At 29.5% G+C, this 104,342-nt stretch overlaps 11 protein-coding genes, 1 long non-coding RNA gene and 2 pseudogenes across 25 annotated transcripts; 4 read left to right on the top strand and 10 right to left on the bottom strand.

Moving 5' to 3' along the window:
- Nucleotides 1–2,103: 2,103 nt before the first annotated feature.
- Nucleotides 2,104–4,245, bottom strand: LOC149885682 (uncharacterized). The gene is made up of 2 exons (XM_090091967.1): nt 3,885–4,245; nt 2,104–3,337 (listed from the first exon to the last, which is right to left on the bottom strand). The coding sequence occupies exons 1-2, from the start codon at nt 3,913–3,915 to the stop codon at nt 2,997–2,999; spliced, it is 372 nt and encodes a 123-aa protein (XP_089948093.1). The 5' UTR covers nt 3,916–4,245; the 3' UTR covers nt 2,104–2,996.
- Nucleotides 4,246–23,027: 18,782 nt separating this feature from the next.
- Nucleotides 23,028–28,303, top strand: LOC145184129 (uncharacterized). Of its 6 annotated transcripts, XM_080059729.2 has the most exons (3): nt 25,041–26,273; nt 26,430–26,596; nt 27,452–28,303. In XM_080059729.2, the coding sequence occupies exons 2-3, from the start codon at nt 26,569–26,571 to the stop codon at nt 28,159–28,161; spliced, it is 738 nt and encodes a 245-aa protein (XP_079915855.2). In that variant the 5' UTR covers nt 25,041–26,273; nt 26,430–26,568; the 3' UTR covers nt 28,162–28,303. The 6 variants fall into 6 exon arrangements, with proteins under 6 accessions (XP_089949453.1, XP_089949452.1, XP_089949450.1 ...); XM_090093327.1 differs by lacking the exons at nt 25,041–26,273; nt 26,430–26,596 and adding an exon at nt 23,028–23,149; XM_090093326.1 differs by lacking the exons at nt 25,041–26,273; nt 26,430–26,596 and adding an exon at nt 23,459–23,606.
- A 5,238-nt stretch (nt 28,304–33,541) lies between these two features.
- LOC149885681 (uncharacterized) lies at nt 33,542–36,421 on the bottom strand. Its single transcript, XR_016454572.1, has 2 exons — nt 36,352–36,421; nt 33,542–33,912 (listed from the first exon to the last, which is right to left on the bottom strand). It is a non-coding gene; the product is annotated as an uncharacterized LOC149885681 (long non-coding RNA).
- Nucleotides 36,422–39,540: 3,119 nt separating this feature from the next.
- On the bottom strand, nt 39,541–41,132 carry LOC145195228 (uncharacterized; annotated as a pseudogene).
- A 303-nt stretch (nt 41,133–41,435) lies between these two features.
- LOC149885680 (uncharacterized) lies at nt 41,436–42,369 on the top strand (annotated as a pseudogene).
- A 2,854-nt stretch (nt 42,370–45,223) lies between these two features.
- LOC149885679 (uncharacterized) lies at nt 45,224–46,319 on the bottom strand. Its single transcript, XM_090094236.1, has 2 exons — nt 45,666–46,319; nt 45,224–45,633 (listed from the first exon to the last, which is right to left on the bottom strand). Exons 1-2 carry the CDS (start codon nt 46,219–46,221, stop codon nt 45,224–45,226), a joined length of 966 nt encoding a protein of 321 aa, XP_089950362.1. The 5' UTR covers nt 46,222–46,319.
- An 11-nt stretch (nt 46,320–46,330) lies between these two features.
- On the bottom strand, nt 46,331–47,761 carry LOC149885678 (uncharacterized). Its single transcript, XM_090094235.1, has 3 exons — nt 47,599–47,761; nt 46,399–47,423; nt 46,331–46,357 (listed from the first exon to the last, which is right to left on the bottom strand). Exons 1-3 carry the CDS (start codon nt 47,759–47,761, stop codon nt 46,331–46,333), a joined length of 1,215 nt encoding a protein of 404 aa, XP_089950361.1.
- Nucleotides 47,762–52,281: 4,520 nt separating this feature from the next.
- LOC145184534 (RNA demethylase ALKBH5-like) lies at nt 52,282–55,015 on the top strand. The gene is made up of 3 exons (XM_080060231.2): nt 52,282–53,439; nt 53,522–53,602; nt 53,946–55,015. Exons 1-3 carry the CDS (start codon nt 52,391–52,393, stop codon nt 54,118–54,120), a joined length of 1,305 nt encoding a protein of 434 aa, XP_079916357.2. The 5' UTR covers nt 52,282–52,390; the 3' UTR covers nt 54,121–55,015.
- A 134-nt stretch (nt 55,016–55,149) lies between these two features.
- On the top strand, nt 55,150–57,508 carry LOC149885677 (uncharacterized). Of its 2 annotated transcripts, XM_090093763.1 has the most exons (2): nt 55,150–55,433; nt 55,544–57,508. In XM_090093763.1, exon 2 carries the CDS (start codon nt 55,727–55,729, stop codon nt 57,341–57,343), a length of 1,617 nt encoding a protein of 538 aa, XP_089949889.1. In that variant the 5' UTR covers nt 55,150–55,433; nt 55,544–55,726; the 3' UTR covers nt 57,344–57,508. The 2 variants fall into 2 exon arrangements, with proteins under 2 accessions (XP_089949889.1, XP_089949888.1); XM_090093762.1 differs by having other exon boundaries at nt 55,150–57,508.
- Nucleotides 57,509–59,012: 1,504 nt separating this feature from the next.
- Nucleotides 59,013–75,311, bottom strand: LOC145184285 (U3 small nucleolar RNA-associated protein 6 homolog). Of its 4 annotated transcripts, none has more exons than XM_090092006.1 (24): nt 74,683–75,311; nt 70,160–70,244; nt 69,974–70,015; nt 69,747–69,815; nt 69,566–69,586; nt 69,408–69,455; nt 68,866–68,929; nt 68,588–68,648; nt 67,728–67,785; nt 67,576–67,608; nt 67,398–67,445; nt 67,017–67,110; nt 66,695–66,779; nt 66,499–66,599; nt 65,249–65,320; nt 65,050–65,126; nt 62,036–62,240; nt 61,756–61,811; nt 61,570–61,647; nt 61,368–61,474; nt 60,719–60,782; nt 60,418–60,490; nt 60,152–60,335; nt 59,013–59,128 (listed from the first exon to the last, which is right to left on the bottom strand). In XM_090092006.1, exons 1-23 carry the CDS (start codon nt 74,772–74,774, stop codon nt 60,169–60,171), a joined length of 1,800 nt encoding a protein of 599 aa, XP_089948132.1. In that variant the 5' UTR covers nt 74,775–75,311; the 3' UTR covers nt 59,013–59,128; nt 60,152–60,168. The 4 variants fall into 4 exon arrangements, with proteins under 4 accessions (XP_089948132.1, XP_089948131.1, XP_089948134.1 ...); XM_090092005.1 differs by having other exon boundaries at nt 60,195–60,335; XM_090092008.1 differs by lacking the exon at nt 69,566–69,586 and having other exon boundaries at nt 69,408–69,471; nt 69,743–69,815; nt 74,683–74,821.
- Nucleotides 75,312–80,559: 5,248 nt separating this feature from the next.
- Nucleotides 80,560–95,301, bottom strand: LOC145184470 (uncharacterized). Its single transcript, XM_090092009.1, has 7 exons — nt 95,143–95,301; nt 94,814–94,915; nt 94,112–94,258; nt 85,615–85,703; nt 85,342–85,422; nt 81,022–81,103; nt 80,560–80,788 (listed from the first exon to the last, which is right to left on the bottom strand). The coding sequence occupies exons 1-7, from the start codon at nt 95,248–95,250 to the stop codon at nt 80,726–80,728; spliced, it is 672 nt and encodes a 223-aa protein (XP_089948135.1). The 5' UTR covers nt 95,251–95,301; the 3' UTR covers nt 80,560–80,725.
- Nucleotides 81,906–84,392, bottom strand: LOC149885676 (uncharacterized). The gene is made up of 2 exons (XM_090093211.1): nt 82,737–84,392; nt 81,906–82,565 (listed from the first exon to the last, which is right to left on the bottom strand). The coding sequence occupies exons 1-2, from the start codon at nt 84,390–84,392 to the stop codon at nt 82,023–82,025; spliced, it is 2,199 nt and encodes a 732-aa protein (XP_089949337.1). The 3' UTR covers nt 81,906–82,022.
- On the bottom strand, nt 89,481–92,425 carry LOC145184231 (uncharacterized). Its single transcript, XM_080059852.2, has 2 exons — nt 92,120–92,425; nt 89,481–91,993 (listed from the first exon to the last, which is right to left on the bottom strand). Exon 2 carries the CDS (start codon nt 91,544–91,546, stop codon nt 89,747–89,749), a length of 1,800 nt encoding a protein of 599 aa, XP_079915978.2. The 5' UTR covers nt 91,547–91,993; nt 92,120–92,425; the 3' UTR covers nt 89,481–89,746.
- Nucleotides 95,302–99,763: 4,462 nt separating the features above from the next.
- On the bottom strand, nt 99,764–102,671 carry LOC149885675 (E3 SUMO-protein ligase ZBED1-like). 5 transcript variants are annotated; one of them, XM_090094429.1, is made up of 6 exons: nt 102,541–102,648; nt 102,080–102,312; nt 101,700–101,945; nt 101,416–101,575; nt 101,174–101,344; nt 99,764–101,052 (listed from the first exon to the last, which is right to left on the bottom strand). In XM_090094429.1, exons 2-6 carry the CDS (start codon nt 102,080–102,082, stop codon nt 100,019–100,021), a joined length of 1,614 nt encoding a protein of 537 aa, XP_089950555.1. In that variant the 5' UTR covers nt 102,083–102,312; nt 102,541–102,648; the 3' UTR covers nt 99,764–100,018. The 5 variants fall into 5 exon arrangements, with proteins under 5 accessions (XP_089950555.1, XP_089950554.1, XP_089950557.1 ...); XM_090094428.1 differs by having other exon boundaries at nt 102,080–102,671; XM_090094431.1 differs by having other exon boundaries at nt 101,700–101,799; nt 102,080–102,671.
- Between the last annotated feature and the right edge of the window lie 1,671 nt (nt 102,672–104,342).

Here is a 104,342-nt window from a genome sequence, read left to right as displayed (position 1 = left end):
GTCCAATGAAAGTAATTAGGAGAGGGGATCATATCATTTCGGAGTAAAATAAACGGAAAATCGGTTTCTCAAAAATTAGTCTAACTAAGCTAATTTAATGGTTAATAATTTCTGAATCTATGAGATTTCTACTATTATTTCCCAAAACTTTCATGAACTTTCAAAGAGTGAAATGAGTGTTGATTAAAAATTGTACGGATCGGAATAAGAAACTCCTTGATTTTTTCCAACTTTTGATGAAATAGTCAAACGTATTGATCAGTAATTTTATTTAAATGGCAGATTTTGTACCTGATATAAGTGTTGATTTAGAGTTAATTATACAACAAACGCTGCTATAAATTCTATTGCTCTAATATTATTTGGTTACAGGCGCGTAGCTACGCTAAAGCAAGAGTAGACACAGCTAAGGACCCGTCGAAAAAGGGCCCAAACGTCGACATTACTCAAAATTCATAAATCGAAATTGAGATGTTGAAATTTGCAATAGAAACTGGCAAGTTTTTTTTTAAAATTTGAATTTTTGTTATCTAAGTTATGTTTGTTATATTTTGCGCTAAAATATTTATAAACTATTGTAGTTTAATGAGAATCTTTAAAGAGTATAGATTTGTGTTTAATTAAGTCATCGTTTTTTATATTTGTGAACTTCTACGTTGTTTATTTAGTCATATGTATATTAATATACATATATATTTTTTTCTTATTACCGAAGGTAAGCAAGCACTATTGCATTATTTCATTTTTAATATATTACTAGTGTGCTAGCCCGTTTTAAAAAACGGGTTTAATATATATAATATTTAGAGGTCTTTAAAATGGATCATTATGTCAACATATACCTTTGTGTTAACGTCAAGAACATTGTTTAAACTCAATTAACTTATTGGATTGCCTCAACAATACGTGTTTCTGACATTTATAAAATTTATATATTTTTTTTTTAGGGGTAAAAAATTAATTCAAAAAAATAATAAAACTTTTATATATATTGATTTCACCAGTTTTTGGAATTTATAAGTGTAAGACCCTTTTTTATCATGGCGGAATCTACATCTAAAGTTAAAAGTGGCGCTGAAAAGCGTAAAATTAGAAAGGAAAAAGAAAAAGAATTGCAAAAATTGCCCAAGCTCGATATATTTTTTAAAAAAAGTAAAAATGATATTCACCAATCTGATAATATAGATTCTGCGGATATAAATGAATTTCCGAAAACTGAAGAATCGCAGACTACTGATACTGCAACTGAAAATGCAATACAAATTGAAGGAGTAAATAAAGAAACAGCAGTAGAAACTAATATTCACCCTATGGTACTAACTAATGATTTTGGTAAATATTTAAATCAAATTATATCTGATGACGAAAAATGTTTATTAGTACGTAGTCCACCGCATCGGCCAAAAGCAGCATTTCCCAAAGATTATAATCAACAGAACAGGAGTTTTAGTGAAACTTATTATTACTACACATCAAAATATGGTCCAGTTCCACGTATTTGACTATGTTATTCTGTACTTTTAGATGCTGTCTACTGTGAGCTATGCTGGTTATTTTCAAATCAAAATAGCCGATGGAAAACTGGTCTGAAAGATTGGAAAAATTTATCTACACGTTTAAGTTCTCATACCTCTTCACAAGCTCATGTTAATGCTTGTGCAGTATATGAGCTATGGAAAACTAATCAGACAATTGATGAAACAATAATTTTCTGTAATAATAATAAACTACTGAATTTATAATATATTTGCTGAATTTACTTTTTTTATAAAACAAATTTACCTTAAAGGGGCCCCTAAGGGGATCTTGCCTATGAGCCCGAAACCTTTACCAACGCTACTGTTTGGTTAATGAGTAAAAAATTGTGGGTAACTATCCCCTTCGTACACGGGCACATGGAATGTGTTTAAAAAATTTTTTTTTGAAATAAAAATAATGTACTAGGCCTCCTTATGGGGTATATAAAGTTTTGTTAAAATATTTCATCAATTATTCAAAATAGGGCATGTGTACATTTGTACACAGCGTGTATCAATCTTGCTGTAAAGGTTTTTGTAGACAATATTATATCAAAAGAAATCCTTACAAAAAAACTCAAAAAGCTGAAACAAATTAATAATTCATTTTTTAACCTTTCTTTTAAAGATATAAAAATATTTATGTCATGTAGTTACCTCACAACATTACCAAATCAATACAGAAAAAGAACAAAATGTTTTTCAGTTTTTTACCAACGAATAATTTCATGAGACTTTGCATTCGCTTAATCCACGTCCACCCTTCTTCATTTCTTTTTCAGATTTTAACGGACACCCCATTAATCTGTTGGATTTAACAACACCTAGGAACTGAATCCCTAACATTTTTAGCTGTCTAATTAGGATCATGCCAGTAAAGTAATTATCAAAACAGAGCTTGTAGTTTTTATGTTTTGGAATAGTTTCTGACAATCTTAGGACAATAGAAGCATCAAGTCCCAGGTGTTTGTACTCTTCTGATATGCCTGTACCTGCACCCTGATATAGTTCCAAATCAACTGCCCTACCAGAGGTGCCACAGACAACAAAGTTTTTTACCCCTACTGGATTCGGCTTTCCTTTGATGTACTGTTTAGCAGGTACTCTACCAGTGAAAGGGATCATCTGCTCATCCACAGAGTTGTACTCTTCTCTTGGTATCTTGAGACAGCGAGAACGTGCTGTGTTTATCAGAGGCTGAACTTTCCAGAATTTATTTGTTCCTTGTTCTGGATTAGGATCGGCATTGATATGAATGCTGTTTCGCAGCTGTAAATACCGGTTTATAGGCATTACATCTGCCACTGCATTTACTCTAGTTGCTCTTTACCAGTACATCCTTATTCTGGGAAAACCTAAGTTTGCCATTACTATTGTGATACCAAAAAATTTCTGAATTTCAGCTGTTGTAGTATTTAGAGTTTTACCAGTTTGGCGTAGATGATAAATATTTGTTTGTTCAGCAAATGTTTCAAATATTTATGGTTTAAAGTAATTAAAAAAATATGAGGATGGCGAAAGTAAGCCATCTCCCAAGTTCAAATTGTCCAGCCATTCTGAGCTGCTTTCAAATGCACCTCGAAGAGACTGCCACTTGATCTGAGTCTTTTTTTCTCTTTTGTTCTCACTGTTCACAGATGTGCCAGGCTGATCATCTTCATCTGGTTTTTCAATTTGATCCTCAATTTTATCATTCAGCATATCAGCAGCAGAAGGGTTAAAGGTCTCATCCCCAAAGTCATCAGAATCTGATAATTCAAATTCCGAGTCATCAAGATGCTGCAACATATCTTCAACTGTAAACCGCCTTCGTGGATTATCTGAAAATATATTTAACATATTATACTTATTTATCTTTGATTATAAAATCAATTTGATAAAACTTAGTAACAAAATAAAAATGACAGGCTTAAAACAAATGTTTGATTATACAAACACAAAGGCAGGGGCATTAGCTTCAGTAGGTAGACTTAAATAAATAAAATATTTCATTTTTAATGATTCTAATACAACCTTTTGGTATTAAATGAACAGCTAAACTATTAAACAAAACACATTTTGTATCTGAGATTTAAAGAAATATATATACACACATGCAATTATTAACTCACGACAATCACACAAAAAGAAATTCAATGTTGAGTTTCACCTTACTAGTTTTACTATTCTCTCTTCTCGTTGCAATTAACACACAGTGTGTACAAATGTACATAGTATTATAAAAAAAATTTTTCAGCAAAGAATAGTCACCTGTTATATTTTTAACTTATGTGTATGCAATTATAAACATATTATTAAATACATCTGATACAAAATTTGACTTGAGATAATTTATAATTCTCAAACTATAATAAAGAAAAAACTTACCACGAAGTATTTTTTTGCCTTGCAACGCCATGTTGAAATATCTAGATACAGAAATCTTACTTAAAGAAGACAAACTACACGAAGGTAGGACTGGTGTGCACTAATGTATGCATCGTGTTTCAATTATTATTTTGCTTAAGCTTTATAGTAAAAAATAAACATGATGAAGTGTGTACGTTTGTACACATTGTGTACGAAGGGGCTATGCTGTCAACCTTTTCGACTTTAACGAGAGTAATTAAAAGATCAAATAAATTATTCTTTGGATTTATCATAAAAATATATTAAATGGAAAAGTTTCTTTAAAAAATTAACAAAAATAAATACCACAAAAAAAAAAATACTGTAGGACAATTCTGATATAAAAACTGCTCAACTGTATTTCTGACAATAATAATCAAATAGTATTAACAACAAATATAGTATAGAATATATAAAATATAGTTAAAAACATAACGTAGTACTAACATGAAATATAAGCAAGTGGTATTGAAAAGATGAAACAAAAAGAAAGAAATGCTGCAGAAAATAGTTGGAAAAATATTTTTTTAAGAAGGAAAGAGAAAATGGTTGTTTTAAATATTTTTCAGAAAAAATTACAATTATTTTATGAAAATAGTTGTTCACATTAAACTGAAAAAAGTTAATGCACAAAGGTTAAATTCATTACTAGCAATTATATTACTAACGTGTAAATAAAATATTACCAATTTTTATTTTAATCTCATGATGAGTTATTTAATGAATATACCCATAAATCACACGGGACCTTTTGTTCTGTTAACTGTTTGTTAGTTGAATGAACAGCTTTTCACAATTGTTCCTTTGATTCGAAAAAAAGTTTATTGGTGCTTTAAAGAAACAATCTATTTTTTTGAATTCAAGCTGTGCAGAATAAGCTGTATACATTAAAACAAACAGTAATAAGGCCAATTTGAATACATTTACTTTCAGAAATCGTCACACACGTTTCACCATTACCGCCTCTATTTTCTTTTGTTCCATATATACTGAGAAAACAGTTTAAAATAAAAATGCTTACGAAAATTCTCTTGATAATTTTACAAGGCATCTTCGACCGTACGAGCCAAAGGTTCTTTCAAGCCTTTTATATTAAGAAGATGTTACGTAAGAGTTGTCCATCCTTCCTTTCTTGGTAATATTACTAGCATTAGCAGAATGAAGAGTCAATCAAAACTATTTAAAAAACGAAAAGTCATCTAAACGTCCTTGTTAGGGTTCTAATATTTCTGCTTGTTTCTGAGAGCCAAATGCGATAAACTTTAACTGTTTAATCGGACGTAATTCGTCAAAGTTATTAGCATTTAATAGAACTTATTTCCGAATCGCATTAAACGAACTTTTTATTTTTATTTTAGCTTAATGTTAATTTCCTAATCGTTTCGTCATTTTTGTCTTTTGGAACTCGAATTGAAGATATACACGTGAGTTTTTCAGATGCGATAAAAGTTTTGTTTGACCTTTTTACCGCCGACTTTTTTTTTCGACGGTCAATCGAATGTCTACATTAGATTTGAAGATTATATTTGAACTTTTAGTCTTTCAAATCAAATGTCACGGTAAAAACAATACAATTTTGTGGCCCGGAATATGACGCTCAATATTTCTTACATGTAGGAAATCTAAAATTGTATTGTACTAATTTTACTGCCTGACAACGTGCCTCAAAAATTGAGCTTATATTAGGAATTTGAAGATATTTGAAAATATTGAGCTTTTGGTTATAAGGATATTCTTAGTAGCTTTTATTCGTATTTACCAATTTAGAAAAAAGCAAATTAAAAATCAAAATATTTAGAATTTCTGTAGAATTTGTTGTACTGAGATACGTTGTTTTACCAGTTCGAAAAGTATACACATCCACACACACGCGCGTGCGCGCGCGCGCTCCCCTAACATGTAAGTAGCAATATTTCTTGACTAGCTCAAGGTACTCTAAATTTAAATTGAAAAAGCTAAATACTCATACGAGAATCTTAATATTCGCCATTTTTCAATGAATTTTATGCTAAGAGTTAAAGAATATTCTTAAGAAAGTAAAAACTTTAGAATTTTGATTAACTTATCATAAAACTATTTGTCAATTAAATATAATTCAATTGATATTAGTTAAAATGGTTCACAAGAAAATAACGGATTCACAAAAAGGAAAGAGTGTTGTGCACAAATTAACTTTGCCAGATAATATGGTATTATGGTACGCGTTTCTCTAACAATAAAAAAAGGAAATAGCATATAAATCAGATAATTAGTTGAAGTAATTTTTTTATTGGACATCAATACTGATATATTGTTTGTTTATTTTGTTTATATATTTATTTATAAAAAAAAAATTGTTTTTTTAGTTGCGTTTTTATTCCGGTATTTTTGTTGATTTATCCGGATTAATTTTATTTTTAGTAAAAAGATAAAATAAAAATTAGCAGTTTCTTATATTTAAAACCTCAGTCTAAATATCTAATATATATCAGTTTGTATATCTAATATATCAGACCTAACAAACGTTCAGATTTCTGTTTGAAAGGTTTTATACCCAGCCTTACGATTGTAATTTATTTATTTAATTGTAATTTGATAATTTGCTTATTGCGTCGGTGTGCAAGTCCCTATCATACTATGTCTTATCATACTGGTATCAAAATTTAAAGTTCTTCCAGTCACAGCTGGTTTAATAAAAAAAGTTCGAGAAACTTTGCCAGTATTGGACGTACCACTTTCTTTCCAGACAAAAGAGGTTTATTTTTAATTATACTTTGAATAGGTGCTGGATTTCTTTTTTTTTTTTTTCTTCCTTTTTTCACTGCTGGGAATTAGCAAGCTTATTATTGCTGGGAATTATTCCAAGCACTACTTGGAGATCTACTCCATGCTGCATGTCCACAAATGAAGACTACAAAGTCGAAGCAATATATTCTTGTCTACATTTTTATCTTTACTCCAAATGGTTTACTCCAAATAGCTTTCCGAATTCTAAACCTCTTGCTAAACATACACGATACCACTGAATTGATATATTTTTTTAAAGCATTTTATGCCATAGCATTAAGCGTTTTATCATCATTCATTTGCGGTATAAAATTAAAAATGAATTGAACATTAATTTGCAATAAAAATATTGTCAGATTGTGTAAACTAGAGTTGTTAACCGCAATATTTCGTACAATTCCGGAAAAATAGAATTCTTACGGAAGGATATTCATAATCAGGAATTTTTTTTTTTCGTACCGAATTTTACGAAACAAAAAAAACCGCCGATGTTCATTTCGCAAATGCTACTTACGAAATGTCGCCTTTCGCAAGTTGAATCGCGAAATAAAACTATTTTGCTACATACGAAAGCAGCGCTTGCGGAAGTCGCACTTGCGGAACGAGCTCTTTCGCTAAACGACGTTTTGAAGTCAATAATAAATTTTTGTTGGCCAAACGGATATAATTGTAAAAAATAAAATTTTTATATACCAAAATGTTTATAATAAAATTTTATTTTCAGTATTGCAACAAATGAACATTTTAAGGTTTTATTTTTTGAAATAATGATAAAAAACCAAATTTCTTTCGAAACGAAACTCTTTCGCACCGCAACTTACGAAACGGTTCTTAACAGAAAAACACTTACGAAACGCGGCTAATTTTAAATTTTTAATTACCTTTTATGAATCAAATACGTATAATTAACTAGGTAACTAAAACACTAATTATTATAATATATTTAATATATTTAATTATAGAATATAACGGGGCCTAACTCAACTAAAATTTAAAAGTTTTAGCTGCGTTAGGCCCCCTTATATTCTGTTTCAGCACCCCCACCCCGTCCTAACTTTCTTAATCTTTCTAGGTCACTGTATGTATATATATATGTATATATATTGTGTGTATACACACACACACACACACACACACACACACACACACACACACACACACACACACACACACACACACACACACACACACACACACACACACACACACACACACACACACACACACACACACACATATATATATATATATACACAAATATATATGTAAAAACTATTGAAGAATTATTTAACAACATTAATTAAATAATAAATAATAATATTTTTGTGTATAACAGTTTAATGAATTCTTTCGAGTCTATTCCGTAAGCGCACATTCCGAAATGCTCCTTCCGTAAGGAACTGTTTCGCAAGTATTCTTTCGAAATGATTTGTTTCGCAAGTTTCTTTTCGTAAAGAGTTATTACGGAATAATTATTATTTATTTTTTTCGTATAACGCATTACGGAAGGTGAATTTGCGCAAGAACAACTTTCGCAAAAGCAACTTGAAATACGGAAGATAAAAATGCGAAATTTTCGTAAGTTTTTGTTTGCGGCGAACAACCCTAGTGTAAACTCAATAGTTTTTTAAAAAATATATATATTTTGTACTGAAAAAAACCAGCAGCTTCTTCTAAAAAATATATATATTTTCTGCTGAAAAAAACCAGCAGCTTCTTCGCAAAACAAAAAATGGCGGGTTGCACTTGGATTACAATTTCTCAATGTTATCTTTTTTCCATATCAAATCTCTAACAGTACAAATATTATACAGGGTGTTCGAAAATTAACGCACAGTTTAAATATAAGCTAACAAAATGACAAAATAATCAAACTACAGTAAATTTTATTTCAAAAACACAACAATATTAGGAATATTTTTAGGAAAATTTAACCAAATATCAACTTGCTGAAAGTAATAGTATTAACATATTCGTGTCTCCTAATTTTATTCAGACTGGTAGGTCAATAGTCCCCTATCTGTACTAATTGAATTAAAAACGTTCTAAGAAGTGTTAAAAACAACTAGAGAAGTCGACAGTGGTATTTTTAGATTAGTTAGAAAGGACCTTAGAATAGCTTAAAAAGAAATCACTACTCAATTCAATACAAACCGGAATATGTAAATTTCCAAAAGCACTGTTTGTAGATTTTTGAACAAATACTAATTGGAGTTTATTCTACTTTGAAAAGTACATCTCTGAGGTCATATGATGAGTAAAGAATACTCAAATGGTGTCGTGAAACAAAGGTATTAGACCATTGAACAATGGAAAAAAGTAACTTGAAGTGATGAAAGTAATTTTTAGCTTATTAACCGTAAATCTAACATTACAGTTAAGTGAATGGCTTATGAAAAGTATCGAGGTTTATTAGAGAAACATCACAAAAAAGGCGGAGACTCTCTTGGTACCTGGTCATGTTTTAATTACAAAGGTATTGATATGTTCTAAACTTATTCCGGTAGAATCAACTCTAGATTACATGCAGATATCCTCGGAAACAACTTATTTTAAACAAAAGATAATCTTGAGCTCAGAGATAAATATTGGAAGTTTCAGTAAGATGACGCTACAAATCATACTGCATATTATAAAGGAATGGTTTTCAGAAAACAATATTGTAGCAATGCCTTTACCACCATACTCATGTGATTTGAACCCTATAGAGAACATCTGAGCATGGATACAGCGTGAATTGGCAAAAGTTCAAACTACCAGTTTGGAACAGCTTACATACATACATATATATATATATATATATATATATATATATATATATATATATATATATATATATATATATATATATATATATATATATATATATATATATATATATATAGTGGGAATGTAAAATATAATTAATTTGTATTGACAAAGTAAAACAAAGAGAAAGAAAAGTTGCAAAGAATAGTTAGAAAAATATTTTTTTAAGAAAAAAGGAGAAAATGGTTGTTTTGAATTGTTCTTCAGAAAAAATTACAACAAACATTTTGTGAAAATAAGTTGCTCTTATTTAACCGGAAAAATTCAGTATACCAAAGTTACAGTCGAATTACAAGCGAATATATTACTAGAGTTTAAATAAAATAAAACAAATTGTTAACAATGAATTAATAAATATGTCTAAATCATACAGGAGCTTTTATTCTGTTTACTGTTGCTTCAAATAAACAGTTTATTTTTTTTGAACTCAAGCTGTGCACAAATAGCGGTATACATTAAAACAAATACTGGTAAGACCAATTTGGATACATTTACTATCGGAAATCGGCACACACGTTTCACCATTACCGCCTCTATTTCCCAATTTTCCATATATACTGAGAAAACAGTTTAAAATAACGATGCTTACAAAAATTCTCTTGATAATTTTACAAGGCATCTTCGACCGTACGAGCCAAAGGTTCTTTCAAGCCTTTTATATTAAGAAGATGTTACGTAAGAGTTGTCCATCCTTCCTTTCTTGGTAATATTACTAGCATTAGCAGAATGAAGAGTCAATCAAAGCTATTTAAAAAACGAAAAGTCATCTAAACGTCCTTGTTAGGGTTCTAATGTTTCTGCTTGTTATAGAGTTCTAATGTTTCTGCTTGAGTCAAATGCGATAAACCTAAATTTAATCGGACGTAATTCGTCAATGTTATTAGCATTTAATTTAACTTGATTCCCAATCGCATTGAACGAATCATTTCTTGTTTCTTTATTTTTGTTTTAGTTTTATTTTAATTTCTTAATGATTTCGCTGTTTTTCTCTTTTGGAACTAAAGTTTAAGATTTACGTGAGTTTTTCAGATTCGATAAATGTTTTATTTGACCAATTTACCATCGGAGGTCGATCAATGTTCGCATTAAATTCTCTGATTATATTTACACCAACATTTTAAAGCAAATGTCGCTGTAAAAAAGTACATCTTTGTGGCCCAAAACATGACGCTCAATAATTCTTACATGTAGGAAATCGAAAGTTGTATTGTACTAATTTTACAGCCTGACAACTTGCCTCAAACATTGAGCTTATATTTTATTATTATACTTTATATTAGGAATTTGAAGATATTGAACTTTTGATTATAAAGGACACTTTTAATATCTTTATTTGTGTTTAGTATTTAAAAAAAGCAAACTAAAGATTAAAATAATTAGAATTCCTGTAGAATTCTAATTATTTTGATATTTAATTTCGAAAAATAGACATCCACACCCACACAAGCACTCTTACACACTTTCTCCTCTAATATGTAAGTAACAATATTTTTTTATTAACTTAAAGTACTCTAAATTTAATATGGAAAAGTTAAAAATTGATAAAAGAATCTTAAAATTCAGCATATTTTCATTCGCAGTTGATTTCCATTTAATGATACAATTTATTATTTTAGATGTTTTTCTTAATCTTTCACTACGTGGACGATCTTTTAAATCATACCCACAATAGTATTTTACAATAATATCGTTCACGGTTAATTTGCCTATTCTATAAAATTAAATAATATGAAATGTCACTGGCCCACAATTGTCAAGAACGCTTTGAAATACAAACTTAGAAAAAATTATTTTTCATATATCTCTAATTATTTTATTTAAAATAATAAAATAATAACAACAGAAATTAACTTTAAATTAAGTTAAAACATTTCACTTTGATCAATTATAAAATTAGGTTGGAAAATTCAGAGTGAAACAAATTTTGCCAATTTTATAGCAAACAGGCAAAAACCTGAAAACTTTTTAATAATTTCCAGTAAGGACGAGGTTTAAAAGGTTTTATATCAAATAAAATATTAAATTTGAAAAATTTGACAACAAGAGCATACACAAGGCGTGACTGCCAGATGTTTTTTGTAATTTTAATTTGGGAAATTAAATGGCGCTGCAGCTGGCTACCAAAACATTTCCGCGCAAAATGTTGCCAATAGATAAATGTTTTATTGAATAAAGGATCTTTTGAAAGCTGGTAAAGTACTGTAAAAATGATGTTCCAGTATGAACTTCAAATGAAGAATCGAAAAGAAATGAAAAAGAATGATGTGTAGGAAACAGTAAATTTCAAAGAAATATTCGTCAAAATGATTCTAGAAAATTATTATGGCAGAAGGGTACTGAAGAGAAATATCTTAGGTTGATGGATACTAGTGATACAAAGATTTCTGAAGCTTCAAGTAAAGATAGAAAAACGTACAAAAAATTTTTTTTTAAATAATTGCACTTTTAAAGGAATCATCAATACTATTTGGAGAACAAATTTATTCAAAAAGATCATCAATTATGAAGAAATTTGAGTTATTTAATTATTTTGTTCAAAGTTAAGTAATATGTGTCGTTTTTAAAAAATAAATAGATTTTTGAGGGAAATCCGGAAAAAGTGATTACTGTGTGGTCGGAAACTTTTGCCAATTATATATAAATAAAATATATTCAAACCAAATGCTTTAAAATATACTAATTTCAGTTATTTTTTAATTCTTTTATACAATGGATCCAAATGCATAGCCGTCTACATCGCAAACCGCAACAACATCAACGAGGACCGAAAGTCATTTGAAGCATTTGCCTTCGCACGATGTTGCTGTTTTTGGTGCATCGTGTGATTTGAGTGGACTAAATCTGCCAACGAAACAGGATACTTTAAGATGTTTTTTTTTTCTTGACCGAACGTGCTAAACTGCAAAACAAAATGTTTTCGTATAAAACATTCGTACCGCACGTAACAGACAAATGGATTGAAATTTGGAGTCAACTTAATGTTGGAATTCTAACAGAAAAAACTGTTGTTAGAAAATTGGGTACATTGATTGAGAAGTATCAAATCGAAACAAAACATCCAAAAATTGCCACATTCAGAACGTTCGTGCTATCTACAAAAGAATTATTTTACATCGGCAAATGTCAATGTGACTTGAAGGCAGCATTATGCTCATGTGGATTGATTCCAGATCGTTTGAAAGAGTTCATGCGAGATTAGTCTACTGTCAGAAGATTGACGATACCGGAATTCGAAGAGCCAGCACCAACGTCAACAATGGTATCAACAAGTGTTGAAGAGAGCCATTTAGCATATGAACCAAGTACTGATACAGATGAGCCAAGTACAAATCCACAAGATGTTCCACCAGTGATACGAGGACCGTATACTCCCAGATACGATGCTTTGAACGTCGCTGCAATGTGTGATCGATTTGGTGTGTCTGATAGAATAGCAGCAGCACTCGCAACATCTCTTATGCAAGACATTTACGTAAAAGATGAACATGGCAATCCTATCATCATGGATAAAAATAAAGTGCGTTGAGAAAAAGCCAAATGCAGACAAGAATTGCTTCTTAAGCAGTATGATGCATCCAATTTGATAGCATTTTCATTCGACGGCCGAAAAAATGATGCTTAAACAATGGAAAAAATCGATGAGAAGTTCCATGCAAGGATCGTGAAAGAACCACATCTAGTTGTTTTGAAGGAACCAAATTCTCAATTGATAGGCTACACCAAAGTCAAAAATGAAGATGCTGAACTCAAATTGATGACATTGAATGCATTTTTCGTCGAAAAAGAAATTGCTCTCGATGCATTAATCGGCATATGCTGTGATGGTGAGCCAACAAGTACTGGCGGAAGAAATGGGATTTTGCGTCGATTTGAATTGCATTTGAATAGACCGCTGCATTGGTTTGTGTGCCTTCTGCACTTCAACGAGCTGCCATTTCGTCATTTGTTTGACACTTTGGAAGGATCATCGACCACTGGACCACGAACAACAACCGGAACGTTGGGCAAACAAATTGAAACGTGTGAAAATCTTCCGGTATGTATCATTTGTCATTTTTCTCATCATTTTTTTCCATTATTAAATGGTAAAATTGCATTTAATTCATCTAATTTCTTTTATTTCAACTTGTACATGAATTCGAGATAATCGTGCTAGAGAACATGCCACCTGATTTAGATCCATTTGAATTATCCACCGATTCAAAGTACTTATACAAAATGGCCAATACAGTTTCATATGGTGTTGTTCCTGCGGATTTGTCTCACATTAAACCAGGACCAATAACCAAGGCGAATAGATTGTTGCGGTTGTATGTGTCAATTGAAAATCCATCAAGGAATTTGAAAATTCTAGCAACATACATAATGAAAGTTTATGTGCCGATGCACTTCAACATCAAGTACAAAAATTCGGTGGTCTTCGGTAGTGTATTATTTTACAAATTCATTCGTTGGACACAATATTTGGATACAAATCTACGCGGAGTTGTGAATAATGTCATTAAAGACAATTCATATTACGCACATTCCGAAAATATTTTGTTAGCTATGTTATTTGATGAAAAAAAAGAGACACAAAACATCGCAATAAAGAAAATTTTACAATACCGAAGAAATCTGTGCGACCCGGGACATCTTAGAGTTTATCAAAAACCTTTGATAAACTTCAATTGTACAGATTATACGAATATGATTGATTTAAATAAAGATGATGTCTTATTCGAACCACCGTTTACGCATAGCATTACGTATGATCATTTGGAACAATATTTAGAATACGATCATCTACCATTGCCTGATCCAAGAATTCCGGTACACATACAGGCAACGGAAAGACATCTTCAATTGCTGGCTAGCGTTTCTAAACGTGTTTTAGAAAAAAGTCGACACAGTGTTATGGCAGTTTCATCGGAAAGCCGTGCAAAATACCCCAGACTTGAAAGCAAGAAAGACTTTCAAAAATAACTTATTTCGCTTTTCTTCCACTAAATTCACTTTTTTTTATTTTTTACACATATTCTTATTTTTTAAGTTGAATCTCTGTTGAAAAAAATAAAACAAAGATCAATTTTACCGAAAAACTTGTAATTTTTCTCGGAAAATAGACGAAAAATAGTTAAAATATGCATGAAACGCCCTCTGGCGGTGGTCATAGGTAAAAATCAAGATCAGAAATGAATTTCTCGACCCCAAAAACCCCCTATATACACATAAAAAAGATAATATAACGATGAATAAAAAATCGAATTTTGAATGAAAACGATGTTATGGGAAAAAATCGTTTTTTGAAAAGTGGGAGACTCGAAAATCGAGATAGCCCTATGGTTCCTTCACCAAAGTTGCTTAGAATTGTCCATAGAATCATGCTAGGGGGCAGCTCTAATCGAATTTTTCGGCTCCATACAAATTGGCCCGCCCTAATATATATATATATTTAAACTAACCATACAACAGTCATTATTTAATGCAATGAACTTAGAGAGCAAAAGTTTTACTCGAACTTTAGAAATTTTCCCAAAAAAATATTCCTTTGGAGAAACACATTTCTCAAAATTTGACAAAGAGTGAAAGTTACCTTTTTTGATGTTTTATAAAGGTCATCAGAAGATAAAATTTAGTCAAATAAAAACATAAAACAGAGAAGCCTGAGATCGAATCTTCACTTACCGCATTTTAAATAGCTACGGAGTTACGTTTTACTATACCGAATTTAGCTGCATCTTCGATTAAATTTTTTTATTATTTTGGTTGCGCATAAAAATAAGGAAAAAATTTTATATTTATCGTATGCTTTTAAAGAATTTCAACAAAACTATAAGTTTTTTTTAAAAACCTTAAAAAACTAAATACAAAAAAACTGTAATAAGTTTAAACATGAAGAATCCACTCAATAATGTAGAGTGTGTGTAGGCCCAAACAAATCTTTTTAACAAAAGATTTTCAACAATATAAGAATATTTAATTCGAATGACAGCGGAAGCGGAAAACATTTAATAACTGAGCCATTAAAACTGGGCCTTTAACTCTAATAATTGCGCCTTGCTTTTTTAATTTTATCGTTTAGAAAAAATGCAATTGTTAGCGTTTTCCTTAATTTTTTCAGATTGAATTTATAGTACTTTGAGTTATCCAAAAAAAATATTTGTAATATTCTTTCTTAATTTTGAACAATGATTTTTCGCAACTTGTAACAACAATAGCGCCAAAAAATAAAGAGCAAAATTTTATTGAAGACTAAACGAAATTTTTCGTTTCATATGAAAATAAAAAAAATGCTGAGTAAATCACTATCGTGGTAAAAAACCTTATATGCACTAAATGAGACGACCGCGAAAACTTCAATCAGCAAAATTTCTACCTAATCTGGTCACGATTGAAAATGACATCTACCTAATCTGGTGACGATTAAAAATGACAAAAAAATGAAAATAAAAAGTACTCCTCAATAATAAGAATCGGTTTTCTGCTGCTCATTTTAACAACAGAAGGCGCTTCGTTTAAATTTTTTAATTTCGTTCGTTTAAGTTTTTAAATTTCGTTTGTTTAAATTTTTCATTCTTTATTTTTTATCTTTATTTTCAAACTTTATTTCCTAAAAAAAAATTTATTAAAGAATTCACTTTAAAGTTTCAATTTTACCAATTTTTAATATGTGTTTATCATATTAAAACTGATATCAGAAGAATAAACCTCCTGGGAAGAAAGCCTCTAGAAGAGTTTCAAGAACCACACGGAAGATACTCCTCTATGAAATTAGCCTCTAATAAATTTAATCCTCTGGAGAAAACCCCCTTTAATAAGTAAAAAGTAAATTTTTTTTCGGAATATACGTTTGGTAGGTATTTCATGAGCTTAAAGGGTGGGGGGGAAGCATCTATTGGTTTAACAGTCAATAGGTCAGAGCACCTAAGCTACTTCTAAGAATTTTCAAAATATTAATGTTTTTTTAACAAAGCCATATTTATACTAACAGGCTATGTAAACCGACAAGTTGTACGATAAATTGGGGGCCAATGTAGTATATAGCTTATTTATAGATAAGAGACTTACGATTACGTTTAAACGAAGTTGCGTCAGTTTAATCGCAAACGAGGAAAATTTTGATCTTCTGAAAATCGATTAAATTAATTGCATTTTTCGTAAAAAACGTCATTATTTGAATTGTAATTTACGATCATATTTTAATCTACGAAATTAATTGTAAGTTTCAATGGTAATAATTTGTATCTTATGTCAGTTACGAAGCTTCCGTTAATAAATTGCGTAAAAGTTCGTAAATACTGATATGAGTCTTTTTATAAATGGTATTTTTTATGTAGTTTTATTTGTTTACATAGTTGTGCTCCACATACTAGATCAGTTCTTATTTTAAAGTCTTATTTTTACTGGTATTTTTATTAGTATTGTTAAGTGTTGACTGAATTCGTTGAAATATTAACAATAAAATTTATTTTTTATCATTTGTATTTTAATCGTATTTACGATTCGTAAACGTAAAGAACAGTCAGTTTTGAAATTTTATGACAACTTAACGCGAAAGGATCGTAATAAATTAATCGATGGTTTTCGTAATTTTTAATGGAAATTAATTGATTAACGTAAGCTATAACGACCTTTCGAGTAAATTCCTTGAAGTTACGAATTAATTGAATCAATTACTCGTCGGAATTTCAATTTTACAATTTGATTGATATCGTTAATCGTTACGTTTGGTTAATTTTACGAACGCACGTAAATTTTAAACTTAAATCGTTTCGTTCGCAAAAACTTCGAAAGCCCTTCCTCTACTTATATACATATTATGGTAGCCGTTTCTAATGAGTTCCTTTAAATGGAAAAATGCCGATTTAAAATTAATTTAGTAAAACTTAGTTTAATACATCCTATTTTAGAAAAAAATATGACAATTAAATTTATTTGCTGTATAATATATCGATCGTGCAATAAAAACGATATAGAAGGAGATTGTTTGGAGAGTCTATTAAAATTATAAGTTGTATATGTTAGAAGTTAAAATGATAGAAACTTATGGCTTATTTTGATAGTATTCTTATATATATATATATATATATATATATATATATATATATATATATATATATATATATATATATAGGCAATACAAAATGTGAAAAATGTTAAAGAAATGTAATGCTGTAATGGCAAGTACATCAAAGAAAATACAGAAAAGGTTTTTCGATTACCAATTGAAAAAGAAGAACGTACTCATTACATTTTTATAACACCACGTGATAATTTTCCAGATCTTTGCTTATCTAATCTATCTTATCAAGTGTCTGTATCTTATCTAATGTTTTTTTTTAATATAATTATAGCGTTTACTAAAGTGACTATAACCATCTTTAAAAAAACATTAGATAAGATACAAATACAAATAAGAAAAAATATAACAGGTTCTATCTAATTTGACTATATAAGCATTTTCCAACAAAGCATTTTCCAACAAAGCACATATAGAGATATTCAACATAAAGACTTTAAAAGTTAGTTTCAGCTGCATGCTGAATTTAAAATCCATAATAAACTCGCATAATCACAAAATCATCGACGACATTTCAAATCAAAATAAGAAATCCTGCAATTGTATCAGCAGCTTGGATTGTACCCTAAAAACCAACTTTGCCTGACTGAAAACACACTATACAAAGCTGTTATTTCTTCCGACCTTCCGAACTATTTAGATAAAGTATATATTGGCATAACCACCTTTTAAATTACGATACTCAAACCACATTAAGTCGTTTAATACTGCAAGATACAAAAAAGACATATATATATGTATCAAAAACTAAAGATGTTTTTCTTTCTGTAATAAAAAGCCACGTGACTAAAACCCCTATTCAAAGATTATCCTGAGAAGGTTTTTTCGGTTGGTTTTTTTTCTGGACCGCACTAATGCAGAGAATTACTGGGAGTCTGTGACAAACTTCATTAATTCTTTTAGGCAGACGGGGGTGTCTTTAAACTAAATACTTTGCATTCCCATTTTGATATTTTCAATTCGGATATTAAACATTTGCTTATTGAACGCTAATAAACAGAAAACACGTAATTGAGTTGTTCTATGGGAGCCATAAAAAGTAAAAATAGTTTTGATTATTAAACCCATTTTGTTAACGAACCCTTACTAAAGAATCCACAATCTACTTAAAATAACAAATGAAAGTAAAGCTAAACTGCTTTCGTATGGAAAAAGAAAAGTATACAATATTACAAAATACGAGGGCTGAATAAGCTCACTTTTTCAATCTTCGCCTCCGTTTTTGACTTTTGACTAAAAGTGAATGAAACTTTTAATAATTATTCCTATAATGTGATTATGTTGTATGATTTATTGAAAAAAATGATAACTTGTAATGGAAACAAGAAATTCAAATTTTATTGAAAACATAACCGTTAAAAAGTTTATAAACTTTATTAATATGTTGGATATAATATTTAACTTTACTTGAATTTAAAAAACAATGGGGAAAATCAAAGTAATTGTCAAGAGAACAGAAAAATCTAATAAAATGTGCTGTAGAGAAGAAGGTTCCTTATAAGCAAATTTCTGAGCTTTATGACGTGGCTAAATCAACAATGAGCGTGCTAGTTAAGAGATATAGAAGCATCGTTCAGGCAGGCCAAAGATAACTACAGAAAATCAAGACAAATCTTTGTTAAGAAAATCAAAACAAGCTCCCTGCAAAAGTGATGTCAAATTAAATAGAATTTTGAGCAATAAATATCTTGTTAAATGCAGAGTAGATACTACAAAATGTTGCCTGCTTCAGCATAATTTGTTTGGTCATCGTCCTGCCAATAAACCATTAATAATATTAAATAATCGCTCAGGCCAATTGAAATTTGCAAAAGATCATATGCATTGGACTTCCAAAGAATTGTCAAAATTCAGTGACGAATCAAAGTTTTATATGTTTAGTAGCGAAGGTATCAAGTACATGAGACGTCTAAAAAATGAAAGACTTCCTCCTAAGTATCAAATTCAAACGGTTAAACCTGGTGGGGGCAAATAATGGTTTGGGATCTTTCAGTCGTGATTCGAATGGTCCACTTTATCACATCGACTACATTTAGATATAATCGATGCAATGAATTGGACCAATAGAATCAAGACTGAAAGTAAATTGATGCATCGATTATATCTAAATATTTGCAAACCAATGCATCAATTATGTTTAGATATAATCAAGAATGTTATGCTGTCATATGGAAAAGACAAAATCCCTTATCGTTGGATTTTCCAGCAAGACCACGGTCTAAAGCACCGTGCAAATTCTATCAAAAATTTTTTCAATTTGAAAAAAATTCTTATTTCGGAGTAGCCTTCTCAAAACCTAGATTTAAATCCAGCAGAACATCTTTGGAAATACTTGGATTGTCTATTGAAAGGCGAAAAACCGACCAATTAAGATGATTTATTCTAGGTGCTTTGGGATTGTTGGGCAAATATCCCCAAAGAAGTTCTGATCGAATTAGTTGATTCTATACCTTGTTGTTATTTAGCAATTTTTAAGTCTAGAGGCTATCCAACAAAATACTAATGTACTGTGGTGAAATATTGTGGAGGAATTAGAAATAGTACCTCTTTTTTGAATTTTTTGCATTTGTTTGTAAACTTTTGCACGATTACGTTTTTTAATAAAATTCCCTTCCGTTACAAGTTATCATTTTTTTGAGTAATTTATAGTATGTGATCACATTATACGAACAATAGTTGAAAATTTCATTTATTTTCACTGAAAAGTCAAAAAGTTATGTAAAAAAAACATGAAAAATTTATCTGTTTGTAAACTTTTGCACGCTACTGTATCTTAAAGTTTTTAACTGGTCAGATTGTTATTTTAAAAAAAAACCTTTAGCAATACCTCATTAAGAATTGATTTTGCAAAGTACCGCTTTTTCCTGCCCTGTAATCACTTACATTTCTTTGAATAAAATCTAATATTTTACCGTTTGAACTTCTGAATATATAAAATAGGGACCTAAATTGTCAATAAGTGTAAATTAATTCAACTACCAATAAAATAAATATGAAAGAATCAGAGATTTGAAAATGACATGAAAGATTCATTTTAATGACGACTATCATGAATACTGTTGTTTCTTGTAAAACCAGTGTTTATTATTTTATTTACATTAGTTATTCTTTTATGAGTCATAGTTAGAAAACGACAAAAGAAGAAAGAAGCATTTCTCCATTTCTCGCTTTAAAAACTCGTAAAAGAAGATATTATTTGCTTCTGAATCCTCTTTTGATATATCTGAGTAAAATAATTCATCCTTCTCATAGGCACTTTATTTTATAATTCAGAAAATATTAAGTTTCCGAGTCAGGAAACTATTTATTAGAAATTTTTCCGTCTATGACATGTTTTGCAGATAAAGATGTCGTGTCAATGATATATTGCCAATAAACCGTCATAAAAATATCAAATTACCAATATAATAGGAACAACTTCTAACTTTTCAATTAGTTATTTAATTACAACGGTAAATAGGTATTTTGATTTCAGAATATCTGGTTTTTGTTTCTGTCCATTACTAAATTTTTTTTTATTGTTTGCTTTTGTTTTTCAGAATGAAATTATTGATTTTAAGGAAATTTACTTTTTTAATACAAGGTTCCAAGTTCACACGTTATAATAAAAACGTTCACCTTGTTCTTTTGAACCGATTCCAACGGTATATTAAATTGAGCACGTAGCAATACCTAATTTAATTTACGTTGAGGCATAAATATGTGTTTACCTCCAGAATTGGTTCCCACTTGACATTATGAGTCCTGCTGTAATGCGCTTTTTGTGCTCTACATTCCCGTAAGCAAAAGCATCTAAGATTTTTAGTATAAATGCCTTGCATTCCCATAATCCTCGACCATTGGCCAAATGTACTCTTTACACTTTGAATTCTTAAACACAAATTTCACATTTTAAACCTTAAACGTCCCAGAAAGGAATTAAAGAAGAAGCCATTGGCTGTATTTTCCAAGATACAAGAGGCTCAAATTGAACTGAATTTCAAAGTTCTCGAAACAGATTAGATCAGATTAAATGGGAATTATTTTATGGAAGATTATTTCTTAGAACTGAAAGAAGCCTTGATGATCTGAAACTATTTTCCTCAGAAAAGTGAAAATTCTTGAAAAAAACCAAATGCTTAGTTTATTCGGCCCAAATAAGCGACTTCTTTCTATAGTCATACCAACTGTTTGCCTTTACGATTCACTAGAAACGCTTGGTACCTAAGATTTCGCCAATCCTTCCTATATGAAAAAAATTGTTAGCGTATTTAACAATATTTAGATGCAAGTTACTTTTAAAATAACGAAGTCAACCATTTATTGACTACGTCATCAATTGTCTAACCACGATTAAAGGTACCTTGTTAACAATGGAACACCAACAACTCAATCAAAGCTCAAATTGTTTGGGTTTTTGCATGTTGTTAATTTTTAGTCGAGAATTTATCTAAAAATAAGATTTACTTTTTTATCAACCCTGAGTTTAACATGGCCCCACTCAGCTTACTATTGTAATCCTCTGTTGTCGCCCCTCTATTAATCTTTTTGTTCTGCTTTTTGATGTTTTACATATTTCTTAATATTAGTTTTATTTTTCAAATATTTTTTCAAATAACAACAAAAAATTTTTTAAGGAAAAAATTTAAAAAATTCTTCAGTTCTTTTTTTATTTTTAAATTTAGGAAATACAGCACGCGCATGCTCAGGAAGTACTCTTGTTTATTCCGTCCATTCCTAAGAAATTTTTGTGGTTTCTGTCTTTAGAAATCGCAGATATTGTCATTTATTTACCAGAATATATTGCCAATTACAAAACTGTCAAACATTTACAATTACCAAATTTGAACCGCGAGAATGCAAAACGACATTACTAATCCAAGAGAAGGAAATTAGTTTGAGAACTTTTTTAATAAAAAATTTGATTGTTAAAATTGAGGGAAGCTGTTGAAACATTGCGAGAATCTGGGAAAGAAGTTGTGACGACACTTCTTAATGTTGGTCATTTAAAAGGTCATTTATACGTCCAAAGACTCCCTAAGTGAGTGCACGTACACGAATGCTTTTTTTTTTTTCTTGTTTGCGTATACTCTTTAAACGTCATTTAGGTCGGATGCACCACATTCATTGATCACCGTTGCAACCCTTTACAAATGAATTAAAAATTCAGTGTTTTTTAATTTTTTTCTAACTTAACATTAATACTGTACGAATTTTTATATTTCCATTTTAAAATTTTTTTTTTTTATTCAAAATTCGAAGTTAGACCAATTACGACAAGTAAAGATAAATTATACGATTATTCTAATAAATTGTGCTTTTGATACGATAGGTTTTTTTTAAACCTTGATTTTTTTTAATTTTTTTTTTTAACGGTTGGTGACGTCACCATTGATAATCACATCTGTATCTGCTATCTCTACGCAGTTTTGATTATTAATGTCCATACAGAAACTCTATAATTTATGAATAAGTGTGTAGACGAACGTGTAGTAGCGAGGTTAACCATTGTATACGCCTGTTTTAGAGTTATAACAAATATTTATTACAAGTAATAAAAAATAAATTTTTACATAAGAGAAAAAAAAAAAAAACTCCGGCTTGATATTGGAATTGTAACTTCAACCGCGTGAGTTAATCACTTATAGTAATTCTTAAAACTAAAATACAAATATATTATTTTATGTGCAGTTTTGAAAAAGTATTCAAATTCAGTTAATTTTTTTTTTTTTTAACAAGTTTTATTAAAAAATGATTTAATAAATTTCGCCGATTCGTTGAATAGGATAAAAAAAAAAAAAAAGATCAATTAAATTCAACACTATCATCTTCTCATGGTCATTATAAACATAACCATCCTCATCAACAAAATTTTTATTGTTACTTAAGAAATGATGAGCAAACAAGAAAACTACAGAATAGCATTTCAAACAAAGTGGTTTGAATGCGTGACTTCTTTTATCAAAATATTTTCTAGCATGATCTATATTAACTTATTTGTAAAAAAAATTATCGAGGTTACAGATACGGGTCATAATAATATTGATACAAAACAGGGATCACAAAAGGGATCAACGGCCATTCAGGTAAAAATCATAAAATAAATAAACAAATTTTATAACTTTGTTCGAGTAAAATATATATATTTATAAAATATTTACAGTTTTGATCGATATAAAAGTTGGTGTTACGCTTGTGTGTGCATTTTTATTATACTAAGTCTGTTTAACACAATTTTTTTTTAATGAAAATTTATTATATTTATTAAACATAGTGTTGGAATTACGAAATGAATGTCACTAAAGCACTGCACAAAATTTTAAGTTGGTTAAAAATTACTTCTGCGAACTTTTTTCCTCATAATTCTGACCTTTTTTGCTGATTCCTAATTTTGATCAAATTTTTAGTGATTTTTTTTGCAAGCTTGAAGTTTTTGATCAGCTTTCTAACTGTAGAAACTTCATATACTGCAAAATACGAAACATTCCCAGTGGAAAAATTAAAATCCATTGCCAGATTATTTTCAGTCGTTTTTTCTGCAATGTGCGTAAAAGATTTTAATAAGTATCTGTTGGACATTTGTGTGACGTCATTCAATTTTTAAAGAATAAAAATCTCACTGGAGAATGAAGATACTATAAACAAGATTTTTAGTATGTGTAAAATCCTTAACTAAACTATTTTAAATTTTTTTTTTTCTGCAAAAAAATAAAAAAAACTTTTAAAAAGTGCGATATTATCGCTTCGATGATTTTTTTTTAAATGCTTACAGTGAACTAAAATAACGCTGTTATATCTTGAACATAACCTTAGGTCGAATAAGTAGGTACTCTGGACCACTGGCGCTGAGCGGCACCCGCTAAATTAAGTTTACGCACGAAAAAGTAACTTTTTTTATTGCAGCTGCATAAATAAATTCGCGATGATTGTTTATTATTGAAACTGTTTGTTGCTGTTTATCTTTCGTTGACTTTATTTGCAATGTATATTAATAATATCTTATACAATTTTCATATTAACACCTAAACAACACGCGCATGTGAATGTGTTACTGCATACAAATAAACATATATGTGTGAGTGTTTTTGTGCGATAACATAAGTATATGCATATATTATATTATCCCACATATATATCACATAATCCTCTACGTATAGCGTCACACTGTTTCGTTAATAGTTAAATCTTTGTGTTACCGTTCCTTTGACGTGTTACAGACCATTAATTATAAACGTTATTTCCTTTTGACGTACTCTTAAAGCAGATGTCTTCTTTATACAGTTATGTAAAATGACCTCGAATTAAACGATAAATGATTGGAAAAATCGGCACATTTTATTGTTTCATATCACTTTTCTTCACATTCTTATCTACATAAAGATAAAAACTCAACAAGATATCTTCGGCACATCAGTCGCCGCTTAAAAACCAAAAAAAAAAAAAAAAAAAAAACGAGCGAACAAAAACACTGTTTGTTTTTTCTGATTGAAAGGAGGCCGTCATTCACTTTTGTTTGGTTTTTCGGTCGTATTAACGTGTGACGCAAATGATCGAAACCCTACAGCTGTCTCTTTGATAAAAGGTTCTGCGAGTCGTTAGTTTAAAAGTGTTTAGACGAGAATTTGCCATTTTCAGCAACAATGAATTTTTTCTTCAAACATTTAAAAAGGGTTTTTAGTGGTTTAAAATGCAGCTTTTAATTGTTTTTATTTTATCAACAAACGAGGCGGGAAATTTTCAAAATTTTATTATCGATTTCCTCGATTGGTAAGAATAAAGTATTTTTTTCGAGTTTTTTTGGCGAATCGAGATCAAGTCAGTTAATTGGTACACGAAAGATGAAATCTTATTACAGAGATGTAAATAAATATGCATTCTGTAATAGTTGTGAGCAACCTTAAGGTTAGGTTACACAGCATCCAAGGTAGGTGGATAGGATAGCAAAGTTAAACTGATGACAAAATTTAATTTCTGTTTTCAAAAGAACCAAGTATTTCTTTCATTCATAACAAGCTTTTCCGTTGCATACAAAGCATGCTAAAAAAAAATGCTGGGAACAAAGTTGTACAATCAAATGATAATTTCTATATATTACATAAGTGTTTGTTTTCAGGGAATTATCAAATCAGAAAAAGTTTCCTGTTTTTTGTGTGTTGGATTATCAATCTTGCCATCTTAACACTCTTTTTTTTAATTGATAATTTCCTAAGCCGCAGTTACGATGTCGTTTCTTTTGTCAAATTACATTAAAAAAAAAATTCAAAATGTGAATCAGAAAAAATTAATGAAATATAAATCGGCGCTTTTCAAAAAGACAAGCCATTCTGCAAATTAAAGTTCTATCGTATTGTTTTGAATGTTAATTTTTCTTCCCCGGTTGTAAAATGAAAATTTTTTACAAAAAACCTGTTTTGTTTTTTACTTGTGCGCTCATTACTAGATGACGCAACATCACTCAGATGACGCTGCCATTGCGATAAAGCAGAAACTAACTCTTCTATAATACCGCCCCAAAGCGCACGCGTGTTGATATTTAACTATTTTATTGACGTTTAAGAGTTATCTTAGATGTTGGAATACTTGCATGCAACTTTGGTGGATCAAAAACATGTGAAAAGGAAATAGAGTATATGCGATAAATAATAACCGCTGAAAACAGTATCAAAAGATTTTTAGCATTGATAAGATTTATTTTATCATCGTTGGGCGCAATCTGCATAACGGAAAAAGCAAACGCTGGAAAGTTATTTTCCGTAAGTTACGTAGTTCTTGGGCTCTCTTTTTAAGTGTAAACAATAGTTGCGTAAGTGGAGCAAACGATCTTATTGCTCATAAAGAAATTTTCTAAATTTAGTCATTAATCCGTTCGAAAAATATTAGGTAATAAAAGCGGCTTTTCACCTATATAGCTCATTTAAGGCATCAGTATTTACGTCATTTCCGAAAACGCAAAAAATAACTTACGAGGTAATCTGTGTAACGGGGTCGAGCAGCGTCAGAAGAGATTCTAATAAGCAAGTGGTTAAAAGTTTAAATTCATTTCAAGTGATGAAAAATAAGTTTGATCAAGGGGCAGGTATGTAGTAAGTTAATTTATTATATCGATATTTATCATAAAACAAATGCTTAAAGCAGCTAAAAAAGCAAATCAAGCTTTACACACTTCTTGTTTGTAAAACCTAATATTGTTTGTAGTGAAAGTAGATGATATTGAAGAAGCAAAGTGTCACTTTACATCGATACTCCTAAAGGTTTACTTTTCCTGGGTCTAGTTTTCTTCTCATACCTTTTCCTGCATATGTGTTTGAATTCTTTTTTTACTTTATCGAAACGAGTAGATTTAGTGTAATTAAATCAAGCTTTGCAATCTGAATGTCGATCACCATCAGCAAAATAATTGTCACGAATATTATGAGAAAAAAATTCAGCTTTTGGTATTGTTCAAAATGTCTAAAACTGAATAAATAAAACTTTTGTTGTAATTTAATTTTTATTTGATAATAAATTACCACAAAAAAAAAAAAAAAAAAAAGGGTTTTATTTATTTAAAAAGGTTTTTTTTTTTCGTGAAGTTTCTAAAACTGTTCGTTAAAATACGGAGACTGTTAGAACCATCGACTTTTTAACGAGTTTTTAAAACAAAACGCAATTCAAGCAAAAATCATGTTTACCGGATTTCCTTTAATTAGTTGAGCTTCATCCATGGTTCAAATCCTAAACCACTATAAACAGACAATTTCATCGCTCTAAAGGTTTTACAAAATTAGTTGTCTCTCATAAAGGAAGTGCATGTGGAATATAAATAAAGGAATGAATAAATAAAGGAATGAATAATTTGTTGCAAGATAGATGTTTTGAAGCAAATAAAGATTGTAGGCTTTAAAAAAAAACCTATAATGTTTTTATTTAATTTGATCGATTTTTTTTTTAGTTAGTCTATTACTTAACAAAAGCCAAATGCGTAGCGAAGAAAGAAGCAAGCACGGAAGTAAGAGAAAAAGCAAGATTAGAAAGTTTGTCATAGTTGGTCCGAAAGGCAGTGGGAAAAAGGCTCTGATAAACCGATTTTTTGGACTTCCCTTCGACAGCAAAAACGATAACGAAAATGAAATCTATAAACATAAAGAATCATACAAGGGTTACAAATTAAAGATTCAAATTGCTGTTATTGCAGATACAAACAACGATGATTGCAAAACTTTCCATATAAAAACTGCTGACGTCATAATTCTTACATACGAATATGACTCTTTGGAATCGTCGAAAAAGTTATTAGAACTATATACTCAATTACGAAGTATTCGAGAAGATAAAATGCCGATGATAGTTGTTGGTACAAAATCAGATTTAGTTGGTGGCGCATCACCAATTACATCATACGATCTTGTCAAATCTTCATCACACGACTCAGTTAAAAAAATATCTGGTGCCAAACACATCGTGACTTCGTCAAAATATAACATAAACATAGTGGACGTGTTTAATTTCTGTCTAAGCAACGCAATTAAAAGAATTCACACGCTATCTATGTCAGAAGAAAGACCCCTCATACGCAAACGAAAAAAGGCGTCTTGTTGGAAAAGAGTTTTTTTTTGCCGAAACCTGTTATTATGTACCCACAGTAGAGCAACTTGCTCTTGATTTATTTTCTATTTATTATTCTTTTTCGGACTTTCATAAACCAACGCGTAAACTTCTTTAAAGTTTTTATTTTTGAGAATTTATAATTATATGAATAAACGACTATTGGAAAGTAAAAATTCCAATCGAACTATGAATAAAATTTATTCAATGTTGTAGCCTTGCCAGTTAGTAAAAAAAAACTGAGTCAGTCAGAGCTGATGCTTTGCGGTATTTTTAAGCTAAAATTTAACTTTTATCCAGACGAAAAGCTCAATTATCTTATTTTCAGAGAAAGCAATATAATTTTGTATGCCGTTCATTTAGATGGTGTTTATAACAAAAAAATCACTCCATCCATACAACTACAATAAGAGTGATTTGCGGTCAAAGAAAGGATGACTTTTAAGTCCTCTTTTTGACTACGAAAATATATAATTGGTGTGCTCTAGAAGCTAAGAGTTCTTCCATGTTCTTAGGTCCCTGATGAGTGGTTTCACTTTTGATTGCCTATCCATTAGATCAGTTTTTACATGATTCCCGTTTTTGAGGGGTTATAAGAATATGATAGATTTCACAATAAGATACTGAACGAATAGTAAAGGAAAGAGTTGGACAAGAAATCTTTTTTTTTTTTTTAAGCAAAATGTTTTAGTATTTCATAAACAAATTTAACAGTCACGTTTTTTGTTGAAAGTGTCATTTCTATCATGGGCTCGACAACCTCTCAAACATATTCTAATTTTAGTGCTGCGAAATTGCAATCAATATTAAGTTTCTGTAAGCGAAGTGAATAGCAATAATTGCTACATATAAAAAAAGAATTAGATGCAAAAATGCCGCAAAAACTAAAAATGTATCAAAAGTTTTAAAACTATTTTGGAATCAGCATAAAAAAATATGCTTTAATGACTCAACTTCCACCCGCATTAAAATTTGAAATACAAATTGCAGCTAATGTTGTGTAAAGATTTATCGTATATAATGTTTTGAATGCATGGAAACGAATGGAAATTATTAGATACTTTGTTGAATATTTTAGAACCTTCAAAGCATTATTTAATCTCATAATCCTTAATTATTTATCTATAATCCATCAAGTAATACAAGCAAAAAAAATTGTTGTTTCGCAGTTTTTCTTTCAATACTAAAAAAAAAAAAACAAAGTGGAGTGCTAAATTATATCCAATCAAGAAGATTTTAAAAGTATCATTTAACAGTTGGTACTTTGAAAATGATACCTCCCCAAAAAGACTTAAAATTTGAAGATTTAAAAAGAGGTATAAATAACATACGTATAAATACATTACATACATATATTCATATGCATTATATACACCTTTATACCTACCTATTTATACAAAAATACGTTTATATACTAAGAAGGATTTCTAGGCTCTCCAGATAAAAACAGTGCCACGATGCCTGTGAATAAATGAATTAGCAATGCATATCAGTACAAATCCTTTGTATGCTTTTTTTTATCTTGGTCAGCTATCGAAAGTATTTCACATAATTCTTAACTTTATTTTACAAAAAAATTTCACTAAGAAATAACTTTGATTATAATTTTATACAGGGCCGTTCAGAGAAAAAAAAAGGCCTGGGTCAAGACTTCTTAAAATTTTAGATGTACCTTAGACAAAAAAAAAATTCTCTTTAAAACTGTGATGTCAGATTTTTGAAAAGTAATTGTTCTCCTTTGTATTGGTTGAGGTTAAGGGTCTGGGGATGCTGTTTGGTTAGAAAAGTACAAGGGTTACTGGTAAAGGTAATAATTGCTCTTCCTCAGTGAGTTCTAAAGGTAATGGTTCTTAAAATAATGTTCTTCTTATAATGGCGGTTAGCATTCTTTCTTTATGATGGTGGTTAGGACTTTTTATTCATTATGTCAACAAATTACAAATAAAATAGATTTTCTTTTTCGTAGATTTTGTAAATATGTAATTGTATCAAGGTAATTGTCAATTTCTTCTATTTTACTCGAATGGCTTTAATTTTTCTTTTTCAATTTCATTTATATATATATATATATATATATATATATATATATATATATATATATATATATATATATATATATATATATATATATATATATATAGTTTTCTTAAACTTCCTTATTTATTGTTTGTTCTTTTTTCAACTTATCGCTAAGACTTTTTTATTCTTATAGAACAAAAATGTCTTTGTGTATACGTCTTTGTGTGACGCCTTTTCCTAATCGCTTCGTTTCTAAATTTTTGTCCTTATATTTCTTACATCTGCTACAGTCCACTGTACGTTTTAGTGTACATAAAACCGGGCTCATTGAAAAGATGAGAGAGGCCCAAAGCAACTTACTTTGGTGTGCAGACGCACACCAGAGGTTGCTGACAAATGAGGGTAGCTTTCCAACTCATGCCCTTCTTGGAAGTTTTATTTTTACAGCCGCCATTTTTATTTTTCGCTAATGAATTGTATACAATTAAATATCCAGCATCTACTGTAAATATTTTTGTTTTAATTTGAGATTTCTAAGTCCTATACATAAATGTGTTACACATTTTTCATGGAAAATACGAAATACTCAAGATGTCTGCGTTATTAGCAATTTCAATTATATTCAGACTTAGATCTTTACAAACAATATTATGAATTCGCTAAATGATTTGTGGTGTTGTTGCAGACGTCCACTATTTGAATCATCTGCCGCACTTGTATGATCACGTTTAAATTCTATGATATGAAATTTATAAAAATTTAGAGTTGAAAGAACAGATTTCTTTCATACTTTTACCATCTTCAAATAAATTTCAATTGTCAAAAACTTTAAAAATAAAGAATTACGTCAATTCACAACATTTCTACATTGTTGAAAACATTTATAATATAAAAAGACAAAAATGACTTTAATTTTTTCCTTTCAAAAATTGAAACTGTCAGCAATAAATGAATTTCGCTTTCAAAGCTTTTCATCTAACTTGACGAGAGTGTAATTGATTGCTTAATTATTAAAGATAACGTGTTCGGTCAGAAATCCCGTTAAAATAACCTTATTGATAAACTTGTGGTTATGGATGAAATTCGCACAAAAATGATTTATTATCTATGGTCTTACAAAAAAATCGTCTAAGAATAACGTCAAAGGAAGTCATCAAAAGAGCTTTTGTTAGAATATTAATAAATCTATTTTTTTTTTTTTAATTTAAAATCTTGGATGTTTAGTGACTTTTGCTAGAAAACAGCTTCTGTGAAATAAGGTGACCATCATTTTTTATGTAAAAAACAATCACCGAAGTTTAGATTACATTAATCAAAATCTCTATACATTAATTAATGCTCTATATACCAGGATATTTTATATTCCTGGACACTCCACATCATAGGATATTTTTTATCCCAAAATAATTTATATTCCAGGATATTTTATACACCATGATAATTTGTATATCAACATTATTTTATGAAGATATTTACCATTCAGAAAAATCAACTATCAGAGTCGTGAATTTCATCTTGATTCTATGCCATGTCTGCTATTGAACTGAGGTGTAGACAAGTTGTTGTTTTTTTATTCCTTTTTTGAGTAATAAAAATAATAATTAAAAAATTATAGCACTGGTAAATCCAATACTTCATTTAACTGGTAAATCCAATACTTTTCATTAAAAAAAATGCCAGAAAAGTTAATTTCTGTAAATTGTCACGTGATTTTTATTGCTGACTAAAAACAGATCTTTTTGCGTATCAATATGTCAAACACAATCGCTTGAAATTCTTTTATGCATTTGAATAAAGTTTAAACTTCCAGCAACCTTTTTAAATCTTGAGATAGTAAGCTATCAAAATTTTTGGTTTTTTCTTAAATAGGCAAATTTGAATTACGACTCACACATCCCCCGTTAATTGCTGTATAATCAGTTTTTTGAATGCTTAAAAAAGGTTAGGTTTTTTTATTCCTCTAAGGGGGTAATATTTAGGATTTTTTTCAGCATTTTTCAATTTTTATTGGTGCTACCACTATGATCTGACACTGGTAGCCATATCTACTTTTCTTTCAATATTGTACAAAGGTTTTGAAAAACATTAACTGAGTTTTTCATTTTGAACTGATTCTATTGTTATCCAGAATGGGTAATGAGTATTTAAGATTGGGAAATGATATAATAGGAAATAATTATAATTTAAATTTTTCAAAAGTTTTTTCTAATACTGCTTGATGTCATGCTTTTGTTGTGTTTTTTATAACTATTAAAGGTAAAATGAATAAAAATGGTAAGTATTATTACAAGATACATCATATAATGTCGTGTCATTTAGCATTGAACTGCTCTGCTGAAAGCGTTGCCAGCGTTAAAGAAAAGGTAAAAAAAAAAGCGCTGTTTTCAGAAAATCTTTATGTTAGTCCCAACCAACTTGTTAGTATTTTGTTTTTAAATCTCTGTATTCACTCCCCTTAAAAAAACTAGATCATCTTCGCATAATATCTCTATTTTTACTCCCTTTTAAATTTAGTTCATCGTCGCATAAAGATGCATTTTCTTTGTTAATTATGAATAGAAAAATCTTCAAAAAAACTATTTTCTTCATTAAGATGAGTTTTGTAACAAATCTTTTAAAAGCAATTATAGTTATGAGTTTAATTACTCTCTTGAAGTAATTTTTGATGCCATTTTTATTATTTTGAAACGCCAGTGTACTGAAAAGTTTTCTGGTAGAAATTACTAGAGATCAAACAATCGAGGACGACGTATCGCTAAAAGTTTTGCGTGAACTTGTTTCAAAATTGTTAAAAGTTATAAAAAATTTAATAAGACGGTTTTCAATATTGTATTACTTCGAATAAAATATATACTCGCATTTTTCAAAATCGTAAAAAACTTGTACAAATTCGAAAATGGCGAGTTTTAAAATTGTTTAAAGTTTATAACGGCTTTCAAATTCGTTTTCCAAAAATATAACTGTTCGAAATCGTTTGAGTAAGCCAAACGAATGCGTACGAAATGTATATAAACAAACGTCGCGTGACTTCGTTCAGGTCTTAATTTCAACGACTTTTTGTTCAAGTTCAATGGCTTAAAGTTCAAGTTCTTTGAAAGTGAAGTGAAGCAGTGAAAGTGAAGTGATCAGCTATATTTTAAGGTGAACTAGAATGTGGCTGTGCTATACTTTTATGCTCTTCCCTTCTATTCTTTCTGACTCCTACTCTAATCCCTCAGACTTCGAAAAAATCACAATCAATTAGAAGCTACCTATATTCAGCTTCAAAGACATGGATTTAAAGTGAAATGAAGTGATAACTAGTTTGGTATATACTATTCTCCATTCTAATTTCTAATTTCTAAATGATAAAAGTTGAAGCATACACTAGAATAACATTATTGAAATACAGAATATAAGATATACTAAGACCCTTGCATTTATTTGATAATTATTCCAGATTTCAAAAACCCAAAACTCAAAATAAAAATTATTTATATATTATCGATTATCTAAAATAATCCCAGCATGCAACCCTAACAAAGAATGTTTAGTTGTCCGCTTTCAATCTTCCATTCTTTTTTTGTGCTAGTTCCTGGTCCTGGGGAGCCTAAATGATGTCTGTCTCGCTTTTCCAGTACGACAACCTCACCCAAGCAACTGACCATCCATCTATGAGATCCACTGATCTCAAAATATAACTGGATAGCGTATTCAATTGTCTTTTTCAAAAAATTTGAAGCCAAAATTGGCCTCACAAGATGGCGGCGATCGGAGCTCTTAGCGGTGATCGATGTACATTTTATAAGGCTTTTTACAGAAATATGAAAGAAAATAAAAAGAGTTTTGAAAGAAAAACTAAACTATGAAATAAAGTTTTAAAAATTTTAAAGAAATGAAATGATTTCTAATAAAATCAGACAATTAAAGTAATTATTTATGTTTTGATTTTAATATGCAATTTTAAGAAAAAGTATATCGAATATTTTGTACCTTAGTATCTATAAAGATACTAAGGTACAAAATATACTTTTTAATTGCAATTTACGATTAAATAATATTTATGTATAATCTATGTACCTATTAGTTCTTAGTTACCCAAAGCAGTGTGCTAGAGGGTTGATAACATAACTGTATGGTAAGCGGCAGTGGTGTCTACTGACAAATTTGAAAAATTTTATATTTTCAATTTTTGCAGTAAGATACCAGATATGTACATGCTGCATGAACTATTAGCCGAGCGCTGTGAGTACACACCACTCAGGGGTTCCTTCTTAGATTATTTAATACATAAATGTACTTAATCGATGTAATATTTAATAAGATTATTAAATACAAAATATCATTTTTAATATATATTATTTTACTTATATATTATTCTTTGTTATATTCCAGCTCTAAAAGATTGAGTCAATTGTTTTTGACTTGTTATTCAAAACGACTTATTAAGGGAACTTTTTGATAACATATATTTTGTATGTTATCAAACATCAACATTATGTACCTTATCAAGAAATGAATGATACCTAAATTTACAATAAACCATCTGCATTAAATGTTGGAATACATTAGTACTTTCTTTTCATTTCGAACAAACCAGTTTTTTAAAATTCAAAGACAGGAGGTTTAATTAAACCAACCAAAAGTGTTGTTATCATATGCGAAGAAACTAAAAGATGTTTCTAAAGGTTGCTTGCCTCAATAAATGGCCACCTTCCAAATGAAATAGGAATTCAAAATGTCATTTCTTGTGCTGTTTTGAGATCAGTTGATTACTCAAAAATGTTTAATGAACAAACTTCTCATATGTTTGACTCAAATATAACTGATAGCCATTTATTTGCACTGATTAAACTTATTTCAGAAAACTATCCAAAAATACGTTTTTATCACCTAGGTAAAGCACAAACTGCCATAATAACTGGAAAAAAGCTTAGGAAGCAATTAACAAAAGTTATCATATTTAAATATTTTAATATGATATGATATGATATGATATGATATATATATATACATATATATATAACTCTAGAAGGAACCTCTGAGTTGTGTGTAATCGCAGCGCTCAGCTAATAGTTCATGCAGCATTTATAATTTTGAAGTGCCTATCTGATAAGCTAATGCCTAAAAAACATTTTATCTTAAAAAAAAGTCAGCTGCCTAACATGCTGTTGTGTTATTAACCTTCTAGCACACAGCATTGGCAGTGGCGGAACTACTGGACGCAGGACCCTGCGTTGCGGGGGGGCCTACCAGCTATAGGGGGCCCTCATATAAAAAAAATTATACTCTCAATAATATTTATACTATAAAACTCTTTTCCGCAGGTATAGTGGGCCCTAAAATATAAAACTTGGATAAAAAAAATGTCATCCATCGTATTAAAATATATTGTTCAAAAATTTATTTTTGTATTGCAGTGCGTAGTTTACATTTAAACGAAAAGTTTTAACCTTTTTAAAATTGCATACGCCATTGAGAAATAAAGTACGATTATCAGCTGCGAACTGACAGATGTTATTGTATAGTTAATTTTTATACCGTTATGTTGTGTTTGTGTATGAATTAGACAATTAGACTGAATTCGGTAAAAGTAATAATTTGTTGCGTATAAATTTTTTTTAAACTGTAAGAAGTTCTTCAATTTATAAGTTCTTAGTTGCATATTCAATATTTTTAAAATATAAACAATATTATTTGTTATGTCGTTGCATATCAAGGATAATGATTCTATAATCCTTGTTGCATATACAAATTAACTTTTAAAAATTTTGGTTTCATAATATTTTGTGATGGGGTTGCGGAACAATTTTAAAACTTATATATTAGTAAAAAAAATTTACTATTTTAAGATATTTTTTCCCTATATTGGATTCCCGGCTCCTTAAAACATTTGCGAGACATATGAAAGTACATACTCCTAGATATTGAGTTGTATTAAATAGAGTTAATAAAACAAAAAAAACAGGGAGCATAAATAGCATTAAGCGTTTGTTGCCTACTCCAAATAAAACGATCCCAGTATTGAAGAAACATCATGGATAACCTTGATAATGTTATAAAATTCATATTTTTTAACATAATTTAATTGGTTTTTATAATCATTCAGCTTTTACTATGTCATTCATTGCGCTATTTGTTGTTTTTCATTTTTGGCTTTTTCGTTACGACCGTCACAGTTACGACCGTCACGACAAAAAACTTAATAAAATTCTCGGAAAACTTACAAGCAAAATCTATGAAACTCACCATATAGTAAGTTCAATGTGTAGTTAAAGAACACAGCAAAGGATTTTTTCTTTCACTGAGTAGATGGCTGCATAAAGATTGACAAAGTTTATTTGTTTAGATTTGTCAAAAAGTAAGCGTTACGACCGTCACGCTGCGTTAAGTTGATTTATCAAATAAGTTGAACACTTGAATGATTTAACTTTTGCATACTAAATTATATAATAGGATTTAACATTTCTGGAAATTTTCTTGTAAATACCATTCTTGGTTAATTTTTAATGGCTAAAAAAGCGTCAAATGTTACGACCGTCACTTGCGTGGAATTGCCCATATATATATATATATATATATATATATATATATATATATATATATATATATATATATATATATATATATATATATATATATAATTTCTTTATTGTTACTTTTCGTCTGGGAATGTGCTGAGATGTAGTCAAACAATGTCTGACATGTAGCGAGAAATATCGTGGTAATAAGAAATGGAATTAATGTGCCTAACATCAACATATTTCGCACATGTGTCACATTGTTTACCACACTCCTGGCTGAGAATGTTCCACATCCTCTGCAATTAAGTTTATAAATTGGAATTATCATTATTTTATATTTATTGTGAGTATATATATATATATATATATATATATATATATATATATATATATATATATATATATATATATATATATATATATATATATATATATATATATATATTAGGGTGTGTCTTTTTTTTTTTTTCAAGTATTAAAAAAGAGTAGTAAAAAAATGTAAGTTTACGATTAGTTAACTACAGAGAAATTTTAAAAACTAAATTCCAATGAGTGCTAGCTTGGTAAATTTTGATTTCAATATTTCACATTTTTGGTCGTTTTAGACGTTAGTTGTTATATTTATATTTGTTTATGGAATAGCGCTGGTAATTTTTTTTATCAATTAGCATGGTGTACAATGTATACCATGCATAGGCGTAGGAAAAGAGTAAAAAAGATAAACAGTATATATAACAATAAAGGTCGAAGTTTTTAGCTTTTTAAACATTTTTGAAAGTCTTTATCTACTTCCCTACAGTTTTACAAGAGTTGCCATATCTTTTTAGCTTCTATTTCTTGACATTAAATGTCTACCTACAAGCTGAGCACGCATATATGACTTCCATAGGATAGTTTACAAACTCCTTGATTGTGGCAGAGGTAAAAGTGTGGGTTAGTGGAGGCTCAATTACACTTAAATTCCATGCTATAAGGTCTGACAGCTGTTAAGCATTAGGATTTATTTCTGGTGTTCTTCTTACTCTGAGACTACTATCTCCAACTTGAGTTACCTCATCTCCTATTCCTCGTATGTTAAGAATTCTGTTTACAGCTTCTTTTCTTTCTTCTGCATTTTTGCTACAAAGCATGGATTGTAATATTGCTTCAGAATGTGCATACCACGCTGATCGTCTAATTGTTAGCATAACAATATCTAAAACATTTTTACCCTGAGTTCTAAGTAACTCTAGTTGATACAAGACATGTCTAGGTCCCTCAACCCAACTTGAACTTTAATATTAAACCAATTAGGTATGTAAACACTAACAATAAAATTCACAATTATTTTCAAATTATCTAGATTTGTACCAGTAAGGCCATGATTAGACACTCAAATTCTGCAATATCGAAGTGCTGTTGTTAGCCATCCAGGTCTGTGGAGTCGGTAAGCTGCTGTTCCGACTCCGACTCCGACTCCGACTCCTTGATTTTATCATGGACCGACTCCGACTCCGACTCCCGACTCCGACTCCGACTCCGACTCCTTCATAAGTAACCAATTTCTAACAACAAATAGTTGTTTGTTTTACTACAGTTATTTGTTCGTAACAACAAATAACTGTAGTAAAATGTTAACATCGGCTATTTCATCACTATGATACAAATAATCAAACCACTTAGTGCTTTAAACAATATTTATAAGAAAACAATTTCTGAACAAACAACTTTTCTGAACTCTGGTTATGCAATAAACTCTTATGCAGTCGCTAATAACATTATGAATTTGTCAAAATCATGTTTGAAATATTGTCAGTTGGACAATATTTCAAACATGAAAGAACTTGTTCTTCTTTAAGTTCATATTCTTTAAGAATCTTTTCTACTGAGACCTGGAGAAATTCGCTGGTGTGATTAGTTTTGGCGTCTTTTACTGCCAATGTCTTGGTAACTGCTTCATTTTTTTCAAAAAAGAATTAAACATTGATTGCAAAATAGTTCACTCTGTTAAGAAACACAAAGCGTCCCTTGATACATTCATTAAGTTCTTCTTTTTGTTTAACAGCTTCTTCAATCACTAATTTTCTAATATTCTCTCTCTCCAGAGAAACAAAGCTAATTGAATACTTACAGTCTTTCTGTTTGTGGAGCAACTCTTTGGTGCTTGGTGGTGGCACGCCTAGCTTTCTACTAAGAATATGTAGCACAGTGCCAGACAATTTAAGTCGGGAGTTAGGGGATCACGAAGTTATATAGTTTAACGGAAGCTAGAGGAGAGCGCAAGGGAGGTGATATATGATTCTCAGTGATAAGCAGCAAAATACCCTATTGCTTATCACTGTTTTAAAGGCCTAAAAATAATATGTCAAACTCCTTGTCCTCCAGTTGTTGCAAACTACAATTCCCATTGTGTCTGGATATCCTACAGCTTTCAGAGTATTCTGGGACTTGTAGTTTTGTAACAACTATAAAATCCTTATGAAAATTATGTAACTTTGAAAGATTTTTTTTAAACCGGAGTCGGAGTCGGTACAATTTTTCCGACTCCGACTCCGACTCCGACTCCAGCCAAAATGAGCTCCGACTCCGACTCCGACTCCACGACTCCGACTCCGACTCCACAGCCCTGTAGCCATCTGTGACAGACTGGTCCGATTTGCAGCATTGCTAACCTGATAGGCAGATCTCCAGTCTTTATTGCTTGACAAATTTGACAGGCATAACTTTGGTCAGTGCTTAAATCATTAACAATCTTCTGACTGAGATAAATAAAAGGAGGACGTAAATTTATTTTAACAAAGTTGGTATTGATTTCAATCTCAATTGCTGTGTCAAGCATTTTCCAAAGTGGTCCAGACCATTTATTATGAGAAAGCATTGGACCATCTAAATGTTCAATTAAATATCTTAACCCTAATTCTCCAGTATGCAGATCTCAAACAATCCAAACTAATCTTCTATTTAATTTTTTTTCTACCCATTGCATGACTCTGCCCACCCAACCAGTATTGACATTTGTGCTATCTCCTCCAATAGACATGAGATTTTGATTTTGATTTTTACTGTTTAACCAGTCAACTATGTGATCTGCAATAAATTCAGCTTTTTTTAATTATTGGTCATATCTGGAACAAAATGAAAAAGATAGTCACCACCAGGGTCTTTTACAACAGAGTAATGTTCTTCTTTCATCAGACTAGGAAAACTTCTTTCATTTACCTCTATAAACATTTTTGTAGCATCTACTCTCCTGTCAAAAAAAAGACATGACACAGGGCTTTTTTCTAGGGCTACCTCAAACTGATTGTCTAATTCTTTTGCCAATTTTTCCTGAGCCCTTTTTACCTTGTTATGATCTATAATAAGATGGCAATCACTCTTGCTTATAATCTTTGCATCTATCAAAGCTGCTGTAGCTATTTCAGCTGTTTCTCTTAAACTTGTTTGGTGTCTCATACTAGCCAGAGCAATATTTTCAATACTCAAAGTATTATAAATTAAACATGTTTGATTCAGAGAAGATTTACATTGAGTTTGATTATAACTTGAATTGTTTTCTGACCACTGCCATCTTTAAATGATGAAGAGCAACTGTTTGTACAATTTGTTTGAAGATTTTCACTATACTCATAATCTTGAAAAATAAAATAATTAATTATATTTTTAATCTGTATTTAAACTAAAGTGTATACAACTAAGAGATTTAAACTTACTTGCTCAATATGTGGCAATAAAAGAGATAAGGATTCACTCTTCTGCATGCAATTGATTTGTTCTATTTGATTGAACGTTTCATCTGGCTTTAAAATAAGTTTTATATATATATATATACATACATACATATATACATGTTTGAGTATGTGATGTAGTTGATCAAGCTTTCTACTTAAATATTTACCTTTTCTTCTTTATTTGTTTTCATTTTTCTTTGTTTTTTTTGTTTTATTTTTATTTTTTTGGATTCTTTCCTATCTGCATCACCAATATGGAAAGTTCCAAAACTGCCAATTTTAGTCCTCTGAGAGTGGATGAACTGAAGCTCTAAAATCGGTATTTTTTCATCTCTCTTACATTGACACTTTACATAAATTTTTTCCATACATTCTGAATCACACTTGTACTCTGAACAAAGAATTAGTTTACATTTGCAAAATAAGATGTCCGCAAGATTGTCTAGCTTTAAATTAAATCCTTCTTTTTCAGCTTTTTTACCACGTCCAATACTAAAAGCAACAGCTGATTTCCATAAACACTTAAGTTTTTTGAAAATTGTTTTTTCATGAATGACAGCAGGATATGAAAAAAGTGCATTTGCTTTCAACCATTGGCCAAGTAAAGAGGGTAACATATCGGTAACTAGGTGATCTACAGTATAGTTCCTAACATTTTTATCATTAATTTCTCTTAAAAATTTACCATATCTTAGCATATCTCTAGTTGTTGGAAGCTCAGATGTATAAAGTTCTTTTCCACTTCCTACAAGATTACTCATTTTAATAGATAATGCATTCCTTGTTCTTTTTGACATTTTTATGTCAAATTGTTTCCGGAGCTTTCTTTTTGGTCCGACTATGATGTTTAATTACTTTTTAAAGAAAAAAATGAGAATTTGCGAATTATTGTGAATTAGTGAATTTAGTAAATAAGTGAATTAAGAATCAAAATTTACCAAGCTAGCACTAAAATGATGTCATTTTTGATAATATCACTTTTCTTAAAAAATGGCGAAGTTATTTTTTTTCACTATTCTTTTTTCAAAATTTGAAAAAGTTCACTTTACCTTAAAAATCGACACACCCTAATATATATATATATATATATATATTAGTAATGTTTAGGACATTTACCGACGAACCCACACAAAAAACACCAATTATAACAATAAAGAAAAGTAATCTTGCACTAATTAAAGAAGAGTTCATCAACTATCTCAAAGAAAAACGCATAATAAACAGCCGTCATTACGACGAGTTTCTGGCTACTGATGAAAAATTAAGAGAACTGGAATTAAACATGCCAAAGAGCTAGAATGTTGTAAAAAGATTGTTTTTCGACAAAATTATTTACTTTTTGAAAATGCAGATGTATTAAGTGAACGAATAATAATATCACAAGATAATTGTAAATTAGGTGCACTAACATTTTTTTTAACACACATTAGCAAGCAAAATAGCATGTCTTTACATAGATTAAAAACTTTATTATGCAACTTTATTTTTAGTCTTAACACTCATAAAAGAGGGCTGATACTTTGCGGGCCTTGGATGGTGGAAGATCCTTCCTAGCAAACCTGTTGTACGGACAGTTTAAATCACATGAAATTGGTTATTTTAACTGTCCACTAGGTCCTAGACCATCATCATTCTTACTAAAGTCACTTTCTAATTGTATAGCATATCGCTGCGATGATATGGTGTTTAAGCATCTGGGTGTTATACAGTTAATGAAACAACTGTTTGAAGGGGCTATGACCTTAACAACAAACATTAAAAACAAGGATGCTCTACCTATAGACCCACATCCGACGCTTATAACAATCAACAGCTCTTCCAGAAACGATATCCTAAAATGGCACCCTGAACAGCTTAATGCATTTGAAAACAGATGCACAATACTCTACATGGGTGTACCATTAAATTAGGTATTCCGACCTGTGGAGCTTACAGAGTTAGCAAAGTTATCACCCGAATTGTTATATTTACTTTCTTTATGCAAAAATGATAACACAAATGTAAATAAAAATGATGTATTCCAAAATATATAAACAATTAAAATCTCAGTCTTTTTTCTTCGCCATCCTCACCTTCTTCAGGAGCAATACCAACAAACGTCGAAAACGCATGGTAAAACATTTTCTGATAAGTTTTCAAAAATGATATCTTAGGATAACCTTTCATAAATGGAGACACCATAGAGACCGAAGAAAGGGTACAATCACTACCAAACTTAGCTTGCATTTGATTAGTGCATTTGAAATCTTTACTATCGGAACACAATTTTATTCAATCAAACACCTCTTGACGATAAAAAACTTGAATAGAATGTGTTAATCGTATACGACCACGAACCGTAGTAAGCAAAACTTCACCTTCTTGAGGATCAACACAAAACATCAACTCCTCACAATTTTTATTAACATAAAAAGACATAACATTAGGTAAATTATTCCAAAATGTATTACAAGTAGCTTCAACAAATTTATCACCTGTAACACAATCATAGCTCTTCCCTATTTTTAAAAACAACACCAGATAATCAAATTCAGAATAAGGTTGCAAATAAATATCAAAACAGTGCTCTTCATTATACGGTTCCTTAGAATCAGTACAATAAGGCGTAACTGCAGCGTAAATAGCATCCAAATTACCCACAGCGTAATCCTCTACGCTAGGACTTTGCCGTAAACAAGGTCTCAAACCAACAAGATAATGTATGTCTTTACGACAATTATCATTCTAAATTCTTCATACCAAAATGTGGCATCTCAATATGTCCAAAACGATAACTACAAGGATAAGTACTGCAAATCAACCAAGACTCATCAAATATACCCTCAGCTTTTTGACGCTCAATAGTCTGATCAGAAGTAATAAATTGACCCGCAGCATTACCTTTAGTGCTAGTAAATTTAAACTTCCAACTTGAATAAATGTTTAGTAGGTTTACGTAACCCAATATAATTAACCCATTCAGAATTAGGGATGGCACTTTTACTTATTTTGATGTAAAAAAAAAATTACTTTAAAAAAAAAATTACTTTACATAACTTAGATTAAATTATGAAATATATTTACATTTTAAAGTAATTCATTTTTTAAAAAATAACATTATATTACGTGTAAAATGACTTACATAAAGTTAATTTAAAAAATGCGTAACTTATTAAAAACTTATTAAAAATACTTTATTTTTTTATTACAAGTAAAAGTAGTTTACATAAGAGTTATTTAATTTTTGTAAATTACTTTTAAAAGTAAGCCGTGTAAAAGTAATTTAGATTTATACTTATACAAATAGTTTGCATCGAAATGTAATTTACTTTTTACATGTAAAAGTAAATTATTTTTTAAAGTGATCTTACGTAAATATAAGATTTTAAAAAAGTCATATTTACTTTAAAAAGTAAGAGAATACAGCATCGTAATATGAAATTACTTTTATGCGTAAAAGTAACAAAAATTAATAAAGGCAACTTACACAAAAACTATTTGAAAAAAAAACTAGTTACCATTACAAGTAAAAGTAAATTTTTATCATTGAAATACTGTACTTTACTTAGTAAGTAAGTAAAAAGTAAGTTATTTTATTTACTTTTATCAAGTAACAAAGTCATTTTATGTTGTTTTAACATACTGATTGGTAAGAAAAACAGCGTTTTAAGGAGAATTGCCTGCTTCTGGGTACTTCTGGGTTATAATGTTAGGAATTATTCTGCGTGTATGCGGACCATTTTTGTGGAGGAGAAAAAATGGAAGAAAGTTCAACGTTTGTTTTTACATTATTAAGCAATTTAAAGATAAATTAGTGCAAAATACATTTTTTCAAAAACTTTAGTTATTGAAAAAATTCAATTAAAGCCGTTAATCATCTCTAACGTTCCTAAACATATTTTATAATTCGTTTAACGCATTATCAAATATTTTTAGTGTGGGACATCGACCTTTCCAAAAGTTTTGCAAAAATTATAAATCAAGTATAAATTATTTGATTAAAAACGATTTCCGTCAGAGACATCGGAGGCCGATAGACTTTCTAGTAAAGGCTTATGCACCCAAATAATTTTCATTTTGGTCATCGTGGTTGTTGTTATCTACCACACTGAATAACAACAACCACTTTAACGCTATTAACAAGAACCACGCTGAATATTAATTCGAAATTTAGAAAATTATTGTAAAATGCAGACCAATTTTGTCTTACTGTATGAAAAGTCTGAATCAAAAACAAAAAACTAGTTAGTGATTTAAGACAAATTACAACTAAAATTTTGACACTTTTAAAGCAAATTAAAAGCCAAATAAGATTTGATTGCTTTTGTTTAAGAATATAATAAAATGTACAATTATATAAACGAAATCAATCGCTGAAGCAAGAAAAAGGCAGCAATTAACCATATCGCTAAGTCCCATTTGAAACGTATTTTATAAAACCCGTAGTATTATAGCCAAATAAATCTTCAAAAAATATCCCTCATTAGATACAACTTAAAAAAAAAAATGCTCCTTTTAATAAAAAAACAGCCCTATAAATCGCTGGGGAGTGGGAGAGCCTAGCCACGGCCCTGTTTGCAAATGCTAAAATATTTAGGAACTACATAAATAATATATTAAAAAAAAAAAACAACAACTGATAGTTAAAACAAACGCTATAATGTGTTAAAATAATCGCACAATTTTTTTTGGTTTGTAAAATCGCCGAACCCCGCATTGGCATTTTTAAAAGACATATTTCATAATAAAATGTATAAAATTTCTTCCAGATCATCATAATATCAAAATATAAAATACAAATTACATAAGTGAAATATGAAAATTATGAAAAATATAAAATACAAACTATATTAGCGAATTACTTCCATTCTGAGTTACATTAAATATCAAATTTTAAAGTAAGTTTAATCATATCTTCTCTTTAAGGAGCATTGAGTAACGTAAGTTTCTTGAGCTCATGTTACATCTTTCTTTTCGATGAATAAAATTAGCAACACTGAATGAGGATTCTGGCCCTACCGAACTAGCAGGCGAAGTACAAACCACTCTTGCTTTAGAGGCTAACATTGGAATATCTTTTTCATATTTGTACCAAAATTCATCAAATTTCCAATTTTTTTGCTTTAAAGCGTATTTGAAAAAAGACAACTCTTCTTTGATATTTTGTTTTGATTGTGTTTTTTCTATGCATAGATTGACACCGCACAATGTTGCAAGTTTAGCGAATCCATTTTTGTGGTTCACAGACTGTTCAGGTGAATCTTGTAGTTCGAATTGAACATCTGAATCTGTCTCTTCTAAAAATGAAAATGAGTAATAATATTTGTCAATATGCAAATCTTATGCTGATTTTGGTCATTTTGCAAACAAGTGTTTACAAACGTTGACCTTCGAGGATATTGTCGGAGCATTGTATTCGAAAATGTTTTCAACAGTTTACTTTCTGCTTCCTGATATTCTTTTTCTGTAAGACACTCGTTAGTTCTCGGATCAAAGAAACATGCCAGTAAAGTTTGTAACTTTTGTTTTGGAGATATCTTTTCAATAAAGTATACCTTCATAAACTTGAGAAGACTGCTTCGTAACATGTTTTCTTTCTCGACCAAAGAAGACGATTGCGATAGTAAACAATTAGCTGAAGATTCATTTTCAAGAAAGTTCATTAACGTATTTTGGACAAATTTGGCCGACGAAAGTGTTGGAATATTTCTAGTAGAGAGAAGTTTAGTTGCTTCAAAGAATGGCGCAAGATTATAGTGTAAAATTTCTAGGAACTTCCAATCTTCTGATAACAGATTTAGTTTCTTGAGTTTACTAACTTGTTTTTCTGTTAACCCATTGATAGTACCAGGATCTATAGTAATTTTATTATAAACATTTTTAGCTTTAATTATCTTACTAATCATTAAAAAAGTTGAGTTCCAACGTACATGAAAATCTGACGATAAGTTATTTATTTTTAGCCCCTCTTTCTTAACCTCATCAAAAACAAATGATTGCAATATTGAAGTTCTTTTAACAAGAGCTAAAGTTTTTCTTAACCTAAATAAAATGATGGATGAAAAGGTAAATAACTGATTAACAGTTTCATCTGTAGATGCTTCTTCCTCCTCGCTACTTTTATCATCATCCGAGCTCACGTTTTCCGTTTCAAAAGTACACGCATTTTCTACTTGATTGTTTACATCGTACATTTCAAGCTGTTCGTCCGACGATATATTTTCATTAGACTCGATATCGCTTTCATTGTAGTTATTGTAATAGATAAGATCCTCTTCGATATCTGATGTTCCATCTAATAAGCTCTGTGATGGTTTGGCCCACAACTTTATTCCATGATTTAAAACGAGACTTAAGTTATGACAAACGCATGAAAGCCGTAAAGCTATAGATCCCATCGCCTTTTTAATGTCTTCAGCGTTGTCTGTTATTAGTGAAATAACTTTAGTATCAATTTCAAGTTTAGTAATTTCTTTTTGCACGAATGCTGTAAGTCTACTACTTAATTGTCTTCCGTAAAATCTACGAAAGCAAACTATATTTGATTTGTATTTAAATTTCTTTGTTAAATAATGCGCTGTTATGCAAAGCCAATAGGATCCAACCCTATTTTTCCACAAATCGGTTGCTAGAGCAATATGGGTAACTGACTTAAGTTTAGCTCTAAGATTGTTCTTGTATTGATAGTATTGCTTTCTCAATCGCTTTGCTATTGTCTTTCGATGGGGCGGTTTGTAAAGTGGGGCAAGAATGTTTAGAAGGCGTTGCATACCAGGTTTATGAAAATCGTTAAAAGGACGGCCATCTTGAATAATGCAGTTTATTACGGCTTCATCTATTTCATCTTTGTTCTGCATCCCAACTAATTTATCTTGAACGAGTAATTTTTTTTGAGAATCGTAAAGGTACTCAGATTTTTTATGAACATGGAAAATATGTTTTCGCAGATTTGGTTCAGGCCCACACACAAGGTTTCCATTCTCCTGGCACATCAAACAAACATACTTATTTGTGTTGGCAACAAATGAAAATAGGGTCTTAATAGGCAATGCTTTTATTTTACGGACTGATTTTATAACTTGATCATCGTCGGTATCAGAGTTCGAACCTACAGCACAAGCAATAGTTTATAAAAACATATTTCAAGTATCTACACAAATTAAAGACTGATACAAATACATGACTGTACAGCAAGTAATTATTCTGGGTCATTTAATTTCTTTGACCTTTCTGTTTTCATTCACAAGTTCATCTTAATATTTAAATAAAATTTACAAACATGCCTGAATATGTAATATTGTCACCAGATAGACGTCTTGCTTCAACAGTTGGCGTGTTTGTTTCAGATAAAGACAAACATTTCTGGCGATGTATGTTGATAAAGTCTTGCGTTCCAAATAAAGGTCTTTTAGATAATTTTCTTTTTTTTTCTTTTTTTCCAGTCATTGTTGTCAAAAAAATTAAACAAAATTAATATGGTGCTTGCCTTGTTCACGAGAAGTCTCAGATTCATATCGTAAATAAAGACCCTGATAGTAATTTAATTTAATTAGTTTCCTCAATCATTTTTATGTCTTTGAAGCCCCATACAGAATAGTTGGATTTATGGAACATAAGGTAATTAAACGATCGAAAACGAGTTTGTAACATAATTAAAGAAAAAGTAGAACATGTGAAAAAATTTTGATATTTGAAGTTCGCCTAAGGAATGATTTGAGAATAGTAACTTGAATCAGTTATGTAAAGTAATTTCAATTAAAATTGCTATAACTGTCGTAATTAAAAATTGATTTACCCACAAACGATTACAATTAGGAAAACGTCATGATCACACTGAATTAAGAACAAGTTATTTAAACTTAAAAAAATCTCCTCACAAAAGTTTCGTCTCATTTTGGTAGTGGTTTGAACAGAAATTTTGGCCGAAACCGAATAAGTAAAAAGTTGTCAAAGCAGATGTTTTTCGCTCACTAAATTGGTTGTCAAAAAATTATTTTTTTCTACGCGCCAACAAAACATGATATATACATACATACATATATATATATATATATATATATATATATATATATATATATATATATATATATATATATATATATATATATATATATATATATATATACATAAAAAGTCTTCAACTTTATAATCGTAATTCCGTTACGGAAAGAGTACGAACGTTCAACGGCGTTACAGATTTAACAATTTCAATATCTTTTTAACTGTGAATATGATAAAAATGTTGAAGCGGTTTTTAATGACGATATTTGAGGGATATTTTTTGAAAACTATCCGGTATAAATGAACAAGAAAATTTGTAAAAGGAGATTTTTTGGAGAGATAACTATTATAATTTTGTCGATATGATAATAGTTATCTCTCCAAAAAATTTATTTATGTGGCGAGAAAGCTAAAATACTGGCCAGTTTTAATGGCCTTATTATAATCTGTTTTTATATGCCCTTACTATATTTAGTGTCCCTCCTTAATTTTTAAATAATAAAAACATTTATACATAAAACCTTTAAAAAAACTACTTATAAATTTGCCTTTCAAAGAATCTCTTCTTCCTAAACGGGTGTCTCCCAGGGTAAATGCGTTTTCTCCTTACTACTATGTTTAGGCTATTTCTAAATTGGTTTAAGAAAGAAACCCGAGAACCCCACCCAAATATCTCCCCGACAAAAAATTCCCCTGGAAAAAATCCCCCCTCTCCCAAAGATAAAAGCAAAAGAAAAAAAAAAATCAAACTTTTGTTTAAATTAAAAGATTGCCTGCCCCAACTCCTAACCGTCAGTTGTTGTGTGTACTATTTCGTGCACGTTCTCCCTAACAATCAGTCGATGTATATGTACACTCCGCTGCACAAATTCCAAAAAAGTTTGTAGATAAAACAAAAATAAAAAAGCAACAAATAAATTTAAAAATTTACACATTAAAAGCGGTATCAGGAAAAAAGCTGATACAAAGATAAAATGACAGTAAAGCGTATCTAAGTATATAAAAAAAAACTATTTAAGCATTTTTCCTGGGAGGCATTTTTTAGGAGGATATTTTTCTTGATACCGTCTGAATTCCATACGTTCCGTCATTGAAAATTTTCAAAAAGATAACTGTTCCAGCTTAAGACTAGTAAAATATTTCCATGTTGGCCAGGAATTGAACTTTTTTTTTAACCAGGGTCTAACAATGGTTTCAAAGCAAATGCGAAATTGTTCCGGCGCTAGGAATGGTTTTAATTGCCAATATAATCATGGATCGGAGTCGGTTATTGATATTTTAAAGGTGCACAGGGAAAAAAAAGTCTAAATCCGTTCAGACCAGTTGTTGCCCCAAATTAAATTAACTATGCTTTACTGCAAGTTTTGTTTCACTGCATTTTACTCTCTCATACAATATCCTTTCAGAGAAAATGTTGACCAAAAGTAAATTTACTTACTTTTTAAGTATAGATTACTTTTAATTGTAACTAAAAGTTATTTAAAATGTAAACTTAAGTAATCAAAAGTAATTTTATGTAATTTACTTTTAATAGCCATTTCATTTTAGTTATAAAGTAACACATGTCTACTTAGGAAAACTAATTATATAAGTAAATTTTATTTACATTTGATTGCATGTAACTAAAATTATATTATGTAATGCAGTTTTAAAAAAGTAATTGACTTTTAAATGTATAAGTAAATTACTTTTCCATGTAACTCAATTTTAAATGTAAATGTAAATTACTTTTTTATTTAATCTACTTACATATAACTTACATTTGAAAGTAAATTCACCTTTCTTTACAAAATAAAAATTGTTTTAGAAAAGTAAATTACTTTTAAAAGTAAATTTAAGTTTTTTTTGAACGCTTACAATTACATACGCAATTTACTTTTTCATAAAGGCTTACTTACTTGAGTAAGTAAAAAAAAAGTAAGTAAAAGTGCCATCCCTATTCAGAACTATAAATAACGCGTTCAGCTACATTATTACGTTCAACAAAACGAGGGTCTTTAGTACTCACAGTATTTGAAAATTTAGTATTATCAGGCTTCCCATCCTTGTCATTAAAGAATAAAGAGTTTACAAACAATTTCATTGTAGGTAACGGAGAAGGCTTCATATCAGAAGATTTCAACTTCAAATTTTCTTCCAATCATCTCTATCGACAAATCCATCACTATTCCAATCAACACTACCAACAAATCCATCACTATTCCAATCATCACTATCAACAAATCCATCACTATTCCAATCATCAAAAATGCGAATTCCAATATCAGAGATTTAACAGACTTATCAAATATCAAACTTCAAATTTAACAGACTTATCAATAAAAAAATAATGCATTAGCAACAGGCCAATATTGATCAACATCGGTCTATAAATCAAGATAATCAGTAGGAAAATAATATATATCATTTACAGAAGTACAAGTAGAACAGCAATAAAAGTATAAAGACTTCTCAACAGTAAACTGATCATAACAACCTTTACCAGGATAAAAACCTCTTTCTATAACGAAATCGGACGATGCTGATGGTTTGCGACTAGGGGACTACTCCTCCATTTTTAATATAAGAACCTCGACAATGCCAACCTTTTCTTCCGCTTGAATGAACTTTCTTCTTTTCATCAAAATCATCAGCAACTGCAGCATCAAATGAGTTATTAAAAAAAAATCGATCTGATTAAGGTTTAATATCCTTCCTATCTCCAATTCCATAGCCTTTTTAAGTAAATTATTGACAAACTTATGAAACTGTTCAGGCTGCATCAACTCAAACCGACCGACCTTTTTAGAAATAGCTCCACCCTTCAATAAAGGAACATTATTAGGGTCGTACATAAACTCGTAACGCATGTGCTTCAATCTTATATAATCAGGTAACCCAGTAGAAGGAGCAGCCTTATAAACAGAATGAAAATTCCAATTAACTCTACTATTAGAACTACTGTTAGATTTGGTACTGCTCCAAGAGCTAAGCGAACTATTTGAACCTGTCCAATCGGAATCACCATAAATTATATCTTCAAGAATATTAGTAGGTCTACGTTTACCAAGTTCTTTCAAACCAACTAACTCGGAAGTATCCATTTGATTTTTAGGCATAATCAATTCTTTTAAATAACGCCTACCGTCTTTAATTGAACAAATGCTACTCCTAAGAACACCAGCATTTTCTTTAACAGCTTTAACAGTATTTAAAACAAACTTAGGATTTAAAGCACCAGTTAAACCCGTTACAACAGATTCAGCATTGCTAGCCGCATTTGGATCTATAAAATTCTTCATGTTGACATCAAAAATCTGATTATCCCAACCAGGTGAAACTTGTAAACTCTTTTTAGGGTTTACCTTAAGTTTCTACTCTGCGGACCATTGGGATTAAAACCATGAGGAATTTGAAAGACCTTTAATTTCATTAGAAGAAAAAAGAATTTTACAAAAGGTTTGTCTAGACATGATTCGGGTACTGAACTGATGATTAAAACAGTTATCATTAACTGTATCATAAATAATATCATGATCATTATGTTCAATGGTTTTTGAAAAAGAAAAAAAAGGGTTAAAGAAAAAAAAAATCCCAAGTAATTAAAAAATACATCGCAGGTTGTGTTTATAAAAATGTGAAATTAAGTAAAAAAGGATTTCTATCTTTACAATTAGTAGGAAAGAGAAGTCGTGCCGATGATGCATATTCCGATAGTTTCGGAACCATTTAAATAAGAATCGGAATTTCTCAAAAATACCGAAAATTCTGAAAGTTTTTTCGGAATTTTTAGGATCCATTTTAGAAATTCCGAACAGATATTGAAATTAAAAACTTTCGGAATCTCTTGATTTATAAATTGAGTTTCGAAAGTTTGGAATTCTGATTGTTTCGATCCAAAAATGCCGATCTCAATGACATCAAAAATCAAATACCGAGATTTTCAGTAATTCTTTTTGAAAAGTGAAGTTTTATTGGAAAATTTGGAGGGTGAGCAAACATACGCAGTCTAAGTGATTTTTAACCCTTCACCGTTGTAACAATTTGCTTTCTCAAAATGAGCTATACTTTAGCTGAAAAAAAGTAACGTGAGCCATGCTAGAGCGAAGAGAAATCTGCCATACTAAAACTAACTATTCAGAAGCTTTTAAAAAAATAACAGCTGATGTAATAGAAGTAAAAAGTGATGACGAGCTACAAAGTATTAAAAGAAAGATCACCATAGTTAACTTAGAAACAACATCGCCCTTTAAAACCAGTCCTAAAAAATCTCAAGTAACAGATGTAAATCGTAGTTCTCAACAATATCGACTACAAAACGAAATGGAAAATTCATCAGTTTCTGATGATCATGATGATGATCATGATGATAATCATGATGAAGGTGATGATAATAAACTCAATTATCATGAAGATCTCAGGAAAAAATACAAGAATCAAAAACATGTTAATAAAGATGAAAATGATAATTATGTGAACATCCAGAGAAAAAAACTTTCAAAACCCTATAAAGCTAGCGTCAACTCTCCATGTTCAAAGTTTTTTAAAAAAAAACTATCAGATAGTTATGAAAATAAAGAAATATTAAGGCTAAATGAAAATGATAAAACGGAATTGCAGTTAATTCATGAAGGGATTTATCAGAAGAGAAACTACTTTGATGACTCAATGTGTCGCAAAATTGAGAAAAAAATTGATGGAATTGTTGAAAAAGCAAAGCATGGGTATTATTTGCCAAAGACATTTGACAGTGCTCCCCTACGAAATAAGTACTTTTTTGGCGAAGGTTATACTTATGGAAAGCAGATGGAGCAGAGGGGTCCTGGCCAAGAAAGATTATATAAAAAAGGAGAGGTAGATAAAATACCGAAATGGATACAAAAGCATGTGATTAGAAAACTTTATGATGATAAATTAGTTCCAGAAGGCTTTATAAACAGTGTTGTGATAAATGAATATTTTCCTGGTGGATGCATTGTTTCTCACATTGATCCTATTCATATATTTGACCGACCCATTATATCTATAAATTTTAATACTCGTTCATTTTTATCCTTTGGATGCAAGTTTACATTCAATCCTATTCGTACAACTGAGCCAGTATTATCTTTACCAATGGACAGAGGTTGCTTAACTATGATTGGGTAATAATATGACAAGTCTGTTTAAAAAGCAGCTGATTTTAGTAGCAATAAACTTTAATATTTTGTTGTTATTTTTTTGTAGTGGTTATGCAGCTGACAATATAACACATTGTGTCAGACCATGTGATATCACTGAAAGACGGTGTGTAATTATACTCAGAAGGTAACATTTTTGTTAAGGGTTGTTATTCTGAAATCTTTTACACCAATTCAATATCACATGCTATACATCTTGCATTTTATAAGTTGCTTCTAATATTGTTATGTTTTGTATATTTTTGGTATAATTTTGTGATGCTATTTGAATTCATACCTATTCAGCTATTTATATTTTATTACTTTTTTTTTTTTTTTCTTTTTTATGCTACATTTTACTATAAATTATTTTCTATAAATATAATAGTTTAAATATGATAATTCGAAAAAAAATTAATTAAAATTTAAAAAAATGCAAAGAAATGTTTTATCAACAAATTATAACATTTTTTAAAAACTTCTTTTTTTAGAGTGTTTCCAAATGCACCAAGGGTTGGGGATGTTACTGCCCTTGATCAAACAGTTTCAATAAATAGACATAGTCTCACTTCAAGTTTAGAGCATGAAATACGAAAGCGAAAGCTGAAAAGTTCAGGTTTTTGCTCTGATGAATCAAAACGAAAAAAGAAACGATATAGTTACTGATTAATCGTCGTGATCTACAAGGAACAAAAATAGCTATTTAAATCGAATGTTCTGTTAATTTACCATTATTTATTTTTAACGAAAAAATACAAATTCTAAATGACTTATTGCATTCAACTTAAAAACAAGAGAACACGGAGGATTTGTTTAACATATTTGAACTATTTCAAACTTTTAGTTAAATGTTCTGCAGCTTAAAAACTTTTAATTACTAAAAAGATTTACTAGTTTTATTTTTGAAATATATTTTTTTCTGTTTTTTAACTGAAATGTTTTGGCGCCTTAAATGCGTATTTTTTAATTCGTGTTCTGCTGTTTAATGATATTAAAAATTAAACATAGAGTTTATCATAAGTCATCTAATTTATGTATGTAATTCGTATAATTTATGTGTATAATTCGCATATTTTATGTATGTAATTCGTATAAGTATCGAATTCTCAATTAGACGACGCACAGTGGAGTATTTGTATGACAAAACCGCTCAAAAGTCAAAAAATCAAGTTCGCATAAAAGTCTTATTAACTTTATTATTTTCAAGCTAGATAATTGCTTCATTAGATTATGTAACAGAAAATTCTTCTCGATTTTTCCTTTTGTCGTATTTTTGTTCAGAACGTGGCGTTGTTATTTGAAATTTCGTGGGAAAAAAAAATTCAAAAATTTGTGACATTTGCTATTGCAGCTATTATTATAATATTGTTCAGTTTTGAAAAAATAAACGGCTAATTATGGCAGAGGAAGGTATGACCTATATTTTAAAATAAAATTACATTAAATTTCTGTAGTTATTGTGCATAATATAAAGCGTTTTTATGATGGACTATTTGAGTTTTAATTTTCATATAAAATTGTAATGTAATAATGTTTTTGTTAACAAGTATGGTCTTGTCGAGTTATAATTTTTTTACGAGCAATAACTATAGGCTGTAAACAATCAGATACTTTTGTAAAATTATCCGCCAACGTCCGCCACTTTTTATATTAACGCTTCAAAAATAGTGTGTAGACCATTTCGTAATATACACAATCTCGTAAAACGTCTTGAAATAGCTATAAAATAAATTCTTGTTGTCTAATTTTTGAATATTTTTGTACAAACTTAACCAAAGTACGTAAATCTTAAATTGTATCTAATATATTAAACTATCAAACTATAAAATCTCAAAAAATATATATATATCTTATTTGTCTTTCATTAAGGTCACACCACTATGTATTTACTGATTTTATTATTTATCATGTAGATTCGACAGAAGTCAAAAAGTTGTTCACTAGAAGAGAGTTATATGAAATAATGAAAGATTGTAAAGGTAAAAAATTTGATGAAAAGTTTTCGTTGTTAGAAGAACACCTTATAACAGTCATGAAATATCCAATAGATCAAAAAAGTACCATAACAAGAATTTTAAAATTCTTTAAGAGTGATTTCAAGAAAAGATGGATAGCTGCAAGTTATAAACAAGAAAGTTTTATAAAAAACAATAAACAATGGCTCAAATCAAACATCGAGCTACCTTATTGGTCAATAAACATTCGACAGAAACCTGGACGACCATCAAAATCATTTATAGAACTAAGTGATTGCAGCAAGCGTCGAAAAACTATGGATTTGCGCAAACAGGTCTCTGTTGATGAGTTGACGTACGCAGCCAGAATGAGCCAGCACACTTCAGGAAATACTGATGTTTCAAAATTTATTAAAGAAATTACGGCCACGCCCACCAGAGCAAAGAAATACCGAAAAGCATTTAACTCTGCTTTTAAAAAAGTAACTGTCAATAAATTAACACCTCAAGAGGCACTGGCACTGTTTGTAGAAGGCGATTTTACCAGAAAACAGTGGGAACTTATTCAAAGTAGAAACAAAAGTGTCTACCCCTGCTACTCAATAATACAACAAGCCAAAAAAGAATGTTACCCTAATAAGGAATCGATACAAGTAACCGAAACAACAGCTGAAATTCAACTACAAGCATTACTTGACCACACTACATTACGCTTATATAAATATGTCTCAGAGGTTGTAGAAAAGTGTTCAATTGAAGAAAAGAAAAATATGGTTTTAATATCAAAATGGGGTTGTGATGGATCGCAACAAGCAAAATTTAAGCAAAAATTTCAAAACAACACCGACAGTGATGCAAATATTTTTCAAAGTTCTTTAGTACCTCTGAGAATGATTGTTAAAATTGATGGCCAACAAGAAAAAATTATATGGCAAAACTCAGTCACCTCATCTCCAAGGTTCTGCAGGCCCATTCGAATACGTTTCATTAGTGAATCTAAAGACATAACAATGGACGAGATAGAGCACGTAAAAAACCAAATAAGGAATCTCAGGGAAACAAGGTTGCCCAATGAAATTGGAAAAATAAAGCATACCTTGCTTTTTACAATAGTAGATGGTAAAGTGTGCAACGCTGCAACTGATACTACATCAACTATGAGGTGCTACATTTGTGGACAAACATCGAAAGATTTTAATAAATTGATTAAAAAAGAGCCAATCAATACGGAAACCATCTCATTTGGACTCTCGATTCTTCATGCAAGGATCCGCTTTTTTGAATCGCTTCTTCATTTAGCTTATAAAATACCTTTACAAAAGTGGCAAGCTCGATCAGACGAGGAAAAAAAAATTGTCAAAGAAGCAAAGAAGAAAATACAAACATCCTTCAAAGAAGAATTAGGGCTTCAAGTAGATATACCTAAAGCAGGGTTTGGAAATACGAATGACGGCAATACGTCAAGAAGATTTTTTTCAAACCCGGAATTATCTTCACAAATAACTGGTGTTAACTTGGATTTGATAAAAGGTTTACACGTTATTCTTGAAGTCATTTCAAGTGGATATAAAATTGATGCTGTTAAATTCGACGCTTTTGCTCATGAAACTGCTAAACTGTATATCAATCTGTATGGTTGGTATCCCATGTCTCCAACCATGCATAAAGTTTTGATGCATGGTGCCGAAGTAATAACTCATGCAATCCTCCCTATCGGCCAGTTATCCGAGGAGGCAGCTGAAGCCCGAAACAAACACTTTCGGCAGTACAGACAAAATTTTAGTCGAAAGTTTTCTCGTATCGACTGCAATACAGACGTATTAAATAGGCTGCTATTGAGTTCAGACCCATACATAAGTAGTTCTAGATCAAAACGGCATAAAAAAACGTTGCCTTTTTCCAAAGAAGCAGTCAATATGATGATCTCAGCATGAAGCTTTGATAAGCGAATATGTCTTTTTGTTAATAATAAATTACTCTTTAAAAAATTTTATTTTTTTAATTAAACATTTAATTTTAATAAAACTCTGTGTTTTAAACTAATAAAGCGAAAAAAAATTCATAAAATATTTTTGAGCGGTTTTGTCATACAAATACTCCACTGTGCGACGTTTGGATTTTAAGCGAGTATTTATTTTTAAAAGTTGGGCTCAAATATTTGGCAGACTCGGTCATAATTAATGCGATAAGAATAATAGAGTTAGTTTTTTATGAAAATAAAATATCAAACAAGAAATTCTTAAATCTAATAGTAGGTATGCATCGTCAAGCGACTTCATACTTTTTTTTTAATTGACTAAAGTTACGCCATAATATCTCTTCAAACTGCTCCGCTTTAACTTATGCCTTCTTTGGAAAAACGGAAGTGCTCGGGATTTTTATCGTTAAGTCACAATTCACGGTTTCTTTAAAGAGCAGCCTATCCTTCCATCAAAATCCAACCTTTTAGAGTTAACCCAACCCAAGAAATTATAAAGTTTCTTATTGGATTAAATCTCTTGGGAGTTGTTATTGCAATCAGAGTTTTTACATAACTTAGGTGAGAAGAATGTCATAAAATTTGAAGTTCTAAAATCATTTGATGCCAATTGATAGGGAACGACGGCAATAATCACAACAACAACAATTTTAAAAAATTCAAAATTTTTCATCATTTTATTAGTATTTTTTCTGCTTCTCCGCATTGTGAGCATAAAGTGATTCAGAAATATATAAATCTTTAAACAATTTACTGTCATCGCAATCCAACATTTGTGAGTTGCACCTGGTGCTTTAAAAAAAAATTTAAGTTTTTAAAAGGGTGGAGGCCATGGAAAAAATGATCTCAATAAATGATATATTCGGCTCTGGAATGTTGATATTTTTTTATTACCCCAGAAGTATATAAAATCATCTCTTTTCGATATTAATCAAAATAGTTTGATTTAGAGAAAACAGTATTACCGGTGATTAACGAATCTTGGTCAATACAAGGCTGAGTGCAACGAAAAAAGGCACAACCATCAGAAACATTCACTCAGTCTACGATGACATGTGTTTTTGCATCCTCTTGCTTTATTTTTGTGAATTTTTTTTTTTTTAAAAAAATTATTTTTCAGTTTGTTTTCATATTTCTTTGTGACCCCAACTTTGAAGATTGTTGACATGCTGCAACACATTTGTATTAGACGTCACAAGTAGTCAAGATGTCTAACTCTTATGGTATAAACGCCTTGTTTTGTTCCATTTTTCTTTTTACTTTCGACTACTAAAACCGCTTCCATTGCTGCTCTAATACTGTTTTTAACAGTTTCTCCTCGAAGTGTTAAAGTATCATTCTTTGCAGAGTACTGTTTTAGAACGCCTTCTGCTGGAGGGAAACCTTGTTTTTCCCTTTGTCTATTATCCATACCTCTATAGAACATTTAGTTTTAAACATTAGTTATTGGACTTACTTTTAATTGTCTGATTTAAAATAGAAGAAGACACTTGACTTAACGAGATGAAAATGCTACATTATCAATTTACACAGTTTTATTGTCCAAGAAAATTTTTAGAAGAAAGAAACTGTAATTGCAACTTCGGAACACGCGTGTTTTTCCCCACAAAAAGAAAGCAAACTCATTTTTCTCTAACAAAATTCTTATCAATTCTAAGGATTACACAAGGGAAGGGGAAGGAAGAGGGTTTGATGTTTTAAAATAAATGCGTACTGGATTTTTGTACGATCTTTCTCGTATCTAAAAAAAAAAAAAAAAAAAAAAAAAAAGAAATCAAACTCAATTCTAAAATTGTTAAACAATTATGTGAATGTTTAGAAATCAAAGATGTACGTAAGCCATCGAAAGTTAAACCTTAGTCAAATGAAAACTTAAAACAGAGAGTCCTGAAACCGAATCTTCATATCATGTATTTTATTGAACTACGGAGTTTCCATTTACTACACAGAATTTGAATAAAGCCAGTCTTTAATAAAACTCACAGTAGTAATAGCGAATTTAAAGCAGGTGTTCACAGAGGTCGCCTGAATATTTTTGCATGGCATTAAGTCATTTCGCAGTAGCTATAATTTATTCGAAAGAAACAAAGTAACCTCTGTTACCACACGCTCTAATCAATCAATTTTTAAGAAAGCAAAAAAGTAACAAAAAAAAAAAAAAAATACTATGCAAAAACCGTTTTTTTTTCATATACGCAGCACAATTGACAAGTTGCATTCGCGAAACGTAAGCAAAAAAAAAAAGAAAAGATGAAAAGGCTTTCGAACTTTTCGTTCGAACTTGTTAAGTGGAAAATTACGAGAAAAAAAAATCACAATGAAGACCACAGGGAAATAATTGCAGCCACACTCACGCGTTTTTGAGATAATTATTAAAATTGAGCTCTACGATTATTCGCTAATTTGCTTCAATATTTTCTCATTGACGAGACCGTTTTTTTACTCTAAACTTGATACAGAACAAACTTTATCGGACTATCTATATAGGAAGGGCGATAATTTAAAAATTTCAAAAATGTGACTGCCGTTTTTCCGCCTTTGGTCTTTAAACTATGCTTGGATCACGTCATTTTTAAAATGCCAATTATGCTTGATTACGTCATATTTGAGATGTAACTTTAAAGTTGAGAATATTTAGCCATATCGTAATTTTTCTATTTACTGCAAACATTGGCAATTCCAGATTAAGCACTTAAGTTCAGAACCTAGAGCATTAGTCTTTAAATGCAGTGTGCCGTTAAATAGATCGACTTTTAGATGATACCTTTAGATTAGTGACTTTTAATGGCAACTCGCACTTGGCATACCTTCTAACGTATATCTGGCTAAAAAATCAGCAACTAAATTTCCATCAAGTGTTCTTTTCGCCTGCAGATAAATATCGCTGATATGTTTAATATTTTCGCTATCTTTTTGTCGTTCAAATTTTATATAATCCAACCAAACGTCTAAAATAAAAACAAACTATAGAGTAAATATCAAAACCCAAAAATGATCTCAAACTACTGAGATATGCCAGTAAATATTCACCGATAGAATCTTTTCCATAATCAAAAGTCATCTTCTGATAAAGCGAACGAATGAACTTTATATCTGGAACATCCTATGTAAAAATTTAAGAATTCGCTTAAAAAACGGTTTAAACATTTACAAAAAACAAAGGTTCTAAGAAAAGCATTTTCAAAATAACAAAGATTCTAAGAAAAGCATTTACAAAAAAACAAGATTCTAAGAAAACCATTTACAAAAAACAAAGATTCTAAGAAAAGGATTTACAAAAAACAAAGTTTCTAACAAAAGCATTTAACCTAAAACAAGAAAAAAGAACTACCTTGCTACTTTCAAGCTGAATGCAAGTGTTAAGGAAATCAATGGAAACGTTATCATTCATCATCCTACATTTATGAAAATACTACAATTGATTTTTTTAAACTTAGAGGAGAGGGATAAACTGATCCCTCAAATCTAATAAACTAATAAATAAACTAATAAATAAACTAATAAATAAACTAATAAATAAACTAATAAATAAACTAATAAATAAACTAATAAATAAACTAATAAATAAACTAATAAATAAACTAATAAATAAACTAATAAATAAACTAATAAATAAACTAATAAATAAACTAATAAATAAACTAATAAATAAACTAATAAATAAACTAATAAATAAACTAATAAATAAACTAATAAATAAACTAATAAATAAACTAATAAATAAACTAATAAATAAACTAATAAATAAACTAATAAATAAACTAATAAATAAACTAATAAATAAACTAAAAAATAAACTAGTAAATAAACTAATAAATAAACTGATAAATAAACTAATAAATAAGCTAATAAATAAATAACATAAATGGATTAACTAATCCCTCAAATGGGCGCAACACTATCGATTTTTACAACATTACATTTTGTCGTAAAAAACAAAATAAATCAATATTCTCTAACAGGAACTAAATGGTGGCAACCTTTGACAAAACGTTTTAACAGCTTTTGAGCCTTCAAATTGATCAATCCATTTTATGTATTGTGGCAAAAAGAAATTTTTATTTTCCTTTGACGACTTCAAACAATCCTACATCAAAAAAGTGAAAAGTTAACAAAAAAAGACAATTCACACATGTATAGTCGCAAACAAAGAGTAAAATGCAAAACATAAAATTGTCTCACTTCGTATATTGTTTTAGTTTCGGTAGAATTGGTAGCTAGAGATAAATCTATATACATTTGCCATATAGGAATACAACCCTTAAAATAAATTTTAAAAAATCATACAAAATGATGAAAAGTTTAAAAAAAGAGTAAAAAACGTGTAGAATTTAAGAAATAATAATTGTAAAATCGACGCTCGCTTACGCTTGTGACTAGACTGAGAGCACGTTTAAATTCTCCTCGTAAAATTTCCCACTCGTCTATATAATAAAATATAATAAAATGTAATAAAGAAAAATGTAATAAAATAAAACAAAATAAAGTATAATAAAATAAAATGTAATAAAATAAAATAAAGTGTAATAAAATACAATAAAATAAAATATAGATCTATCTTCAAAAAATAGTATAATTTCAATCATAGCAAAATATTAAGAGCAAAAAAATGTTCTTTACAGTATAAAACAAATAAAACTCATATTACCTCCCAATGAACATTTAACAAGCAGATACTTGACCCAGAGTCCTGAGCATTTTTTATGTAGCGCAATGGCCCTGGTAAGTATACTTAACGCCTGTTGTGTTTCACCAATATCAACAAGCAGTTCTATCCATAGCAAGTATAAATCTTCGGAAGCATGGTTTTGCTCCTCAGCTTTTTCAAATACTTTTTGAAGCAACTCAAAACGCTAAAATTGATGATAGAATCATTAAAAAGTCAACTCAACATTTATTTACAAAAATGCTTTATGCAAGTGGCTTAATCAAAAAAAGGGCGAAATCATTTTTTCCGAAAAAGGATTTTAATTATAGAAGTTATCCAACACAACAAATCAGATTGTGTTTAGGATGGTCCATAAAATTTTTTCATTTGAATCCATAGTTATTTACTTCATGCTTTTTGGCATAGTGAATAAACATGAAAAATATATTCACATTTAAATAATTTAGAGATTGCTTAAGGATCTGAAATTTTGATTGATTTTCAATAAAATTAGAAAAATATTTGAGATTAAAGCAACAAAATGTTTTAGTCACTGAAATATGAGTAAGGCAAAGAGAATAACAGTTAAAACCTTTTATTCGTTGCCTTTTAAATGCTAAGCAGTTTACTACTGACTGAAAAAATTTTTAAAAAAAGATTTTTTTTTTAAATTGTAGACTAGTAATTATAATCCAAAAGCTTTTGTGAATCTTTTCATGTTACTTTCACATAAAAAGTTAACACCTTTACAAAATGCCATGTACTTTGTTCACAAGTTTGTCACTATTCTTTAAGTTGATTCTTCAACTGATTTTATCTTTGAGATAACTTCCTTTTTTATAATGGGAATTTCTTAGAAAAAAAGGGCTGGAGTTACAAGTTCAAATCCTGTGCACCACTGATGGTCCTGAAATTTTTTCATCTTTACCTCAGAAACGGGGTTATTCAAACTTGGATATTGCTTGATTTTTTGACATCAATAAGTCACAAGTAGGTGCATCAATTGCCTTTGGACAAAAAAATCTAAGTTTTTGCATACACATGGGATTCAAAAAAGCAGATTTCAGCCTTTTCAGATCTTTGTTTTCTGTGGAAGTTTATATAAGTTCATCTTGGAAAAGATAAGTTTTGAAGTAATAGATAACTTTGGACATCCATCATTTCTGATCAGGAAAATTGTTCAGAATTAACAGATATTTTAATGTCATCAAAATCCTTACGTCTTTGACAAAAGGTAACTGCCATTGCGAATTATCCAGTGGTTGCCAGTTCCCCTGGTTGATGTTTGGTCAATATTGATAAAACCTTTGAAAAAAAGTAATGTTGGAACCAGAAAATGCTCTAAATAAAGCCATAAATACTCATACAACAACCAGTTTAACAAGCTAAGTATAACAACGATTTGTCATGTTTCTCAATAAAGAAATGGATCATTTTAGGCACTAGATGTTGTCGTATTGAAACTCATATACCAAACACTGAGAAGTGGAAATGCTGCTTTTGCTTGAGCTTCATCTGCTCCTGATGATATCTTAGCTACTCCAAGAACATTTTTTACTATACAACCAGAAATTACCACAGGAAGCCTACCAACATACACTTTTGTTGTAGTTATTATTGCAAACTTTTTATTGGATAAATTTACACGATCAAAAGCTAACAAAACATGTAGCAAATTCAAAGCTGATAAAACATACAGCAAACCAAAGATTCTTTGAAAAATACAGTATTTTTTTGGAGTACTTGTCGACTATGAACTGGGATCATCTGAAGCATATGCAGTGAAACTAATTGCTATCTCAAATAACCACAGATTCTACATCTCACATACCAATGATTGCTATCATTAATGTCTCATTCCATGTTGTCACCAGGATATGAACAAAATATTTTTCACTAGGCGCATATTTTCTGTGAACATTGAATTCATCCTTTCGTTCTCGGATTTCTTTTGTTTTTCAATTCTTTTCTTCAACATTGACATATCTTTGTCTTCTCCTGTCATCTTTATTCTATGAATTCCTCATTGAACTTTTAAAAATGTTTTCTTCAAATTTTATTCAAGTTTTTGGATCTTTATGAGCAATGTATAACAAAAAATTATAAAAAATTTATACGAAAAAAAAATCTGTAAACTCCTTTTTTTTCTTGATTTCTGTTCAGTTTGTCGTTTTTTTTTCTTCAACAAATTATTATCCAAAAATACAGACTTCAAAATCAGATACTAGAATATCACTGATGCAGTTTGCTGCTGTTTTTCATTTAGATTTTAAGAAAATTGAAATTTAATGAAAGCTTTACTAACTTTTCTTTGTTTGCTATTTACCAAATTTAAGAGTAAAAATGCACTGGTGTCAAGATATGTATTATTTGCTTGACTCTAAAATTTTTTTTTATATCAAATATCATTTGGAACAATATAAACAGCTAAACATTCAATTCTAAAAAAACTTTTCTTGTCTACAAATATGAACCAACCTAATAATTCATGCTATATCTGAGTCTATTAAGCATTAGAAGACAAGAGCAACTGATAAAAAAAGATATAAAATATAAAAACGTAATAAAAGAATTAAAATAATGTTAAAAGACGTCATAAGTTTTATGTGCAAGAGTAAGTAAATATAGTTAGAATAAGGTACATTCATGTGGAAGTCAGCGCAAAAACTGTTCATGTGCATAGAATTAAAAAAAAAAAATTTCTCATTAAATCACCCCTTTTTTAATATGGACACTTACATATAAATTGTAATAACCTCAACTACTAAGTAATTAAAAGAAATCAATGCTAACATGAAAATCAATAAAATTCAAACAAAAAATTTAAAAAAAAAATATTGAAAATTATTATATTTCTCATTAATAGAAATTTACTGTAAAGTAATTGAATCTTTTATAAGACTGAAAGAACAGGGTCTGTTAGTAAAAACATGAAATATCTATTTAAGAATGATTGAGATCAATAGAATTTTATCATTTTTTGTTTGATAGAGAATCATATGGAGAAAACCTACCCTTTTTGCCTCAATTTGATTTTTACTTTCATTTAACAGCTGAGTAAATGTATGAATATACTTTTCCCACATCAATGCTAAAATATATATTTATTACAGCTCACATATTTCTTCACTGCAGAGCAAATTTTCAAGTTCAGGTTGACAAAAGGTTTTTGGTAAAAATTTATTTTCCTTTTTCAAATTTGATTCATCTTACTAGTATTTGCTTTTTGAAGTGCCTCCTCATACTTTTGTTGAACTTCATTTTCGACTTCAATCCATTTATCATCTTAAAACAAAAAAGAAGCAACATTTATCATCTTAAAACAAAAAAGAAGCAACAACTAGCAAAACTCAACATCAAGACATGACTATAAAATAGGTACACACTATTCTTTTTTTTTTTAAACAAATGAGACTGATTATTATAAATCAGACTCCATGCCTAAAGACCTCAAAACTTTGACTTTATAAATGTAGTTCTGCATTATTTATCAGAAAAAAAAATTATTAGCGTTTAATCTTCACTTTAAAAAACTTTTCTCTTGATTGTGTCAAGGCTAAAGAATTAATTCTTTAATTTTATTAAGTCTTCAAAATGCAAAACTTTTTTATTTTAATGGAGTTGAAAAAGAAAGAAAAACATTTAAAAACTAAAACAAATATTTTCTAAGAATCTGAGTAAATGGATAGGTAAACCTTTTTTTAGTAAAATCTATTTATCTACTTAGATTTGCTGTTTTCAGAATGCTCACCAGATGTTTAAGCTGCATTTAATATATGAACATAACAAGATGCTGACTTTAGAAACTATAGTTTTAAAAACTATAATTTCATGATGCTGACTTTAATTTTAGACTGATTGTACAAAGTGAACAGAATCTCAATAGCGTGTCAAGAAAAATTCCTCTCCTTATTTATGTCCAAATTACTTTACAATAGTTGGTTGAGGGTCGCCATAAAATTATAATAAAATTACTGCTGTGGGTAATCTTATATTGCTGGCTTTTGCTCTTGGATCTTTCTTCAGATTGAATAAGGTGCATTTGGAATACTACAGGAGAAAATGGATACAGAAAAGATTGTTCAAAACTCTGTTTACTACAGATAACTCTTATTAGTAAAAGTTGGTGCTCCAGACAAAAAGATTGCTTAAGGGTCTTTAAAGCAAGTATCACTTCAAGTTGTTAAAGAGTTGCAGACTGTACTTGAACGGTCACTGAACACAATACTATTTTTTAGAAAAAATTTCCCAGAGTTAACAGTAACTCTTCATAAACTTTCAATAAATTTACATGAATTACCCAATAGATTTCTATATCTTTTTAAGAAATCTCTATGAACTATCAATAAATCTCTGCAATTAATCAATATATTTTTCTGATCTAAATATTAATTACATGTTGCAGTACAAAGAAAACTCAAATTAAATGCTCTTACTAATCTTTTCAATCAAACCAAACATACCTTTTACAATTTCTACATTTTTCTTTTTTTTAAGCATAACTAATGACTGCTTAGCGGCATAATCTAACATGATCTCATTGATCGGGAATGTTATTTGTGCACTATAACAGTAGAAGTAAATTAAAAAGTTGATATACAGTATGTCTATAACTTGAGTACAGAGACGATGTAAAAATTTTAAGACAAAAAATTGCACCTTTCAAGAATAAGTTTTTGTAAACATTCTGTATCATCAAATTCTTGACTTATGTTTAAAAAAGACAAGTGAAAGCTGACATCACCTGAACATAAATTATGAAGAACAAAGTTTAAAATGTTAATACTACTAATTATGCATACCATAGCATTATTCCAAAAAAGACTGGAACTAGCCTTATGCTAATATTTAAATGATCAGAAAACTAAAGAACTAAAGATATTGAAAAAATTCAATCAGCAGAAAGTTGATCAGGAACAATAGAACATTGAACAAGAGGTAAAACATCATCTTATAAAACAAAACATTAAATTTTTTTTACCTGGTATCTGTTTCACAGCATTTCGATAAACTATCTCAGCAGTTTTGTTTGCAAGAAAGTCTTCTATCATTTTAGGTTCTTCATCATTTTTCTCCTATTGAAAAATTCCTTGAAAATCAGAACAATAAAACTTTTTAAATAAATTATTTTATTTAGTTTTACGGTAATTCTCACCAATACTTTGAGGGATGGAGGGATACAGTGAGGGCTGTTTTGTAATTTTGCAAAGTATTTTATTATTCAACTCTTGTTGTTTGTCATTTGATTAATTTTTAAAAGAATTTACAAAAAAGAAAACAATTTAGAAGATTTATAAAGAAAAATAATGAGACTAAATAATGAAAGCAGCAATAATAACTAATTAAAAAAAAAAAAAACAACCTTTATTTCAATTCCATCAATTCCCAAGAGTTTTCTGCGTTTTTTAATCTAGAGAAACACAAATCTCAGAAATACAAATCTGAAATTAAAAATAATAACACACACAATAAAAAAACTTTTTGAAACATTTTGAAAAATGCAAAAATTAAATAACAACTTGCCAAATTTTATAAAATACCTTTTCAACATGAAGTAATTCCATACGAAAGTACTAAATATATATGAAATACAATATAACATGAAATGCAATATCATAGCTAGGCTAGTGCTAAAAAAAATAAAACAAAAAAGCTTCTTTCAAAAGAGTAATTAAAAAAGAAATAATAATACCTCTAGCCAAAGTTTTTCAGAATTTTTATTCATTCTTAAGCTTCGTTGTAAGAGTAATCTGTTAAAAAAAAAGTTAAAACTTTTATGAATATTATTTTTTTTAAATCTAAATAAAAGACAAGTAACTCATGTAAAACAAAATAAATGAAACTAAATTTCTTTCCAATTTCTGTCCAATTTCAAAAATGATAAAAAGATTAATTTTTGACATCTTTGAGTCAAATTTATGACTCCTTGCTTGTTAGACCCTAAAGCTTCTATCATTATATGTCATAGGTTTTTTAAACTATATCTGTCATAAATTAAAGCTGCACTGGCTAGCTTTAAACCACCTGTTAAAGTAACAGCTTACAGCGGTTGGGAATTGTACCCAGCTGTTGTACATTTCTTCAGGGTCTAAAATTGATAGTTAGCCTTGCATTATCATAGTAAAAAATAAAATAATTTTAATTGACCAATTCTGGTTGCTTCTGCTTAATTAAATCTTTTAACTCACCGAGTTAGAGAAAATATATTTCCAATTTAATCATTTTAATTTTTGAGTGAAACTTATATTTCACAAATCCTTTGAAACCTCATTAGATTGAATGCCTAATGTTTTTTGAATATCTATTTTTAAAAAAAAATTTTTTTTTGTGAATAGCAAAAACTTCAATTTTTAAACCCAATACATTGGGGTATATAGGTTATATGGGGTATATAGGTTATATGGGGTATACAGATTGGGGTAATAGTCTTTCATTTACATGAAGAAAAAAAAAAACACATTGAGTTATTGGTCAACCCAATACTTAAATTATATATTTTTTTTTTATATGATACGTTATATCTTTGGATAATAATTTGATTGAAAAATTTACCTTGCATTCTCAACATTGTTTGCATTCTCAAACTCATAATTTGCAGCTAACAGCCAAACATCTATGTAAAAAAAGCATTTACAAACAAAGTGTTATCATCATATAATTGTAATAACAAATATTTAGTTTATATTACATAGTTTATTTATTAGATTTTAATTTTGGATAAGACTTTTTCATTAAATATAATTTTTTTAAAAAAAACTAGTAAATTTTTAAGATGCACTACTTTATCTAATGTGTACTATCTAATGTGGATTTGATTACAGAAACTATACCAGGGTTTAGTCCATGTTGTTGCAAAAGTTTACCAAAAGCTAAACCAACAGCTCGAATGCTATTCTGTAAAACAAACAACTTTCATTAAATATATAGATTGGACAAGGGATATAAGTACTGCAATAAAAATAGTTCATACTGATGTTTCGCCAAAAAATTCTACACCATCCATCTCTCCCTCAACCTTCCAACTTCAAATAGTATACTTTAATCAGCAACAAAAATATTAGTAGTTAAAAAGTTTAGCAATAAAAATAACTTTCTATACAAAAATATGGTCTTTAGCTCATTCTTCATTATGCTTAAGCTTATGAAGTCCAAGTATTAAACAAAAAAGATTTCACAAAACACAAGACAAGTACATTATTTCAAGCAACTTAAACTTAATAGCATTTAAGTAACTTGCTTCATCAACTGTGCTTAAACCAAACATACGATGAAGCAACAAACAAAATAATGTAACAATAGAGAATAAATACTCTTTCCATCAAAAATTTATCAACCTATTAAAATCAAAAATCAATAACACTTATAAACTCACAGTAGACTTGCAAAAATCAATGTATTGAAGCCATAGGTCCAAGTCATTCTAAATATAATGACAACTAAAAGAGCAATGAATTAGTAGTTGTTTTTTTTTTCATCATAAAAATATTTTAGAAAAAATTGAGCTAAAAATACACAGGCAATCATACAAACCCCAAACTTCATTAAAATTTTCTAAAATAGAAAAAAAGGTAATAGAAAAATTCAAAAATTAAGATTTTATAAGTAAATTTTAAGCAAACTTAAGCAACTAAAAATTACTTTTTTGGTTGATTCAAGCAAAACCACAGCAAAACTAGAAATATTATTTTCATAGATATTTTTTAAAACTAACCCGAAACAATGAATGCAACCTTCGAGAAATCGATAAAGCTGCAGAAGTGTAAGGCTTCAACTTCAAACGCTTTAAAAGAAAAATCACAAAAATTACACAATGCTTTAATTGTATTCAAAATTGCAAGTTCAAAAAGATAACAGTTAACAGATAACAACAAAAAACTTTAAATTCAGATAATGATTTAACAACATTAGAAAACCTATTGTTGAAGTGTCAAAGAATACCTTAGATCGTTTTTGACGCAGTTTATCAAGCTTCATTTCATACTATGTAAATAAATATTTATTAATAACATCATTAAGTTTAAAAATTTATTTAAAATTAACTGAAAACTGCTGACACAACTTAAAGGTAAAAATTAAAACTAAAACTAAAAACTAAACACACTGAAAACTAAAAATAGAAATCACCTCTAAATAATTAAGTATATCTTTTTTTTCTACCACTCTTTTTTGAAGTTTGTATTCAAAATCTGTACGTCTTTTGATAATAGTTCTAGATGAGAAATTTTTTTCTTCAGCAAATTTTAAACTCATGTGTTCATTTATTTACTATAGTTAACATTTAGTTATTAAATTTGAACTCATAATTAAATGTTAGCCCTATTGAAACTTCAAAAAATCCTTTATATTTAGAGAAGGACCTGAAAGCAAGAAATACATACATACATACATACATACATACATACATACATACATACATACATACATACATACACACATACATACATACATACATACATACATACATACATACATACATACATACATACATACATACAAACAAACATACATACATACATACATACATACATACATACATACATACATACATACATACATACATACATACATACATACATACATACATACATACATACATACATACATACATACATACATACATACATACATACATACATACATACATACATACATACATACATACATACTAGGGTGTTCTGTAATTCAATAGAGAAATTTTTTTTTCGATTTTCTCTGCTCCCTAGCAATTTTCCCATTTCTATTGTTTATATAAACATATTTCTTAAATTTTTCTCTACCGTGCACTAGAGTTAATAGAATTTACGTATTTTTTTGGTTATTACCATATAAAAGCCTATATTTAATGTAATTTTTTATACCATACATTTTAAGTTGGTAAACACTAAACAAACATATATATCAACAGAATTAATAGTAAGTTGAATATATATATTATACTGTTAGTGAATTGTATAGTAATTAACAGGATTGTATGTGGCAAAATTGTGTTATAACATGAATTGACATCTTAACTCAATCCCCTCGTGCTAGACTCCATTGTTGACTGTTGTCAAGTGTGGGTGTTTAATTACATTGTTCAGGTTTTTGATGTATCCTTTTAAATTATAGTAGCCTTTTGTTAGCAAATACCTTTACGTTGTTGAATCCAAAAATGGGTTTAATGTTACATTTGTTTCCTTTGGATGGGTTTAGTTTTATCTTAATATAGCTCAAACAACTACCTAATATGAATACAATTTATATGTATAATAAAAATATTATAATATAAATGAATAAAACATATATATACATTAACTATATTGTTAGTATATGATTGGTGATTGCTTTAGCCATGGCTGACTCAACAATACCAAGAAGAAGACAACAGTCACAAAATATTTGGTTGATAGGAAATTCTATTGATGCTCTGAGCCAAACAATTATTCCTACTAATGGGGATATTTTGAAATTAATTTTTCACCTTAAGAACTGTAAATTTAAAACTGAGAAGTCAATAAAATCAAATTCAATTGTTGCTGATGCAGCATGTTCAAGAGTTCTAGAAGTCTGGCATAAGACCGGTATTGTTGATGCAGCATGTGAAGCAGTTCTAGAAGTCTGGCATAAGACCGGCATTGTTGATGCAGTATGTGAAGCAGTTCTAGAAGTCTGGCATAAGACCGGTATTGTTGATGCAGTATGTGAAGCAGTTCTGGAAGTCTGGCATAAGACCGGTATTGAAACCCAAAGGAAAGATAAAATCAAAGAAAAAATAACTAAATTGCACAATGAATACAGGAACGTTCAAAAAAGAAAAGGCCAAAAGTCAAATGAAACTAAACAAAATAATTTTGTAGCAATGCTTGAAAATTATTTTTTCATTGCCCACATTAACGCTGAAGAAACCATTTGGAAAGACAGACTACAGAACGGTAAACAAAAAAGTGAAGACATTAAGTTTTTAATCGCAATCAAAGATAACAAAAGAGTAAAACTGGGAACACCAGATAATCAATACGCAAAGAAACTAAAAATGAAAGATGAACGAACCAAAACAGAGCAAGAGAGGGCAACATTGATAAAGAAAGGCCTAAAGAATTCAAATATTAAACATTTAAGCTCGTCAGAAAATGAAGCAAATCAAGTTTGTGATTCATCCTCAAGTGAAGCAAGCATCAGTGAAATACTTGTGAAAAAAATGCAAAGTTATCAAAGAAAAACCTTGAAAAATAATCAAACAACAGATACTGAAAATAAGGTTCAGCTGCTATTGCCAAAAAATCCATTCTTGAATCCAAACATTTGCCAAACCGTTGATAGGCTGAACTTGTCCTTGGAACAAAGAACAGCATTTTTGGGAGCTATTGCAAAGGAAGGAGGTGCTTCCTGTAGTAGTGTTACACTATCAAAGACAAGTTCCTGTAATGCCAGTAAATATAATCGCTAAGACATTGCGAAAAACATCAAATCTGACTTTAACAAGCCGGACTTTCTAACAATTCATTGGGATGGAAAAATTATCAAAGGGGATGGGGAATGATTGGCAGTTTTAGTTGCTGATGCACCAAATTATGTAGAAGGAAAGTTGCTGGGCATTCCAAAAATCATAAATGGGACAGGATTAGTCCAAGCAGAGACAAGCTTTGATCTCATTGAAGACTGGGAGTTGAACAATTCTATCATCGGTATGGTATTTGATACCACAGCTTCCAACTCAGGATGGAAAAATGGAGCTTCTGTCATTCTAGAAAAAAAGTTGAATTCTAAGCTGTTTTATTTACCATGTTGCCACCATATCTTTGAGATTATTTTGTCGTCCATATGGAAACACCTGTTTGGCCCAACAACAGGCCCAACCAATATCTAACATTCTATATGCAGCTAAAATGTATGCATTCAGTGAGTACTTAGGTTATGATAAAAATATGATTCAGAAACTGCATCGCTTTTGCCTATTTACAAGCTTATTCTATGTAAAAGTTTGGTTGACATCTTCAAACGCCATAGGTGCTCCTATCAACAACCTATAGTTTTGGAAGAACATGCAAATGTTTGAAAAATTCTGAAAAAAATAAACGATAAAAATATGGAAACTGGAGTGCCAGTAATGCCACAGATGAATCAAAACGTGAAAGTGAGCTCTCTAATTGGAAAAAATTCCAGGCTTCTTTTTGATCTTTTGAAAGTCAATACTAAGTGGCTTTCACTATACCCCGATGAATGGTCAAAAAATTATGAATTTAACTACATATCTGGGATATTAAAGGACCTAAAGGTTGTCAACAATTTAGCGGAAAGGTCAGTTAAACTAGGTACTGACTTTAATCAAAGTCTAACATGGGATGAAAATCAAAAGCAGTGCCTTTTCCAAGTAGTGGAACAGCATAGAAGGAACATACCAAAGTTTGATAAAGCATCAATGGTGATGAAAAAGTAGAACTCTTTTTAATAAATATGTATGTAAATGCATGAATACAACTCTGTTGGAGTTATTGGAACATCAGTTACCAACATTTTCTTTTATAATGGAAATACATATTTTTACAATTACAGTTTTTATTTTATTGTAATTTTTCTTTTGTAAATTTTATGTCGCATTTCCAAGTCTAAATGTGTTTTAGTGAATTTGAATCTAATATAGAAACATTTTAAATTAACATCTGTAACATTGTTTCCAATTGATTAGTTATTTACAAATAATAAGAAAATTAAAGTTTTCTATAACTTTGTTTTGTTACTCATTTCATAAACTAGTAATTACTTGAATATCAAACATTTATTTTTTATTTTGCATAAAGGTCTAAATCAATTAATCATATCATTGTGTTCTAGTAGCAATTTTTATGTTTAGATTCATAGCTGTAATCAATTAAAAGTATTAATGTTCTACATTATTATCCCAAATTCATGAATAAGATTAAACTTTAATAATTCATGATAACTTTAAAAGGCTGGTGGCAATGTTAAATTAGCAGGTATTGACCTGAAATTTGAATAATGGTCATATCTTATCAAGTCAAATGGGAAAATTACTAGGGAGCTCGTATTTTTCAAAAAAAATTTTTCTGAACACTCTAATGCATACATACATACATACATACATACATACATACATACATACATACATACATACATACATACATACATACATACATACATACATACATACATACATACATACATACATTAGATCTTTTCAAATATTGCGTATAAAATGTTCAGGAAAAATTCATAAAAAAAATTACATTCTGAAAAATCAAAGTATCAAGTTTCAAATAAATGACTATGAACTGAATAACAAATATCAAGACAAAGATTTTTATATCTCAATCTTTCTTATTGAATTTTTTTTATATCTTTATAGTTATTCTATGAGTAAATAAAAAATAGTTCCCATGTTTCAAACACAAGAAAATTTAACTAAACATGAAGTTGAGCTTGTAATTAGATGTAGATAAAATTATGAAAACTGCATATAAGTAAATAACATAAATATGTAAACAATATATAAATAATATATGATTAAATATATAAGTGTATAAATAAATATAAATAAACATGTAAACAATGTATAAGTATAACAAGTATATAAAAATATATATAAATATACAAATAATATAAATAAATACCAACATCAAATTTTAATAACTTAAAATTAAATCAATTACTTAATCTCATCTCTGGAAAATACATCTTGGTTCTCCAATTCTTCCAGCTCAGGAAGCATTGACTCCAAATTCTCAAACACAACTTCTGCCATTTTCAAAGGCCCAAGGTAGTTAACTTATAATTTGAATTAAAACTTAAAAGAAAAAGATAAACTCTTGCAATTTAAAATTTAACATATTTCATTTATACATCTGAACTTTAAAAAATGATATCATTAATATTTGTTATAGTAAACATTTGTAAATAAAATATTTGGTTAAAAAAAACAAACTAACTAACAATAAATTTATGATGCTACATTTACTAAAACAATTTCTTGCAATAAAAACATTAAAAAAATAATCCTAAAATAGAATAGAAACCTTTTTTACTGTGAAAAAATATTTACATTTATTCATCATTCATAAATTTATACAAATAAAAAAAAAAAACATTAATTACAAGCGACAAATTTTACAACAAAAAATCTTTCATTTTAAAAAAATAAAGATTTTTTAAGAATTTTAGAGTCAAATATTTTAAAATTTATTTTAAGAAAATTTTTAAGAAAACTTAAGAATTTTATTTTTAAAAGGAAACACTTTAATCACATGGTTTCTAAAGGATAAAGCGTGTACACGAAATAAATGTGAAAGAACAAGCACGCCATTTTTTTTCAGTGGTTGTATTAAAATCTTTTTAATTGTTTTGTATTTTGTTTACAATGTGTTGTGGTTATAAAAAAATATTTTAGTTTTTGGATTTAACTTGAAACTAGTTTTAAAAATGACAAAAGAAGACATAAGAGAAAAAATTATGCACAAATATTTACAAAATCCTAATAATAGCTACAATTCGATAGCAAAATCGTTGCAAATACATCCATACAGAGTCAGTCATGTTATTCAACGTTTTTCTCAAACAAAATCAATCAAACGCAAATCTGGTGGTGGAAGAAAGGAAGATTTTAAAGATATAAAACTAGTTAGAAAACTGGTTAACAGTTTTAAGAATAACCCAAGCCTTTCACTAAGGGAACGCGCAAAAATATATGGATTTTCTCATAGTTTTGTTGCAAAAGTTAGAAACAAACATGGTTTTCATTCTTTCAAAGCACAAAAAGTGCCTAACCGTTCTGAAACTCAACAAAAAAGTGCAAGAACCTGCGGCAGAAAGTTGAATGACAATTTTATTTCTAAAAATTTCTGTGTTATTGAAGAGGATGAAATTTATATCAAGTACGATCATCAACAAATTCCTGGTGCTGTTTATTATATTGCCAAATATAGAGGAAAAGCAGATAAGAAATTTAAATACACTAAACATGACAAGTTCGCTAAAAAAGCTTTGATTTGGCAAGCTATTTGCAGTTGTGGCAAAAAATCAGCACCTTATATTTCTCAGTCCACACTTTCTGGTCAAATATATTTTAAGAATGTTCACAAAAACGCCTTTTACCTCTCCTTAAATCACACAATAACAGACCTATGATCTGGCCTGATTTTGCTTTAGTTCATTATTATAAACTAGCTATGGAATGGTATAAAAAGAATAATGTGAAATTTGTGCCTGGAACAGAAAATCCTCCAAACTGCCCAGAATTGACAGTTATTGAAAAGTACTGGGCTATTATTAAAAGAAAAATGAAAAAAACAAAAAAGCTTTGCAGAAACATTAAAGATATTAAAATATCATTTAAAAAGCATCAAATCGTTTTGATTCTTATTCTGTGCGCAAGCTTATGGGTACCACTAAAGCAAAAGCTCAAAATCTTATTAGATTCCCTCAGGAAAAATTAATTTTTTTTTTAATGTTTGTTCTTCTTATATTATTGTATTAAAATTATTACTTGGTTCGAAATAAAAATTGAGGAGCACTTTTTTTAAGTTGTTTTTCTACTTTCACATTTATTTCGTGTACATGCTTTATTTTAATGCAATCAAATGTGTCAAAACAGTGAAATAATAAAATTTCATTTTGATAATTTTGTAACAAAATTATCAAAATAGTTTCCTATTAATCTTGAATAAGATTTTGCTATTGAAATCTATTTCATTTAGTCTCACAAAGGGAACACAGTTTTTCATGTTAAGGCAACTTGGTTTTTAACCTCATAAATAATAAATGTCCCCAAAACTATTTGAAATAATATCAAGTATGGCACATTTTAAAATTGTCCTGTAAAAACAGGAAGATCCTAAAACAACTTTAAGATTTACACCAACTTACCAAATAATCATTATTCTGCCACATAATGTGGAAATGATTGCAAGTGTAAGTGGTTGCAATCAATACAAAGTTTTATTATTACAAAATGAAAGACTCAGCATAAATTTAGATGGTTTGCATCAAAGAAGGAAACAATCAAAAAGAGATTTACTTTAAACTGTGAAGTTCATGTGACATGATTTATAACAATCAATAACTTTTTGGTAATAACATGCAATTGGCAAATCAATTTGTTCATACAAACTACTTTTAAAAGTAACTCTAGATTTTCATAAAAATATTGATTAACCTATACAAAGTAATACAAAACTCTGAAAGACTGTAGATATTTAAAGGAAAAATAGTTGAAAGAAAAAATCCTCTATAAATGAAATAGATTAGATGCTTATCCAACAGCAAGTAAGTTCATTTGATTTCAACATTTCTCAAAATAGAGGGGAACAAACTCAAAAGAAAATGTTGAGTCTAACTGTAGAAATTGTAACCAAAGGTAATAACATAAAACAAAAAATGAATTCTCAAGTTTTTATAGCAAAGATGTTTAAGTCTGTCACATTTGTCCAACAATTGGCTGCATGTAAAAAGAGTTTTGTAAAAAAAACCTTGATCCCAGTGGTAGCCATTTATCATGCTTCTATTGGAGATCAAAAAAAGGAGACATTATTAGTGTTATAAGTGCATACCTTAAATTTTTTCTTCAACAATTGAGGTGTTAGTATTACTCTGAGGGCTAATAGATGTACAAGTCAGAATAAAAATTATAATTTATAGTAGTTTAATAAATAACAATAGAATAACTATGAAGAACTTCATTCATGTCTGTAGAAATAACTTTGATCTCAGTTTTGAAAGTGCCAATGCATTAAATTGATCTTGTCCAAAGCAACAGACAAAACCAATAGTTTTAATAAAGAAAAGATTCATTTTTTAAATAAATAAAGATGAAGGGATAATACTGATGAATAGAATAAAATGTTGGTAAGCCTATCTATTTATTGATTTTAGCTGATTTGTGTTTTGTAATTGTACTATAACTAATTGTAATTAGTAGTTGTAATCATTAATTGTAATGTGATTGCAATCGTATTGTTGTAATGTAGTATCTAAATGGTTAAATATGGATCAGCCTATTCTTAGCCATAATCATTTAAATGTTCAGAGGGCCACCCAAAATTGCCAACCATTCAAAGAGTGGGAGTAGTTATTTTCAGCTTTGAATATGGGAGTATTTTCTTAATCTGTTGTTATGTTATCTGAAAATAATTTTAGATAACATAACAACAGATTAAGAAAGAATGTCAACAATCAATATTTGGATTAAATGATTGGCGGCAGCATCAAATTATTGAATATAGTGATAAAATGGATTAAAAACATTCAGTTTAAAGTAGAATGTGGAAGAGTAAGGATTTTAAAAAGTCAAAAAAAAGAGATAATTCAACAAGCTTAATTAGTGGTAAAAAGTCATTAGTGGTATAATGCTTTTATTTCATTCATCATATATAACCAATACCAAGTGATGAGATTATGCAAGTATTTATAGAATTGTTGAAAATGTAAACTGGTTTAAATATCTTGAAAACAAGTTGGCTCAAGAGTTGTATGGCTTGTTAATATTTTATGATAATGAAACATGTAATATGTTTGTGCTGATTAAACTCAAAAAAGAGCAACATGGATTTATGAAAAGTAAAGTGTGTACAACAAATCTATTGGAAACGTTGGACTTCATATTATTTTGTCTATCAAATAACATCCCAGTTGATGAAATGCCATAAGATTTTGCTAAGGCTTTTCCTCATAAAAGACTACTACAAAAGTTTGAAGGCTATGGTATTAGAGAATTTTTTCTGAAGTGGATTGAAGTTTTCTTAAAAAATCTCAGGCAAAGAGTAGTTCTAGGCAAGTCAGAGTCATTGGAGAGAAATTTATAGTGTAGTTCCTCAAAGCTTGGTATTGAGCCCTTTACTGTTTTACATTTATTAATGACTTCTTTAAGCTGCTTAAAAGTTATAAGCTAATGTTTTTTACAGAATAAAAGGTTTAAAACTTACAAAATGATCTAGAAAATGCAATTGAGTGGCCTAGCAAACGGTTAGTGAAGTTTAACTCAGAGAAATGTTTAGTGATGCACTATGGTAATAAAAATAAGAGTAGAGATTATAGCATGGGAGGTATTATTTTAAAATCATCTGATATGGAAAGAGATCTTGGAGTTGTATTCTCAAAAACCATGAAATAGAAAAATTAAATGATTTTTACTTCATCTAAAGCTAATAAAATGATTGGAATGATGAGAAAAACTTTTACCAGTTTTGATAACATCAAACTGTTGAGAAATATTTATTTGACATTTATAAACTTCACTTAGAGTTTGCAGTTAATGTATCGTCACCACAAGCTAAAACGAAGATAGATATATTAGAAAAAGTTCAACACAGAGTAGCTCTTTATCCTCTTCTAGACTCATGAGTTTTTTTGTATCTACATAACCTAAGTAGAATAAATTTGTAGAAAATTAATGTACGACAAACAGCTGATGCTCTTAAATATTACAACATTAAAAAGGAAACATGCAAGAGGCAATCTGATTCAGCTTTATAAATTATTCAATAATTTAAAGCAGGTTCAGCTAGTAAAAGATTTCTAATTCAAAATAGAACCTTCAATAAGAGGACATAGCTTGTGATATGATAGAGATATACTAATTTTACTATACTTTTACAATTTTTATACAATTTTCTATTTAACAGAGCAACTGGAAAAATCTTCCTAGTGACAGTTAATTCAGTTAATCTTAATGGATTCAAAAAGAATCGACTTATGGCTAGAGAAAAATTAAACAAAAAATAGGCTGCCAAAGTATGGAAACACACTTGCTGGCTTTGCCAGTTGCAGCTGCTGCTGCTTCTTCTTCTACTACTGCTTCTACTTCTATTACTACTACAATTATGATAATGTTGCTTAATCAGTAGCTAATGGTAATAAATAAAAAATGCAAAAAAATTTGAACAAATCAAATGAATAATATATTATTCTTTAAAACTTATTATTTACAGATGCATTTTGGTATTTGATATAAAGAGAGGCAGCAGATTAAGCACTAGATTACTGTGGGATTGCTACTATACTTATAATTTTATGTAATAATATCATTGAATATTTTTACAATATCATTATATAATATCATTAGTAAAATATCAAATTAGAATTGATGCTTTACTAATTCCATTTTGATATTGTTTTCGAAACATTTTTAAACTTTTTAGTTTTTAAGATGTGTACTCCTTTCAAGCAAAATTTCATTTTTTTTTTTACTATGAACATCATATTTCATTTTTATTTTTTTATGAACATCCATTTCAACAGTTTCAAATTTTTACAAAATAAATTCACATTCACATAAATAACTTTCTTAAAAGATAACACTGATTTAAAAATATATATATTTTAACTCATTTTAAAATTATAACTCAAGTGAAATTAGGATATCATGTTTGATAATGTTAAGCTATAAAAAAAAAATATTTTACAACTTTAACTTAAGTGATATTATATGATTTAATAATTATTAACTCAGTAATATAAAATTTAAAAATATAAGTGTTGAATTTTCATTAAATTGCAATAACTTTTTAAATATTTCTACATGTCAATGCATAGAACACAAAAAAACGGAGATTTTTTAAATATTCATCAAATAGAAAATAACAATATTTATTTTAATATTTTTATGAATGTTTTTACTTTGAACTCCTCAACACAAACTTTTTTCTCCTCTAGCTTATTTCAACTTCTAAGAACACATGCACCACTCTCTGAAATTTTAAAATTTCAGCTGCCTAGAAGTCTTCTTTTAAGATATGGTGGACATAAGTCAATTGGAGTCTTTTCATCCTAAAAAGTAGATAAAAACCTTAAATGAAATTTTGCAGATGCTGGAGATTTTACAGGGAAAAAAAAAATCCTCAAACTGGTTTGTATTGATCTTATTGACCTTATGATCTTATGATCTTAATATAACCCAGATCTTATGACAATTCTTTATGCTTTTTTTCAAACATCTGCCTAGAAAAAGGTCTGCTATATTAATGATATTCTGATTATTTTGACTATAATAAAGTATTTACCTTATTTTGAATAGTTAGTGAAGCACCATGTTGGTGTAATAACTCAGCAACTTCTGTTCTCTCCTCTTCACATGCTAGATGTCTATTTAGAAAATGAAAAAAGTCTTATTTTAGAATGAGATTTTCATTGTTAGGAAAAACATTCTGAAGAAATCTAAAAAATCATGAAAAACATTCAATACTTTTAGTAGGAAAAACAAATAATGAACTTGAAAATGTTTCTACATCGTAAACAATTAAAGAATGCTGTTTTCTTTGATGATTTTTTAATTCTGGAATATTTCTGTTAATCATTTTTTTATTTGATGAAATTTATTATTTGTTATAATTTCCGTATAATAATACACAAAATTAAATCATATTTCCCATATATCTACCAGTGTATAAGTTGATATATATATATATATATATATATATATATATATATATATATATATATATATATATATATATATATATATATATATATATATATATATATATATATATATATATATATATATATATATTAGGGCTGTCCAAAAAAAATTTTTTTTTCAGATTTGATTGCATAGTTGTTTATTTTGTGCCATTTGACATAGTAATTAACTGTGCAAATAATCTTTCCAATCAGATAATGTTTAGGGGGTGCTCAATGACCATAAAGTTTTACGAAAAATGTGAAAAACATGGAAAAAGTAACAAAGTTCCACAAATTTCTAAAACCCGGTTAATTAGATTTTTCAGATTTGATCAGTTTTAATTATCTCTAAATATTAAATTCTGAATACAAATTACAATCCACATCCACTTTAGACTGGTTTATTAGCAGAGAAATTAATGAAATAAAATACTGCAATACGACTAAATTCTGCGGTTTTTGTTATATCAGAATTTTTCCAAAATAAAACACTAGGATTTTTGACTCTTTGTCATTGATTAAAATACGAATTATAAACAAAAAAACATATGAGCAATTAACATTTAATTATCGTAATGTTATAGTTCGTGCAATGTTAATGCTAGCGAGGACTATAACTCTTCAGAGTACACTTTCTGGCATCTGGCACTCGCTTTCTGTGATCCTCAACCACCTGAATTAACCTCTGCATTTCAGATTCATTCCTTGTAATCGATTCATTAAACATTGACATTAAAGCCACAGATCGTTCGGCAGCATCATTTACTACTTTCAATGAATATACTAAATTTTTTCCTTCTTGGTATTCTGGGGAATCATTCCAGGTAGCTGGATCGTTGTTGAACAGAAAATCAATATCAACCTTCATTGACCGCAACGCACTTGCTGAAACTGATGTCACCAGCATGTCCAGAGATTTCTTCTCTAGACTTTCAATGTTCTTTAATTTGATCAACCTTTCAGACCAGTTCTCACCGTGAAATTTCATGTTGGAAATCATTTTTCGCTTCTCTTCTGTTTGAAGTTTGTTTGAAAACAAAGCTAGTGGGACCAATTCTAGTGAAAGGTACCACAAATGGTTTTGAAAGTTCTTGACTGCTGCTTCGGAAATCGTTTTATTCACAACTGCAAACTGCTTAAGTTGCTGAAACAGAAACAAGTCATTAACTGGAGCATCGCTGGCATTTGTGCATGATATCCAAGATTTTACATAAACCAGACTAGCAAATAAGCAAAATTCACAGAGATTTTTTTCCTCTTTTGTGGTCAACTTGAACACTTCACGAAATAAATAAATCTTAAAACAATAAATAACCTTGGCCATCCAGCGAGCCATGTGATAAGCACCAGGGATCTTGAAATGATAATTTTTCTCTTCTTGATCAGGCAGTTTTCCAAGTATTAACAGACAGAGATCCATGATTTCTTTGTAGTCATCCCTTGGCATTTTAACATGCAGGTTTTCTTTGAGGAATGCAATCACTTCATTTTGTAGTTCTTGCACCAGGGGTATTTTCATTCGAATGTCATCCAGAGGTTTAAAATTTCCTTGATTAACTTTGGGCCAATATTGCTGAAATCTCTGGAAAAGAGGTATGTTGGGACCAGATGATGGTCCAAATAGTGATCCAAACACTCCTGCTACTATGATCTCATGAACATGGTGTCTGCAAGCGAAATATAACAAATTTCTACCTATATGTTTCTCTAGAACTACACATGCACCATTTTTGGAGCCAGTGTTAGAGGCTGTAGTATCAAAACTCATTCCAATAACATCACCAATTATGTCCCAGAAATTAAGCAGATGAATAACTGCTTTTGCTTGGGCTTCTCCAGTTCCAGCTGATAGTTTTGCTATTCCAAGTATTTTGTCAACATTGTGACCTGTCACACCTATAGATAGCCGGTCAACATTTGCTTTAGGGGCTGCAGAATTTGTACGATCTATCATCAGTTTGCCATCCCAGTGGACGATTAATGGTGGTTTGTCCAAATCGCAGAATTCAGTTCGAACAGTGGCTTCAATATTTGATCGATGATAGGTTCGTTTTCTACGGACTGTAGAACGTGACAATGATCCATCATCGAGGTTCTGTCCACCAGCCCTTGCAATTGCTGCTGCTAGCATAGTAAATTTTGTGTCAGATAGATTAATTCTGTCTAATGTTGATGAAACATCAGGCGAGTCAAGAATTGTATCTAAGATACGTTGTCGTTTTGGAGTACTTGCTAAACTTGATTCAGCTGACCCTGAAGAACTTGCTTTACTGACTTGTTGTCTGTAATAAACAGGGATTTCTATCTCAAAATCTCTATCAACCATTTTGTCATTATCAACAGCATCGTTATCGTTGTCATCACTATAACTTTCGTCATGTAAAGGTTCAATAACAGGAACTATTGCACTCGCACCAGATTGTCTTTGCTCTTCTTTTAGCTTTCGTTCTCTCTCTGCTTGTTTCCTTGCTTCATTTCTTTCTTCTAATTTTGAAAGTTCTTTGTCCTCTCCAAACATCAACATTTTTCTCTGACATCTCTGATCCAATAAAAATTCTTTATCTTCTTCAATTCTGATCATGGTTTCAGCATCCTTGTGGGCAATGTCAAAAAGTAGGCCAATGGTGTCTGTAAATGATTTCTCTCTCGATTTCTGAGAATCTGACAATCTGGATTTATTTTTTTTTATTAATTTAAATTCCTGGACTAAAGTTTTCGACTTTAAGACTACATTCGGATGAAATGCTGTCAGAATACGGGCTTTATTCCAAATAATAATCAGTTCATCAACAGTTGTTTTAAGACTTTCAGGCACTGACTTTTTGGTTGAATTAAGATGATAAAAAAATGTTTTTAAAACATCAGATGTTAAGGGAGGAACTTTATCTGGAAGATTTGGCTCTGGTTGTCCAATTAAAAAGATTTTGGTTTGAAGTCGTGTAGAGATAGCAACACGAGATGATGCTGCCATTTCAATGATAACTGAAATATTATGAGAAAATCAAAACTCAATACCATATTATACAAACTTATCATTCAGTTGTTGGTTTATGCAGCTGCAGCAATATATTATAATAATTATTACTAAAGAAATTAAATAAATATTTTCAAATTAGAAATTATTATTATCTGCACTTAATAACAAACAATACACTACCAGACTACCATGCTAGTTTTCTATAATAGGTTACTAAGGTTAGGTACTATCAAAATATTAATACATTTGTTGTCAAACTGAAATTCCAAATAAAAATAATATTTATTTTGTAAACCTTTTTATTCTGTTTGAACAAATTCTAAATTGAGTTAAATAATAGTATTAAAATTATGAATACAAATTTTAACAAAATGATATAAACACAGTTGTTTTAAACACTAGCAGACATTTTTTAGTCTGGTGCCCTGATGACAGTTAATCTGCTGCACTTTAATTAATCTATATAGCACGCAATCAGACAATATTTCAGTGGAAAAAATCTAACTAACCAGGTTCTAGAAATTTTTGGAACTTTGGAACTTTTTACACGTTTTTGACGTTTTTCATAAAACTTTATGGTCATTGAGCACCCCCTAAACATTATCTGATTGGAAAGATTTTTTCCACAGTCAATTACTATGTCAAATGGCACAAAATAAACAACTATGCATTCAAATCCGAGAAAAAAATTTTTTTCCTGTGTTCACATGAACAGCCCTAATATATATATATATATATATATATATATATATATATATATATATATATATATATATATATATATATATATATATATATATATATATATATATATATATATATATATTATGTATATTTGTAAATATATATTAAACATCACAAACAAAATTATTGTTCTTTAGACTTTAAACTTTTTTCAAATTCGTAACATATTTCAGAAAGTTTAAACCTCATCTACACTTACAAAGGTGTGTTTCCATGTGCCTCTTGAATATCAATTTTGCAGTTGTGGGTTAACAATAGATTTACAGTTTGTAGGTTCCCTCTGTAACAAAAATTTTAACTAAAAATGACAACCCAATCAAATAAAAGAAAGTAAAAGTGAGATGAAAAGTTTACCTAAAAAAAAAAAAAAAAAAAAAAAAAAAGATAATTGTTAGTAACGTAAATTGTAACAAAAATGAAATTAATATGAAAATAATAAATAATAACATAAAAAGGATAAAAAAAACTTTACTTTGAAGCAGCTCTATGAAGGGGAGTTGCAGAAGTAATTTTGTCTTGAATATCAACATCAGCATCTGAGGAAATCAGCATTTGAGCTATCTGAAAATTTTAGGAGAATTGCATAAACTAAAAGTTGTAAAAAATATTAGGAAATTCTGTTTCTAATAGATAATTTATTTTTATAAAACTAACTGATAATTTGAAAATTTATATAATAATATAATAGTTTAAGTATTTGAGTAACAATGTTTTTTTTAAAAAACCATTGTTTTTATTTAACATATTTGTATATTTAAAAAATTAGAGTAGAAATGAACATCTGAAACAAACTTATTATTTAAATTGTTGGCTCTTACTTAATAAACTTATTATTCAGTGCAAAAATTTATCAGCAAAGTTTTTTTTTTACTGTAAGTTTTATCTTACTTTCAGTACTTGAGTCATTTGAGAACTTGAAACATGTTTTTTTAAAAAAAAAATGTCAAAACTCGAGTTTTCATAAAATAAGTAATCACCTAATGATGCAAGGTTTATAAAATACATAATGCAACTTACACTGTAGATTACATAATCAGTATTGGTGACCAATAGAAAACCATCATGTAAATTAAGATAATCTAACATTTGCTAGTATTGTCACCACATTGCATTCAGCGAATATAACTATTGTTTAGCAAGTTGGATAGTACCTTAAAAGACTGTTTTTTGCCATGGATCCATGAAAATAAAGCAAATAACTTCTGCTATGATTTTGGTAAAATTACTACAGCAGAGCAAAAAAAGCAATTAAGAAACCCTATAACTTCAATTTCAGTTCCAAAATAGAAGATCCAGAGAAAAAGTATGTACCAAACAACTGCAACTGCAACCCATGTGAGGAGAGACTTATTAAACTTTTGTAACCCCGGTAAAACAAGAATAAAACAAGAGTTAACTTAAAACAAGTTAAAACAAGATAATATAAATGTTGCTTTTCAGTTTTCAAACATTCCAGAATAAACTCATAGAGAAGCACTAGAGATTATAAAAACACCTGAAAGTTTTGTAGTTGAGTGAAAAACCTCAACTACAAAACTTTTAGGTGTTAGGAAGATTGAGGTGATGTAACAATAGCCTAACATGATTCAGATCATCTCCAATCCCCATCCACTGAACCACATTTTACTAGCAGTATCTTACTTTGCTTTTTTGAGCAGAAGGTGGTAATGACGTTTGTAGCAATTTCTGTTGTTGGCCATATCTATGTTGGCCATCAACATAAATTAATATCAAGATGAGTGCAAGCTGTTCATTAGTGCTTCCATGAATAACTTTAAAGCTTTATTGTTGCATAATGGCAATCAGCTACCCTCAGTTCCAGTTGCTCATGCAGTTGTAATGAATTAAATATAAGAAAACTTTAAAGAGTTCTGAAGATGTGTTAACTATGATCAATATAAATGATCATAGTTAACACATCTGTTGTGACCTGCAAGTGGTTACTATTTCATTTTTCTGGGTGGATATACTAAGTATATGTCAGTGGGACAGTTATACAAAAGAATTGCACTATATCAAAGGAGACTGGTCAATATGGCAGACAATTCAGCCAGGGGACAAAAATGTAAACTATCCAGGACTTAAAGGCAAATAAAATTATACTACCTCCATTACACATCAAGTTTGGAATAATTAAAATCTTTATGAAGCCAGTGGACAAGAACAAATCAGCTTTAATGGGTGGAACAAGTGGGTTGAGAAAAAAGTTAAGTTTTTTTGCCACATTTTGAAATTACATGGAATTATTTGTAGTTATTTAAATCAATGACTTAGGAATATTATCTAAAAAAATCAAATCAAAATGTATTTTAATTTTCAAGTAAGAGGGATTTTAAGAAAAAACAAGTACTTTTTTGTAAAAAACCCACATGCTACAAATGCTATTGTGACAAATCATTTCATGAAAGATGTTATGCAAGAGCTACTATTTACAGCAATATCAAAAAAAGGCAGGGAAGGTTAAGATATTAAACAACAACAAAAAGTTTTTCAATTTAAAAATAACTGCAAAATATAAGGTTGATATAAGTTTGCATAAAAACTAGACCAAAAATTTTCATCAAGTCACACAACCATCCATTGTCAACAAGCTCAACAGATGTTCATTATAAAACATAAGAAAAAAACCTAAAGTCAAAAGCTGGTAAATCATCTATATAGGTCAGATAATATGATTATTAAGGACAAGTAAAAGTATTTCATATTCTATTGTGATAGAATACCCAGTAATGATGTATTTTACACAGATAATATAAATACATGTTCAGATGAAGTGAGATACAAAGGTATAGAGAAATATCCGAAACACATGCTTGTATGGATAGAGATATCTGAAAGGGGGTTTTGTAAGGTATTTGTGCAATCAGTAAATGCTCTAGCAATCATTCAGGACATATATCTTGAAGAATGTTTGGTAAAAAGGCTTAAGCCTTTGATTAATAAGTAATACAGCAATAGAAAATAATTATTTCGACCAGATTTGGCAAATACACATTATGCTATGAAGGTTTTTTGCTGGTTGGACAATATATCAATTATATACCCTGTGACATAAAACCAATAAATTTTCCTTAAGCAAGACCAATTGAAAACTTTTGGGCATATTTGGCTCAGAAAGTTATGAGTGAGGATGGACGGCTCATACTGAAAGGCAGTTAATATTTCGCATTAAAGCAAAGGTAAAAGAATTTGATGAAACTTTTTTACAAGACACTATGAAAGGGATAAAGTGAAAATTGTACAAAATTGCTGATAATGGTGTTCCAGCTAAATAAGAAACATTGAAATTAAATAACAGCTAGTAGGTAATAATCATCTAAAATTTTAAATGAAGAGCTTTGAAAGAAAAAATTTTAAATGAAGAGCTTAAAAAAAAAAAGACTTTAAAATTTGTCTCAATCCACCCATTCCATCTGTTATGAACCTGATATATATATATATTTCCATCACTTAGTACTGTAAAAATAAATAAAGGGTAATTCCATATGAAATCATCCAAAAAAAAACATTTTCGACACCCTTACGTCTCAGAACTTGTTCATTTTTACCTCACTTGCAGTCCATATTAAAAAAATAATAACTGCGAAAATTTTAGTTAAAAATACACATGGGTTCCAGAGATATCATCAGTTAAAATAATGCTGACTCAGCATTTTAGTGATTATCTGAAGCGAGTACAAAGCAACTTTGACATATAGTATCTTCATAATGGCTTGGGGAAATTTCCTAAAATTTGGTACCCCAATAGATTTTAACTTGCAGAATACAAAAAGAGCACTCTCAAGACTTGATTGTCTCAGGAAATGCCTCTTTTATCCAATTTTGTTCAAAATTATTGGATTGTAAATTCATGATTTTTGGAGGTAAAATGAAGGCTGTGGCCCAAAATCCCGAATAAAAAGTTTAATTGTATATCATTATTTTATCTTAGGTCTACTGAAAAAAATTAGGTTCATCAATTGTCTCTCTAATATTTGATCAAAATTTGCGTTTAAAATTGTGTCTTTATAGAAAAATTTAAATTTTGTAACGAAAGCACATGAAATGTTTTTGAAACATTGAATAAAACGTCAAATAGTGCTATTTATTGACTAGTTTAGGACATTTATAGTCACAGGCCAAGTGAGGGCCAGGGAGCCTCTGACCAATTTTGCTTTGCCCCCCCCCCCCCAATCTCCCTGGATTTTTTTTTTTTTTTTTTAAATGCGTTAAATGATATAATAAATAATTATTAAAATTCAATTTAAAAACATTATTTTTTTTTTAGTTTAAGTTTCAGAAACAATTTTTTTTCATTATTTACCTTTTATTTCAAAGTAAGCACTCAAAACTTAGATCTTTTCACGATTTTAAAAATCATAAATTTTAAAACCAAAAATATTGAAATATTTTTTAAAACATTTTAACAATCAATATCTTTATGGTATTATTTAACAATCAATATCTTATGGTATTAATACTAATATAGTCATTGACATAATAAGGTGGACAGTGGGATTTATTTAAACCCTTCTCAGCCTTCCATTCAAGGATTTGAAAAAAAGAAAAAAAGAAAGACAAATTCTAAATGCAAAATAGGTAAATAAAATTACAACAAAATTATTTTAAATGTATTTAATTTTTTTTTGTAACCAACTGCTTATATTCTCTAAATCTAAATCAGATATGTTGTACGTACGACCTGATATTGTTGTGGGTGTAGAAATTAGACATATAACTTCAGAATTGAACACCAAACACTCGTCATTTCTCATTGGCCAAAAGAAGTTTTTACTTGGTCCATGTGGATGCATAAATCTGACTTTTATATCAAGCTCACTAACATCTTCAGCAATCCCTACCCACCAAAATCCGTCATAAAAACATGCAATATAATCCATTTTTTTAATGTTTAATGAAATCTCTTTATCATGTTGGCTTTTTGGAATGATATCAAATATTTCAATACATGTATCAATACTTGTTTTTTTACAACTTATAGTGTTTGAAGCAATTGGAATAAAATGATGATATGTCCTTGTGCCAGGAACTGTTCTTCCACCTAAATATCTCTTTTCTAATTGTGCTCGTGTTTGATCGATTTCATCTTTAGAAAATAATATAAAACAAATTCCATTTATCTTGGCTTTACAAAAGCAGTACATTAAATTAACATCTAAAATCTGCCCAGTAGTTATTTGTTTTAGACTTTCTTGGCATACTACTCTTTTAACAGTCCCACCAATACCATCACAGGGGGATTTACCATGACTGGTAGCAAAAAAAACCCATTCAGCATTTAAATCAAAGTCTTTACTGTGATGACAAAGATTGATAAAGTTTTTAAAATTTTTAAATTGTGCTGCACAACCATCAGAAAAGTATTTCACACTTGATACATCAGGTAGATTTTCTTTGATATATCTAGTTATATCTTCCTGAGTCTTGTAAATAAATCCTGTGTCATGATTAACATCTTCTGAAAAGTAACAAAAAGATTTGTGTTTGAGAACTTTTTTCTCTATAAAATAAAGTACAATTATAAAAAGTGAACATTGACTTTTACTCCAGTGATAACTTTGAACCTCATCCTGAACAACATATTGATAATTTTCAGCAAAATCTGCTAAAATTAAGCATTCGTTTTGGTTAAGATTTTCTTTACAGTTTTTCAAGTATCTACTTTGTGTTTTTGCAATATATGAATGAGTGGTAAGGTTGTCAATGCTGTCACATAATAAATCATTAAATTCATCAAGTGGCAATGATTGTAATAGTAGTGTTGTACGATCGGTACTCTGCCATTGCTTGAATGCTACATCTTCTTCGAGCTCATGGTCCATAAACTCCTGCACTAAAAAACTTTTTAATGCTTCAATACCAGGGCATTGGTTACATCGATGCAGCATACATTCTGCATTTTCAAGCGAACAAACAATCAATGCCATAAAATCTTTATAATTTTTATTCCACCTAATGGCATCAATGAGAAGTTTTGTATTTTGGTGATGTATGCATACACATACATTATGAGTACCTGAGGCATTAGTTGTAATACACCATTTAGGTTTAAGAGTACAAAACTTTGACAAACTGACTTTGATCTTAGGGTAGTCTTTTTTAAATGCAACATGTAATTCATTAAGATTGAGTAGCAATAATCTTTTTTGAACATGTTGGTTTTTCCTAACACTTACAAAATCTTTTTTTCCTGGCATCATTCTCAAAAATTCATCACTTTGATAAAAGTTAATCACTAAATTAACTGTTTCTGGTGAAAGTGGGTTTCCAGTTTTTTTTGGGGGCAATGAGAGAATTCCATGCTCATTTTTAACTTTTCGCGCAGTTCGAACAAGATACTCAGACACTTCAAAGTAGCTTGATATCTTTGTACGTGTCCATGATTTTGGTGCAAGTGTTAACATTTGCACCTTATGGGAATAAGAGTCAGTCCCTGAAATTTTTTTTTTTTATTTCATACATTAAAATGTCTAGATCATAACCATTGTTAATGTTGTTGTTTGAAATGGGGCTTTTTATTTCTGATGTTAAAGAAGTTTCTTTAATGTTATATGCTAATGAGACCATTTTTGCAACTCTGTCAATAGTGTTCTCAAACTTTTGTTTTGCTGCAGGCAATTTGCTGTGTTTTGAAAGACTTTTTAGTTTGTCTGGTGAAATTCCAAGCAATTCTATAGTGGTATCTAGCTTAATTTTTTTCTCACTTTTTGATTCCCATTCCTCCTGTGAATTTAAATCTCCATCTGTTTCTACTGCTTTTTTGTAACATTTACTGCACAGTTTCCAACCTGGAGTTACATAAACATTTTGTTGCAAAAATTTCGCTAAGTCTAGGGAAATCTTTATATTACCTAAGAAACAAATTTAGTTTTAAGTTTTTAAAATAATTGAAAATATAAAATTTTTTATAAATAATAAAATATTTTTCTTTTATTTTAATTTCCATATAAATTCTGTTGTAATTAATTTTAGATTACCTTTTATAGCAATTTTTTTACTTTCCATGTGTGTTCCAAAAGGATTGCAACACTTTGTAATTTTTCTCTCAAAATATTTTCCATAGAATTGCTCATGATAACAACATATAACTCTTATTGAACAATATTTTTCCTTTAAATTTGCTCGCCATATCATTACTTCTTGTTTTTCACAAGAAAGTTCTTTGAATTGAACAAAACCTTGTTTTCTAGAAAATCCAGTTTTGTGGCAATGAATTTTAAGACTTTTTCCAATGTCACATTTCTCCATATTAAATATATTTATTACTTATAATATTACCTGCTAAAAAAATACAAAAACAATAAAATTCACAATCATTCTTTAAAAAAATACAAACAAAGAAACAAAACATTTGCTTGTTTTTGATATAATAAGAGGTAAGCATTCACTGATTTGAATTGAAATAATGAAAAAAAATTGTTTCTGAAACTTAAACTAAAAAAAAAATAATGTTTTTAAATTGAATTTTAATAATTATTTATTATATCATTTAACGCATTTAAAAAAAAAAAAAAAAAATCCAGGGAGATTGGGGGGGGGGGGGCAAAGCAAAATTGGTCAGAGGCTCCCTGGCCCTCACTTGGCCTGTGACTATAAATGTCCTAAACTAGTCAATAAATAGCACTATTTGACGTTTTATTCAATGTTTCAAAAACATTTCATGTGCTTTCGTTACAAAATTTAAATTTTTCTATAAAGACACAATTTTAAACGCAAATTTTGATCAAATATTAGAGAGACAATTGATGAACCTAATTTTTTTCAGTAGACCTAAGATAAAATAATGATATACAATTAAACTTTTTATTCGGGATTTTGGGCCACAGCCTTCATTTTACCTCCAAAAATCATGAATTTACAATCCAATAATTTTGAACAAAATTGGATAAAAGAGGCATTTCCTGAGACAATCAAGTCTTGAGAGTGCTCTTTTTGTATTCTGCAAGTTAAAATCTATTGGGGTACCAAATTTTAGGAAATTTCCCCAAGCCATTATGAAGATACTATATGTCAAAGTTGCTTTGTACTCGCTTCAGATAATCACTAAAATGCTGAGTCAGCATTATTTTAACTGATGATATCTCTGGAACCCATGTGTATTTTTAACTAAAATTTTCGCAGTTATTATTTTTTTAATATGGACTGCAAGTGAGGTAAAAATGAACAAATTCTGAGATGTAAGGGTGTCATGGTCTGGATGATTTCATATGGAATGACCCTAAAAAGAATTTTTGTTGGTCCACAGATTTGTGAATTAACTAATCATGAATTTCTTTATTGCATGACAAGAAAAAAGCTGGGTGGGATTTCCAAGAAAATTTGATTGCACATGGCATGAATAGCATGAATCCTATTTTATGTCATGTGCAATCAAATTTTCTTGGAAACAAAAAAGCAGCAAACTAAATAGTAATTGTTGAGAATTTTATACAGGGCTACAAACATCTTGGTTGTAACATGTTCTTAAAAAATTAGTTTTCTATATACTCATTTGAACTTCTTTCTCTCAAATTGTGGAGCAGTGGGCGATTAGCATGAGAAAAACTTTCATCAAATAATTGCAGCAATGGAAAAAAGATATCAAGGTAAATAGAGTCCATTAATGCTTGCAGGCTAGTACTGGACAATTTTAAGAGATAAAATTTCATCATTTAATTTGAATTCAGCATGTAAAAATTGTTAAGAGATAATACATTTCATTTCTGATACTTAAAACAATTTAAAGTTTGCAGAACAGTGTTATTGTTGTTATTGTTATATAGAAGTGTTATTGACATAAAACAATTTAAAGTTTACACAACATTGTTATTGGGATAAAACAAAAAGAATTGCATTAGATATAATTTAAACTCTTCAATTGTGAAACTTCTTAGTGTAAAGTTACATCATGAGAAGATCTTTGTAGGACCAGTTTGAGTGACTAACAAATTTTATTATTTAAAAAAAAGGGTTTAAGTTAAAAAACTTACATCATAGTGATTTTTAGAAGCAGCATAATGAAGGGCAGTGCAGCCAGTTGATGTTTGCTTATTTGGATTTGCTAAATTTCTTAACAACTCCTTTACAATTAAATCACGGCCAGCTGAAGATGCTATTATCAGAGGTGTCCAACCTGACTAGATATACAGAAAATTTAGAGCTGTTAAATCAATGAAAGAAGAACTAAATAAAGAAAAATTAAACTAAGAAAAGACTAAGCAAATAGGAAAATAAAAAATAAAAAAGTTGATAAATAATTAAATAAGATCAGAAAATGCACAGATCTTTTATTTATCAAATTTTTTTAACATAAACATTTAAAAAATAAAAGATTAAAAAAGGATTGCATGAAGAGCTATAAACTGATTTCTGACAACCGATTTTTTTTATAATTATAAATCAGTATTCAATAAGGCTACAGTAACCACAAGTAATTCATTAGGCCTGCCATCTTCCTTAGTATCAAAAATTTAGTGATATCTGTCCTCAAATATATTAAAGGATAAGAATTTAATGTCACTAAACTAACTTTCACTCTACTTTAGTTATTATTTTGATATGTAAATTTTGCTGTGATATCAAAAGTGTGTATTATTTAACCTAAAAAATTTGCTTTAGAAATTTTTAAATGAATTGAAAATGAAAAGAAAAAAAAAATTGATAAATGACAATAACTTCAATGTCAAACTTACATCATCAGCTTCATCTATTGGCACATTACAGTCATAAATTAAGTATTCAACAATAGAAAAATGACCACCTGAGCAAGCCCAATGCAAAGGCTGACGCTCATCCTATGAGCAAAAAGTGTAGATGTAGTTTATTAAAGAAACTTACATACATACATACATACATACATACATACATACATACATACATACATACATACATACATACATACATACATACATACATACATACATACATACATACATACATACATACATACATACATACATACATACATACATACATACATACATACATACATACATACATACATACATACATACATACATACCTGATATTTTACACTTGCCATTTCTTTTTTATCGCCAATAACATCTTTCAATGCCATAAGATTGCCATCATAAGCATACTGGCATAACAAATTATTTGATACCGACATTTTATGTATCTTGAATGATGAAAGACTTTATTTTGCTATACATACACAGACACACACACAGACACACATACACAGACACACAGACACACAGACACACAGACACACAGACACACAGACACACAGACACACACACACACACACACACACACACACACACATACGCACACACACACACATATATTTACGCATATACATATATATATATATATATATATATATGCATATGTGTAAATATATATATATATATATATATATATATATATATATATATATATATATATATATATATATATATATATATATATATATATATATATATATATATATGTATGTATGTATGTATATGTATATTTATATATATAAACTGGTAAAATGGTGAGTAGATATGAATTTGAAATAATCCTGAGAGGAGAAAGCATGGTCCACCGAAAAAGCACGTTTAGAAATATAAACACGTCAGAGATTTTTTAACGATCAATTATTCTCTGATTCTATCGGCGCAAATCATATTGGATAACTTAAAAATTGGAAAGTTTTGTGTAAACTTATACGATTATAGTAAAAAAAACGCCGATGCGCGACGTGTTTATTTTTTGCACTAATAACAGTGTAATTTAACCTTTTTTGGTCAACAAAAACCGTGACGGAAACGGCCGACAGGAGTCTAATGGACCCCTGTGTGTCATCCCATGTTCCACGCTTATAATGGCGTCGTTTGTTACATAAATATCATAAAGGTTTATAGGGAACCTCGACCAGTAATAATGTTGGTTAAGTAATAACCAACATTAAGACCGCCCTAGTAGAATTAGAGGCCGACACGTAAAAGGCCAAATATGTTAACAGTTGTTTGGGATGGATAATGATAGAATAACGGGCGATTTTCAAAAAATTCGTTTGCTTCTGAAGCAAGAAAGATTCAAATGCATGCAAATTCATTGCGACACAAGACGACCATTGAAATGTTGAGCAACAACGCAAAAGTTGAAATGAAAACGAACGCATGTTTTCGTTTTGTTCTACATAACAGTTGGACAAAGTTCACAGTTCACTGCCTTCATCTACTTGCAACAGGTTATGCATATACGTTTTGTGACGCAATATTTACTGCAGGAATGTTTGCAGCAAGAGTAGCAGCACTGATTCGACTTTCTATCCTTATCATGTGGGCATATGTGACAACGTCCTTTCTTCAGTTTCCTGGCTGGTGGTAACTGGCAAGGAACATCACGTGTTTGACGTTGACTGTAAGCACCTATTACTAACCGTGTAGGCATCTGCAGAATAGTCAAACTCCTGCCACTCGGATAGTCCTTTCAGAAAGCGGCATCGCAGAGAATGATCTGTTTTTTGCTAGTCGGAATATGATCCCGTCCACACAACATAAACTGATGCTCCACATACATCTAGGCTGTTTATAAAATAGGCAAAGGGCTAGCAATTTGTGCGCCGTTTATTGGAGTATTGGTGAACGAGCTGATCCAGTGAGTCTACACCACTCTTAGTCTCATTATAGTGTGTTATGATCTCAGATTTGTTGGCATTTGCTGCATCCACACCTGACACATGGTGCATCGTTAACAGCAGCAGAAATGCTTTATATTTCTTTGGTACGTATGAAACAAGAGTTTGCATTCCTTGTCAATCCAAAGACCGACGAGTGTTCTGGATGGTTTTTATTGGGAAGAAATTGTGAAGAAATGAACAACTTGTTCTTGCGAACCGTGCCGACAAGTATGAGACGTTTAGATAACAGTGACTGCGCCATGTCAAAATCTGTAAAGTAGCTAACCATGTAACACTATTGTTGCTTCTTTCATACGGATTTGATTTTTCTTTATCGACATACAGGATTTCATTTGAAGGGTAAAAACTATTGAAATTGCATACCCACCAAATTTCCAGCCGTACTTGCCTGGCTTGGACAGCATATATTGCCGGAAAAGACACTGTCTCCGAACCGGCACTAATTGCTTGTTAGCCGTGACGTTTTCTCCAGGTAGATGACGTTTTCTCCATGTAGTGTTTCAGTAGATTTCTGTTTATTTTGTTCCAGATGTCACGAAAGTGAGCAAATTTATCTTTAGATTTTCTTTCAAGGCGCGTTATTTTTTCATCGAATTGGATAAAGCGCAGTAGAGATTTGAACCTATTCCTGTCTATTGTTGCGTGAAAAATTGGTGAACTGTAATGTAATCCCACTACAGTCGGCGTTTGCATGATTTGATTTCAGGTGTCCTGCAGTCAGGAGCAATCAAATAAAAACCCAAATTTCAACGACGTTGCACGACTTCAGCTGTTTCAGGATCTGTTTCTCCCAGGGGACAGTTTCAGCTTCTTGATTTGTAAATTTCACGATTGCTTCAACAACATCATTGTCAATAAACAAACCAATTGCATTGGGTATATCTTCAACAACTTTTCCCGGTGGGAGAATAACCTTTTGCATTTTTACCTCGATAATGTTGTGTGTGCGAGTTTTTCCAATAGATGGTGGCTGACTGTTCCATATCTGCCCGTTTTTGGCTGACAACTCACAGTGCCACTGCTGCTCCTAACAGGGTTATTGTCATCTTCAGACAAAATTTCAATGTCACTAACCTTTGAAACTTCACTTTCATGATCCTCGTCACCATCTGTATCAGTGTCAGTGCCAAACATTGGTTAACAATGTTCTGTATTGTCTACTCCAGCTGTCTGCACGTCAGCGGTCTTGAGGAAGCCATCTATAAATAACACAAGCTGTGATAAGTATAAGACATGCAGTAAATCTTTGAATAAACGCCAAGCTTGTATTCGGGTCTGACGTTTATTTGGGTCCGGTCTAGTCAGCGAATAATCCCATTCACATTCACTCAAAATCTTAACCAGATAAGATACACGAGACAAACTAAACCCACCCTGAATTTTCCAATTCAAATTAAATTATTATCTATAAGCATTAAAGTCTAAAAAAGATATATTATGATAGGAGATTCATTATCAGTACCAACCTCTTTACTGTTGTAAGTGCGAAATATATGTTGTAAGTAAGAATGTTAAAATGTTGATATGTTGGCCAAGGTGCGACTGACTATCATTATTTTCAAATAGAAACCATATTGATATTGATAAAGGTTGTTTTATCAAAATGTTGAAGTAAAGTTATTACGACATATGTTAATACAGCGGAGAAAATAGAATTAGCCTCACCATGTACTGATCCAATATTTTGTAAATCTGTAAACAAGTTTGTGCGGCACATCTTTTGTATCCGCACTAGGGTTGTTCGCCGTAAAAAAAAACTTGCGAAAATTTCGCATTTTTATCTTCCGTATTTCAAGTTGCTATTGCGGAATTTGTTCTTGCGCAAATTTACCTTCCGTAATGCGTTATACGAAAAAAAAAAAAAATTATTATCCCGTAATAACTCTTTACGAAAAGAAACTTGCGAAACAAAGCATTTCGAAAGAATACTTGCGAAACAGTTCCTTACGGAAGGAGCGTTTCGGAATGTGCGCTTACGGAATAGACTCGAAAGCAGTCATTAAATTGTTATACAAAAAAATATCATTATTTATTATTTGAATGATGTTGTTAAATGATTCTTCAATATATATATATATATATATATATATATATATATATATATATATATATATATATATATATATATATATATATATATATATATATATATATATATATATATATATATATATATATATATATATATATATATATATATATATATATATATATGTATGTACTTCTAAGTTAGGAGGGGGGAGGGCGCTGAAACAGAAATTAGGGGGCCTGACGCAGCTGAAATCTTATTGGAAAAAACTGAAACTTTGAGTTAGTTTTGTCTCTATGCCAGTGTTTATATGTATTAATATTTATCAAGTACCGACTTTGGTTCACTTCCGACTTTCGGTTGTTTATTGTCTTTGGCTTTGCAGAAATGGAGGTTTACTATATATATTCTCATATATAAAATCTTAAAAAATATTTGGTTCCATTACATTTTTTATTAATTTGTCACTATTTTTTAGACTAGTTATAGCTCTGAAACTTTCAGTGCTTGTAGAGTCCTGGTGAGCTTCTATGTTAAAATTGTTTCCAGGGGCGAAGACCCGGGAAAGGGTTGTATTGTACGTACCCGCTTTTTTGCTGCAAAATCTTGCAACTAATTTTTTACTGCTCTCCAAATTAGCTAGAGCTTTAAAACTTTCAGCGGTTGTATAGTCCCAATAACGCTGGGATGTTGAAAATTGAGGGGAAGGGGAGGATCAAAATTAAAGCGTACGTACTTAAATTATGTCTTTTTTTTTTATTTCAACTGAAGCATTGTTTCCCAATCACGGAATTTTATTCGTATAAAACCGTTTTTTATTTTTTCCATTAACTTACTGACTCAGGGACTAATTAACTGCTCTCTCACAACTTCGGGTAAGTAATGAATATAAAGAAAGGAACAGGAGAAAAACTGCTTTGAGTTACACTAATGACAAGTTTACATTAAAAATTAGTTCGATAATGACCTCATTTTTTACACCGACTCATTCAAAACAACTCAATTTCTGCAATAAAAAATCTTTCATTAAAATTTAAGATTTGGTTATTTAATGTTAACATGTTAGTAAAAGTTTAATTATTGCGTTATTAAAACAATTATTACGTTATTAAGATAATTATTTCGTTAGTAAGATAATTATTTGACAAATATAATAAAAAGTGTTGCTAAAATCAATGTATAAAAATTGTTAATAGTTAATTAAAGTTGAAATTAATATTTCTGCATAATATTAAACTTTATAAAATTAAGCATACTCAAAAGCATGGGATGTAACCGGTTTCTTTGTTCATCTTGTATAATTCCTGCTACACTAAATAAACTTTCAGATGCAACTGAAGTTGCACTTAAGCACAAAATCATTTTACAAGCTAGCGTTATAAGTTTATAGGTGTCACCTTCTGTTTGATAAAAAGCCATACACCCATTTTCTTCTATAGCTAATTTGTTTCTCTCATTAACCATCATTAAATGTCTGTCATACTTTTCGAATTCCAAGTTTATTTGATGAATTTGATCCACAAGCAGATTTGTACATGGTGTTATTAAAAATTTATCCGTTAATTGTGATTCAAAAGTAATATTTTTATGTCTTGGTGTATTTCTATTACTCGCATTATTTGACAATTGGTTTGATGGAATTGATGGTGTTAAATGAATGACATCTTGCGATGACAAACTAACTTGTTGCATCTGCGGTGTTAATATTTTTTTAATAAAATTTTTTGCTCGAATTATTAAACCAAGACGTTGGGTTATATCTTCCACAAATTCAAATTTTTTATATCGAAAATCAAGATAAGTAGCTGCCACAAAAATATCATCAGTTAAAATATAATTTAGGCGACTTTTTAAAGAATTTAGTAACTGAAATTTTAATGCTTCTATTAGATCTGCAGAGAATTCCATATTAGTTATTTTACTATTCAATAAACTGTAAACAGCTGGAAATAATAAAGAAACTGTAGGATAATTTCGACCACTTAAGCTTATTGTCAAATCTTTTAGTGATTCAAACAAATTGCAAAAATCATTTATTATTATAAACTCGTCATCTGAAGGCACATATTGAAAAATGCATTCAGCACCATTTTCATATTTCATAGATAATAAAGCATCTTTATTTGAAAAAATTGAATCAAGCATATCATATGTTGAATTCCATCTTGTTTTAACATCTTGCACTAATTTTATCTTTACGTCATATTGTAATATATCTTGTTTTTCTTTAAGTCTTTTCGTTAATCCTATATTTTAATATAGAGATATTAAATAATAATAAATAATGAACTGAATAATGTAATCAATAATTTATGCTCTAACAATATCAAAAACATTAATTCTGAAAAGTTTGTATAAAATAATTACCTTCACTATGTCTAAATAAACCAACTAATGATTTGCACTTTGCAATCAAGCTATTAAGTTTATCTTTAAGTAAATTAATTCCTTCATATTTTCGAGCTTCAGCTTCTGTTATCTCGATTGTTCGTAATTCGTCATCTTTATTAAACTTTTTTATATTTATGATATTTCTCCCTATAACATTACAATATTTATTTATAACAATAATAAACATAATATTAAAAATAATTTAAAAAAGTACATACCCTTACAGTTGGTATATCGTTTGATATTAAATTTTTTAAAAAAATCGACTGCGCATGAATTTATTTTATGACCAACGCATGGAAAATATTTTAATAGAGGATCTAAATCTGTTAAAGCTTTTTTCATGTTAAATCCAGAGTCTGCAACAGCGTATAGAGCCTAAATTTAAAAAAAAAATTTTTATAATCCATACTCTTCTTGTGATATATTTGAAAAAAATGTAGGTTTCTACAAGCCTTCACTGCATTTGCAATCTATGGGTTAATTTTCTATAATTGTGTACCTTATTTTCGATATTCCATTCTTGTAATATTTCTTTGATTTTTGAAGTGATGTATGGAGATTTATGTGATTCGGTCAAGTGATATAAACCCAGAACTCGACTACAAAGACGATAATTTTTATCAACATAATGAAAAGTTGCACTTAAATAGGCTTCTTGCGAAATTGAAATCCAAATATAGTGTGTGAGCGAACCATATGATAAATCGTTCATATCTTTTTGTACATTTATCTTTACTCTTTCATACTTAAAATAACATAGTTATATATATATATATATATATATATATATATATATATATATATATATATATATATATATATATATATATATATATATATATATATATATATATATATATATTTGTAAAAAATACTTACCATTTTCGGAACTAAAGTATATGATACTGTTTGTCATTAAGGCAGTTTGTAATCTTGATTTAAACTTTTAACAAAATCAATAAATGATTGGTGATTTACAAGGCACATCGGCATATTGGCTTTGAGAAGGAAATCAAGCAATTTCTCAGTTATAACTTCTTGTCTTTTTAATGTAAACCTTTTATTACTGTAGCTGTTTTCATCAACTTCTATTTCTTCATTTTTTTCCAAATCTAAATCGTAAAGAACATCTAGTTCTTGTCTTTTGACATTACAATTCGATGGTCCAAATATTTTATGAACAGATTTTAGGTGCCAAATTATGTTGCTTGTGGAATTGCCGGACCATTTTATTTTCCATTTACTATTGTCCTCGGGATACTTCATTTTATAATGTTGACATATTACAAATGTATTATTTTTTTGAAACAAATCTACATGATCCTAAACAAATGACTTACATGCTGTAAATTTTCTTTTTTCCCCCAAAATGGGAAAGTTTATGATGTTCAAGTTATGTTCATTATTTAACTCTTGTTCATTGAAAGACATTTTTAGTATATTTTATGAAAGTCTAGGTTTATTTATAAAAATTTACTAACTGAAACTTATCAATATCATTATACTTAAAATAATTAGTATTTTAGTTACCTAGTTAATTATACGTATTTGACTCATAAAACGTAATTAAATATTTGTAATTAGCCGCGTTTCGCAAGTGTTTTTCTGTTAAGAACTGTTTCGTAAGTTGCGGTGCGAAAGAGTTTCGTTTCGAAAGAAATTTGGTTTTTTATCATTATTTCAAAAAATAAAACCTTAAAATGTTCATATGTTGCAATACTGAAAATAAAATTTGATTATAAACCTTTTGGTATATAAAAATTTTATTTTTTACAATTATATCCGTTTGGCCGACAAAATTTTGTTATAGACTTCAAAACGTCGTTTAGCGAAAGAGCTCGTTCCGCAAGTGCGATTTCCGTAAGCGCTACTTTCGTATGTAGCAAAATAGTTTTATTTCGCAATTCAACTTGCGAAAGGCGACATTTCGTAAGTAGCATTTGCGAAATGAACATCAACGGTTTTTTTTGTTTCGTAAAATTCGGTACGAAAAAAAAAAATTCCTGATTCTCAATATCCTTCCGCAAGAATTTTATTTTTCCGGAATTGTACGAAATATTGCGGTTAACAACTCTAATCCGCACACATAAAATTATTGTTACAAACAACAACTTTTTAGATTATAATATAGCATAATTAAATTGCGGTACATTTGATAAAACCATAAAATTTATAATACTTGATATTTGCGGTAACAAATAGAATTAGTCTCATCAATAATTATTTTCAGTTTACTTGTATATTTTGATCTGGTGATACGCATTTGTGAGTTTGTTTTTTATTATTATTTGTAAGTTAAACGAAAACTGTGAAATCATTGCTCATAAAGTTTTTAACATTTGGTTTTTGATACCTTAATTTGAAATGGGACGTGGTAAGCGTTTAACGAATGAAGAATTAGCAGTAATCAAAGCATACAAAAATACAGGCTTATCTAATCGGGAAATTGCAAAGAAAATTAAAAGATCTTCAAAAGTGGTTAACAATTACTTCAAGATTGGCGTTAATTATGGAGCTTATAAGAAAAGTGGTGGCAAACGTAAAATTGATAATTGTACTAAACGAGTTATTGTACGTCGTGCTGCTGCTCAGCACATGACTGCATCTCAAATTCGTGCTGATTTACAATTACCTGTATCTGTTCAACGTGTGAGACAAATCTTACATGAAGATCCAAACACAGTTTAGAAAAAGCATAAACCAAAACCAAAACTTACTGCTCGTCATAAAAAAGTTAGATTACAATTTGCAAAAGAACACATGTCTTGGCAAGAAGAGTGGCATCAAGTTCTCTTTAGTGATGAAAAAAAGTTCAATCTAGATGGTCCTGATGGCTATCAATATTACTGGCACGATCTTCGAAAAGAGAAAGAAACTCGGATGAGTCGTAACTTTGGGGGTGGAAATGTTATGGTTTGGGGGGGCTTTTTCCTTTGCTGGAAAACTTCCACTGGCATGGATTTCAACAAAAATGAATTCACAGGACTACATTGACTTATTAGAAATAAGTTTACTTGAACATGGTGAGGAATTGAAGGTTGAAAATTTCACTTTCCAACAAGATAATGCTACTATCCATAATTCAAAGGTTAAAAAAGCTTGGTTTAGAGAAAAAAATATTCACGTAATGGAATGCCCCGCA

The sequence above is a fragment of the Hydra viridissima genome, unplaced genomic scaffold, assembly GCF_058129835.1.
Source record: "Hydra viridissima isolate aposymbiotic clone 2 unplaced genomic scaffold, HvirCarnegie_v1 scaffold_7, whole genome shotgun sequence".
Taxonomy (NCBI): domain Eukaryota; kingdom Metazoa; phylum Cnidaria; class Hydrozoa; order Anthoathecata; family Hydridae; genus Hydra; species Hydra viridissima.
This window is presented reverse-complemented; position numbering and strand designations above follow the sequence as displayed.

Excerpts from the sequence above, each read along its gene's own strand:
- LOC149885682 (XM_090091967.1), bottom strand. The coding sequence starts at position 3,915 with ATGGCGTTGCAAGGCAAAAAAATACTTCGTG. Across the intron at positions 3,338-3,884 it reads AGGCAAAAAAATACTTCGTG|ATAATCCACGAAGGCGGTTT; the intron begins GTAAGTTTTTTC and ends ATATATTTTCAG.
- LOC145184129 (XM_090093324.1), top strand. The coding sequence starts at position 25,390 with ATGCATTCTGTAATAGTTGTGAGCAACCTTAAGGTTAGGTTACACAGC. Across the intron at positions 25,445-27,451 it reads TAGGTTACACAGCATCCAAG|TTAGTCTATTACTTAACAAA; the intron begins GTAGGTGGATAG and ends TTTTTTTTTTAG.
- LOC149885679 (XM_090094236.1), bottom strand. The coding sequence starts at position 46,221 with ATGATTAGTAAGATAATTAAAGCTAAAAATGTTTATAATAAAATTACT. Across the intron at positions 45,634-45,665 it reads TTGTTTGCAAAATGACCAAA|ATTACTCATTTTCATTTTTA; the intron begins ATCAGCATAAGA and ends TTGACAAATATT.
- LOC149885678 (XM_090094235.1), bottom strand. The coding sequence starts at position 47,761 with ATGACTGGAAAAAAAGAAAAAAAAAGAAAATTATCTAAAAGACCTTTA. Across the intron at positions 47,424-47,598 it reads TGACAATATTACATATTCAG|GTTCGAACTCTGATACCGAC; the intron begins GCATGTTTGTAA and ends CTTGTGCTGTAG. Across the intron at positions 46,358-46,398 it reads AAGCATCTACAGATGAAACT|GTTAAGAAAAACTTTAGCTC; the intron begins GTTAATCAGTTA and ends CATTTTATTTAG.
- LOC145184534 (XM_080060231.2), top strand. The coding sequence starts at position 52,391 with ATGCTAGAGCGAAGAGAAATCTGCCATACTAAAACTAACTATTCAGAA. Across the intron at positions 53,440-53,521 it reads GGTTGCTTAACTATGATTGG|TGGTTATGCAGCTGACAATA; the intron begins GTAATAATATGA and ends ATTTTTTTGTAG. Across the intron at positions 53,603-53,945 it reads TGTGTAATTATACTCAGAAG|AGTGTTTCCAAATGCACCAA; the intron begins GTAACATTTTTG and ends TTCTTTTTTTAG.
- LOC149885677 (XM_090093762.1), top strand. The coding sequence starts at position 55,418 with ATGAAAGATTGTAAAGGTAAAAAATTTGATGAAAAGTTTTCGTTGTTA.
- LOC145184285 (XM_090092005.1), bottom strand. The coding sequence starts at position 74,774 with ATGGCAGAAGTTGTGTTTGAGAATTTGGAGTCAATGCTTCCTGAGCTG. Across the intron at positions 61,648-61,755 it reads CTCTCAGTCTAGTCACAAGC|GGTTGTATTCCTATATGGCA; the intron begins GTAAGCGAGCGT and ends ATTTATTTTAAG. Across the intron at positions 60,336-60,417 it reads TTATGGAAAAGATTCTATCG|ACGTTTGGTTGGATTATATA; the intron begins GTGAATATTTAC and ends TTTTTATTTTAG.
- LOC149885676 (XM_090093211.1), bottom strand. The coding sequence starts at position 84,392 with ATGGCAGCATCATCTCGTGTTGCTATCTCTACACGACTTCAAACCAAA. Across the intron at positions 82,566-82,736 it reads TGGCTCGCTGGATGGCCAAG|CAACTTAAGCAGTTTGCAGT; the intron begins GTTATTTATTGT and ends TTTCTGTTTCAG.
- LOC145184231 (XM_080059852.2), bottom strand. The coding sequence starts at position 91,546 with ATGTTAACACTTGCACCAAAATCATGGACACGTACAAAGATATCAAGC.
- LOC145184470 (XM_090092009.1), bottom strand. The coding sequence starts at position 95,250 with ATGTCGGTATCAAATAATTTGTTATGCCAGTATGCTTATGATGGCAAT. Across the intron at positions 85,704-94,111 it reads CTTCTAAAAATCACTATGAT|ATAGCTCAAATGCTGATTTC; the intron begins GTAAGTTTTTTA and ends TAAAATTTTCAG. Across the intron at positions 85,423-85,614 it reads CTTCATAGAGCTGCTTCAAA|AGGGAACCTACAAACTGTAA; the intron begins GTAAAGTTTTTT and ends TTTTTGTTACAG.
- LOC149885675 (XM_090094428.1), bottom strand. Across the intron at positions 101,576-101,699 it reads AATGGAATATCGAAAATAAG|GCTCTATACGCTGTTGCAGA; the intron begins GTACACAATTAT and ends TTTTAAATTTAG. Across the intron at positions 101,345-101,415 it reads ACGATATACCAACTGTAAGG|GGAGAAATATCATAAATATA; the intron begins GTATGTACTTTT and ends GTAATGTTATAG.